Source organism: Calliphora vicina, chromosome 3, assembly GCF_958450345.1.
Source record: "Calliphora vicina chromosome 3, idCalVici1.1, whole genome shotgun sequence".
NCBI lineage: Eukaryota > Metazoa > Arthropoda > Insecta > Diptera > Calliphoridae > Calliphora > Calliphora vicina.
In genome coordinates this window covers 119308651-119421150 of record NC_088782.1, presented here as the reverse complement: position 1 = coordinate 119421150, position 112500 = coordinate 119308651, and the positions used below count along the sequence as shown (strand labels likewise).

The following is a 112500-nucleotide window of genomic DNA, read 5'->3' as shown; positions in this document are numbered from 1 at the left end:
GACCGAAAACACCTATTAATCTGTTTTGCCACCCGCTGAATCCGAAAATAACATCCATTTTTTGATTCGAACGATTTTTTAAAATTTAAAAAAATATTTTTTATAAAAAGCACCACTGTTATGTGATTTGTGTCATTGCTATTTTAATAGCGCCTAATTACCGGCAATACATTTTTAGTTTTATGTTTTGTTGATAAAAAATGAAAATAAATTTTACCATTTTTCCTAAAATTCATGTTTTTTGCATTTTTCTCCTTAAATAGCGCTTAAATCGGGCCGAAAACACCTATTAATCTGTTTTGCCATCCGCTGAATCCGAAAATGAAATCCATTTTTTGATACGATCGATTTTTTAAAATTTAAAAATATATTTTTTATAAAACGCACCACTGTTATGTGATTTGTGTCATTGCTATTTTAATAGCGCCTTAATACCGGCAATACATTTCAGGTGTCATGTTTTGTTGATAAAAAACAAAATTTTAGCATTTTTCCTAAAATTTATGTTTTTTGCATTTTTCTCCTTAAATAGCTCATAAATCGGGCCGAAAACACCTATTAATCTGTTTTGTCACCCGCTGAATCCGAAAATGAAATCAATTTTTTGATACGATCGATTTTTTAAAATTTTAAAAAATATTTTTTATAAAAAGCACCACTGTTATGTGATTTGTGTCATTGCTATTTTAATAGCGCCTAACTACCCGCAACACATTTTTTGTTTCATGTTTTGTTTATAAAAACTGAAAATAAATTTTAGCATTTTTCCTAAAATTTATGTTTTTTGCATTTTTCTCCTTAAATAGCGCTTAAATCGGGTCGAAAACACCTATTAATCTGTTTTGCCACCCGCTGAATCCAAAAATGAAATCCATTTTTTGATCCGATCGATTTTTTAAAATTTAAAAAAATATTTTTTATAAAAAGCACCACTGTTATGTGATTTGTGTCATTGCTATTTTAATAGCGCCTTAATACCGGCAACACATTTTTTGTTTCATGTTTTGTTTATAAAAACTGAAAATAAATTTTACCATTTTTCCAAAAATTTAGGTTTTTTGCATTTTTCTCCTTAAATAGCTCATAAATCGGGCCGAAAACACCTATTGATCTGTTTTGCCACCCGCTGAATCCGAAAATGAAATCCATTTTTTGATACGATCGATTTTTTAAAATTTAAAAAAATATTTTTTTATAAAACGCACCACTGTTATGTGATTTGTGTCATTGCTATTTTAATAGCGCCTAAATACCGGCAATACATTTTTGGTGTCATGTTTTGTTTATAAAACCTGAAAATAAATTTTACCATTTTTCCTAAAATTCATGTTTTTTGCATTTTTCTCCTTAAATAGCGCTTAAATCGGGCCGAAAACACCTATTAATCTGTTTTGCCACCCGCTGAATCCGAAAATGAAATCCATTTTTTGATACGATCGATTTTTTAAAATTTAAAAAAATATTTTTTATAAAAAGCACCACTGTTATGTGATTTGTGTCATTGCTATTTTAATAGCGCCTAACTACCGGCAATACATTTTTGGTGTCATGTTTTGTGTAGAAAACAAAAATAAAATTTGAAAATTTTTCCTAAAATTTATGTTTTTTGCATTTTTCTCCTTAAATATCGCTTAAATCGGGCCGAAAACACCTATTAATCTGTTTTGCCACCCGCTGAATCCGAAAATGAAATCCATTTTTTGATCCGATTGATTTTTTAAAATTAAAAAAAATATTTTTTATAAATAGCACCACTGCATTGCAATGGTTTTTCTATAGAAGAAGTTTTGGGACAATGGTTTTTCTATAGAAGAAGTTTTGGGACAATGGTTTTTCTATAGAAAAAGTTATGGGACAAATGTTTTTCTATAGAAAAAGTTTTGGGACAATGGTTTTTCTATAGAAAAAGTTTTGGGACAATGGTTTTTCTATAGAAAAAGTTATGGGACAAATGTTTTCCTATCGAACAAGTTTTGGAACCAATGTTTTTCTCTAGAAAAAGTTTTGGGACAAATGTTTTTCTATAGAAAAAGTTTTGGAACAAATGTTTTTCTCTAGAAAAAGTTTTGGGACAAATGTTTTTCTCTAGAAAAAGTTTTGGGACAAATGTTTTTCTCTAGAAAAAGTTTTGGGACAAATGTTTTTCTATCGAAAAAGTTTTGGGACAATGGTTTTCCATAGAAACAGTTTTGGGACAATGGATTTTTTATAGAAAAAGTTTTGGGACAATGGATTTTTTATAGAAAAAGTTTTGGGACAATGGTTTTTCTATAGATAAAGTTTTGGGACAATGGTTTTTCTATAGATAAAGTTTTGGGACAATGGTTTTTCTATAGATAAAGTTTTGGGACAATGGTTTTTCTATAGATAAAGTTTTGGGACAAATGTTTTTCTATAGAAAAAGATTTGGGACAATGGATTTTCTATAGAAAAAGATTTGGGACAATGGATTTTCTATAGAAAAAGTTTTGGGACAATGGATTTTCTATAGAAAAAGATTTAGGACAATGGATTTTCTATACAAAAAGTTTTGGGACAATGGTTTTTCTATAGAAAAAGTTTTGGGACAATGGTTTTTCTATAGATAAAGTTTTGGGACAATGGTTTTTCTATAGATAAAGTTTTGGGACAATGGTTTTCTACATATATATAGAAAAAGTTTTGGGAATTTTGTATTACAAAAATGTACGTGATGAGCCATAACTTTTTTTTATTAATTTTACTTTAGCTCACTTTCAATTGTTTTAAATTTTCTTTTCTTTTTTTTCATAACCAAATTAAGTATATAATAGGTCATTGAGTTTTAAAGCGAGTAAAGTTTCTTTTTGCCATAAAAATAGTACATGACGAATACGGCAATGGTGTATTCGAAACAAAAATCTAACAGTTCAATATCAAGGTTACATGTTTAAATAATTAAATAAACAAAACAAAAGTGTTTTGTATATTTAAAAATAATTAGCATTTTTTGAAGTGTCTGCAAGTAAAGGAATGTTAAAACAAATTTAGCATTTAATAGGAATTTTTGAAAATGGTGAATTAAAAAATAAAACGGGAATTTAAGAGGCAACATCGGGAGATATACAAACTGAGGAATTAGTAGAACAAAAAGCTATTAATAATCCCAAATAAATTAGCTTTGAATTCTGACGAAACTCTTTTCTTTATGTCACCCAATACATGAGCGTTATAATGTAGTCCGATACGACATTATGTTTTAATTGTGACAGAGTATCTAGTTACTTTATTAATTCATAAAATTAGCTTTAATTGTGATTCACTTTAACTCATGCATGACTAAATTCAATAATATTAATTTGATTTTAAATAAGACCTTAAAGATTTCTTATAAATTCATTTTTTCTTATGTAAACACAAATATTAAACAATGTTTACAAAAATTTTAACATTTCAAACATGATTTTAAGCGGCTGGTACTTATGAACATTTTAAAATTAGCACAATAACTGTTATTGTTAAAGATCAGATCGTTTGAGATGAGTTTTTAACACATTTATTTAATATGAAAATATCTTAATCTTCTGTGGGTATGAAAACATGTACGAAAGTATGTGTGTTATTTAAATACTAAGGTAATTGAACTTTAAATGCTTAATTTATTTTGTTTTTATTTTTAAAATTTTTGTTAATAAAAATTAAGAATAAACTTTAGAAAATTGTTATGATTTATGTAAAATTGCTTTAAACGTATTTTTTATGAATTTAGTTATAAAAATTAAAATCTTAAAAGTGGGGAAGTTTTGGCGATTTGTTAAAAATGTTTAGGAATTTATCGAATCATTGTAAATTTTTAAAAACTTTCATAAAATTTTTTGATTTATATATAAAATTGTAATTTTCATAACATTTTTGTATGATTTTGTGATGTGGGGCATTTTGGGGATTTTCCGAAAATATTTGGGAATTTAATTTTTTGGTAATAATTTGTGGGATTCTTGAATTTAAATAAATGGTTCCACAAATTATATGAATTTGACCATAAAAATTTAAATCTTAAAAGTGGGGAAGTTTTGGGGATTTGATAAAAACATTTAGGAATTTATGGAATGTAAATTTTACAAACTTTCATGTAATCTATTGATTTATATATAAAATTGTCATTTTCATAACGTTTTTGCATGATTTTGTACTGTGGGGCATTTTGGGGATTTTCCGAAAATATTTGGGAATTAAATTTTTTTGTAATATTTAGTAGAAATTCCTGAATTGAAATAAAGTTCTATAAATTTTATGAATTTAGCCATAAAAATTGAAATCTTAAAAGTGGGGAAGTTTTGGGGATTTGTTAAAAACGTTTAGGAATTTATGGAATCATCCGGTAATTGTAAATTTTTAAAAATTTTCATAAAATCTATTGATTTGTACATAAAATTGTAATTTCCATAAAGTATTTGCATGATTTTGTAGTGATGGGAATTTTGGGGATTATCCAAAAATATTTGGGAATTTAATTTTTTTTGTAATAATTTGTAGAAATTCCTGAATTTGAATAATGTTCCATAAATTTTATAAATTTAACCATAAAAATTCAAATCTTAAAAGTGGGGAATTTTTGGGGATTTGTTAAAAACGTTTAGGAATTTATGGAATCATCCGGGAATTGTAAATTTTTAAAAACTTTCATGAAATCTATTGATTTATATATAAAATTGTAATTTCCATAAATTATTTGCATGATTTTGTAGTGATGGGTATTTTGGAGATTTTCCGAAAATATTTGGGAATTAAATTTTTTTGTAATATTTAGTAGAAATTCCTGAATTTGAATGCTACCATAAATTTTATGAATTTAGCCATAAAAATTCAAATCTTAAAAGTGGGGAATTTTTGGGGATTTCTTAAAAACGTTTAGGAATTTATGGAATCATACGGGAATTGCTAATTTTTAAAAACTCTCATGAAATCTTTTGATTTATATATAAATTTGTAATTTCCATTAAGAATTTGCATGATTTTATAGTGATGGACATTTTGGGGATTTTTCGAAAATATTTGGGAATTTAATTTTTTTGTAATATTTAGTAGAAATTCCTGAATTTGAATTAATAGTTCCATCAATTTTATGAATTTGACTATAAAAATTCAAACCTTAAAAGTGGGGGAGTTTTTGGGATTTGTTAAAAACATTTAGGAATTATCGAATCTTCGGGAAATTGTAAATTTTTAAAAAACTTTCAGGAATTCTATTTATGTATCAAATTACAATTTTCATAACGTTTTTGTACTGTGGGGTATTTGGGGATTTTCTAAAAATATTTAGGAATTTATTTTTTTTTTTGTAATATTTAGGAGAAATTCCTGAATTTGAGTAATGTTCCATAAATTTTATGAATTTAGCCATAAAAATTCAAATCTTAAAAGTGGGGAAGTTTTGAGGTTTTGTTAAAAACGTTTAGGAATTTATGGAATCATCCGGGAATTGTAAATTTTTAAAAATTTTCATAAAATCTATTGATTTGTACATAAAATTGTAATTTCCATAAAGTATTTGCATGATTTTTTAGTGATGGGCATTTTGGGGATTTTCAGAAAATATTTGGGAATTCAATTTTTTTGTAATATTTAGTAGAAATTTCTGAATTTGAGTAATGTTCCATAAATTTTATGAATTTATCCATAAAAATTCAAATCTTAAAAGTGGGGAAGTTTTGGGAATTTGTTAAAAACGTTTAGGAAGTTATTGAATCATCAGGGATTTGCCAATGTTTAAATTTGTTCATTAAATCTATTGATTTATTTATCAAACTGTAAATTTTCTTAACGTTTTTGTATGTTTTTGTACTGTAGGGCATTTTGGAGATTTTCAGAAAATATTTGGAAATTTAATATTTTTGTAATAATTTGTGGGGATTCCTGAATTTGGATGCTACCATAAATTTTATTAATTTTACCTTAAAAATTGAAATCTTAAAAGTGGGGAAGTTTTGAGGTTTTGTTAAAAACGTTTAGGAATTTATGGAATCATCCGGGAATTGTAAATTTTTAAAAATTTTCATAAAATCTATTGATTTGTACATAAAATTGTAATTTCCATTAAGAATTTGCATGATTTTGTAGTGATGGGAATTTTGGAGATTTTCCGAAAATATTTGGGAATTAAATTTTTTTGTAATATTTAGTAGAAATTCCTGAATTTGAATAATGTTCCATCAATTTTATGAATTTGACCAAAAAAATTCAAATCTTAAAAATGGGGAAGTTTTGGAGATTTGTTAAAAACGTTTAGGAATTTATGGAATCATCCGGGAATTGTAAATTTTTAAAAACTTTCATAAAATCTATTGATTTATATATAAAATTGTAATTTCCATAAAGTATTTGCATGATTTTGTAGTGATGGGAATTTTGGGGATTTTCAGAAAATATTTGGGAATTTAATTTTTTTGTAATAATTTGTAGAAATTCCTTAATTTGAATAACTGTTCTATAAATTTAACCATAAAAATTCAAATCTTAAAAGTGGGGAAGTTTTGGGGATTTGTTAAAATTTTTTGGGAATTTATCAAATCATCAGGAAATTGTAAATTTTTAAAAACTTTCATGAAATCTATAGATTTATACATTCCAATGCCTAATTTAAGTAAAATCCTTAAAAGAATAAATTTAAATTTATGTCTGTTCTTTAAAAATTGGCAAACACCAGCTTAAATCCAAACCACTCTTACTTCTTCTTTGTGTTGTTCTTTTTTTTTTTGCCTGCCAAGTTTGTCTGTCTGTCCTCCTCTAGAAAAAACACTTGAGACGACTGCCTTTGATTGAAAGGAAAAAAAATTGTAGAGACACATAAATAACATTAAAAAGAACACACTGCGTTTAATGTTCTTTACAAAATTTCATTGACGGATATTGTAAAGCTAAAAACGTGGTTTGCATACATTCACCACCATTATTATTATTATTGTATGAACAAAAAAAAAGAGTTCAATTTTGGCTCAAGTATTATTCTTTTGGGTATGATTCATGGTTGCGTTTCAAAAGTTTAAACAAATGGACTTGAAGAACACTACCAAGAACCACAACTTTAGCACAACGAGTCTATTTATATTTACTTTTTTTCTCTTTTTTTTATTTACAATATAATTTATTTTAATGTTTATTCAACTGACATTTTCAGCAATTATAGATAGTAAAAAGGTGTGCCTTAAAAATAAATCAAAAAAAAAAAAAAAAGTTTAAACAAGTTAATACGCTTGTACAAGTACGTAAGTACTAGTTTTCAATATGGTACTTACTTTGTTAATAAGTTTTAATGCTGTTTAAAACATAAAAGGTTATGGAGGTTTACTTTGTTTAAAAATGTCAAAATTGTTGTCTAGAATTAGTAATTAAAGTCATGTCTATGTTTTTAACTTTCAATTAATAAAATAAAGATTTGTGACAAGCCTTAATTGTAAACAACTTCAAATTAAATTTAGAAAAAAAGTACTTTTTGAAAAAAATTTAAATTTTTAATAAAAATTGCTAATAAAATAAATAAGAATTTTTTTAAATTCTTAAAATTATTTAAAATTCTTATTTCAAATGATTTTGTAATAAGTGGGAGATTTTGGGGATTTTTAAAAAAATATTTGGGAATTTGTTTTATTTGTAAAAATGTCTTAAAATTGCTTAATTGTAACAAATTATTTCAAAATTTCAAGAAATTTAAATCTAAAAACTGGGGAAATTGTGGGGATTTATTAAAAATATTTAGGAATTTATCGAAACTTCAATAAAAAGCAAATTTTTAAAACCGTTCATAAAATCCATTGATTTTTATAACAATTTGTAAATTTTCATAACGTATTTGTATGATTTTGTAATGTGTGGCATTTTGGGGATTTTCTGAAAATATTTGGGAATTAAATTTTTTTTGAATTTTTCATCATATTTCCATCATATTTATGAATTTGAGCAAAAAAATTCAAAAAATAAAAGTGGGGAAGTTTTTGGGATTTGTTAAAAATATTTAGGAATTTATGGAAACATCAAGAAATTTAAAATTGTTATGAAATTTTCTCAGTTTTATTGATTTAAACATAAATAAATGAGATTTTCTTAAATTTTGTTTGCAGAAGAAATTTTGGGGATTTTTGAAAAAAAAAATGGGAATTTGTTTTATTTGTAAAAATTTATGAAAATTGCTTTATTTTAACCTATGTTCCTCAAATTTTATGAAATAAAACTTAAAAATAGATTTCTAAAAACTGGGGAAATTATGGGGATTTGTTAAAAATATTTAGGAATTTATCAAAACACCAGAGAATTGTAAATTGTGTAGGAATTTCGTAATAACTATGGATTTAAACATCAGATTTAAATTTTTATAATGATTACTATGATTTTATACAATTGGGAATTTTGGGGATTTTTTAAAAATATTTGGGAATTTGTTTTATTTGTAAAAATTTATGAAAATTGCTTAATTTAAACAAATCTTCAACAAATTTTATGAAATTAAACATAAAAATTGAAATCTAAAAACTGGGGAAATTGTGGGGATTTGTTAAAAATATTTAGGAATTTAAGGGAACATCAACAAATTTTAAATTTGTATAAACTTTTATCAGTTTTATTGATTTAAACATAAATTTGTGATTTTCTTAAATTCTGTTTGCAGAAGAAATTTTGGGGATTTTTGAAAAAAAAATTAGGAATTTGTTTTATTTGTAAAAATGTTTTAAAATTGTTTAATTCCATTAAAAACACCAAAAATTATAATTGAAAAAATTTAATATTTATTTTAATAAATTATTCAAGATTTTTTACTTAGATTATCACTTCCTTAGGTTTTTCTTCCTCATAATATCCTTCTTAATCATCTGTCTTTCATAATCCTTTTGATATTGCAACAGCAAATCATCCAGAAAATAATTCAATTGTTTTGACAGCAAGTAAATCGAATACAGCTGTAAATTGCCATAAAACATAAATAGCACTTTATAAAAATTTGCCAAAAAGGCCATCAAATAATATTTCCAAGCGGGCGGATGATGTGTTATCATTTCATAAAAGTAAATCGAATGCCAGGCGGTAAACAGCAAACTAACAATTATAGTGATTGAAGTAAAAAGACACACCTGATAGACACGACGGTAAATGCATTTGACATCTACGCCCAAATACATTAATTGCTCTACAATGTGCACATAAATGTTAAGAGATGAGACATAATAACGACTGCCGACCAGCAGAGGACCCAGTATAAAAAATGTTATTATTATAGCCTGTAAACGTAAAACCAAATTACCAAATGCTGTCAGCGCTGACTGACCAATCATGGGTTGAGCAACGTCCTTCCAATTCTCCAAAAGTGAGGTTATATTCACATAGGAGTACATTATGACATGCAATACGGTCAGTGTAAATAATAAGCGAGAAATTTTAAATGTATTTTGCTTGGCTTCAAAGTAAAATGGAAATAAGCCAGCTAGACCTAATATTAATATAATCAGACCAAAGGCTTCTGGTAAATTTTGAGGATTTACAAATAAACCCATGTTGTTGTTTGGTTAAAAAAATTACTACTAAAGTTTTAAAATACAATTTTCATTATTAGAAACAATTCATTTAATGCCATTAACCTAAGGGATTAATTTGTTAATAAATCCCTTAAGGAAATATTTAATTTCTTACTTATATTCTATACAATTCACTAAAATTATTACTCAATTCACTGAGGCCATTATCGCTGGCATAGGCACATTTGGCCATTTGCGGGATTTTCAATTTTTTTTTTTTAGGAATTTAATTTTTTTGTAAAATGATCCGGGAATTGTCCAATTTTTATTAATTGTAATGGATTTTATTGATATTAAAAAACAACTTTTGGGTTTTATATTGATTTAGAATGGTTTCTTTCGTGGGGTCATTTGGGGATTTTTGAAAAATTTTTGGGAATTTAATTTTTTGTTCAAATTTCGAGATATTATACATTTTATATTGGTTTTCATTCAATTTCAGAAAATTAGTTTAAAATTTTCAACAGGGATATTTGCGGGATTTTGAAATTTTTTTTAGGAATTTAATTTTTTTGTAAAATTATCAGGGAATTGTTCAATTTTTATTAATTGTAATGGATTTTATTGATATTAAAAAACAAGTTTTGGGTTTTATATTGATTTAGAATGGTTTCTTTCGTGGGGTCATTTGGGGATTTTTGAAAAATTTTTGGGAATTTAATTTTTTGTTCGAATTTCGAGATATTATACATTTTATATTGGTTTTCATTAAATTTCAGAAAATTAGTTTGAAATTTTCAAAAGGGATATTTGCGGGATTTTCAATTTTTTTTTAGGAATTTAATTTTTTTGTAAAATTTAAAGGGAATTGTCCAATTTTTATTAATTTTAATGGATTTTTATTGATTTTAATTAAAATATTTTGAATTTTATATTGATTTAGAATGATTTGTTTAATGGGGACATTTGGGGATTTTTTAAAAATATTTGGGAATTTAATTTTTTTCTTAAAATTTCGAGATATTATACATTTTATATTAGTTTTCATTCAATTTCAGAAAATTAGTTTAAAATTTGAAAAAGGGGATATTTGCGGGATTTTGAAATTTTTTTTAGGAATTTATTTTTTTTTTGTAAAATTATCAGGGAATTGTTCAATTTTTATTAATTGTAATGGATTTTATTGATATTAAAAAACAACTTTAGGGTTTTATATTGATTTAGAATGGTTTCGTTCGTGGGGTCATTTGGGGATTTTTAAAAAATTTTTGGGAATTTAATTTTTTGTTCAAATTTCGATATATTATACATTTTATATTAGTTTTCATTCAATTTCAGAAAATTAATTTAAAATTTTCAAAAGGGATATTTGCGGGATTTTGAAATGTTTTTAGGAATTAATTTTTTTTGTAAAATTATCAGGGAATTGTTCAATTTATATTAATTTTAATGGAATTTTATTGATTTAATAACAAAATATTGAGGTTTATATTGATTTAATATGATTTCTTTAATGGGGAAATTTTGGGGATTTTTTGAAAATATTTGGGAATTATGATTTTTGTTAAAATTTACCTTTTATTTAGCTAAATTTTATTTTTTATATAAAAAGTGGAAAATTAGGGAATATTTTCAACAAATTTTAGGTATTGTTTTCCCTTGACGAAAAGGTTCTAAACAAAAATAAGAGGTATGTTGCTCAACTCTTTAGTTTTCGCCAAACAACATGTCTGCTTGTTTCTTAACTCTTTTGTTTTTTTCAATTTCTTTTTTATTTACAGCCGTAGAAATAAACAAAAATCCTTTAAAAAAAAAACAAATAATAAAACACCCACAATACACTCAATCGTGTTTAAAGTGTTTGTCTGAGTTTTTGTTTGTTTTTTTATTATTTGAATTGAGTAAAATAGTAAATCATTTCAATAAAAAGAAGTTAAAGAAACGAGTTGGTTGATTCCTTCCCAAAAAAAAAAACAAAAACAAACACACAGACACAGACTCAGACAACCGGCATTCAAAACCAAAACAAAATGTGCTGAGTGTAATTTTTATATTATTTTTGTATTTTTGTTGTTGTTAATAGCCGACTCAAGTTGTCAGCAGGTAGCCAGACAAACAGATACAATTTAAACGTGAACGCAGATGGTTCGGTCGCATACATTTATCAAAATTTCGGTTTCTAAAAAAATAAAATATTTATAACGAAAACGGCTGTTAACATTTGTGTAAATAAAACTTCAACAAAAATCAATAAAAAAAACAAAAAGAAACAACGAAATGTAAGACACGTTTCATTTAAGTGTTATTTTTAAAAGAAAAATCATTAAAACCAGATTCTTTAAATATAATTTGGAAGAATATCAATTAAAATAACATAACTACGAGTTAAAGAGAATTTTCTTTGAAACAATCATTAACTTTTAAGAAAAATTACCTAAAATAAAAAAGAGTTTAATAAAGTTTAGATTAAAATAAGAATCATAGAATTTAATTCGGTATAAGTTTAAAATAACTATCAAAAAATAAAATAAAAAATTCTTTCAAAACTAAACATAATAAACTAATTCAATATAACAAACAGCTTTTAGTAATAAAAATAATCTAAAAGATATAAAAGAGATAAATGTCAGTACCTGGTTTTTAAAATAAAATGTTTAAAACCCTAAAATTCATAAAAGTGTTTATCGCCGTTTCATTAACAACAAATTGTTTAAAGTGTTTAACATTGTTTCATTAATTTCATTTAATAGTCATCTATAAAATATTGAATTCCCCAAATAAATTCAAACCTTGATAAAGATTTTTAAAACTTAATGTGTTTTAAAATAAAAAAAAAAATTAAATAAAAACAGATGCTAAAACAAATGTTTGGTAAATTGTAACAAAAAGTATATAAAAGCAAACAAAAAATCAATAGCAATTAAACTGCCAAAATCTAAACAAAATTTTATGAAAATAATTAAAAGATAAACAAAATTAATAAATATCAAATGTTAACATTTGAAACTGACATAAACAAAATTGTATTTGCTTTAAAAACCATGACACAACAGTAGAAAATAAATTCTCAATTATACAATTCTTGTAACGTCAGACAAAAGAAAATATGAAAAAAATCAAAATCAAAGTTTGAGGTTGAAAACTCTTCCTAGTGATTCTACCTTCTACAATTATTGTATCATGTTTTTTTATACCCTTCACCAAGAGTGGCAAGGGTTCATTTTTCATTTGCGACCCCATAAAGTATATATATTCTGGATCGTTATAGATAGCGGAATCGATATAGCCATGTCCGTCTGTCCGTCTGTGTGTTGAAATCAACTTTCCGAAGCCCCCGAATAACTTACATACACGATTCATACATCAATATCTCCGAAATTCGGAGGAACAGCTCGGTCGCTGTTTAAAATCGGTCCACAAATGGCTGAGATATGAGGAAAAAACCAAGACAACCTCGATTTTTTACCTATTTTTGACCTATATCTGGATTACTATGACATTAATATAGACAATATGGATATCTAATGATAGATATTTCAAAGACATTTGCAACGACGTATATAAGACCATAGTAAGTTGGACCTACAATGGGTCAAAATCGGGAAAAAAAATTTTAACCCGAATTTTTTTTTTCAAAAAAAAAATTTGAAAAATCAAAAAAAAATTTTTTAAAATTTAAAAAAAAAAAATTTAAATTTAAAAAAAAAAAAAAAATTAAATTTAAAAAAAAAAATTTAAAATTACAATCGAAAAATTTTTTTTCCAAAAAATTTAAAAAACAACTAAAAAAAAAATAAATTTTGTTTACCTAAAAATATTTAAAATTTTGAAGTATAATTTGGTGAAGGGTATATAAGATTCGGCACAGCCGAATATAGCACTCTTACTTGTTTATTTTCAAACTGAAATTACTCCTTGATGGTCCATGGGAAGTATACCATGTATTCCGACCAATAGTTTAATTTTTTTTTTCTAACATTCATTAAAAAAAAATGTTTAAAAAATGCGTTTTCATATAAAATTCCCTAAAGGTCCCTGTGGACCTTGTACTTCGCATAAGGGCCGTTATACTCAACCGTCGGAGGGTTAAATACAATTTGTCATCTCTCAATGTTAACAAAAAAGTACCAAAAAGGTGTAAAAAACGAAAAAAAAATTGTATCCGAAATTTTATCCAAATCGGGGAAAACAGTTTGGTACTCTTTAAAACATATCGATGCCATTATGTATGGAATATAAGATCGTGCAAATATCCTACGCGGCTTCGCTAAGTTGCGGGCATCCGAAATGTCCAATTTTCCATGACTCATAAATGTGATTTATGGCCAACGGGGTCAAATCGCACGATCGCGTTAGCCAGTTCATATCACCTTCACGTGCGATGACCATGCCCACAAATCCCTCGTGCAGAATGTTCAATGTGGCATGAGCTGTGTAGAACATAGCGCCGACCTGTTGAAGCCACTCACAGAGGGATTTTGGTGTCAAAAAATCAATTTCAAAAATGAAATAATGCAGTTTTGTAGAGAAAAATTTTATTTCATTTTTAAAAAAAGTTTTTGAAACTCGGCATGCGTTCTTTTTTTGTTTCAGAAAATATATGTTCCAAATCTCTAGACTTTTACTTGGATAGGAAAAATTTTATGCAAAAAAATCGATTTGGATTGTATGGGCAGTGGGCGTGGTCGATTTTGATTAAAAAAAACAAATTTCTTAGTTTGGTCCATATAATACTCGGTGCCAAATTTCAGCGCTCTACGACCACTCCTTATAATTTTTGCCAAAAAAATGGTGTCCATATCATCCAATTCAGGCCAAAAGTAGTTGTAAATCATCGACCTATAGAGCTCGACGTTAACATTCATGCAGAAATGGGCTTCACCTGGACCGAACAGAATATCCATTTCGATAAAAAAAATAAATTATCATTTACAGCCAATTTCGACAGATGTAGCTTCAACTGTCAAAGTCCGAAAGACCCTTTTTTTTCTCATTTTATTTATTTCCTGATTTTATTGTTTAATTAAAAATGTTTAACATTAGTCTGTTTTTACACAGGGCAAGTTTACTTGAAGCATTTCTCTTCGATTCTCTTTTAAACTTGCTTGTCTGTTTACACACAGCAAGTGTGTGTGCAATTTTGTGTGTCAAAACCTTATAGACGCCATAGTGAAAATGAGAAAACAAAAGAGAATTGAAAAGACTTGCCAGTACAAGCAAGTGTGTACCCCTATTCTTTCTTCTTGCCTCTCTATCCTATAAACTCTAGAATTGCGCAAGAAAACTTGCCCTGTGTTAAAGCAGACCACTTATGTTCTATTTCTTCAAAAATTAAAGTTTGAATAATTATTTGGCAATGTATGTACAAATAATGAGTCTATTTTATATGACAACTGAACTAAATTTGTGTTGTCAGTTTCCAAAATGGTATTACAGATGGCCAGGTTGCCCTCTAGCAACGCAAATGAAGTTCTGTTGCCATTAGGGTTTTTGATTCCCGGGAACCGGCAATTTTTTTTTTCTACATTCCCGAGTACCCGACTATTCCCGAAATATATAATGCAACTGTAAATTAGGAATATTATAGCCAAATTTCATATAAAAACTTAATTATTATATATCAGAGCTTCGAATTAATTAATTCATACAATTTGAGCATAATTAAAAAATGTCAGACTCTCATGCCATAAATTCATGCCTAATATTTTATTTTTTAGATTCATTCAAAAGCCATTGTTTAAACTGAATTTTTTTTTGAAGTTAATTAATAACAGAATTTATTCAAACATTGAATGATTAAATTTTTGTTAATTCAATTGATTCAGTTTTGTTTTTATCATTTACATAATTAATTGAATCTAATTTCTTCAAATCCATAACAAAATAGCTTCAAAAATGATTAAGTTTTTCTTCAATTCAAATCTATTACAAAAAGGCTTAAGACGTTTTTTAAGCCTTTTTGTAATAGATTTGAATTGAAGAAAAACTTAATCATTTTTGAAGCTATTTTGTTATGGATTTGAATAAATTAGAATGATTCAATCATCTATATATATAAAAATGAAATGGTCCATGTATGTAATGTCATCACGTGAGAACGGCTGGAGCGATTTGGCTGATTTTTTTTTTATTCGATTCAGGATTGTAAAGAAAAAAAATTAAAAAATTCCGGCTAAAACCGGTTTTTTGAGTCCAGTTAACTGTAATAAAAAAAAGCCCCCTAAAATATGCAGTATAAATTTAGATATTTTATTTGCAAATAAATAAGAACAGGCAGGTGTATGTGGGTTGGATAAACTTGAAGAACTAACGGGGCGGTCAACTAGTATGATATAAATTCTATAAATAATGAATTCTCTTTTTGAATTTTCATACGAAAAACCTCAAATAAATAATAATAATAATAATCGGTCTATTATATAATAGATATAAGCAAAAAACTGTAAAAAAAAAACATTTCACGGTTTTTTTGTGAAAAAATAAATAGAGTTCTAACTTGTTTTCTTTGTATTTTCGTCAGTTTTTAATTCCCGGTATTCCCGGCTAAAAATCCCGGAAATCGGTTAGTGAAAAATTGACAAAATTTCCGGAAAATTTGTACCGGGAATTCCCGGGATAAAAACCTTAGTTGCCAACCATAACTACCATGTTTCTGCGGTCCACACATAAACATATGGTGGTGGCAATAGAATTTGACAATTGAGTACATAATTATTTCCAAGTTTAATGCGTTTAGACCACATGTTAAATGATGAATTAATAGTAATTCTTCTTTCTTCAAATGGTATTTTCTGAATGTTATATAATAATAAATCTAGAAACATGAGAAAAAGCATTCCAAAGGGGGACTTTATTCTTAATGCTACCTTTTACTTTTCTGTTATAATGAATCTTAAAATAAAGAAAGGTTAATACAAATGTAAAACTATTAAACCTATCTTTTTTTATGTTTTTGACAATATAATTATAAAAATAACAATTTCATTTGCTTGACTTTAACTTCAGTATAATCACTATTGTGAATGTTTAATTTAGCTTTAGTTTTATAAAGAGGCATAAAGGTCATATTTAAAAAAAAACACATAATTATTGAAACGGAATTGACTTCAAAACAATTTAAAATACATAATAATTATTTAATAACTTTATTTACTTAATAACTAGGTATATTTGTTTGAGCATATAAATGAAGTGTGCTTATAATTTTATTGGTTTTAATATTAAATTAAAAAAAAAAAAAAAAAAAACTAAAGAAAATTATATTTAGCCCCGAGATTTAATTACTAAACATGATTAATGGTAATTTTTCTGCTAACATTTATGTATAAAATAAAAGCAAAGAAAAAATACAGAAAAAAAGGTGTGAATTTAGACACGTAGCTGATCGTTTAAAGCATTTCCGACATATGTGGAGTAAAGACAATGTTTTAGAAAACAAATATTGTAATAAATTACATTATTTACCATAGAGGATTTCATTGAATGAATGAATAATGAAACGTTAAGAAGTTGTTTATAGCAACAAATCAAAATTAAATTAGTACACTATGAATACAACCTCAATGATAATGATGGTGATGATGATATTGTAAAATAAAAACGAAGCGAAACGAAACAAAACAAAAATTGGCAACATTATAAACCAAATAAATATTAAACAAATCTACATTTTCGGTAGTTATAATTTAAATACTCGATGAATGAAAACGATGATCATATCATATTAACGATCATGATCATTATGATGTCTCTTTTGTAGACAATTTAAAATAAAACTATAAATTTATTTTTGGTTGGAAATTTTTATTACAATTGAGTTATTTTAAAATAAATTATCATTAAATTGTTACTCATTGTAAATTACTCATTGATACTCTTGACTACATACAAAATGACAATTTAATACAAAACAAATCATATACAAAAACTTGTTATAATTGTTTTTTGAACGTCTTTTCTTGTTCAAGTATCATTTTATTTTTTATTTTTTTGTGCGATTTATTAAAAGGGCTGACTTAATTTTTAACACCATCATCTTGTGTTCACTGACGTTTAACGTCATATCACATTGTTTTTTTTGTTTCTTCTTTTTCTTTCATTTTAACCATGACCTAAATTTTGGATTTTATGACATAAATAAAAAACGAAATGATCAGTTTTTCTTGGACAAGATTAATTTGGAATTAATCACGTGCTTAAAGGTCAACATGTTAATAAAAATTATAAAAAGCCGGCGGAAAATAACGAAAATGTCATTAAGACTTAAAATTTTGCACACTAACATTAAAATTAAAAAGCTAGATGAGACATGTGAGAGCTGACATATTTTATAGACATTAATTTTTAGCTTTTTAACCCCTGTCTATACTTGACAAATATTTATCATAACAATTAATGGCGTTTGTTGTCAAGACAAAGTTGTCTCAGCAAAAGCACTAACAATTTTATCATAACGAAGCGATATAATACTAATAAATGGAGGCTATACTTGATAATTTTTTATTTTGACAAGCTTTTTGACGTTTTTCATGATAAAAATTTATTAGTTACATTCGGCTCTCCTGTATTCGTAACACTTTTGTCTCTTAGTAATATCGTATGACATAAATATAATTAAGAACAAACATTCACAATAATGATCACAATAGATGATTACGAAGTTGCGAAATTTTATTGCAAACTGCAAAAAATTTTAATTTAAGTATATTGGGTTTATGCGGGATTTACAAGAGATGGCGTATCTTTTGAACGCGGTTTTTGTTTTTAATAACTGACATATGTCATTGTTAATTTTTTCATTTTTTTTAATTTATTAGCGAAAAAATTATATGGCAAATTTTTTTTTTAATTTAAATTAAAAAAAACAAGTAAGAGACCTTGAGTACCGAATCTTAAATACCCTTCACCATAAAATTAAAAATTTTTTTTGAAAATTTAAAAAAAAAAAAAAATTTTTCCAAAAATTTGTTCCCAATGTTTTTTTAATTTTTTAAAAATATTTTTTTTTTAAATTTATTAATGAAAAAAAAATGTATGACAAAAAAATTTTTTTGGTAAAAAAAAATTCGGGTTAAAAAATATTTTTCCCGATTTTGACCCATTGTAGGTCCACATTACTATAGCCTTATATACATTGTTGCAATGGACTTTGAAATATCTATCATTAGATATCCATATTGTCTATGTTAATGACTTATTAATCCAGATATAGATAAAAATAGGTAAAAAATCGAGGTTGTAGTGGTTATTTCCTTATATCTCAGCTATTTGTGGGCCGATTGCCGATTAAATAGCAACCAAGCCGGTATAATTCCCGATATATTGATGTATCAATCATGTTTGTAAGTTATTTGGGGGCTACGGAAAGTTGATTTCAACATACAGATGGACAGACGAACATGGCTGCTATATCGACTCCGCTATCTATAATGATCCAGAATATATATACTTTGTGGGGTCACAAATGAAAAATGTAGAAATTACAAACGGAATGACAAACTTATTTGCTCATCGAAGCTTATGGTGAATGTGTTTCATCGGTCTCAAGTGGCTGAGAAGTGGTGATTTTGTCACGGAAGATAAAGATTGCCCAGGCCAGCCAAAAAAAGTTTGAAGACCAAGTATTGGAGGCATTACTCCATGAAAACGTTTGCAAGCAGCAGGATTTATCCAAAAGCTGGGAAATTGGCTACCATACGAATTGAAACTGAGAGACCTTAAAAGACGAATCATTACTTGCGATGAAAAATGTATCCATTACGATAACCCGAAGCGTAAAAAATCGAATGTGCAACCCGGCCGAACAGCCGTATCGACACCAAAGCCAAATGTCCGTGTCGCTAAATTAATTTTCTGAATTTGGTGGGAGAAAAAGGCTCCTATTCTAAAAAAATCTGCTAAAATCTGGCCAGACCATTACAGGGAATCTGTACCAAAAGCAATTCATTCGTTTGAAGCGAGCATTTGGAGAAAAACGACCAGAATATGCCCTCAAACCGTAATATTCCATAATGACAACGCTCGACCACATGTTGCAATAACTGTTAAAAAACTATTTAGAAAGAAGTGTTTGGGAAGTTTTACCTTATATTCCAAACCTTGCCCAGTCCAACTACTATTTGTTTCGATCGATGCAGAACACTCTCTCTGGGATACACTTCACTTAGGAACACAATATCCGATAATGGCTTGATTCGGTCTTGCCGAGCTGTTGTTTTGGCTCGGAATCTATATATTGCCAGAAAGATAGGAAGAGATCATAGCTAATAATGGCCAATACTTTGATTTTTAATGCACAAATGTTATAAAATAAAATATAAAAAGTAAAAAATAAAAATCGCATTTTTATACACCTTCTTTTTATTAAACTGACATTCAGTATGAATTGATACACTGTTATTCAGGGATGGAATGTGGAAAAAATTGGAATATAAACTGACATTTTTTAATTATAATTACAACCTATAAAAAATGTTATTAAGGCTTTTAAATTTCACAAATAATGATTTACATTTAATAAAATTACTTATTATATAAGAGAGAATTGAATAATTCTTCAATTTACCAGGTTTTGTACAGTTGCTGGCTGTATGAAATTTACTTTCCTTCTTCTTATTACACTGACATTCAGTAGGAACTGATACACTGTCATTCAGGGATGGAAATTGTATAAAATAGTAATTGCCTGTCGCTAAGGCTACAATAACTGTAATTTTTAATTATAATTACAACCTATGAATATGTTATCAAGGCATTTAAAGCTTTGTCTTTGTCTTTGCCCACATGCCAAAACTTTTACTTAATAATAATAATTTAAATAATCTAGAATATTTAAATTTGTATTTGTTAATTTGTTTTTGCTTAAGATTTTTTAAACTTTAATCTTTGCATAATAATTTGTGGTCAGCAGAAACAACTTGTTTTATTAAACAAATATGACGTAAAATGTTAAAATAATTTGCATAATTCTTTGGTAATTTGTAACGGTGTTTGGAAATACTAATTATAAACAAATCAGGTTTTATACATATTTAATATTTATTTATATTCTTACAAAGGAAATATTGTATTAAAATGATTAATTACAGTTTCATTAACAAAACTTATTATAACTAAATGGAAAACAGGCTTCAAAATTCCAATTCACTTTTATTTTGAAAACCGTTTTCAATAGAATTTATGGCCCTATTTAAACAAGTGTTTTTTCTTCTTCATTTTGAATAGTTTTTTTTTACTCTTTGTGCAGTCTCTCTCTCTTCTTTTACAGTTTTTTTGTTGTATTTAACTTATATTTGTTTTTATAATATTTATATTATACAAAAAAGAAAGAAATCATGGTGTTAATGGCCTTGACTTTTAATGTTAAACACAACCATTTTTTTTTCAATCCCTCATGTGGTCACCAGCGCATCATCGTCATTATCATCACCGTTTAATTATGGTGTTTTATTTTTGTTGTTTTTAAAGACACTAAGTTGTTTTTAACATTTAATAAAAACATTTATTATCATCATTATTATGTTAAAGTTTTATTATCATTATTTATTATTTTTTAACTACTTACTACTTTATTTTGTACAATATTTTATGGTTTTTTTTCTAAAACGTTTGTTCTTTTTCTATTTTAAACTTTGAAACACAAACTGATTTATCTTTAATAATATTTAAGAGGGTTGCGTTAAAAGTTTAGAGAATTTTTTGAATATTACAATAGTGTGAACGCTGTACATGTTAATAAACACTTAACTTCTAAACGGAAGGTTTAGACAATCTTTTGTTACTTAAACCCTAGTTAAAAGAAAGCTAGTTTATGTCCTAAGTTTTATTAAACTCTTAACAATAGTTTTGTTAATTATTTACGACAAATAGTTACAAACAAATACAAAATACCTTTAATTTAAAATGAAAGCAAAAAATGTGTTTTAAAAGTCTTTTGTTTGAAACAGACAATTTTTAAATTTAATGCATTTTAACAAATAAATATTTAAAATTGTATGTTAATTTTTGATATTGTTATTTTCAAAAGCTTTTAAATAAAATAGAGTTTGATTCAACTTGATAAAATATTGTCTTTTATAAAACAAATTGATTTGAAATCAATCTGCCAAACAATGATGGATTGATTTTATTGGTTTTAAACAACGTGAGAAAAATAAAGAGTTGTTGAAAATAGTGTAAAATTACACATATGTATCAGGTTATTACTTTTTTAAAACAAGTGGTTTAATAAAATATACATTTACGTATGTTTTGCTAATTCTCTATGTTGGTTTAATTCTGATATTATGTTTTAATTTCTTTATATATTAAGGCAAATGTGCCAACACTTATATTAAAATTTTTAAAATTTACTGGTTTTTTGTACCAGTAAAGTTGTATGTACTAACAAAATTGCATAAAACCTGCAACTTTAATAATAGTAAAGAAATTAAAATTTTTTTAAATTTTAAAAAGTTTTAGTTTAAATTTTTTTAAATAATTTAAGACTTTTAAAACCATTCCATTTGTGCCTATTTATGTATTACAAAATGTTGCTAAATTTCGGTTTTTGTTTAAATTATAAAAATAAAGTGATTAGTATTTTTAGTTTATTTTTTAAAAATTTCAAACAAAATTAATATCACTCATGATGGGTTTTCATTAAAAATCTGCATATTTCTTAAACTACTAACGCAAATTTAATAAAACTTAGGTATATGATAGGAAATAATATAAAGAATAATTTGTAAGCTCATAAAAGGCTGCAGTTTTAGTTTAATCGTGAATTAAGTCCTGTTTGTTACACAGAGTCGATGGTATTTTTACCACAATTTTGTTATTACTTTAGTTATTCATTTATTTAGAGGTATTCCTACTATTCATAGTGTTTTCTAATTTCGGTTTTTGTTTAAATTTTGAAAAGTTCAAGATTTATAATTTTATTTAATTTTTATAAAAATTCAAATAAAATTAATATCACTCATACGTTTTAATGGGTTTTTACTAAAAATCTCCGTATTTTTTAAACTACTAAAGCAAATTTAATAAAACTTAGGTATATGATAGGACATACAATAAAGAATAATTTGCAAGCTCATAAAAGGCTGCAGTTTTAGTTTAATCGTGAATTAAGTCCTGTTTGTTACACAGAGTCGATGGTATTTTTACCACAATTTCGTGGCTACTTTACTTATAAATTTATGGAGAGGTATTCCTACTATTTATAGTGTTTTCTAATTTCGGTTTTTGTTTAAATTTTGAAAAGTTTACGATTTATAATTTTATTTGATTTTTAAAAAATTTCAATCAAAATTAATATCACTCATACGTTTTGATGGATTTTTACTAAAAATCTCCATATTTTTGAAACTACTAAAACAAGTTTAATAAAACTTAGGTAAATGATAGGAAATACAATAAAGAATAATTTTTAAGCTCATAAAAGGCTGCAGTTTTAGTTTAATCGTGACTTAAGTCCTGTTTGTTACACAGAGTCGATGGTATTTTTACCACAATTTTGTTATTACTTTAGTTATTAATTTATTTAGAGGTATTCTTACTATTTATAGTGTTGTCTAATTTCGGTTTTTGTTTAAATTTTGAAAAGTTCAAGATTTAAAATTTTATTTAATTTTTAAAAAAATTCAAACAAAATTAATATCACTCATACGTCTTGATGGGTTTTCATTAAAAATCTGCATATTTCTTAAACTACTAAAGCAAATTTAATAAAACTTAGGTAAATGGTAGGAAATAATATAAAGAATAATTTGTTATAAAAGGCTGCAGTTTTAGTTTAATCGTGAATTAAGTCCTGTTTGTTACACAGAGTCGATGGTATTTTTACCACAATTATGTTATTACTTTAGTTATTAATTTATTTAGAGGTATTCCTACTATTCATAGTGTTTTCTAATTTCGGTTTTTGTTTAAATTTTGAAAAGTTTACGATTTATAATTTTATTTGATTTTTAAAAAAATTCAAACAAAATTAATATCACTCATACGTTGTGATGGGTTTTTACTAAAAATCTCCATATTTTTTTAAACTACTAAAGCAAATTTAATAAAACTTAGGTAAATGATAGGAAATACAAAAAAGAATAATTTTTAAGCTCATAAAACACTGCAGTTTTAGTTTAACGGTGAATTAAGTCCTGTTTGTTACACAGAGTCGATGGTATTTTTACCACAATTTCGTGGCTACTTTACTTATAAATTTATGGAGAGGTATTCCTACTATTTATAGTGTTTTCTAATTTCGGTTTTTGTTTAAATTTTGAAAAGTTCAAGATTTATAATTTTATTTGATTTTTAAAAAAATTCAAATAAAATTAATATCACTTATACGTCTGGGTGGTGTTAAATGAAAAATCCAAATATTCTTTAAACGGTTAAAGCTACGGTAATAAAACTTGGCTAATAGATAGGAAATTGTATAAAGAATATTTGCAGCTATGATTTATGACTGACGAATTCATTGTTTCTGGGCAGTTATGAATCCCGTCCAATTTTGTGTTTTTATGACTACACAGTCGTTGTTATTCGGTTTAATAAATTTATTTACAGCCATTTATATAATTTACGTTGTTTTCTAATTTCGGTTTTTGTTTAAATTTAAAAAAGTTTTCGTTTTATAATTTTATTTAATTTTTAAACATTTGGATACAAATTAATATCACTCATACGTATGGATGGGTGTAAGAGAAAAATCTTAATATTTTTTAAATATCTAAAGCAAATGTAATAAAACTTGAGTAACAGAAAGGAAATTAAATAAAGTATATTTGAGCTTTTAGCTTTGATTTCTGGCTTGTCAGTCTTTCTTAAGCGATGCTGGTTTTCGACAGTCTAAAAATTTGAAAGTTCTTCGAGTCCAGGGATATTTGAACATTTTTAGCAGAAAAGTTGGGTCTTTATTGAGTAAAATATAAATGAAAAATACCCTCCAAATTTCGTGTTGTTATTCTCTCCACAATCTTTGACTGCTTCTTTTCCACTTTATTTCTTGATCATATTTCTTAGATCACATTTAGCAAACTGTTTCTTTTATTATAGGGGGGATGTAAACGAAGAAATTATGTCATACAGCTTTTTATTTGATTAAACAAATAAAGACAAGTAAAAGCAATTGCCATTGAAATGGTTAAATTTATTGCCAATGTGTTATTACAATATCCAATTAAAGCGTTAACTCTTATCTTGATCCAATTTTAATAGGAAATCAACAAAAATAATTTGGCGCCCAAAAAAATTTAACAAAAAATATTAAAAAGAAAGAAAAAAAACAAAAATATAGACAAGAAACAAACCCCAAAATATTTTAAACAAAGAAATTAATTTCAAACAATTATTAATGGTTTAAAAAACCATTAAAAAAGACTTAACAAAAAATGTTAAACCATAAACACAATAACAGCGTAAACTGTGTTGTATTCAAATAAAAAGGTAGTTTTTTATAATTTCAGGTGAGTTTAGAATTTCAATTATTATAGCAATAAATTGAATAATTGTTGTTACTAGTTTTTGTTGTAAGAAAAGTGAGAGTACAATTATAAAAACAATTAGAGCGAAAAAGTAACCTTACATAATTATTTTGCTCATAACTCTTATAATAAAAATATATCTTCAAACAAGAATACAAATCTTAAACTAGCGGCATTTTGATAATGATATGTTTAAGTTTAAATCGAAAAAGCATTAAATTTTAATTAATTCCTTATTTAAAATCTTACTTCCGCTTTAAATATTTCCATTTGCAGCCATTTATAATATTAAAGTTAGAAAGAGACAGCTATAATAGGCCTTATTATGTATTGTTGACTAATTACAATAACAGCATCCGTTAACGCCATTTTTCTGAAGAGCAAATAAATGAGAGTTGTTTACATTTAAAATTTAGGTTTGTTGTTTGCAACAATGTTGCCATATCTGCATTGTTTACTTTGTTGCTCAACAACAAATCTTAAATTAGCGCCATTTTAATAATGAGAGAGAGTGTATAAAGAGAGCATAAGAATGTTTATGGTTATTTTAATAAGCTAATTAACGGGTTATTTAACAGTGTGTTGCTAATATTTATTGAATTGGCCTAAGTTTAGACTATTTCATGAAGGTTTTTAGTTTGAGCTGGAAAACAAAGAAAAATGTATAAGTTTTCTTGGATTTAAGTTATTTTAAGGAGTAATTATGGCTACTAATAAGAAATTCTTGCTACAAATAATTCTATTTTAAAATTAATTTACAAAATTTTCGAAAAACATTTATGAATTTCTAAAAAATAAAAATTTATTTTGAAAAATTATATTGAAATTTAAATATTTTATAATAATTTTTTTTCAGAATTTTTAAATTTTTTTTTGTTTTAAAACACGTCCGTTGCTCTTATTGCATTTAAACTCTTACTTTTCTTACACAAATAAAACAAAAAAAAAACCAGTAGCAACAATTATTCAATTTATTGATACAATAATTGTTAAAAAAATCGCCAACATAACATATTTGGCATTATTAACACACTGAAACACAAATTTGTGGTATGAAGTGAGAAAACAAACAAATGGCAAAAAAAAAGCATGTTAATAGACCAACAACTTTTTCTAGTGTTGTTGTTGTTATTGCCACTGTGTGCAACAGCAAAACAACATTTGACAACATGCTTGAAATGTATGTAAACATTAGATATGGCTGTAAAAGTAACGATATTTTTTGAGGTTTTCTATACAAGACATTTCAAAATCTAATCATTTTTTTTGGTGGCAGAAATAAACAATCACACATACTTTAACACAGTAATTGATGCTACTACCACCAATCTTTGCAAGTGGCAGTAGTTGTCTGTTAAATGTTGCATAGACATTTTAAGCGGGTTTTTTTTTGTTGAGATTTTGTCTTTTTTTTAGGCTTAAGCTGTCTGTCAGTCAGTCTATTTATTTTAGTATTTATTATGATTTTCCATTAAATGTCGTTGTTGTTTGGTGGCACATGTTGCTTAGCAGCATTATTATGTACATATCAACATATTATGTAAGACACTTTATACTTTAAATAAATTAGTTTCTTTTTGAAAAATTTCTTCCGCTTATGGTGGTTAAACAATACATACTACGTTATTTAAAAAATTATTTTGGAAATTGTTTAAATTATTCTAATTTTAAGTGCTGCTTAAGTAAGCGAATCAGTGTTGTGAAAACATTTCAAGGTCAATTAAATTCAAAATAAATGTTTAATAATGATAATAATATTAAATTTATTTCTGCTCAACATTTGAGGTTATAAAGAATAGTTCATAAAAATCAAGGTGTTTTGTTGCAAAATTAAAAAAAAATCGAAAATAAAACTGTTTGAAAATATAATTACAATTTAATGGCTAAGACCGTTAAATTAAACAACAAAAATATGACCTTTAAATTAAAAAAACAGTTTTTCAACAAATTTGTTTTAAAATTATACGTCTCTTAAGTTTTGTGTATAATATAAACAGCTTAATTGTTTGTTAATGGACAGCTTGTGTATTAATTCAGTTGTTTTTATATAAAAAAAATAAATTAAATAAAAAAATAAACAAAATGTAAACAAAACTTAGACACTAACCCAACAAATAAGTTTTGTAAAGTAAAGCGACTGTATTAGACAAATTTCTATAGAATACACCCAAAATTACTTCTAAAAATAACTTAAATCCAAGAGAACTCATAAATTTTCCTTAGTTTCCCAACCTTTACCTGAAAACACCCATTAAAATGTTCTAAATTTAAGACAAACCAATAAATATTAGCAACATTAAATAAGTAAACAAACTTACGCTCTCTTTAAACACTCTCTCATTATTAAAATGGCGCTAATTTAAGATTTGTTGTTGAACATAAAGTAAACAATGCAGATATGGCAACATTGTTGCAAACAACAAACGTAAATATAAAATGTAAACATTTCTCATTTACATGCTCTCTCATTTACTTGCTCTTCAGAAAAATGGCGTTAACGGCTGTTGTTTGTGTAATTAGTAAACAAAACATCATAAAACCTATTATAGCTGTCTCTTTCTAACTTTAATGATATAAATGGCTCTAAAGGGAAATGTTTAAAGCGGAAGTAAGCATTTTAATAAGGAATTACATAAATCTTATATAAATGCCTCTAACGGGAAATTTTTAAAGCGGAATTTTTAAGCATTTTAAAAAAGAATTAAATAAAATTTATTTTTTTGGGTTTAAACGGTATTTAAAACTTTGCTATAGAAAAATATCTGCATTAAATACATTTCTATAGAAAAGTGTCTGTGTTAAATACATTTCCTTTTGTAAGACAAACGATATCTTGAAATTTTTTATAAAAAATACGAACATTAATAACATTTATATTCATTTTACAAATCAGGATCTAAATTGATAAAAAAAAAATATTAAAACATCCCTTATCTTCTCTCTTTTTTATAGAAAATACGAACATTAATAAAATTATTGTTCATTTTACAAATCAGGATCTAAATTAAAAAAAAATATATCTTTAAATTCTCTCTCTTCTCTCTTTTTAGCACCCTCAACATCAAACCACACACTAACTAGCATTTCCCATGAAACGGCGAAAGCTCTTAATATACTGGTCAGCCTTACAAGCCGGCATAAGTTTGGTAGCCTTCCTCACCCTACTACTAGCTCAGCAGACAGATGCCGCCATTATACCCCCACCCTGGAGTGATCCAGAGAAAAATCCCTGTGCTGCCATGCCCGGTGGTTGGCAATTGTTGTATTGGCCGCCTTTAAAAAAATGTTTTAAAATCTTCACCATTGGCTATCCCTGTCCCGAAACAATGGAATTGGGTCCCACCGCCTCTATAGGTTCAAGTAAAAAAAAACATATGTCTAATGCTCCCATTGCCGAGTGTAGATGTCCACCGGGCACCGTGTTAAGTGCTAAAAACAACAAATGCTATAAAATATTTGAGAAGGGGCCGTGTAATAAGGGCCAGTATTTTAGTCCCATAGCGGAGACTCAATTGGGCAATAAGAGGTAAGAGGGAAAATGGTTAAATGTTAAAGACTGTTATAAAGTTTTGTTTTTATTATCGTTTCATTAGAACCTCAAATCGTTGGGGTGTTTGCAAAACCCCTAGATCTTGTCCAGATGATATGCTATTTTGGCCCAAGGATGGTAAATGTTATACGAAATTAACCAAAGGACCCTGTACCAAAGGAAAGTTAGTAGTATTAAACGATGAAGGTTTGGCCGAATGTCAGGTGGGTAAAGGATTAGAAACTGATTTATTTTAAATTAAAAAAACTGAAACAAATCAAAAATGATTATAAATCAATAAATATTAGCAACATTGTTAAAAAAAAATATGTACCGTTAATCAGAAGTAAACAAACTTATGCTCTCTTTTTACATTCTCTCATTATTAAAATGGCGCTAATTTAAGATTTCTTGTTGAATATAAAGTAAAACAATGTAGACATGGCAACATTGTTGCAAACAACAACCATAAATTTAAAATGTAAACAACTCGCATTTACTTGCTCTTCAGAAAAATTATTGTGTTTATATAAAATTGAGTTAAAAATAATCTAAAATCTCTCTCATTACAACTCCCCTCTTTGCAGTGTCATAATTCTGGCGAATTAAGTGCTTATTTTTATGATTTAGAAGAATCATGCCATGAACATTTTACCAAAGGACCCTGTTCTACACCGGGACATTTGTTTTTGCCTGGAGGACGCTGTGATTGTCATCGATTTCTGCCGCACTATCATGAAGATCAGCAAATGTGTTATGAATTAAGTACAAAATCAGGAAACTGTTCAAAAATAACTGTTAATAAACCAAACTTTTCGTTTTTCCAGATTCACCTGGTCCCTGTCCGCCGGGCCATGTGTTCTTAGTGCCCGAAAATATTAGCTCTAGTGATAATGAAGCCTATGGTTTGATATTTACCCGGGCCAAATGCCAGTGTAAGGATGGTTATGTACCCTGGTCCGATGGTCTATGTTATCGTCTTTATACACGAGGTCCCTGTGCAGCCGATGAATTCCTAATAAATTCGACCACTTGTATACGTAACTTTTGTGGCAAAAATCGTTTATATTTTCCAGATCAGAAGCAATGTTATCGCATAGGTTCCCAGGGACCCTGTGATCTGTATCAGGTGGTGGTTTTCGATTTTACCGCTCGTCCTTCGGTGGATGGTATTTCCTATAATGGCATGTGTGGCTGTGCGGGCGTTATAATGAATTTGGATCAACAGTGTTCTACTCCCGAGGAATCTGTAACAAATACTTGTGAATCTACACCGGGAATGGTGGAGTTAGAGGGTAATTGCTATAAATTATATAGCAGAGGTCCTTGTGGTGCGGGTCAATGGTTGGAGCCTATTAAATCCCTAACCTTGGATACAGCTAGAAGAATACAAACAAAAGCAAAATGTGTTTGCCGGCCAGGCTATACGCCAGCTGAAAAGGCAGCTAATAATATGACAACGGCAACGGCGGTACAACAATGTAATGCACCCACCGTGGGTTTAGCCAGGTATTTGACGCAACATTCTCTAAGTCAACGACAAAATTCCAAGTTCTCTACCAGCTTTACCATGACTAATTTTCAATTCTAAACAAACAGTTTCTTACTAATTGAATGCTAAAGATGTATTGTATATAAAATTATTTTCTTTTGGACAGAAAAGACAGCAACTAGAAAACAAGACTGCATGTGTATTGTAAAACTTTTGTAAACTAAATTTTAATTTCCAAATACTTTATACTTTGCATGATTTCCTAACTTTTTCTTTTCATGTGGTTTTAAATGAAATTCTCTTTTTTGTTTGTTAAAGCATGCTTTTGTTTCTTAACTTTAAAGAAATTCTTAAAACTATAATATTAAGTTGTGTCCTAACTATATAGACCTAAAGATATTATAAAGTATTTTATACATTTCCTATAAAATTTCTTTACTACCCAACCGTCTGTTATGTTGGCAACACATTATATTTTAAAAAGTTCGTAAATGCAGTAAATATAAGCATCTGAAATAAATGCAGTGATTTAAAAAATCGCTACATTTGCATTAACTACCGTTTGACACAAAGCAGTGCTGCCAACTTACTAAAGTGTTATTATGCTGCAGTGTTGCATTATTAATGCATTTACGATCCCATCCTTCCTGTTTCTACTCATTACTCGTTTATTTGTATAAAAATTTAATTAAAATTTTAATGATCATATTTTATTTTGATTTTTAGATGGTTTTTAGAAATTTTCGGTTAAAACTCCGCCTCAACGCAAATAAAATACAAACAAATTCGTCTCATAATAAGTATATATTTATGTTTTAGTCTAATATTTAAGTTTGAAATTAATCATTTTGTTATAAGTAAGATTTTATAAAGAAAAAAAATTATTGCTAAATTTAAGTTTGTGCCATTATTATAGAGAAAAAAGAAATACGAAAAAATTAAATAAATTAAAAAAGATATTTCGAATAATTTAAACGAGAAATTGTGTTTGTATTAAAAAAACCTTTTGTTTTAAAACAAATTTAAATCCTCTATTTAACCAGATTTTTTTTTGGGGGATTTTTATGAAAATATTAATTTTTGCTGGAATTTTTCATAGAATTTTATTATTTACGCACCAAAAAAATTTGAAAATATTGATTTTAGTTTGGTAATACAGGTATCATAGATCCTTAGGCGTATCTAAACCCTATATTTAACGAATTCAGTTTTAAAAGAACTTTATTTTCGTCCTTAATCACCAATTTTACATTCTTAAGAACTTTATTTTCGTTCTAAACTTTGCTAAACTTTATTGGGAAAGTTCAGTAAACACTGATTGCCATTATTTTCACTGGAAATCCACTAATTAAGCAATTTTAGACCTTTTATTTCTGAATATTTCCTCAATTTTGCTATACAATGAAATTTAAACTTAACACTTACCCCAATTGCTCTTCCAATTCGCCGACCTGTTTCTCCAAACAATTACGTTTTTCTTTGCAGGCTTTCAATTCATATTCCAATTGATAAACCTTTTCCGTTTTGTTATCAAGTTGTGTCTAAAAGAAAACAACTAGTAACCAACTAAACATCGAAATAAATAAAATAAAACTACCCACCAAAATTTTATCTTTTTCATTTTCCAACGATACATAGGTCTGTTTTAAAGCAGCCACTTCACTGCGTAATTTCACCGCTTCTTGTTGGGAAGAATCACGATTTGTGTCCAAAGTGTTATAGCGTATATTGGAGGATTCTATTTGTCGTTCAGCCAGCAAAAGTTTATTTTGATAATCCGACAAACAGCGCTCGGTTTGTTCGTGCAGCATTCTACAAAAAAGGAAACAAGGTTATACAAAATATTTGTGATTTAGTCTCATTTCAAATTACTTCAACTGATTATATGTAGCTTGTAATTTATTATTCTCCTCTCTCAATTGATAATGCTGTTGCTTACAACACTCTAGCTCATCTTTAAGCTTCATTATGTGTGACTCGTTTGGCTGGCGAGATGACTGCAAATCTCTATTTTCTCTTTCCAATTGCCTAAGGCGATCGCTAAGGCTCTCAAAGCGCTGCTGTGTCACATGCATTTGCTCATCATGCATTTTTGTGGTGCACAGCAGCTTTTCTCTTAATGTATCCCTCTCACATTTGACACGTTCCACTTCAGCTCTAGCACAATCACGTTCTCTTTCCACCCTTAAGACCACAGCCTGAACACAATTACTGCTAGAGCTAGAGGCAGAAGAGCGTGCTGTAGAGGGCAAAGAAGATGTGGCAAGATTTTGATTATCTTTAAGACAGGGCACCAAAGCATTACTTTGTCTTAAACATAATTCGGAGCGTAAAACTCGCAGCTCTTCATCTTTTGATTTTATTTGAGTTTGAAGAAATTCGATTTCTTTGTCGGAACCTGCTTTGCTAAGCAGCCGGAGATATTCTTTTTGGAAGAAATCTCTTTCGGATTTAAGGCGTATTTTTTCTTCGTCCAAATGTTGGGCATGTTGTGTTTCGATTTCTTTGAGTTCTAGGGGTATTAAATGTTAGAAAATCTAGTTTTTTTTTGGTTGGGTTTTTAAGAAAAAAAAAATACCTTTTTGTATGGTCTGCAGTTTTGTTTTTAATTTTGAAACCTTTCGCTGTAAATGTTCATTTTGCAATTTCAGTTCAGATTCTGTAAAAGAAAACAAAAATTAACCCGTTCATTAGGATATAGTGAAAAATTAACTAGTTTTACAATGGAAAATCATCCGATATTTTTTTTAGAAAATTTACCAGTTCTTTTAGAATAGAGTGAAAAATGAACTGGTTCTTTTAGAACAGAGTGAAAAATTACTAGGTTCTTTTAGACTAGAGTGAAAAATTAACCGGTTCTTTTAGAAATGAGTGAAAACTGAACCGGTTTTTTTAGAATATAGTGAAAAATTTACCGATTATTTTGGAATAAAGTGAAAAATTAACCGGTTCTTTTAAAATAGAGAATGAAAAATTAAACGGTTCATTTGGAATTAAGTGAAAAGTGAACAGGTTCTTTTAGAATTCAGAGAAAAATTAAACGGTTCTTTTAGAATAGAGTGGAAAATTAAACAGTTCTTTTGGAATAGTGAAAAATGAACCGATTCTTTTAGAATAGAGTGAAAAATTAACCGGTTCTTTAAGAATTCAGTGAAAAATAAACGGGTTCTTTTATAAAGCGTGGAAACTGAACCGGTTATTTTAGAATATAGTGAAAAATGAACCGGTTCATTTGGAATTGAGCAAAAGTGAACCGGTTCTTTTAGAATTCAGTGTAAAATTAACCGGTTCTTTTAGAATAGAGTGAAAAATTAACCCGTTCCTTTGCAATATATTGAAAAATTAACCGGTTCTTTTGGAATAAAGTGAAAAATTAACCGGTTCTTTTAGAATAGAGTGAAAAATTAAACGGTTCTTTTAGAATAGCGCGGAAACTGAACCAGTTCATTCAGAAAAATGTAAAAACTGAACCGGTTATTTTAGAATATAGTGAAAAATGAACCGGTTCATTTGGAATTGAGTAAAAAGTGAACCGGTTCTTTTAGAATTCAGTGAAAAATTAACCGGTTCTTTTAGAATAGAGTGAAAAATTAACCGTTCCTTTGGAATATATTGAAAAATTAACCGGTTCTTTTGGAATAAAGTGAAAAATAAGCCGGTTATTTTAGAAGAGTGAAAAATAAACCGGTTCTTTAAGAATAGAGTGAAAAATAAACCGGTTCTTTTAGAATAGCGTGGAAACTGAACAGGTTCATTTAGAAAAACGTAAAAACTGAACCGGTTATTTTAGAATAGAGTGAAAAATAAACCGGTTCTTTTAGAATAGAGAGGAAACTGAACCAGTTCATTCAGAAAAACGTAAAAACTGAACCGGTTATTTTAGAATATAGTGAAAAATTAACCGGTTCATTTGGAATGGCTTGGAAACTGAACCGGTTCATTTAGAAAAACGTAAAAACTGAAGCATTATTTTAGAATATAGTGAAAAATTAACCGGTTCTTTTGGAATAGAGTGAAAAATTAACCGGTTCTTTTGGAAAATATTGAAAAATTAACCGGTTCTTTTCGAATATAATTAAAATTAACCCGTTAAATTAAAAAAAGTGAAAAGTGAATCGGTTTATATAAAAACAGTGAAAACTGGACCCTTTTTCTAACATCAGAGTGAATCAGAGTGAACCGGTTCAGTTCTTTATAATGGAGTGAAATGCATTCTTAACGAATACAAAATACAGTGATATTTAAATAGTTAAATTTTGAATTGATTGAACATGATGAGAGTGAAAAATATAAAAATTTACCTTTTTGTGTCAATTCATTAATTTTCTCATTTATTTTATGTTTATCTATGCTCGCCACTGTACCAGACTTTCCCTTTTTCAACTCTAATCTCTGTTTATCATGAGCATTTTTCTCTTTGCCCATCATATCATTCAATTGCTGCTTAAGCATCTCCACTTCTGCTTCACGCACAGCTATTTCATTATTCGCTTGCGTCTCCACCATAAGGGCAGCATCTTTTAGTTCATCTAATTGTTTTTGTAAAGATCGATTTGATTTCTCTAAATCCAAGGCTCTTTGCATAGCCTCATGCATTTGCTCCTGATATTCACGCATACGTGTTAGACTGTCCATTTTCTCGCGTTGCAACAAATCAATATCTTCATTGAGCGTGTTAAAGTTTTTGTAGCAGCAGTCACGAGCCAAAGCGGCAGGAGGACGTCCACCCGAGAGTAAATCATTGAGGCGTAATATCTCACGATCTCTGGCTTCTATCTGAAAGAGATTTTAAAAATCTTAAGACTTATAGGCAGTTGATTTATATTAAATTAAATACCTTTTTTTGGTAGAATTTAATATGATCCATTAAATCCTTATTTGTATTTTCCAATTGCTCTAAATTCTTATCATTAACTTTAGCTGACCCCTCCATACGCTGATAATAACCCACATTACATTTGGTACATTTCAAATTGCTATTGTGTTCCTGTAGAGGCTGTAAGGCGGGCAATTCATTGCCCGAACGTACAGTGGTAATAAAAGGTTTCTTGGCTAAAAATAGTTATATTTATTTTAAGTTTAATAAAATGAGTTTTAGATACTTACATTTTATTTCCTTGCCATATTTCATATTTGCAGTACTAGCTTTAGTTTGCATTAACTTCAACTGCTGTTGCAGTTGTTCACACTGTTGTTGTAAATGTAATTTATCTATCTGTAGGTCTCTGATTTTAATATTTAGTTCTAAAAATAGGAAATTTCATATTTAAAATTGATTTTTTTTTGTGTTTTGTTCAACAATGAATTATGAACATACCTTGAATCCTTTCTTCATATTCTTCCTGCTGTTTTAAGGTTTGTGTATGCATATGGTTGCATTCTTTGAGCAGACGTGAATTATCACACTTGTACGGTTCGACACCCAATTCCCAACAAGATTTCTCCTTAAAGACACGCAACAACATAATATAGTAAAGAAATTATTACAATAATTGTTATTATAACATTTATTAGCACATGATGTGATATGAAGTTTGTTAAATGGGTCAAAACAAAAAGTATGGTATTGGAAAACATACAAAGTGTAATGGGGGGCTAGTTATTAAAGTTGTAAGGATAAAAGTTAAACAATAGTTGGCGTTAACAATGAATACAGTTACCTAATAAGCTCAAAAGACCTATAAATTCAAGCACTTGAGTAATTTGTTGGAATTAGACTTGAATATAAATATAATTATGTTTTAAACTTGAAAAATGTTAATATTTTTCAAATAAAAAACTTTTGCACGGGGCACAAGACTGGAATTACACTTATTCCCAACTTGAATTCCAGCAAAAATGCTTATTGGGAAAGAAATAGGTATTTTTTAGAAATATTAAGATTTGCGGAATAATTCCACATTTTTTACGTTGAATTAAAACGGTACTCATATTTATTACCACAATTGTTAACACCCCCACCAAAAAAACTGACCATAAAAACTTCTATGACAACACAAAGAAGGACAACACAAAAACCTCATACCCAAACACACAATTTTATAAAAATAATGTATCTAACAATTAAATACCTCTAATAACTCCATGATTTTCTTTTTGGAATCCCTTAAACTTTCAGTAGTTTTAACAAAATCTTCAAATAAACTACCAACAAGTGGTATGGCGGCTAAGGGCAGTGACTGTCTATAGCCCATAACATCCAACTTTTGGCGTAAATTATTAAAAACACTATCACTTAAACTCATTTTAAAAAAAAATTTAACACAAAACAAACACAAATTAAAAGAAATAACACTAAATATGGATTTTTTCTAAGGAATAATTTAAAACTAAACGTAAACAAATAAAACAAGCCGCTATAATTGTCAAAATTACTACAAATACTTCTTCTTAATGTTAAAAGGTAAAGACAACTGATAACAACATAAGAATTGCCAACTTAAATTATAAAAGTCTTAACTATAAAACAAAAACATGGAGCTTTTATATATATTGCAGTAGTATTTTTTTAATATTGACACCGGTGTTTATTTTGTTCAACAAAAATTTAATTTTTCTGTTATTCTGTAAGAAATTTATGGAATATTTTCTTTAAATATTATCTAAGTACTGGCTACAATCATTGGTGTTTGCAATGAGCGACACCAAATCATCTCGTTCTACCTCATCACAAATTTCACTGCTGGCCAACAAACCAGCCAATTTGCAATGTAAAGATTTCCAGGAGTACTTAAGAACACGTTCTGCCGATACTTTGGAAAGGCTTTACAACTATCCCACCATATGCCTAGCTGTTTATAGAGAATTACCGGAAATTGCTCGGCAATTTATAATACGCATATTATTTGCCGAACAACCTGTACCTCAGGCTGTGGTGGCCTCTTGGGGTTCCCAACATTATGCCAAGTAAGTTGATTTTTTTTTTTGTTAAACATATTAGACTCATAATGGTATTTTATTATTTACAGAGAACAACAAGTTTCAACTAACACTTTGACAGAGCTAAATGTTTGGCGCACCACCGCCATACCCGGTGGCTTGTCCGCCTGGGAATTGTGTCCCACCTTCAAAAAGAATCTTAAGATCGCTTTGTTAGGTGGCGGCAAACCTTGGTCAATGTCTCATACTTTGGAAAAGGATTCCAAGCCCCGAGATATTGCTTTCTTGGACCAATATGCCATGTCTAGATGGCGTTGTGTTCTTCACTATATGGTGGGCACTGGCGGTTCAAGTAAAAGTCAAGAAAGTGAGGTCATTAGCCCAGATGCTGTAAGAATTCTATTACATGCCAATCTTATGAAGCGAGAGGATTCTGTTATAACCATAACACGCCAAGGTTTTCAGTTTCTTTTGTTGGATACCCAGTCACAAGTGTGGCACTTTATGCTGCAGTATTTAGACACTTGTGAAGAGAGAGGTCTTTCTTTGCCCGAGTGTTTGAGTATGTTATTTCAACTTAGTTTCTCCACCTTGGGCAGAGACTACAGTTCCGAAGGCATGAGTCCCAAAATGTTGACATTTCTGCAGCACTTAAGAGAATTCGGTTTGGTCTTTCAGCGTAAGCGTAAAGAAGGTCGATTTTATCCCACCCGTTTGGCCTTAAATGTTACCAATAAAGCCGCCACCGTTCCCGCAGTCGTGTTGGAAGAGGAAAAGTCTCAGGAAAGTGGCTATATAATAGTAGAAACGAATTATCGTGCCTATGCTTACACCGATTCACCATTACAAGTAGCTGTTTTGGGTTTATTTACAGAACTGCTGTATCGTTTTCCCAATCTGGTGGTGGGTGTGTTAACCCGCGACTCGGTACGTCAAGCTTTAAGAGGTGGTATTACGGCCGATCAAATTATTAGCTATTTAGAACAATACTCTCATCCCAATATGAAGCTAACCGAATCGGCTATTAAATCAAAATCACCTTTGCCGCCAACTGTAGTGGATCAAATCAAGTTGTGGGAATTGGAGCGTAATCGTTTCACCTATACCGAGGGAGTGGTATACAATCAATTTTTATCGCAGGCCGATTTTGTTACTCTGCGCGACTATGCCCAGTCGATTAGTGTGCTGGTGTGGCAAAATGAACGGACACGTACTATGGTGGTTACGAAAAATGGTCATGATGATGTTAAGAAATATTGGAAAAGATATTCGAAGAGTGGTGGTTAATAAAACGCTGGGAATACAATGTTATTCGATAATGTTAAGTGTTAGATTTAAAATAGTTCAAGAAATTTATTTCAATTCGTAATGCAGAAGCACCTTGTTGCGGTAAGTACAAATTTCGTTTAAGGTAAACTTTAATTATTGTTCTCAATAAATTATACTACCAATATGAAATCGGATGGGGTATTAAATCAACTATAGTTGTCAAAAAATACTCAGCCTTATCTTGGAAGGTACAGGCGTTTTACCACAATGGCAATTTATAAAATAAATACGCCACTTTTTCTACTTCATCGTATATCGATTTACTTTATTGTTGTAATACAAAAAAAATGTGCTATAAAAATTGTTTAAATAAACTTGGTACAATCTAGATCTTTAAAATGTCGTACATACATAAATAAAAATATAACGTCTTAAATCCCAATTGCAAAACTTTACACATACAGCAGTGAAACATTTCGAAAATAAATAACAATACAAAAACGAAACTAAAATAATTTAGTAAAAAAAAAATCGCTTATTAAATACAAATTGTTGTCTAAAACATAATGGGTCTTTGTGGCATGCACAAATTGTAATAGCTTTTCTTATCCCAGAAATCCATACCCTTCCAGCCACACCAACCCTTGGCCTGGATGGTGTGTAAATCATCTTCACCCGTGTAGTGAGGATCTAAAATGAGGAATTTCACTTGACCCGATTGCACACAATAATCAATGCCTATAATGGTATGAGCCAAAACACCGCCACCAATCATAATCGGTGTACCCTGAGTCTGAAAATGCATGGCCAAGTCTGAGGCTATGGTGGAGAGTTCGCCGCCCGAAGCACAATGCAGGATTTTAGAGTCCACATTTAGGAAACCCTGTAAACACATGCCAACTTCGGTGGAACCTAAAAGGAAAATAATTTATTTGCTTAAGTAAAGGTGTGACTATTTCATTTAATCTTTACCAATCCATTGGGAGGATCCTTTAAAATTTTGCTGCTTGTCGCCAATTTTAACCAAATATTGTTGTATTTCCAAATGTGTGGGTACCGGTCTTTCCGTATAACCCTGCAGCAGAAACCAGGAGCATATGGTCTGCAACGATCTATAGGCACAGCCCCAGCCCTTGTCCTGCATTTGCTGCTGCAGATAATGATAATAATGATAGTTGCCCTGAACCAGATACAGTTTGCCATCTTGAACACCACTTGGTTTGAGGCCAATATGAGTATTGAGCAATGGAGTATCGGTGGTAATATCATTACGGAATATACAAGCATTGGAACGTCTAAAGTAGGGTCGTGTTACGCTCAAGCCAAAGTGACGATGTAAACGTTTACGTTTATCTTGCATGTCAGAGTTGTCATCAGCTAGACCATCCAAATAGCAACAGGATATAAAGTGGCCAAATTCCTAAATAAGCAATATTAATACAAATTTTTAATTAAATATAATAATTAAATATTAAATAATTTTTGTTATATATCAGGTATTTGTGGGCCGATTTTACCGAATTTAAATAGGCACCGAACTAGGACTATAGCAGATATATTGATATACCAATCATGTAAGTTATTTAAGGGTTTCAGAAAGTTGATTTCAACAGACAAACTTATATACAACCTTACCACTCATGATGAATGGTACAACAAGAAACTCACCTGTGGAAAGAAATTATACATTCTAGGAGCCATTAACTGTTTCGTCTCACTCTCCTCCAAATGTTCGCTAATACTCTGCTCACACAAACGCAAAGCACGACAGATACTCTCTATCAGTATATCATACAGCCTGCCCACCTTAGTGGATTTACTTAAAATAGCCATAGACTCTACATCTATGGGTATGCTAAATTTGCGTTCTGCCGGCCTTAGGCACATGCTCATTGAAGGCATGGTCTTGTTGCTGCTATCCGACTCCGAGAGTTCTCTGGTTTTGCAGCGTAAAACATCTATGTTTAAAATATCGAAATCACAACCCAATGCACCAAAAATTGCATTCAATTGTATATCGGCCGCCGACAATTTTTTACTTTTCTTTTCGCCGGCATTTTCCTTGTCCTCCTGCTGATAATGTATGGCCTCCTGCAGAGAACTTGAGATATCCTTAATAATAGAATCATTGTTAATAGACTTTTTAGCTCCGGCATAACCACAACCCTGGGCACCACCATTAGTTATGTAAACCTTAGTGGGTGCTATATTAAATGCTAAACTACCGCCTGATATTGTTTTGCGCAAAGCATGCATTTCCTTGCGCACGGCCAGCGGATTATCTTCCGTATATATGGTCCAACTGCATTTGAGACGGGTGAAGCAAAAATCACGATAAATTTCAGCTGCCTCCAAAACCTCATAGGGTACTTGCTCCAGTTTGCCGTGCATCATGAAGGAGGCTTTCAAACCCACCAAAGTGCCCAACTCACAGTTCAGTAATATGGGATTATCGGTGATGTCAACATCTTTTAAAATTTCTGACAAATGGGCCTCGGCATCTGTACAGTGGCCAAATTTTACTAGGCCACATAAATCCAATTCGGCTGGAAATTTGTGTTGTATTTGCTCATAGTTCAATTGACCTATAGTGGACTCTACATTAAAGCCCATTAAAAGCAGAGTGCCTTCTGCATAGAACACCCCAAACAAACAGCCGCTGCATTGTTGTTTAACTTGTTCCAAACGCTAGTTAGAAAATAGCAAATTATATGAATTTGAAGTTATTGTTTAGTTTTATAATTACCTTTAATAAAAACGAAGATATTTTTAATTTAGGCAACATTTTTTTAATAATTTTATACGGAAAAAATTTTAATGCGTTGGCAAAATGTCTAATGCAGATGATCCCCCCTTTGAAACCAAAAAAAAAGTTCACAACAATAATATGTGCTACTTCTTTAAAGCTTAACAATCAGCGTAAATGGTTAGCAAAGAATGGGGGATAAAGCACAAACTTAAAAAACGCTTAAATAAAATCAAGGAGGTTTTTGTTATTAAAAATTAGATATTAAATTGAGAACGTTAGCCCCTGTCTATACATGACAAATATTTATCATAACAATTAATGACGTTTGTTGTCAAGACAAAGCACTAACAATTTTGTCATAACGAAGCAATAATACAAATAACTTGGGGGTTACACGATCAAGTTTTGCCTTTCAAGTTTTAATACACTCACACTTTTTTACTAATACACTCACACTTTTAAGAATTGAAACGAATTTGCATTCAATTTCACATTCAAGTTGGTGTTCAATTTTTCATTCAAGAAAACAGCTGATTACATTTTTATGTCCAATTTGTACTAAAATTGTTTTCAAGTTGCGTGCTGCCTATGTCACCGCTTTCAATTTTTATAAATTTTGACAAACAGTATATGTAAAAGACTATCAAGAAAAACTTGATCGTGTGGCTGCAGTGTAAATGGAGACTATAAATGATAACTTTTTATCTTGACAACCATTTTGGGGTTTATCGTGATACAAATTTATCTGGTATAGACAGGGGCTTAACAAAATATCTTTGATATAAGTCTAAATGGTTGTAAAGTTATGACAAAAATTGTTAGTGCTCTGATCAGGCAACTTTGTCTTGACAGCAAATGTCATTAATTATTATGATAAATACTTGACCAAATAAAATCGTTGAAATATAAAAGGATTACTTTCAGTAACTACCAAACCCAGAAATGCATTGTACCCATCTATTTCCTAGAAAATGTCAGTGCTACAGCAATTTATAAATATAGTTTCATAAAATAAAACAGATTTATTTCAACAATGTTTCTATTTGTTTCTTTCAGTATAGTGTATACCTTAAGACTGGCAACTCTATTCTCTTCCATTTCTGCTTTCACCTCAATTTTCTTAAATACATTTCGACCAACAAAATATATCGGCTAAATACAAAATAAAATTGCATTTTTTTCGTTTATAAATTTTGCAAATTTAATACCAACATTTTAAACTTTGTTAATAAGTAAATTAAATAAAATTGTGTGCTAATTCTGTTTAATATAAATGTGAGTAAAACTGAAGCAAAGATTTAACAAAGGAAAAATTTTTTTGTGACGCAGCCATGAAAGTGTTCTTGGAAAAATTTATGAAATTTTTTTAGACGAAAGACGGGAGAGAAACGAAACTAGAGAAGCAAACAGAAAATTCATATAAAATTTTTAAAAGAAATAATTGCAAAAAAATATATACAAACAATATAAAAGAAAGTATAAAGGAAAAAAAATAAATGAAGTGATTTTATTTTTCTTCAAATTATTAAATCCCAAAATCATTGCATATTGTTTTTTGTTGTAGTTTTTGCGTGAGCTATGAGTGTAAAACAACAAAAACATAAATTGAGGTTGATTTTTCTGGCTAGTTCACCTTGGCAGAGATGCTGACATCCAAATTTATAGTTGTTTTTTTCTTTTCTTTATAATAAATACACAACTTTCAAAAATGATAAAGTTTTTAAGCATAAAATAAAATTCACTAATTTTTTTAATGATTTTCTTTTAACGTTTTTTTTTTATTTTCAGCTAAATTGTGTGTGAAACAAAAGAAAACGAACCTTTTGTAGATTTATTACACTTCTAACATACAAATCTATTTTATTTTTGGAAAATTTCTTTTGTTATTGTGGTGCTAACAATAATTTGGTACAGCCACAATCGTCAAGGAGTTTATTTTATCTATCCTAAATGTCACATTCATTGGCCTCCACTTCCTCCACAAATTCTTCATCGTTGGCCACACCCAGCAGCTCAGCGGTACGAGCTTTGGCCTTAGAATACAAATCCCTGCAAGAGGAACCCGTTGAAGGATTCCGCGTCAAGTTGGTGAATGATGACAATCTGTTCGAGTGGGAGGTAGCCATTTTTGGTCCACCGGATACCCTTTATCAGGGTGGTTACTTTAAGGCTCATATGAAATTTCCTCACGACTATCCATATTCACCACCTTCCATACGTTTTCTAACCAAAGTTTGGCATCCGAATGTCTATGAGAATGGGGATCTGTGTATTTCCATATTACATCCGCCGGTCGATGATCCCCAGAGTGGAGAGCTGCCATGTGAACGTTGGAATCCTACGCAAAATGTTAGAACCATATTGTTGTCGGTGATTTCGTTGCTCAATGAACCGAATACATATTCGCCGGCGAATGTTGATGCCTCCGTAATGTATCGAAGATGGAGAGATTCTCAGGTGAGTGTATTAAGTTTTGTGAAAAATTTGGGTTTTTTTTATTAAATTTATTTAAAATTTTATTAAAATTATACAACATAAAAATTTCCCTTGAAGGGAAATTTTTCAAAACTTTTAGGATATAAATTGTTTCACATTAGTATAGAAAAAATCAATAATTTTTTTTATTAAAATGCTGTAAAATAAAAATTTCCCTTGAAGGGAAATTATTTTAATTAGGGAAATTTTTAAAAATGTTGCAGAAATATAATATTTAGCATTAAAAGGGTAAAAACCAATCAAAATTTTATTAAAATCATGGAAAATCATCAAAATTTTGTAGAAATGAATTGTGTCACATTAATAAAGAAAAAAGCAAAAAAAATTTTATTAAAATTCTGTAAAATGAAAATTTCCCTTGAAGGAAAATGTTTTATAAACAAGGGAAATTTTTAAAATTATTGTAAAAATTAAATATTTAGCATGAATAGAGTAAAAACCAATTAAAATTTTATTCAAATTATGAAAAATAAAAATTTCCTTTAAGGGATTTTTAATTTAAACAAGGGAAATTTTTCAAAATTTTGTAGAAATGAATTGTTTCACATTAATAGAGAAAAAGCGAAAAAAAATGTATTAAAATACTGTAAAATAAAAATTTCCCTTGAAGGGAAATTTTTACAAACAAGGGACATTTTTAAAATTTTTGTTGAAATTAAATATTTAGCACTAAAAGAATAAAAACCAATTAAAATTTTATTTAAATTATCAAAAATAAAAATTTGCCTTGAAAGGGAAATGTAAGCAATAAAAATCCCATCCAAAATAAAAATTTCCTTATAACTTTTTACTTTCTCCAACCAGGGTAAAGATAATGAATATCCCAATATTATACGTAAACAAGCTTTAGCTGCCAATGCTGAGGCCATAAAAGAAGGCATTGTTGTACCCATGACCCTAGAAGATTATTGCATTAAACCAAAACGAAAAGAAACAAACGAACCAACCCTAGACTCAAATTTCTTTGATGATGTCTTCGATTTAGAAACTGAAGATGATCTACAAACCGATGATGAAGATGACGATGACGACGATGATGAGGATGATGACGATGATAATGCAGATGACAGTGGCAAAGGTGAAACAACATAAAAAAGAACCAAATAAAGGTTAGTGATTAATAGGAAACTTTAAAGAAATGTAAACCTAATAATTTCTTTTTCAAATAATAGGTTGGCGTCATGAAAAAAAATATTTAGGTTTATTAAAGCAGGGGGATATTTCTTTATGTTTGGCAAAGACAGCGTCTTTTAGCAATATCAGGAATTTTTTAATTTAATGTTTATTTGTTTTTATTTTCAGTTATGTTTATACTACTTAAGTTAATTTTCATTCACAAACAAAATAATAATACTGCAGAAAACAAAGCAACCAAATTTTCCATTTTACTCTAAACTAATTACAAAATATTTCAATAAATTAATAATGTATAACTATTATTATAAACTTCAAAACTAATTTGTTAAATTATATATATAAAAAAAAAATAATAATAAAAGAAAAAAATACTTAAAACCATATGCAAACAAAGAATTAAAGCCAAATAGTTAAAAAAAAAACACAACACTCAACCACAAACACAAAACCAAGCAAAAGTAAAGAAAATTGCCATATTATTCAAATTACATACTACTTAACATAATATTTACTTTAGATTTTATTTGAAATGCAATGAAGTTCTGCTCTTTTTGTTCCATTTTAACCACAACGAATTATAATAATTTCAAACATTTTATTTTATAATTTAAACTATTTTATTACACTTGTTATTTTTTAACAAATGCTAGAGTTTTTCAAAAATCTCAATTGGACAAGGCATATTTTCCATAAACACACTTTCTGCTATACTTTGTTGCTAAATAATACTGAATTATAAATTAAAAGAAAAAGAACTACATTATTTTTAAGACCAGTAAAAAAAACCACAAAACTAAGGAATGTATAATTCTCATTTAAGCCAGTCTACTACGTTCATCCATACCCTTACTATCGTGCATAAAATGTTTAATTAAATATATACATACTATATTTTTTTAAGTATCTATCTCTCTCTCACCTATCCTTAAAAATAAACATTTAAATTATTAAAATAAAAAAAACATACTTTAAAAAAAAACATAAAATTCATTAAATTTAAATAAAATAAATCTCTTAATTTGTATATTCATTTAATTTCAGGTTTTCTTTTCAAAGCCCTCAATATTGATTTAACAAACAAAAAAACTATATCTAATTAAACATAGTGTTTAAACTGTATTCATTCATTGTTTGGTTTAAACTTTAATTTTCAATAATATTAAAATAAATAAAAAAATATGCCAATAGAGTATAAAAGAAACTTTTAGTATTCCACCTACTTCTTTTATTTATTTATTAATTTAGCCACAATTCCTCTTCAGTTCCCATTATACTACTCCAAAATAGTTTACTCTAAGGGAGAAGTATCTCTAAGCTGCAAAACCTGAAGATTCAAGTCCTCCTTCACTTTTCACTTGGCTAAAGTGAGCCAGAAAGTGAAAACCCAAAATAAAATCCAAAATGCTCTTGCTGGTAATTTCTAGGTTATAGACAAGGAGACAATTACGCTGCCCTAGTTTGGAAGCAATTGTCAAAAACAATACTAACGATCGAAATTCATTCGAAAGCTACAAATTTTGATTGCGAAGACGAAGAAAAAATTCCATTTTGAAGGGATTTTTTTTATGCAAGGGAAATTTTAAAAAATTTTATAGAAATGAATAGTTTCACATTAAACAGAAAAAAATCAATAAATATTTTATTAAAATTCTGTAAAATAAAAATTTCCCTTGAAGGGAAATTTTTTTAAATGAGGAAAATTTTTAAAATTGTTGTAGAAATTGAATATTTAGCACATACAGAGTAAAAAGCAGTAAAAATTTTATTAAAATTCTGCAAAATAAAAATTTCCCTTGAAGGTATTTTTTTTTAACCAAAGGAAATTTTTAAAAATTTTGTGGAAATGAATTGTTTCATATTAATAGAGAAAACAGCAATACAGTTATTATTAAAATTCTGTAAAATAAAAATTTCCCTTGAAGGGAAATTTTTTTAAATGAGGGAAATTTTTAAAATTTTTGTTGAAATTAAATATTTAGCACTAATAGAGTAAAAACCAATTAAAATTTGATTATTATTATGCAAAATAAAAATTTCCCTTGAAAGGATTTTTTTTATCCAAAGGAAATTTTTCAAAATTTTGTGGAAATGAATTGTTTCACATTAATAGAGAAAACAGCAATACATTTTTTATTAAAATTCTGTAAAATAAAAATTTCCCTTGAAGGGAAATTTTTTTCAAATGAGGGAAATTTTTAAAATTGTTATAGAAATTAAATATTTAACACTAATAGAGTAAAAAGCAGTCAAAATTTTATTAAAATTCTGTAAAATAAAAATTTGCCTTGAAGGGAAATTTTTTTAAATAAAGGAAATTTTTAAACATTTTGTTGAAATGAATTGTTTCACATTAATAGAGAAAACAGCAATACATTTTTTATTTTTTTCAAATGAGGGAAATTTTTAAAATTGTTATAGAAATTAAATATTTAACACTAATAGAGTAAAAAGCAGTAAAAATTTTATTAAAATTCTGCAAAATAAAAATTTCCCTTGAAGGGATTTTTTTTTAACCAAAGGAAATTTTGTGGAAATGAATTGTTTCACATTAATAGAGAAAAAGCAATACATTTTTTATTAAAATTCTGTAAAATAAAAATTTCCCTTGAAGGGAAATTTTTTTCAAATGAGGGAAATTTTTAAAATTGTTATAGAAATTAAATACTTAACACTAATAGAGTAAAAAGCAGTCAAAATTTTATTAAAATTCTGTAAAATAAAAATTTCACTTGAAGGGAAATTTTTTTAAATAAAGGAAATTTTTAAACATTTTGTTGAAATGAATTGATTTACATTAATAGAGAAAAATTAGAGTTTTCTCCCAATCTTATAATGCCTTTATTTTCCTATGATTCACTCCATAATTGAGATTGCGGACCAAAGATTGTGTTGGGTACAAGGGCACAGTAACATACAGGGAAATGAGATAGCAGATAAACTGGCCAGACTGGGTTCGGATCTGGACGATATTAATAGGGACTGGGAGGTTAAACCTCCTATATGTCACTACTATAGATTGATCCTTGAAAGATTCCGGGACTCTACGAACCAATCCTGGTGTAGTAGGACGGATTGTATGGTGTCCAGGACTATTTTGCCAAAGTTGGATGTAAACGCAACCATAATAATTGGGTTGTTGGATTTCTAAAGTCTCAGGTCTTTAGTAGGAGTGATAACCGGACACTGCTCAATTGGAGCCTTCATTGGTAAATGGGATATGGGCGCACAGGACTTTTGTAGGTTGTGCGATGATATTGAGGACCTAGAAACATATTCTGTGTAACTGTCCTAGATTACTGGGTCTCAGGCAAAAATAGCTAGGGGAAGGATTCCACGATGAACTGGGAAATATAGCTAGAGGAAATCTATTAGACTTTATCATAGGGAATAGGCTGGCTATTTTAGGTAACAGGACTCTGAGAATCCCAGTCTATACTTATTTCCTGTCCTTTTCTTTGGACTAATGGTGCAGGGTATAAAAATTTAAATTCTCCCAAAAAAAGTCAGTAATATTACCAAATCTATTTAATTTACTTTAAAACCTCAATTTCTTTTCTTATATTTTTTGTTTGTTAATAATTCAGTTGCTTTTATTTGTTTAAATTTCTTTTTATTAGAGAAATATTGTGTATTTTAATATAATTTAAAGGTTATTTCAAATATATAGAGTTTAATATCAATTCAAACGCTTAAAATAAAACACAACACTTAAAAGTTAAAAAAAAGTATTGTAATAAAAAGAAAAAAATATATATAAACAATTCGTTTAAACTTAAAAAATAAGCGAATTTTAATATGGATAATAAAAAGAAATGAGACAAAAACTACTTAAAAAATATCACTCTTCTTCAGACAATTTAGAAAAATTGTAAACTGTCTCCTCTACGCATTTGCAATTTACAACTAACTACCCTTACATAGCATCGAAATGGAAACGATGGGCTTCTTGTAGTTTCTCCTGTTTATCCTCACGTTTCTCCTTGATGTACAGCACCAAAATGATGAGAACAATAACCAAACAAGTGCCGCCCAAGGCAACCACACTCATGACAATCAGCTTGCTGGGCGTTACAAACAGCTGGGCTTTCCAGCGTTGTGGATCTTCAATGGGTTTGGGCACCACTATTATTTGAGAATTGGGTATAAGTTGAGTGAAATTTCGCGACATGTGTGCCAAACCCACAGTTAGGGAATCGACAAAATTTGGTGTTCTGCCCAGGCCGAAGATGGTGTAGGGCAACTGCAAGGCGAAATAAGAAGATTGTGGCAATTGCACCGACGAGCCACGCTGTAAATCTCCGTCTTGTGTGGTGGTGAAGTAGGTAATACGTGGTCCCGGTAAATTGGTGCCATAGGTACGTTTCTTGCGGCCTAAAGCGGTATGCAAAGTGGGATTCTTTTTGTTGACCAAACCCGTTAGCACTATAACCTTAACGAAATTAGCATCATAATCCAGGGTATTGCGGAAGGCTAAAGGTTTATACTGGCCGGTTTTGGTCTTTTGTATTAAGATGACATCCAGGACACCTAAATAAATTAAGGTTATTATTAAAATTATAAATAAGTAGTTTAATAGAAACCAGTAAGAGCGCTATATTCGGCTGTACCGAATTTTAAATTCCCTTCATCAAAACATACTTAAAGATAAAAACTAAAAACTAGTTTTGGTGAAAAAAAAAATTACGGAAAAAATTATCAGTTGAATGAAAATTTTGGTAAAAAAAATGATTAGCCAGTTGTGGCCGGAGTTTATGTAGCAACCGATCCAGGACTATATATATTAAGTTATTAGCGGACAGACGAAGAGAAGGTTGAATAATAAGTAATCTAAAAATATTACCATCCTGATAGAAATCGTAGAAAGCTCCAGCCACTGTATCATTGCCCAAAGGATTTAAAGCATTCCATTTAACTTCGAAGGTTCTTTTCAAGGGCGGATTACACATTTTACAGGGAACATTTTCCAGCAGAAAAGTTTGCATACGCTTGGGCCCCGTTAAGGTTTGCAGGGTCATTATAAGATCCGGATAACCATCCATATTGAAGTCACCGCTACGTGCTGTGATGGTCTTTAAATATACATCATCTTTAACGGGCGGTACAAAGCCCCAAGAAACCGCTTGAGGATCTTTGAAATTGACATGCACATCACGGAAATTATTGCCATCATGTACTAAAATAGTAGAGTTTGTACAATCTTTATGGAAACACACAGGCAAAATAATATTTTCCACTCCTTCCAATTCAAAATCAGCAAACACAGCTTGACCCAGATTATAATCAGCGCCCACTATAGATATATCTATGGTGTGATTAAAGGTAAAATCTTCCTTTTGCTCGCCATGACGTCCATACCACACTTCATAATTTTTATCAGTTTGTATAAATAAATCGGCCATAAAGTCACCATTCAAATCCAAATAAGCATTTGCATTGGGTGTTTTAATGCTGGCGCCAAATGTTGTGCCACCTGTGGGTGCCGCTTGGGCTCGTGGCTGTGGAGGTTCACGTGATTTTTGGAAAATCCAAAACATACGCTCCCTCAACTCATTCAGGCCATATAAATCGATAATCATGTCACAATTGAAATCTAAAGCCAATGGTTCCCCTGTGGTTTTCAACAAGGGAGTTTCGGTTTCCTTAGTACAGTTTAGACCCTCGGGACCACCCCAATGTACAAACACACCGTATATATTGTCATTGGTATCTTTAGGTTTCACAGTTACCAACACATCCATTAAGGCATCACCATCAAAATCGCCGGGAACCACGCTAGTAATTTGAAAATTTTCATAACTGCAATAAGGACCATTTCTTAAAAAGGGCTCCGTTTCGGCACCTAAAATTAAATCAATGTCTTTAGCAATTGTTTTTTTAATATATTGGCTTTTGACTTACCATATAATATTTGCAATACTTTCATATTATCCCTTATTAGAAATACATCTGTTAGTTCATCCGAATTGAAGTCTCCAAAAGCAGCTACAATACCTTCTTTGACCACACCAAACACTTCATTAGTAATATCACTGGCAAGTGCTTTACCGCTTATGGTAAAAACCATTAAAGTGGTTAACAACCACTTAATACTTGAATTGTAAGAAATCATGGTTTTAATTGTTTTTATTTTTAAAAATTTTAAAACATTTTCTTTTTTTTCCTACAGAAAAAAATCAATTTTGCGAAGGTGTTAATAGAACCCTTAGGATAAATTGTAGCTTAATTTTAAAATTCTCTTCTTTGATAGCATCAAACAAATTATTATGTGTTTGTTATACTTTGAGAACGTTTTATTTGTTCTTTTTTTTCGTTAAAACTTATTAATTACTAAATTTTTTTAATTTTTTCAACAAAAATTTCACAAATAAATGAGTCAATTCTAATGTTGATGTGTTGGGAGTATGAAAAAAAAACAAAGAATGACAACAGCTGTGGCAGAGTTGCAAAATTTGTTAGTATTTTATGCAGTGATGCCCATTGTTTGAGAGAATAACGCGAATATTGATATTATTACTATTTGTCTCCACGTAGCAATATTTATTGCTGCAATTGTCAAATTTGATAGCGTCCATAAAATTTGTAGACAGACGAAGTTTGTTGGCGAGGGCACAAAGTATACAGAGGCGACATGGCAAAAAAAAATATATTTGTCTCTTTCGCTCGAAACAATTTCAACTGGTTTGGTTTTGTGCTTATTTATATAGTTGTTTGTTTTAACGCACTGTCTGTATTAAACCGCAAATTTGTTTTCTCTTTCTATCGAAACAATTTCAAAAAAAGCTGATTTTAGTGTTTTTGAACTGTCAAATTTGACGCCTCTGTATACTTTTTGGCGAGGGGTTGAAGAGGTAGAGTATGTAGTACACCACTATCTCTGCGTTTACATGATGATTTTTAAGGCGTCGCTTTTTGTTTGTAGGCGAACGGTATAGAGAAGCACGGGGAGTAGACAAATAGACACGATTTGTATATTTCGTGTCTTTTTTCATATTTTTCTTTACACTAATTTCTTTCCTTCTTTTTACATTTTATTCTATTTCTTATTTTGAAGTTTAATAACGAAGATTAATCAAACGCAAAAGCAACTTCAAAAGGTATCTTCATACTCATACCGTCTTCACGTCAAATTTCTAGGTAAGCAATAGAATTTGACAATTATTGCAAACATAAAAATTCTAAATTCATGTTACGTGGGGAAGTTGTTATATAAAATACAACTCTGAATCGAGTCTCGAAAACTAGTTCTAAAAATATGGCAACATTAACGCGTTCAATTTAAAAAAATCCCCGAATTAGAAAAAATGCCACCATATTAACAAATCATTTATTCATTCCTCAAAGTTCTGCCAATAAAGTATTAAAGTAACGCAAGTTTCTTTGTTCCCGTTCAAAAAAAAATAATTTCAACATGGAAAAATTTAACGAGATTGCAGAAAAAGTTAAAAATTTATTAGCTTCTTTTGAAAAAGAAGTTGATGATCTCTTGAAATCGCTTTGCGACGAAGATAAATCTAAACTGCAAACTGATCTTAAAGTTTGTACATTTTATGAAAATATATTGCAGGCCAATCAGTACTTGTGTGAAGTAAAGTGTATGGTTCTACAAAAGCGTCATGATTTGCACAACCTGAAGGAGGAGGCTAAAAAGTCGGACAACAAAAAATATAAAAACGAAAAAGAAAAACTGATTTTGGAGCTTTATAACGCTGAGGAGTTGTACGTGGATTTAAAAACCCAGGCCATTAAAAAATTGGAAACCATAATTGAAAAACGTAATAAAATGAAATTTAGTCTCGATGAGATCGAAGTTTGGGGAGAAGTCCAAAATGTTATAAAATCGGTTATGGTACGAATGAATATGTAAAATACCTACATATACGTACATATATTTAAAAAAATGTAAAATTTTCTTAATTTAAATAAAATGAATTTCCATTGTATTATTTGTGTTTAATAAAAAATTATAAAAATAAAATTCTTGTTTGCTAAAATTTTGTTGTTTACTACTGGCGTTTTGTGCAGGGGCCGAATTACCGCATTCGATGTCGAGTAAATTCGATCGTAATTTTCTTATTTGAGATTACGGTATTCGATATCGAGCATGAAATTTAGTACATTTTGGTATAATTACGATATCGAAATTATTTTTCGATACGATAGTTCATTCGATCACGAGTTCGGTAATTCGGCCCCTGGTCGTAGCATCTTTGATGCACAAATTTACTGCATTTACGTACAACGCCCTTTTTAAGAATTTTAATAAACTGGGACTAAAAAGACCTACTATTAAAGCTAAACTGAGACTCTAAACAAACCTACGATTGAAGCTAAACTGGGGCTCTAAAACACCTACGATTAAAGCTAAATATAGACTCTAAAAAGACCTACAGTTGAAGCTAAACAAACTCTGAAAAGACTTGTAGTTTGACATTTGTGCGTGCTATTTCTATAATCAGCTGTGCTGCCGATGGCACCTTATTAAATGCACCTTGACAGTTCACTTATATTTTTACATAAACAAAGTACCTGTTGTTTTTGTATATGTTGTATTTGTTGTAGTTCTGTCGTCACCTTCTATAAATTCGCCTTGATATGTGCCGAATATTAGGACAAAAATCGACCTAATACCAATATTCGGTAAAAAAAATGTTTTTATTCATTTCAGCGGCTCTGATGTTGCCAGAATGAAAAATATTTTTATTTTTCCATCTGGCAACAATATTTCACATATGTTTGCTAAACATCTGTTGTTATTCTTATCAATGACAGTTACTTTTGACAAAACTGTCATAATCACATAAAGAAAATCAACAAACGTGCTCTTCAAAAAAAAAACTAATTACACACGCTCTATATTATAGTCTTGTATATTATTGCATAAATTGCTTACAATTTAAACTAGCTGATAGTGTTCGTTTAAACAAATCAACAGGTAAACAAAACTACAAACTATTGCAATTTGCAGGGAAATTTGTGGAGTTTTTTCTTATTATAAGTTGAAACCCACATCAAAACATATGTATTATTAAGAACGAATGGTCTACGTGACTTACGGGCCAGTGTTAATGGTGGTTGGTGCATACATGAGTTCAATAAAACCAAAATAAACAACAAACACACAAAGTCGCGACAAGAATAGCAACAACAACAACTATGCAAAGCATACATAAAATAACAATAAGAAGTTTTTAGATATTTTTTGTACTTAGTTTAGATGTCATTACAAAAAATATATTTGAACTATACAGTTCATTCTTTTTGAGGAGTTTAAAATTATAAAAAAAAATTGATATTAAACATAAAAGGAACATTTGTGTACTTAATTATAATTAAAACAAGTTCTTAAACTTCTAATTAAATTTAAAAAAAAGTGCTCTAAACTTATAACAACTTTATAGGTAAATATAAAAAGAATAATTTTTCAAAATTATCAAAACAACTTTATTGCTAACATTTGCCTGTTGTTTATAATTTTCTTTGTGCATAAATTAAAATATACAACATTTATTTTTAACATTATTAAACAAAAACAACTTTTAAATTTAAAAACAGGAAATCTTATTCAAAACAAACCAAAAAACGACCGTTTTAGTTAATCACTTTAAGTGTGTCGGCTAAAATTGATAATTGGCCAAAAACCATTTACTACATAAATATAAACAAAGCAAAACATAAGGTGAGTCAGTTAATAAACTTTTTCAAGGTGTTCCCATTTTTGTTAACAAAAACATTTTGTTTAAAAAAAATAAACTTTGGTGTAATATTTGTGTTTTCAACCTTTCAAATTGTTCTTGCAGTTCTATTTTAATTAAGTTCGAAGTGTATTTACATCGAACTTATGATGTTGTATGTTTGATCAGTTATCCATGTCAAACATGTATGTTTGTCGAATATGTAATTGATGCATTTATTTTGTTTACATTTGAGGAGATGAGTTCCAAAACTGGCTACTTGCAACTGAAAATATTTTCCACTAATCTCAATAAACGTTTACTTAGCTAACTGTGACCTTTACAGCTTTTTTCTTTTTGTTGTTTTATTGCAAAAAAAACCTTTTTGTTTCTAACAATTCTTACTTACAATGTTATTTTTATTTCATTTCAGACAACATGTTGGACATAATCCAACCTAATGCTGCTCAGGCCCAAAACATGCAACTAAATGATAACACAACAACCTCAACCGATGTGGTAGTGGTCCGAGCTAAACCCAAAAAAGTTTTCAAACCCAAGGCCCGTCTAAATCGTATACCCCAAAGTCTACTCGATGATCCCCAGCTGCAAAAGGCCATTGAACGTCTACCCTCTAACTATAATTTCGAAATACACAAAACTATATGGCGTATCAAGGAAATGAAAGCGAAACGTGTAGCCCTACAATTGCCCGAGGGACTGCTAATGTATGCCATGGTAATCAGTGACATTATCGAACGTTTTACCGAAGCCGATACCGTAATCATGGGTGATGTTACCTATGGCGCCTGTTGTGTTGACGATTATACCGCTAAAGCTTTAGGCGCTGAATTGCTGGTACACTACGGCCACAGTTGTTTAATACCCGTCGATCAGACGGAGGGCATTAAGGTTTTATACATTTTTGTGGATATCAAAATTGATCCGCTACACTTTTTGGATTCCGTTAAGCTGAACTTTAAACCGGAAGATGGTCAGATGGCTTTAGTTAGTACCATACAGTTTGTGACAACGTTACAGGCCGCTTCGGCGGAACTTAAGGCAGCCGGCTATGATGTGATAGTGCCACAAGCTAAACCTTTGAGTCCCGGTGAGATTTTAGGCTGTACCTCGCCCACACTGCCAGAGACAACTAAGTTGATTATATACTTGGGAGATGGACGGTTTCATTTGGAATCAGCCATGATAGCCAATCCGAAATTGAAGGTGGGTACTTAAATTTTGGAATATTTTTTATTAAAACCAAAAAAATTAAAATTTTTTCTATGGAAAAATAATTTTTGATAGAATATATTGTCAATATAAAAGATCTATCTATATATATAAAAGTGAATGTGTGTCTGTATGTATGTATGTTTATTATTTTTAGTTTGGGATCTATAGACGGCTAAACGGCTGAACCGATTTGCTTGAAATTTTTACAGTATATTTATGTATGTCTGGAAGGAGCTATAGGCTACTTTTTGTTTTGAAATTTTAAGTGGGCGTGGTACCTCCCATACAAAGTTAATTTTTAAAATCAAATATTTAGGAAACTATAATAGCTATAGTCCTCAAATTTTGCATGAGCAATTTCACTGTTTGTTTAAATATTTGCGGCAAAAATGGGAGTAGTAGCCACAGAGGGCGTGGCACCTCCCATATGATGATTATTTAAAAAATCTAATATATGGGATACAATAAGAGATAGAATCCATACATTTTGTACGGATATTCTACCATCAATTTTAATATTTAGGACAAGAATGGGCGGACTGAAATAGTGGGCGTGGCACTTCCCAAACAATCTAAATACTAAAATTCATATCTATCTGTATAATTGTAGTATGTAAAGCGTTAAAATTTTGTATGAACTACTTATTTAGGCCAAAAATGGGCAAAATAGCAATAGTGGGCGTGGCACCTCCCATAGATGTGATGAAAAATTATATATAGGAACAGCTATAGCAGCTATCAATATTAATATTTAGTACAGAAATGCGCGGACTACCAAAAATATTAAGTAAATGCTAAAATTTGTATGTATACATTTGAAACCCTTATATATATATAAAAGTCAATGTGTGTTTGTTTGTTTGTATGATTGTTTGCGTATTTGTAATGGCACTCGACTTACAGTAAGGCAATTAATGAACAATCTAATCGGAGCGACCTTTATAACTGGGAATTATAACTTCGGAAATGCCATTTGATTTTATTCGATTACAGTTTCCTATTTGCTTAGTATTTGCAATGACAATTGATAAAGCCCAACGTCAGTGTTTGCAAGTTTGCGGACTAAATCTAGAAAATCCATGTTTTTCACATGAACAGAAACTAATTTTAGATAGACTAAATATATTGTAAATCTATACGGTACGGGTAGCGAAGCACACCGGGTTTTAGCTAGTCTATTATAAAATTGCAGTATAACAGTTTTCAAGAGAAAAATTATCTGTATAACAGTTTTTTTTATAGAAAAATTGTCAGTATAACAGTTTTTTTTATAGAAAAATTGTCAGTATAACAGTTTTTCTATAGAAAAATTGTCAGTATAACAGTTTTTCTATAGAAAAATTGTCAGTATAACAGTTTTTCTATAGAAAAATTGTCAGTATAACAGTTTTTCTATAGAAAAATTGTCAGTATAACAGTTTTTCTATAGAAAAATTGTCAGTATAACAGTTTTTCTATTGAAAAATTATCAGTATAACAGTTTTTCTATTGAAAAATTATCAGTATAACAGTTTTTCTATAGAAAAATTGTCACTATAACAGTTTTTCTAAAAAAATTTACTATATAACAGTTTTTTTTAGTATAACAGTTTTTCTATAGAAAAATTGTTAGTATAACAGCTTTTCTATAGAAAAGTTGTCAATATAACAGTTTTCTATAGAAAAATTGTCAGTATAACAGTTTTTCTATAGAAAAGTTGTCAGTATAACAGTTTTTCTATAGAAAAGTTGTCAGTATAACAGTTTTTCTATAGAAAAGTTGTCAGTATAACAGTTTTTCTATAAAAAAGTTGTCAGTATAACAGTTTTTATAGAGAAAAATTATCTGTATAACAGTTTTTATATAATAAAATTATTTGTATAACAGTTTTTATATAATAAAATTATTTGTATAACAGTTTTCTAATGAAAATTTTCAGTAAAACCTTCAGTATAACAGTTTTTCTATAGAAGATTTTGCAGTATAACGGTTTTTCTACGCATAATTTTGATTTAAAAAATAATTTTTTTATTTTGTTTATCTTTTCAGGCCTTTAAATACGATCCCTATGAAAAAAAATTCACCATTGAACAATACGATCACTGTACCATGCAGTCTATGCGTTATGGCGAAATAGCAAAGGCCATGAAAGCCAAGAAAATTGGTATTATTTTGGGTACTTTGGGACGCCAGGGCAGCTCAAGAGTTCACAAATTCCTCGAAAAACGTATACGAGCCAAAGGTTTTGATTCCACCACCATTCTGCTGTCGGAAATCTTTCCCCAAAAACTTTCATTATTCGATGATATAGATGCTTTTGTACAAATAGCCTGTCCTCGCTTATCCATAGATTGGGGCACAGCTTTCGCCAAACCACTGCTGAATCCCTATGAATTGTCGGTGGTGCTGGGTGATGTTGAATACATGCCACACAATGCTGCTCCTAAACAAAATTCCTATCCTATGGACTTTTATGCCAGCGGTAGTTTAGGGCCCTGGACTCCTAATTTCAAACCTCCTGCCCTGGGTGAATGTGAAAATAAACCCTCAGCTGATTGTTGTGGCCGTTGTACGCGTGCCGAATTGGAAAAGGATGAGGATGGCAAAATTGTAACAAAAGTTGTGGATATAGATGATTTGTTGGACTTTAAAAAAGGCTAAATGTTTGGTATTTAAAGTTTAAGCACTACAGCTAGCTGTCCACTACCTGTAAAGAACAAATTTTGTATGGTTTTACAAAACTTGTGGCGTTTTGTGATGATTTTTCTCAAAATACAAAAAGTTTATTTAATGTATATAAAAAATATGGGACTTAAACATGTTTTAATTTTTTCTCGTTTATAGTTTTAAGTAACTTTAATCATGTTTTAAATTATTTTTTTAGTTTCATTGCTTTTCTGCCCTCCCTTATTTTATAACTATACAATTTTTTAGTTAAATTTTAGTTTTTATGGCAATTTCATGGCTTTTTTTTAAATATAGATTTATACAGTATAAAAAAAATAAATAAAAATAGAATTTAACAAATATTTAAAAATTAACAGAGTTTTATTGTGAAATCAAGGATCTTTGGGGGACTATTGAAAAAATCCAATTTAAGAATACATTTTCGAGGACTTTTGGGAAACTACTGCGTAATTTTGGGGGAGTTTTGCTTAATTTGAAACTTAATAGAAGACCGTTATTAAAAAAGCTGCCTAAAATTGCTTAATTATACAAAATTAAGGAAAATAACTTAATTTTTCACATTTAAAATGTATTGCTACATTAATTATGTTAGAAAATGTAACTGCAACATTTGAGCTGTTGCTAACAGATATAAAACATGTTGCAGTTGTCTGTTATTTACACACATGTTTATATATATTCTGAGGTGGGTTTGATTGCTCTCTTGCTTTTGTTTAAAACTGTCAAAAACAGCTGTGTGGTGTTATTTTTTTTTATTGTTTACTTTAGTATTTTTTTTGTATATTTTGTTAATTAAACTTTCTAAATATTTATTAAAAGTTATATTTTTGTTAATTTTATACGTTGATTTAGTAGCAAATAATAAACCAAATATGTTGAAAAGTAATAATTTCAATAGGTGAGTAGAAAAGAAAAAGCCTTAAAGATAATATTTTTTTCAAGAGCTTTAAAAGTTAATAATTGTTTAACAATAATTAATGATAAAATACATTGTGTTACTTTTTATTAAGTTTTATTATCTTAAGCTAATTATTGTTGATTATTTTTCCCTTTAAAAAAAAGTATTGTCGATGATTTATCAGCATTTAGTTCAGCCGCAAATGTGGAGGCCTTAAGACCTACAACTTTAGAAGTGGACAGCACTGATGAATTGTTGGAGGAAGCCCAAACTATTAATAATAATAACAATACAAAGTTTCAAACAAATGATAATGCAAACGCAGTTTCAACAGATACAGCGGGTGAGGCAGCAATGCCGGAAACTACCTCCTTAGCAGCTTTACAACTAACAGCGGGAGTGTTGCAATCTTATGCTCCGCCCATAGCCAAGGCCAGAGTACAACTTAAGGAATTAATGTAAGTAATAAGTGTTATTTTTAATCTATTTAAAGTTTTGCTTTTAATATTTGTTCTAAAATTTCGTTTAGACAAAAGCAAAATAAAATCTATATTGATTTATCGACGGAAAAGGTTAAATTGGACAATGCTGAAGTAGCCAAATTGCAGGACATGGTAAGTAATAGATATGATTAAAATAGAAAGCATAACTCACAAATTATTCAGATTACAGACTCCATAAATTATATATATAATGGATCGTTATAGATAGCTGCAGTCCGTCGGTGTGTTGAAATTAACATTCTATAGAACTCAATTAACTTAGATACACGATTCATAAACCAATAGCTGTAGTCGCTGTTCGGTTGTTATTTAATATCGAGAAAATCGCCCCATAAATGGCAGAAATATAAGCAAAAAACCACGACTTCCATGATTTTTAAACGATTTTTTATCTATATCTGGATTATTAAGTCATTAATATAAACAATATGGATATATAATGATAGATATTTTAAAGACCTTTCCTACGAATTCGGAAAAAATATTTTTTAATACGATTTTTTTTCGAAAAATTTTTTTTCATCAAAATTTTTTTTCACCAAAAAATATTTTAAAATTTTTTCTTAAATATACTTTGGTGTAGGATTTATAAGTTTCGGCATAGCCGAATATAGCTCACTTTCATGTTTTTTAGCTACAATAAAAGACCTACACAAGAAATCTGGGGCCATGAAATCAAATCTCTTTATCATAAATTCATAAATTTAAGATTAAATTTTGTTGCCAATCGTCTCGTAGCCAAAGTTTATTTATAACGAATCAAAAATCCTAAACAGCCTAAAAACTGTATTATGAAAAATCATATTCTTAATTATTTAAGATAACACTATCATACTTTTTTATTACCGTGCCTATTTGTATTCCCCCAATTAACACATTATTATCGGTCTTTTGATGTAAAACATCAATACAATTAAAAGTCTCAAAAAAGAAAAATGGTGTTAAACCAAATCTTATCAATATTTGAAGAACACTTCTTAATAAAATAATTTGTTACTATTTCATGTTTATTAATTATTATTGTACCTATAAATGTTATTAATACAATGTATTTTAATCTTTATTACGTTACAGATGAACAATGTTAAAGTGTGCAGAGAGAAATTGTTGAAAATTAAAAAGCACATGCAAAATATTTATCAGCGTACGAAAGTATTAAAGGTAAGTGAAATAAATTGAATTTAAATAGATTGTTAAATATTCTGTGGATTCCTTCCGTTTGTAATTTTCACATTTTTCATTTGCGATCCCATAAATTATAGTCATTACAGTCATCAATATCATATACAATATGGATTTCTAATGATAGTCATTTCAAAGTCCTTTCTAACGACGTGTATAACGCCATAGGTCAAAATCGGCCAAATATTTTTCAATCCAATTCCTTTTTTTTCACTAAAAATCTTTTTTTTCATTAATTTTTTTTTTTCATCAAAAATTCTATTCAATATTTTTCTTTAAGTACACACTGGTGATGGGTATATCAAATTCGTAATATATTCAAATATATAACAATGGAAAATTAGATTTTATTTTTAAATCTGTTATATTGACAATTTTTCTATAAAACAAGTAAGAGAGCTATATTCCCTTCACCAAATTATACTTCAAAATAAAAATTTTAAATATTTTTAGCTAAAAAATTTTTTTTTTTTTTTGGAAAAATTTTTTTTTGAATTTTCACCTTCATGAGATAAAAACAGATATTTTGATAATTTTCTAGAGAACAACAGATATACGGAAAACTGTTATACTGACAATTTTTACATAGAAAAACTATTATACCGTGAATTTTCCATAGCAATTTTTCTATAGAAAAAATGTTATACTGATAACTTTTCGATAGAAAAACTGTTATACTGACAATACTTCTATAGAGAAACTGTTATTTAGAAAACTTTTCCATAAAAAAACTGTTATACTGACAATTTTTCTATAGAAAAACTTTTATACTGAGAATTTTTCTAGAAAAAACAGTTATACTGAAAATTTTTCTAGAAAAAAACTGTTATACTGACAATTATTCTATAGAGAAACTGTTATTTAGAAAACTTTTCTATAAAAAACTGTTATACTGACAATTTTTCTATAGAAAAACTTTTATACTGAATATTTTTCTATTGATAAACTGCAATACTGACAATTTTTCTCTAGAAAAACTGTTATACTGACAATTTTTCTCTAGAAAAAATGTTATACTGACAATTTTTCTCTAGAAAAACTGTTATACTGACAATTTTTCTCTAGAAAAACTGTAATACTGACAATTTTTCTCTAGAAAAACTGTAATACGGACAATTTTTCTCTAGAAAAACTGTAATACTGACAATTTTTCTCTAGAAAAACTGTTATACTGAAAATTTTTCTATAGAAAAACTGTTATACTGACAATTTTTCTCTAGAAAAACTGTTATACTGACAATTTTTCTATAGAAAAACTGTTATAATGACAATTTTTCTATAGAAAAACTGTTATACTGACAATTTTTCTATAGAAAAACTGTTATACTGACAATTTTTCTATAGAAAAACTATTATACTGACAATTTTTCTATAGAAAAACTGTTATACTGACAATTTTTCTATAGAAAAACTGTTATACTGACAATTTTTCTATAGAAAAACTGTTATACTGACAATTTTTTTCTAGAAAAACTGTTATACTGACAATTTTTTTCTAGAAAAACTGTTATACTGACAATTTTTTTCTAGAAAAACTGTTATACTGACAATTTTTTTCTAGAAAAACTGTTATACTGACAATTTTTCTCTAGAAAACTGTTATACTGACAATTTTTCAATGGAAAAACTGTTATTCTGATAACTTTTCGATAGAAAAACTGTTATAATGAAAATTTTTCTCTAGAAAAACTGTTATACTGACAATTTTCCTGTATAAAAACTGTTATACTGACAATTTTTCTCTAGAAAAACTGTTATACTGACAATTTTTCTCTAGAAAAACTGTTATACTGACAATTTTTCTCTAGAAAAACTGTTATACTGAAAATTTTTCAATGGAAAAACTGTTATACTGACAATTTTTCTAGAAAAAAACTGTTATACTGACAATTTTTCTATAGAATAAACAGTTATACGAATATTTTTCTATAGAAAAACTTTTATAATGACATTTTTTCTGTAGAAAAACTGTTATAAAGATAATTTTTTCTATAGAAAAACTTTTTTACTGATAACTTTTCGATAGAAAAGTTGTTAAAATAACAATATTGGTGCAAAAATACTATTCTTTTTATTTTTTTTATAGAAAACATTTGTTGAGACAATTATTTTTATAGTGAAACTATTATTTTGACTATATTTTCTATTGTAAATTTTCTATAGATAGATAAAGTTTAATACTTACTTGTATTTTTCCTGAATTTTTTTTTTTCTAATTTTTATTAAAATCACTTAAAGGTTTTAGTTTTCTTTTCTAAAAACATGCTTTTTAGCAAATTATTTTATTAATTTTTTAAAACTTTATTATAGAAAAGAGCCATTAATATACAAACGTGCAAAGAAAAAGAATTACAGCGTAAATTACAAAAACAGCAGCAGGAAGAATCTTTAATTGGCAAACAACCGCAATAAAATATAATTAATTTAAAAAAAATAAGACTACTAAATAATTTTTATATAAAAAAAATCTATTTTTATATATAAATAAATTTTTAATTGTTACCCATTTTTTTATATATTTAAATATATTTATAAACTTATAACAAATATATATATTATACTATTATTTAAAAAAAATATATATTTCAATTAGTTTATTTAATTAAATTTTATAGCTAAAAAACCTTTTATAGAAAAATTTAAATATACAATTTTTCTGTTAAAAAAAAACTTTGGTGTTTTTTAAATACATAAATATGTTATGAAAAAAATGGAAAGTATAAAATTCAAACAACCACATTCAAAATTACATTAAATAAAATTAATAAATTAAATTAAAAAAAATAATGAATTTAAAATTACAAAAAAAAAAAATACTTTAAAAATGACCAGTTTATACATGCAGTTGCTTTATGTTTAAAAATTATTATAAATATTTTGTATACTTATATAGAAATTCGTTAGATAAATATAAAGTTTTAAAAACATGCTAATTTTGTTTTTCAAAAACAACTAAAGTACTTGGTAAAATGTCCTTGAGGGCTTTTTTTTATCTAGAGCAGTGATGTTCATCCCATACAACAATTGTTTAAAAAATTTAAACACATTTGTTACGCTCTTTTAAAGAGCGTAATAAATGTCTCATTTTTTCAGAAATTCAATAAGCATTGTTGTTGGTTGGTTTTTGGATGAAGCATAGCAAACACACGTGTTTCAATTACAATTGAACACAAAAAAACAAAGTTAAAAATAAATAAAAAATTTGAGAGTATTTCGGCCGTATAATGTATATTGTTTCATTTCCTTAAAATTTAAATTATATTCATTTAATAAATTGGTTTTATTTGACAAAAATTCTAAATTTAAACTTTCTTCATTTTGTTGTTATTTTAAGTGTTTGACATTATGTTTGCTGGGTAGCTCTCTCACCAAATATCTTCATTTTTATTTTTGAACATCACTGATCTAGAGGCCATATGAAACAACGCAGGCAACTCTACTTACTTTCTCTTTCAAATGCTCAAATGTCAACAAAAGATAATGAGCAAAAGTTAAAGGTTGCCACTAGGAGGTTTTATAAGACCAGAGATGGAAAAGCCCTCAGGGATGTATAATTTAACATTTAACATTATTGAATTATTAATAAATATAAAATACATGCTTTTGTTTCCGGTGTTGCTTATTTGTTTGTTTAAATTATGGAAATTAGAAACAAATTTAAAGTACTTTCAATGTTTGTTCTCAATAATTAAATCATTTAAAATTAAGTTATGAATTTAATAAGAAAACTTAAAATGAATTAGAAATTTTGGTTTAATACAACTACAATACACAATTAGAATTAATTGTTTTTTCTTTTTTTGTTTTAATAATACGCACACACAAAACTTATAAAGGAAAATTATTGATTAAATTAAAACAACAAATAACACAGTCCATCTACGTTATTATATATTCGTGATCGTTAAGCATATGCATGGCATCAGTAGGCGCTAAATATTTAACTGTTCCTAAAAAAAATAATAAAAACAAAATTAAAAAAAAAAAAATTATTAAAATACAAAATGTTAGTTACATTGAAAGCAAAATGTTTGAAAGAAATAAAAAAAACATTTAGTAAACAATTTTAATAGATTCAAGTTAAGTTTTCATAAGAGTTTTATGGTAATTTTTCTGTTTAATTGAGTTTTAATAAAAATACGTGCTTTTTGGGAAGACTAGTTATACTAAATAAATAAATAAATAAAAAATATGATAGTGAAAAAGATAGATAAGAAGAAAAATAAACAACCCAGTATGCAACATTTCGAGTCAGTTCTTTTTATCGAACTTATTTCGAATTAAAATCGAAAATATGAATTTATTATGATGCTCTATCCAATCTACATTTTTTATAATATCGTATTTTAATATTTTATAGAAATGGCGAATAATGTTCGAGTTTTTTTTTAATGTCAAATTTTATTTTTGCACAAATTGACAAATTCATATACATACATATTATTCTTTTGTTAATTTGTGAGAAAATAAAATTTTATTTCTTATCCTATCAATAACATATTCATAAAAATATAGTTTAACACGAAAAATTGATCAAAGACGTCTTAAAAGAAAAGCGCAGTAAATTATTGATGTTGTTTTTGACAATTCGAATCTCATAATCAGCAAACATCAGAAATATGTGCAGAATTTATTGCATTTGAAAATGAAAACACATCTAACGCAACATTATTGGATAATAATAAAGGTATTGAATATGCATTATTTCAAGAAGAAATTGCTCGATGGTATAAAGTATACGAAATTGTTCATATATTTAATCGAAATCGAATCAATTTAGAACATTTTTAATACCGAAAAAGGTATAGTATATCGATAAAAATTAGAATCAGAATAATAAATAATTTTCGACTCTTTATCGCTCTGCACTCTACTCAGGAAAACACGCACATTATCGACATTATATCGAAGTCGATATCGATAAAATTTTACGGAAAAATGATTCATTTTCGACATAACTTCGAATCATTTTGCATACTGGGAAGTTTTTAAAAAAAAAATTAAAATAAAATAAATTTTGAGCTGTTTTTAATCGGTTTTCATACCAAAAAATAAATTTAATCTTTGATTAAGCCTTAACTATGTTTAAAATGTAATAAGTTACCCGGATTAATGCCAGTAATTTCAACAAACAGATATCTATTAGTGCTTAGTTAGTTATGGAGAAGGCAATTGTATTGCTGATAAGTTGGGGAGAAGAGCAGCATCGATGTCGATCCGTCCATGCATCTAGGCTCTTTCGTGCCAACAACAAACAGATAGACGAAATATGAAATATGATCCCCTTTCCCATTTTTCGTTTATCAACTTTGTTCACGTGAAAAAATTCCTCAACCTGAGACATTTTTTAGATGGAATTTTGTAAACAATAAACATCTGTTACGAACAAAAGCAACTATTGTGAATGAAAAGTTCAGTAGAATTTCACGATAGCAATTTTCCCTTCGAGGGAAATGGATATTTCATGGGAACATAAATTTCACATGTTTATTGTCGATAGGGGTGAATATATAGAGTTGAGACTCGAAAGAGCCTTTGGAAAATAGCTGAAAATCCGTTCAAACGTATTGGGGTTAAGTAAAGATTATTTTTTCTTATATTTAGAAAATCCCTTCTCTGTTCGGAATTATAGGATGCAGGTTCATTTAATGGCAAATGAAAACCTAATTATAATAAGAATTAAAAAAGTGTTATAAATGATTATGGTTAACAAAATTATAAAAAATACTTTCGACAAATCGGGTCTTTGACCGTAAATATCAAAAGTTTTCTCCAACTCTACAAAATTACAAATAAAAGAGAGAAAAAAAAACAACAAAAATTCTGCTAAAATTTCACAACAAACATGCAACAATTTTACTAAGGAGTGCGAACGTAAAGACTGTAATTTTGCATCTGATCTTCAAATGCAAACCAGATGCAGATCTCTGCCTCAGTGGTATATAAATTTACTGCATTTACGAACACACCCAACATTTTACTTTTAATCATACACCCTACTTTGATAATATGGGGAGGGGGAGTTTTAAAATCCCTTTGTAATGGTAATGATAGGTAAATGATTAAAACTTCAGTTTAAATATTGAATTTCATCAGTGATAGTTTTATTTTTTGTATTAGACACAATAGTTTACTACAAAATATTCACCTTTAGTAGTCAAACAAATAATACTAAACCTTTTTTTTTTTTTTTTTTTTTTTTTTTGAAATTTAAATTTGGTTATCCCACGTTGATTTTAGTTCCCAGTCTAGCTATATCTTCATATAGGATGCTGGAACTTTAAATCATTTATTAAAAAGTTAGGTTATGAAAACCAAAAACGATTGCATGTGGACAATGCAAACTTCGAGAAACTGTAACGCGGTACAGTTAGACGACGCCAAACATTATCCAATGCGAGAGTGAGCCGCAAAACTCTCGAAGGCAGCGAAAAAGGGACAGCCTGATTGCCCTTAAGCGATAATGACAATGACGCGCGAGCTCTTTCTCCACCCAGAGCTGAATTACGACTGCTAAACCTTTTCTGATACTGGCTTGTCTGCATTTTGTTCAGAATTCGAAGGACTGCTGATAGTTTCGGCACTAAGAATCGACTAAGTAGCGATTATTTGGAAAATTGTACAGGTTTTTGGATTAATTTAGTATCAAACATTTTTTTTTAATCACTCCTATCGCGAATCAATCACCCCTATCATGAAAAACATGTGAAATTTATGTTCCCATGAAATATCCATTTCCCTCGAAGGGAAAATTGCTATCGTGATATTCCCCTGAACTTTTCATTCACAATAGTTGAAAAATTCCCATGCTGGGGAATTTTTTCACATGAACAAAGTTGATGAACGAAAAATGGGTAAAGGGAACATATTTCATATGAAATATGCTCCCTTTTCCCATTTTTCGTTCATCAACATTGTTGACATGAAAAAATTCCCCAACATGGCAAATTTTTAGATGGAATTTTGTAAACAATAATAAATCTGTCAACAAAAATCAACTATTGTGAATGAAAACTTTAGGGGAATTTCACGAATATTTCACAAGTTATTGCCGATAGCGGTGAATATTTCCTAGGAATGGAAATGCCTCTGAAATCTTTGGAATATTTCTTAGTTTTAATTTGTATGGTTGCTCTACAAGGACATGGCGTAGATGTTACTTTCAATACAGGAAAATTCAAATCCAATGTCCACAAACACTATTCCCTCTATACTCCCAACCATAACCTATTTTCCTAGTTCCAATTGCATGGATAGGGGTCATACTCTGAGTGCTGGTCCAAGCAAAAAAAACAAGTAAGAGAGCTATATTTGTCTTTGCCGAATCTTATATACCCTTCACCAAATTATACTTCAAAATATAAATTTTAAATATTTTTAGGTAAACAAAATCTTTTTTCCAAAGTCGTTTTTTTAATTTTTTGTAAAAATTTTTTTCGAATTGTTTTTTAAATTTAAATTTTTTTTTTTTTAATTTTAAAAAAAAAATTTGGGTTTTTTAAATTTTTTTTTTTTGGTGAAAAAAATTCGGGTTAAAATTCGTTTCCGATTTTGACACATTGGTCTTATACACATACGTCGTTGCAAAGGTCTTTGAAATATCTATATTTTTAGGTAAACAAAATTTATTTATTTTTTTTGTTGTTTTAAATTTAAATTTTATTTTTTAAATTTTAATTTTAAAATTTTTTTGGGTTTTTTCAATTTTTTTTTTTGGTGAAAAAAAATTCGGTTTAAAATTCTTTTCCGATTTTGACACATTGGTCTTATATACATCGTTGCAAAGGTCTTTTAAATATCTATCATTAGATATCCATATTGTCTATATTAATGACTTAGTAATCCAGATATAGGTCAAAAATCGAGATTGTCCTGGTTTTTTCCTCATATCTCAGCCATTTGTGGACCGATTTTGCTGATTTTAAATAGGAAACTTCTCAAAAGCATGTCTGACAGAATTATTGAATATTTGGATCCCGAAGATATCTGAGGTCTTCAGAAAATTGATTTCAACAGACAGACAGATGGTCATGGCTTAATCGACTACGCTATCTATAAGGATTCAGAATATATAGACTTTATAGGGTCGGAAAATTATATTGTGGAAATTACAAACGGAATGACAAACCCTTTTCACGAAGGTGAAGGGTATAAAAAATACTCAGTCTTGCTTGCTGCGATTCCTACAACCTTTGCGATCAGTTGTCAGCTCATATTCGGCAGCTTAATTTAGCATAATATGGTTGTTGATTACATTCTTACTACGTTTATGGATAACATTTCTATCATTCACCCTTATCGTGGTTGCAGTAAACGTCTTACGCCTACGACTGTTTCGTACTAGATTAAAGATAAAATGCAAACTGTTTCTTAAATCTAGTACGAAACTGTCGTAGGCGTATGACGTTTACGCCAACCACGATATGGGTGAATCAGTCAAGATGAAAGGACACTTTTAAGCAATTGATAGATCAAAAGTTGTAATTATTTGGAACGAATACATCTATTCAGAAAATTTTAAATGTTTTATCCTAATAGGAGTCATTATTTGACAATGACTGGTCAAGGTTACGGCTTGACAGGTTACATTCAATGAAATTTTTTACAATCTGCCGAATTTTGAATAAAAATTCCCCGGGAGTTTTTCCCTTTTCTCATTTTTCCTATTCAAATTCAATCAGCCCAATTATGAATAAAAATTCCACGGGAGTTTTTCCCCTTTTCTCATTTTCCCTATTCAAATTCAATGGGAAAAAACTCCCGGGGAACAAACTCCCGGGGAATTTTTTATTCATAATTGGGCTGAATATTTATAAAACCTTCCTACTTGTAGGAAAACTTAGGGAGAATGTATTGGTTTTCGGGAATTGCTAGATATTTGAAATCGTCAATGTGATATTTGTATGAATATGGATACACAGTTAAAGGCAATAAAATAACAAATAATTGAAGAACCATAATTTCAATGAAGTGGTTAAAATTCTTTGTTAGCTACTGTTTGAAGGTGAAGCTTGTCCCCGGAGGAGTCATTCAAACTTCGACATCAAACAGTTGGAGTCTTCCAGGAGACATGCCGGAAAAGACCTACGCAAATACGAGGAGAGCATACAGAGGTATGTGCAGGATCCATTTGATCGTCGCTCGTCTATGACAGCTTTGAACGATATTCATAGGAGGATACCGTATGAATGTTGTACTTGGAGTTCTCCCACCACCGATAGCATAACGCCGAGAAGATTATGCCGCAGTGTCATTTTGGCACAACTAACATCATGATGGAGTAACAGGCTTAATGCCTTTTGGTCCCGCATAGGCCGTACCATCCTCAACTTATGCTCAGGATGTGTTCAGGGTCCTCATGACACCCTCCACATATTCAACTGTTCAGCCAACTCAATACATCACTACGTCCTGTGGATTTATCGGCTCATCCAGTCTTCTTTGGACTTGAACAACATGCTGAAATCCGTGATTAAATATTGCTGCTACAACAACAAATGCTTGAAGTCGTATCCAAGCTCTGTTGGTGTGTAAATCTGTAATTAGATCCAGATGGTAAGGTTATCTAGTTAGCGGACAACATATAATTTCCTTTTCGATAACTCCAGCTCAAAGTGTACTCCCTTTTCTATTGTCTACCATTTATATCTGGTTATAATGCTGTCTGCCAAGTTAATTAAGTATCGTAGCAGCTTTTTGCCTGAGGTTGGAAAGAGTCAATATGCCAAATCCTTGGCACAAGCTGTTGTTCATGAAATTTTCTAAACATTTTTTCCGCTTGTTTTTAATTAGCGACCTGCTATTATTGGGATTCAATTAGGCGGTTCTTTGCACTTAAGCCTTGAATTTTTTAATGTCAATTTGTTATTCTATGACTTCCACTCCTTCATCTGAAAAGAGCGATCTTTGTACTATTAAGCCACCAGAATATAGTGAAGGTTTCGTGAGGCATTCTCTTAGCTTCGTGTATGTTAGAGGGAATAGGCTGTTCTATGGAGTCGCAGTTGCAAAATTCTTTGATTTCTAGCCGCTCTGCTTTCTTCTGGTTGAGGTAAGTTCGGATGCGCAGTTTATCAGATCAGGAATCATTGTAGTATCAGGACGTTGAGTCCTCAATTAGGCAGTTCTATTAAGTTTAGGCTTGAGTTTAGCCTTCATTTGAAAATCCACCAGAATGGTGAAGATTTTGCGAAGCTTTCTCTTAGAATCCTCGTGTATGTCAGAGGGAATAGGCTGTTCTATGGAGTGGCATTAGCTAAATTCTTTGATTTCGAGCCAGTCTGCTTTCTTCTGGTTGAGGTAAGTTTGGAGCTGCAGTTTATCAGACCAGGAATCGTTGTAATATTAGGACGGTATCATGTGATAATGATGCGCACATAGTTCTAACCCGGTTTCCTCCACTTTCACCATAATGCTTTGCATTTGAAGGTAATGTTCTTTAGAGTCCAGATATATATAAGGATTTGGATAACGAAGCTGCTCGTAAAATTCAGCTGATATGGATAAATGCTGTAGGATTTGCTAAATTCTTTGATTTCGAGCCAGTCTGCTTTCTTCTGGTTGAGGTAAGTTCGGATGCGCAGTTTATAAGACCAGGAATCGTTGTAATATAAGGACGGTATCTTGCGGCCAAGCTGCACATACACATTATAGAGTTCTAACACGGTTGCCTCCAATCTGATCATAATGCTTTGCATTTCGAGTAGACTTCTAACTCAGTTTCCTTCGCTCTGACCATAATGCTATGCATTTTCCAGATAATGTTTTTTAGAGTCCAGATGTTTCACGATAATAGATTTGGATAAAGAAAGCGATGACTTTAAGGTTGCTTCTGGTAAAATTCAGATGCATAATTCCAACAATTTATTGATTTTTTAGCAGGTTAGTTGTTGCAAAAGTTTCCGAAAATTCTTTTTCCTTTCACTTTCATACAGCTGTCTCCAAATTGAGAATTTTTGGCCAGGCATGACTTCCGTCGTTCTTCAGCTGTCTTTGATAATCTTTGGCCGTATAAGACTTGTGACGTTTAGGAGAGTAGATCCAATTGTCATGGGAATGTAGTTGGTTAGTAGAACATTTAAATGGTGTAGTGTTGTTGTAGGTCCAATTGTCGTGGTAATGTAGCTGGTTAGTAGAACATTTAAATGCTGTAGTGTTGTAGCAGTTCCACTCTTGTCGAAAGTTCTTTCCTTTCGCTTTGATACAGCTGTCTTTGAATTGACAATCTTAGGCCGAGTTAAAGTTGGGTCGTTCCGGAGTGTAGGTCCAATAGTCGTGACAATGTAGCAGGTTAGTAGAACATTTAAATGCTGTAGTGTAGTTGCAGTTCTGCTGTTGTCGAAAATTTCTTTCGCTTTAATACAGCTGTCTCTGAATTGACAATCTTTGGCCATGTAAGACTTGGTTCGTTCCGGAGTGTGGAACATTTAAATGCTGTAGTGTTGTTGCAGTTCCACTGTTGTCGAAAGTTCTTTCCTTTCGCTTTAATACAGCTGTCTCTGAATTGACAATCTTAGGCCTTGTAAAAGTTGGGTCGTTCCGGAGTGTAGATCTAATTCTCGTGTTAATGTTGCAGATTAGTTGAACATTTAAATGCTGTAGTTTAGTAGCAGTTCTGCTGTTGTCGAAAGTTCTTTTCTTTCGCTTTAATACAGCTGTCTCTGAATTGACAATCTTAGGCCGTGTAAAATTTGCATCATTCCGGGTAAGACTTGGGTCGTGGCCTTGTAAGACTTGGGTCGTTCCGGAGTGTAGGTCCAATTGTCGTGGTAATATAGGTGGTTAGTAGAACATTTAAATGCTGAAGTAAACATCTTTATTCTCACAATCATTTTACCTCAAGTTTGTAAAGATAAAAAGGGTTATAAACCCAAATTCGCTTTGATACAGCTGTCTTTCTTAAGAAAGACAGCTGATTTTGGTCGTTCCGGAGAGTAAATCCAATTGTCTTAGTAATTTAGCAGATTAGTAGAACATTTCAATTGTCAAGACTTATTCTCACAATCATTTTTCCACATATTTGTAAAGATAAAAAGAGTTATAAATCCAAAATTTATTTCATTTAAATCAGCTGCTTACAAAAAAGCCCAAGTGATTAAAAAATTTTAAGTTTGTTTTAACATTTCGCCACAAATGTGAGCAAATATTTTTAAAAATAAATCTTTCTTTGTCTCGGGTCTCTTCATCCATCCCCAATCCCCTTGCATTTGTGTTATTTTATTTGTTATCTAGGAATGTAAACAGCAATTTCCAATTATAGCTGCTGCCTTACACTCGTATTATGTTTAGGAGTGTGTTGGTGTAGCTTATGATGGTGTAAGATTGCAACAATGTGGTTTTTTCAATTGATAAAAACTGAAAGTGTTTATCACTGTCATAAACATTATGGTGTGCTATTTAAAAATTCCTATTTATGAATAAGTTTTTTTCTTTAATTTTAATTTTACAAAAGTTTATTGTACAAAAGGGAAAGAAGAAATAAAAAATCATATCAAAGTCTTAAAATTACAACAATATTTAACGAATTATAAAAAGAAAAAATGCTTAATAAACAAATAATAAATTCTTTCTACCATAAACTATCAAATGCCTGTTTATTTTGTTTGTCTTTTAAAGTAAAAAAAATAACCAAAACCAAAACCTAATTATGTTTAAAGAAATTGTTTTAAGAATTCAAATTAACATTGGTAAATTTAGCTTGATCATCATCATCATTATTTATAGTTAAAGTTTCCATGTTATTGGTATTAATGGTATCTTGGTTATTAAGTTTATCATTATCATTTATATGATTAACTGTTAAAGAGTCAATGGTATTGTCTGGAAGAATTTGCTTACCATTATCACTATCAGTACTAGAATGATGACGTTGCAAATACATTTGCACACAGACATGAACAATGAAGGCAATAAAGGCGCTAACGCCAAATATTTCAAAGGTATGACCCGGTCCCACGGACTCAAACAATAAACCGCCTATAAAACTGCCCATGGAGACGCCAACACCTTCGAATATAGCGCCCACAAGACCCTAAAAAAAAGAAATTTATTAAAATATCTTAAACATAACAATAATACAAAAGAAAATCGTACCTGCATGGTGGTTTCGGTGCCGGGCGGTGCCACTATACTAGCATAGGAGGCCATGGTGGCATAAAACAAACCAAATGTCACACCATTCATTAATTCTATGGGCAACACATACCAGGGATCCTGCAACATTGAATACAATATAAAACGTACACCAAAACCAAACAGCACCAGACTCATGGCATTAACATGCCCGATTTTCTTAAGAATCCAGCCGGAGAAAAAGAAAAACGGCAATTCCCCGCAAAAACATTGTATGGCCATAACGGCACCCTGCAATGTCTTCATGGAGGTTTCCTCACAGCCGGCCAATTCTTCTAAATGCCAAAACAGGAAATTCCATATGAGGGCCGTGCCCAGACCTATAAAAACGCACCATATAAAGAATACCACACATCGTATGGAGAGGAACATTTGACCCACATCCTTGAGGATGTTGGGAGAGAGATGAGTTTGGGTGTGCTGAAGAGAAAAGAAATATATTGTTTAAAAAAATCATTACATTTAAATATTAATCTGCGAATGTATTTAGTTTACAATTAGTTTTTATACCCTTCACCTTCGTGAGAAGGGTATATCGATGGCTTAATATAAAAAGGCCCTAACTCGTTTTTTTAAGTCGATATTTTTTTGGCTAATTATGATATATGATCGGACCATTTATCGAAATAAACGAAAATCTGGACTTAAAAAAACACGTGTTAGGACATTTTTATATTAAGCCATCGATATATAAGTTCGTCATTCCGTTTGTAATTTCCACAATATAATTTTCCGACCCTATAAAGTATATATATTCTGGATCATTATAGATAGCGGAGTCGATTAAGCCATGTCCGTCTGTCTGCCCGCCTGTCTGTTGAAATCAATTTTCTGAAGACCCCAGATATCTTCGAGATTCAAATCTTCAATAATTCTGTCAGACATGCTTTCGAGAAGTTTCGTATTTAAAATCAGCAAAATCGATCCACAAATGGCTGAGATATGAGGAAAAAACCAGGACAATCTCGATTTTTGACCTATTTTTGACCTTCAAGGGAAATTTTTGTTTTACAGAATTTTAATACATTTTTTTTAGCTTTTTCTCTATTAATGTGAAACAATTCATTTCTACAAATTTTTGAAAAATTTCCTTTGTTTAAAATAAAAATCCCTTCAAGGGAAATTTTTATTTTGCATAATTTTAATACAAATTTTGATTGTTTTTTACTCTATTAATAATAAATATTTCATTTCTGCAACAATTTTAAAAATTTCCCTTTTTTGTAAAAATTTCCCTTCAAGGGAAATTTTTGTTTTACAGAATTTTAATACATTTTTTTTTATCTTTTTCTCTATTAATGTGAAACAATTGATTTCTACAAATTTTTAAAAAATTTCCTTTGTTTAAAATAAAAATCCCTTTAAGGGAAATTTTTATTTTGCATAATTTTAAACAAACTTTGATTGTTTTTTACTCTATTAATAATAAATATTTAATTTCTGAAACAATTTTAAAAATTTCCCATTTTGTTAAAAATTTCCCTTCAAGGGAAATTTTTATTTTACAGAATTTTAACAAAAAAAAATTTTAGAATTTTCTCTATTAATGTGAAACAATTCAATTCTACAAAAATTTTAAAAAATTTTCCTTGTTTAAAATTAAAAATCCCTTAAAGGAAATTTTTATTTTTGATAATTTGAATAAAATTTTAATTGGTTTTAACTTATTCGTGCTAATTATTTAATTTTTACAACAATTTTAAAAATTTCCCTTGTTTATAAAAATTTCCCTTCAAGGGAAATTTTTATTTTGCATAATTTAAATAAAATTTCAATTGTTTTTTACTCTATTAGTGCTATATATTTAATTTCTACAACAATTTTAAAAATTTCCCTTCAAGGGAAATTTTTATTTTACAGAATTTTAATAAAAATTTTTTGCTTTTTTCTCTATTAATGTGACACAACACAATTCATTTCTACAAAATTCTGAAAAATTTCCCTTGCTTAAAAAAATTCCTTCAACGAAAGTTTTATTTTCATATTTTCGTCTAAAAATTTTTTCTCCAATTTTTTTTTTCGTCTAAAAGAATTTTTCACCAATTTTTTTTTTTTCAAAATTTTTTTTTAAAATTTTTTTTTCAAAATTTTTTTTTAAAAAAATTTTTTTTTTTCAAAACTTTGTATCAAGCTTATATTACTTCATAATGTGTATATATTACTTATTTTTCAAACTCACCCTCAACTTCATGGACGCCACCACATCCAAAGCTATAATCACCAAAGTCATCCAAAATACTATCGTATAATCCTTATCCACACCCTTGGACATTTTATCCACCAAAACTCCAGCTATTATGGAGAAAATACCCCAACCCACAGAGCCATACAAACGCTGTTTACCATACAAATGAGCTCGCTCTCCCAAAATGCCAAAACAAATGGCATCACCTATACTCACAACCGCCGCCATACCAATCCATGATATTATCAACATGGCAAAGAACCACCAGAACTGATATAATCCCATGGCCGATTTATTATTAATAACCGGACTTAGACCCAGTTTACTATTCAAAAACTCATCTTTACAATCCATTGTACAGGAAGCATTGAAATAATCCTTATCCTTGGGACAATACATGCTGACATTTCTATCATTTATCTGACCTTGTATATGAGGTATCATAAAGAACATGCAAGAGCCCTCCACATTCATGTGACCCATATTTACAGTGGTCTTTAGGTCCAGGCTGGTGGTGGTGTTGGCCATACAATTTGTGGAATTTAACCAGTTTTCACAGATTATATCCCACATAAAGGGTTTGGCCTGACAGTTTAGCTGACAGTTGAGCGTTTGATTGGCATAGTGCTCTTTTAAATCATTGTCCATGCATTTGTCGAATTCATTGCAGTAGCGCAGATCAGTGACACCGGCATGACAGTGGAATTCAACGGCTATGGGTTCTTTCGGTATGGCTGGGGTGAACATGACGAGGAAAAAGGCAACGGCGGTAAGAATTTCGGATATGATGAATAACATGCGATGACGTTGATAACTGGAAGGAGAATTTTTTGTGTGATTATTATAAAAACATGTTTATTTTTAGCTTAATTACTTACCGATCTGCTATAAAACCAAATATTGGTTTTGCTATCATGCCTATTATAGGCAATATTGTATACATTGTGCCCACAACCACACTGGAATAGCCCAATTGTTTAGCCAATGTGGGCATAAATGGTACAACAGGTGCAGTACCTAAAAATATATAAAAAAAACAAAACATAATTGTATTAGAAATATTGAGATAATTAGAAAACAAAACAAATAAATAATGTAATGTAAATAATATAAATAATAATAATATGATTTCTAAATCACATTAACTGATTACTAGGAAATAAATAGAAACCAAAACAATATCACTTTATGCTTATTTATAAACAAATATTAAGTTTCATTAAGCCAGGCAATAGTTAAAGGTTTAACTTTTTGTTATCATTTAAATGTACTACACATTCATCTAATTTTTGTTGAATGGGAAGTAATAAAAACAATCAACAAAAATATTTTAATTAAGCAAATGTCACTAGTATTTAAACTAACTGAAAATATTTGTTGTAAATTCTTTGGCAAAATGTTTGCTATAATTTAAATAAAAAGCTTAATTAATATTGTAGGTAGAGAAATGAGATATTTTAATTAGAAAATTTTAACAAAATGTGTTATATGATTGAAGCTAATGTGGTGAGACAACATCAGGCCTGTCACAGAATTCGAAAGTGGAATTAATTCCGTATTTAGCTTCTTAAGAAAAAGAAAAACGAAAATTACTTTCGGAATGAAACCACTTTCAGATTTCAAAGTGGCATAGATATTCAAAAATTCCGGGTAAAACTAGGAAATTCTTTTTTTTGTGAGTCCGGTCAACTGTAATAAAAAAAGCTCCCTAAAGTATGCAGTACAAATTTAGATATTTTATTTGCAAATAAATAAGAACAGGCTGATGTGCGTGGTTTGGAGAAACTTGAAGAGCTAACATTTGAAATGCTACCGGGCGAAGCCGGGGGGAGGGGGTTTGATCAACTAGTTTTTAATAAATTTCTGTACCAAAACCTTTACATTTGTTTTAATATGAAAAACGCTGTCAAATTTAAATCAGAAATATAGAATTATGAAATATATGTATTTGGAATTAATGAAATACACGAATTGAAACCATTCCGAACGAAATGTGTGACAGGCCTGAATATAAAGACCTACGAAACACTTACGATTGAAGCTAATGTTGGACAATATAAAGACCTACCAAAGACCTAGGATTGAAGCTAATTTGAAGCTACATAAAGACCTACCATTGAAGCTAATGTTGGCCTACGGTTGAAGCTAATGTTGGACAATATAAAGACCTACCATTGAAGCTAATGTTGGCCTACGATTGAAGCTAATGTTGGACAATATAAAGACCTATGTTTGAGACAATTTTTGGACTACATAAACACCCACCAAAGACCTATGATTGAAGCTAATGTTGGACAATATAAAGACCTATGATTGAGGCAATTTTTGGACTACAGAAACACCCATCAAAGACCTATGATTGCAGCTAATGTTGGACAATATAAAGACCTACGATTGAAGTTAATGTTGGACAACTTAAACCCCTACGATTGAAAACAGACCTAGAAAAAGCAAATAAAAACTTGATAAGAGTTGGGTTTTTTAAATAGAAATACTACTACATACTATTTTATAAATGTGGGTGTTTTGAATACATATTTTGGAAAGCTGTATGCATCATTAAAATATTTATAATGTAAATTCTCAGCATAATATTTGATTTAAAACATAATCTAATTTTAAAGATAAATAGAATCTTATCATAATGTTATAAAAATACTTTTAAAATGCAATAAAACAAGCTTTATCACAAAAAAATTAAAAATAAACATTTTCAAATTAAATTTTAACAAGAAAATCAGATAAATCCAAATTCAGCTAGGCTGAATTATATCAAATCAACATTTGTTTAACCCAAAAAAGTTATGCTTTATAAAAAAGCATTTAAGTCTAATTCAGCAAGCTAAATTATATTAAATTCCAAATTTTTAAATAAAATAATTTTAGAAATAAGCAAATAACACAAATTGAGTAACGTATAGTTATTTAAAAATTAAATAATTGAAATTCAGCCAGCTAAATTGTGTTAAAAAGTTAATTTTTAATATAAAAACTGTAAGAATAGTCAAATAACTCAAATTCAGCTAGCTGAATAGTATTTAATTATAATTTTTTATTAAGAATATTATGGAATTTAGCAAGTAACTCAAATTCATCCACAAAAAGTTATTAAAATAACCATTATCTTAAATTCAGCTGGCTGAATTATGTTAAAAAGTTAGTTTATAATAAATAAATTGAAGAAATAGCAAAATAACTCAAATTCAGCTAGCTGAATTGCATTAAATATTAATTTTTTATTAATAAAATTATGGAAATTAGAAAAGAAATCAAATTCAGCTACAAATAGATATTAAAATAGCAATTAACTGATATTCAGCTAGCTGAATTATGATAATATGTTAGAGTTCAATAAGAAAATTGTAGAAAAAGCCAAATAACTCTAATTCAGCTAGCTGAATTGTGTTAATATGTTAGAGTTCAATAAGAATATTGTAGAAAAAGCCAAATAACTCTAATTCAGCTAGCTGAATTGCATTAAATATTAATTTTGTATTAATAAAATTAGGGAAATTAGAAAAGAAATCAAATTCAGCTACAAATAGATATTAAAATAGCAATTAACTGATATTCAGCTAGCTGAATTGTGTTAATATTTTAGTTTTTAATAAATAAATTGTAGAAATTACCAAATAACTCAAATTCAGCTAGCTGAATTGCATTAAATATTAATTTTTTATTAATAAAATTATGGAAATTAGAAAAGAAATCAAATTCAGCTACAAATAGATATTAAAATAGCAATTAACTGATATTCAGCTAGCTGAATTGGGTTAAAAAGTTAGTTTATAATAAATAAATTGAAGAAATAGCAAAATAACTCAAATTCAGCTAGCTGAATTGCATTAAATATTAATTTTGTATTAATAAAATTATGGAAATTAGAAAAGAAATCAAATTCATCCACAAAAAGTTATTAAAATAACCATTACCTTAAATTCAGCTGGCTGAATTATGTTAAAAATTTAGTTTTTAATCAATAAATTGAAGAAATAGCAAAATAACTCAAATTCAGCTAGCTGAATTGCAATAAATATTAATTTTGTATTAACAAAATTATGTAAATTAGAAAAGAAATCAAATTCAGCTACAAATAGATATTAAAATAGCAATTAACTGATATTCAGCTAGCTGAATTGTGTTAATATTTTAGTTTTTAATAAATAAATTGTAGAAATTACCAAATAACTCAAATTCAGCTAGCTGAATTGCATTAAATATTAATTTTTTATTAATAAAATTATGGAAATTAGAAAAGAAATAAAATTCAGCTACAAATAGATATTAAAATAGCAATTAACTGATATTCAGCTAGCTGAATTGTGTTAAAAAGTTAGTTTTTAATAAATAAATTGAAGAAATAGCAAAATAACTCAAATTCAGCTAGCTGAATTGCATTAAATATTAATTTTTTATTAATAAAATTATGGAAATTAGAAAAGAAATCAAATTCAGCTACAAATAGATATTGAAATAGCAATTAACTGATATTCAGCTAGCTGAATTGTGTTAATATGTTAGTTTTTAATAAATAAATTGAAGAAATAGCAAAATAACTCAAATTCAGCTAGCTGAATTGTATTAAAATTTAATTTTTATTAAGAAAAATATGGAAATAAGTAAATAACTCAATCATAAATATTAATAAAATAGTAATTAACTGAAATTCAGCTAGCTGAATTGGGTTAAAAAGTTAGTTTATAATAAATAAATTGAAGAAATAGCAAAATAACTCAAATTCAGCTAGCTGAATTGCATTAAATATTAATTTTGTATTAATAAAATTATGGAAATTAGAAAAGAAATCAAATTCAGCTACAAATAGATATTAAAATAGCAATTAACTGATATTCAGCTAGCTGAATTGTGTTAATATGTTAGTTTTTAATAAATAAATTGTAGAAATTACCAAATAACTCAAATTCAGCTAGCTGAATTGTATTAAATATTAATTTTGTATTAATAAAATTATGGAAACTAGAAAAGAAATCAAATTCAGCTACAAATAGATATTAAAATAGCAATTAACTGATATTCAGCTAGCTGAATTATGTTAAAAAGTTAGTTTTTAATAAATAAATTGAAGAAATAGCTAAATAACTTAAATTCAGCTAGCTGAAAATTTTTAAAATTTAAAAAAAAAAAATTTTAATTTTTTTTAAACGGAATGACAAACTTATATATACCCTTCTAACGAAGGTGAAGGGTGGGTATAAAACTCCAAAATACTTAAATAACAGACATCTCAATCAAAGCGGAAAAATCAATCACCCACAAAGCAACTCTTTCAATATAAATTTCCACTTAACACTTGTTATTTAAATAAAACTTAACTTAAACCATTAATACATTTAGTACAGGCAATTTCTGTTTATCTTTTTTTTTAAATTGAAACTATCAAATCATAAATATTTACTTTAGCTTTATAAAATAAACAGAAATGCTAAACATTTAAAAAGAATTTAAGACATGTGACTACCTGACATACTGAGTAAATAAAAGAAGTAATAGTTTAGCAAACATATAATTTGTGTTTAATAATAAATATTTGTATTTTGAATTATAAAAAAACAAATTAATAGATCTATTAATTTTCATGTAATTGAGTTAAATAAACATAAAGTAATAAAAAAAAATGTGTTAAACATTTATGTCAATGTAATGTTTTTTGTTTGAAAACTTTAGTTTACATTGAGAAAATCAGGCAATATTTGTCCCTAGTCCCCATAAAAGGTCCCCTTCAGAAAATGCCATGAACATTAATAATTTATATTGTCATGGAATTGGACATAAACATCTGTTTTGCCAACTTTTGTGAGGATCGGTCAATAATTAACCCTACCCCGCATATAACCTCTATATCAGAATAATATGAGGGATTGGCAATCGCCGAGTATGTGCTTTATGTTGAGTATTACATGTGGAGTATATTGGGGCCATAGTTCTATCCAGTGCCCAATTCTAATTCCTATTATTAGGTTTGTCACATTTTTCTGTAACGATTTAAGAAAGTTTGGTTTATAGCCCATAGGATTTTGTAGGCAGGTCTGATTATCAAACCATTTGCGGCTTTTGAATTTTACATAAAAAGAATAAATAATATTTAAAATATCACGAAGTTCATGTGTAGAGAAATTAAATATAATTAAATTTTTTGCTGTATCGCCATATTCGTTGCCTGGAATACCCATGTGAGTAATCAACGGCGATTCATACAAAGTATTTTTATAGCTATGACAACCGAAAGGCTGTCAGTGCATATGACAAATTTTGATGGGTGTTGAAAAACTCTTAGGGCTGCCGTATATCAAGAATGCAACTACTAATGTCTTTACCATCTGAATAGAATTTTCAAATTCAATACAATTCAGCTAGCTGAATTTGAGTTATTTGGCTATTTCTACAATTTTCTTATTAAAATCGAATATATTAACCCAATTCAGCTAGCTGAATAACAATTTTAATATCTATTTGTGATTGAATTTGATTTCTTTGCTAATTTCCATAATATTCTTAATTAAAATATAAAATTTAATACAATTCAGCTAGCTGAATTTGAGTTATTTGGCTATTTCTACAATTTTCTTATTGAAATATAATATATTAATACAATTCAGCTAGCTGAATATAAGTAAATTGCTATTGTAATATCATTTTTGTGACTTAATTTGATTTCTTTGCTAATTTCCATAATATTTAATACAATTCAGCTAGCTGAATTTAAGTTATTTAGCTGTTTCTTCAATTTATTTATTAAAAACCTACATAGTAACCCAATTCAGCTAGCTGAATTTCAGTTAATTACTATTTTTTAATATTATGATTGAGTTATTTACTTATTTCTATATTTTTCTTAATAAAAATTTAATTTTATTACAATTCAGGTAGCTGAATTTGAGTTATTTTGATATTTCTACTTTTTAATTATTAAAAATTAATATTTTAACATAATTCAGCTAGCTGAATTTCAGTTAATTGCTTTTCTTATAAAGCATAACATTTATTTAATACAATTCAGCTAACTGAATTTCAGTTATTTCCTATTTTAATTACTATTTGTGACTGAATTTGAGTTATTTAAAAATTTCCATAATTTTTTTAAAAAAAATTTTGAATTTAATACAATTCAGCTAGCTGAATTTGAGTTATTTGGTAATTTCATTTATTTATTTATTAAAAACTAACATTTTAACACAATTCAGCTAGCTGAATTTCAGTTAATTTCTATTTTAATAACTATTTGTGGTTTAATTTGGGTTATTTGCTAATTTCCGCAATATTCTTAATAAAAAATTAAAATTTTAAAACAATTCAGCTATTTCTTTATACAATTTTTTTATTCAATACAATTCAGCTAGCTGAATTAGAGTTATTTGGCTTTTTCTACAATTTTCTTATTGAACTCTAACATATTAACACAATTCAGCTAGTTGAATATCAGTTAATTGCTATTTTAATATCTATTTATAACTGAATTTGATTTCTTTTCTAATTTCCATTATTTTATTAATAAAAAATTAATATTTAATGCAATTCAGCTAGCTGAATTTGAGTTATTCTGCTATTTCTTCAATTTATTGATTAAAAATTAACATTTTAATATAATTCAGCTAGCTGCATTTAAGGTAATGGTTATTTTAATAACTTTTTGTGTTTGAATTTGAGTTCTTGCTAAATTCCATAATATTCTTAATAAAAAATTATAATTAAATACAATTCAGCTGGCTAAATTTGAGTTATTTGGCTATTTCTACAATTTTTATATTAAAAATTAACTTTTTAACACAATTCAGCTGGCTGAATTTCAATTATTTAATTTTTAAATAACTATATGTAATTCAATTTGTGTTATTTGCTTATTTCTAAAATTATTTTCATTAAAAAATTGGAATTTAATACAATTTAGCAAGCTGAATTTGACTTAAATGCTTTTTTATAAAGCATAACTTATTTGGGTTAAAAAAATGATGATTTGATATAATTCAGCTAGCTGAATTTTTATTTATCTGATTTTCTTGTTAAAATTTAAGTTGAAAATGTTTATTTTTAATTTTTTTGTGATAAAGTTAAACGAATTTAAAATCCATTCATTGTTTTATTGCATTTTTATAACATTATGATAAGATTCTCATTATCTTTAAAATTAGATTATGTTTTAAATCAAATATTATGCTGAGAATTTCCATTATAAATATTTTAATGATGCATACAGCTTTCCAAAATATGTATTCAAAACACCCACATTTATGAAATAGTATGTAGTAGTATTTCTATTTAAAAAACCCAACTCTTATCAAGTTTTTATTTGCTTTTTCTAGGTCTGTTTTCAAATGAATTATTGCAATTAAAAAAATAAATAAACAAAAACAATAAAAATGTATAGAGAAAAACAATTTAGTTAAATAGAACTAAAAAAAAGATAAGTTAATAACTTATCATTAAGATGGTGGTGGTTAAAAAAAAAGTAGGTTGTGAAATTATTTTCTAAATATTATCTGGGATAAAAAGTTTGGTAACCACTAATGCTTTTTATAGGTTTATTTTTGTTATGTGGTAATAATTTAAGTGGCGCCAAAAGGCCATAGGAAATAATGTCTAAAATTTTATAAAAAATCTTTAAAATATCCTGAAATTCTATTAACAAAATAGGTAAGGTACTTTTAAAACAGAAAAAGTACCCTTAATATTACTTTCGTGCTGTATAACTCTTGTTGTTTTTTTTGTTTATTATTGAAAAGAAAATAGACTTTGCCTTTCCTGATAGCTTGATTAGAAAAGTGTTAAAGTTATAAATCTAATAATATGTATTTTTGAAAAATAAAATCCATAAACTTACCAGCATTGAATAAAAAATAATGAGCCTTCATAGGCAGTAAATCCTTGTCGATTTTTGGTCTCATTTTGAAGTCTTCTTTGTTTGTATGTATGAATGTGTGTATAAAAATATATTTGTTTGTTTATGTTTGCTGACGTTTTTTCTCTCTTCGGCTTTGTTTACATGTACATATTCTAGTGTAAAGGAAGTTCAATAATAATTATTACCGTTATTAGGAGAAAAATGTAAATATTGACATATTTACAGTAATTACACTAATAATAATATATCAGCAGAGGCTTAGCAGAATGCAAAACCAGTGACTGCAATAATTATAACACTACACTTAGTCACAATAACAAATTTAAATAAACTTTTTTTTGTAATAATTATTACGGGGTCAATTTTCAGACATTAAAGTGGACGAATGCATGTAAATACATACAACAAAAACAACACAGATGTTTAGCGATTACGATTTTTAGCATGCCACAGCAAAAAATAAAGCACTGAACATGAAGATTTTTTAAACAAATTATGTTTTTTTCTACGAATTTAATTCGTTTCTAAATTATTTGTTAAGAATTTTTCGTTAAAAAATTATTACTAATTATTTAATAGCTGCAAACATGTTTTTTTCTGCCGCAATTATTCTTGCTGTGACTGTTTTTTTTTCGCTCTCATTAATCAAGAATCTTGTTTGCAAATATTTCCGGCTTTTTTTCTATAATTTCTTGACTTATTTTTTATAATTTTTAGCAATTAAAATAAACTTTATACTTTTCACTTTAGCCCTAAACACATTTTGTATAAATTTTTTGTATAAAATAATTAATAAAACTACGTTTAATAAGTCTTCTTAATAAAAAACAACTGACTGAAGTTTTTGACACAAATGTGGTGTGGAGAAATTCACCTACAAAAAACAAAAATGTTGAGAGAGCTTTTATTTGTTGAGAAAATCATGCATATTAAGAGATGCCAGATAACAAAATAAAGTTTAGCAACAAATGTTTATAAACATTTAAAGCAATAACTTCTAGCAGGTTAAAAAAGAATAAAAATTAATAAAATAAAGCAGAATAAGGTTAAATATGTAATTATTATAACCCTAAATCATAATATTTCTTGATTTTCAATTTATTATTAAATAATTGGCTTATTAAATTGTTCAAAATGTTGATAAAAAAAATACTTTTAAAAATTAGCATAAAAAAATGTATATAAACCTAAAATGTTGCTATGCAATTCATATAAACAAAACATAGTGGTGTTTCAAAGGGGAATAGAAAAGAGGAACAAGTTCCCTTCACAAAATCTAGTCCTCTATCACAGCTTCGAATAAATTAATTAAATTTGAGCTTAATTCACACAAACTTTAATTCGGAATTAAACAAATATCAGCTATTCATTCCATAAATCCATTTCCAACATCTAATTCTTTAGCTTCAATTTCTAATTTATTAAAACACTTTAATTATTTACAATAATTTTGTTTAAAAATTTATTGTTACTTTAGTGGTTTTGTTTGTTTTCTTTTAGTTTTAAATATAAAATTCAGAATACGGGAAAGACTTTTATTTGTTTTGTTTTTGTTGCTTTGCTTTTAAAGAAAACATATAATATAAATTTGTTATTTGTTTATACATAATTAACTAGTGAAATGGGGGAAAAAGGAATTTTTTTAAATAAAAAGATTTTTAATCATATATATGACTATAGTGTTGCTGATAGACATGTATATAGTTTTCTTTTTCCTGTTGAGACATTTGGGCAATTAAATCATCATTGATTTGATCAATGGCATGCGGACGGCCAGCCACTAAAACAGAAGGAACATCATCGTCTGCCTCCTCCTCAGATTCGGAATTGATAAAATTATTGTAATCGGTTTTGGCTAAAAGGAAAAGTCCCCCCAAAAAATAAGTTGTGTTTTCAATTCAGTTGGATTTTAAAGAACTTACGTATTTTGGCATTATCTATATCATTATCATCATCACTTGAATCACTGGAATTGGCATTGGATTTAATGCCTTTCAGATGATCTTCTTTTTGTCCTGGTTGCTTTTCATGCTGCAGCAAAACAGCCATAATGTCTTCATGTTCCTTGCGGCGATTGCTATTCGAATTAGAGGTAGATGAGGTGGATGCTGATGTTGAGTTTCCCAGCTGTTGGGAATTTTGTGCGGCCTCGTTTAAAATGGCATCTGTATTATCGCCATTGTCTTCGGTAATAACAGTACTCTCTGTCATCCAGATGGGTCGGGCCTTGCGTTCGGCCATAGTTTCAGGCATATCATCGCCTCCTATATTAATATCTACACGTGTTTCTTCCACAGCAAAACCTTGATTTCGTGTAGCTTCGCCCGACCACATTTGACCCTCACCTCTATGGTTACCCGGTTTATTCAATCTACATAAAAAATATAATAATAAAATTTGTCTTTTTTAAAAATGAAAAATCATATTCAAAATGTACCCTCTTATGGTATCAATATCCACTGGTTCAGGTTCCAAAATCTCCGGCGCCAACTTAATACCCTCCACCTCTCTCAGCAAATCATACAAAGGCTGCAGCTGTTCATTGAAACGGGCCAACATTAAACGTGAATCTTTTTTCGGTATAGCCGAACTATCCTCCTCCACTGTGCTGCCACAGTAGGTACAACGAAACTCCTGTGTGGCAAAATCAAACAATTGATCCGCCTCCAAATCCGTAAATGTCTTATTACAATTCGTACACTTAAAACTAGCTCTACTGGTGGCGTCCCTCTCCTCTGTCTCCATGCGCTTGCGCATCAAATCCAATTTATACTTGACCACATTTACGAATGTCTTATAGTTGATGAAATAATAATTAACCTTTTGTGCTTTGCCATCGGGACCCGTCTCCATTTTTAAACGTATCTGTATAAATTTATCATTACGCAGCGTGGTTATTCTAGCACGCATTTGTTTCTTTTCGAAGCGCAACAGCTCAGCAATGTCGTCTTCTTTCATACAGGGATTACGCACCAGCATATCAATTATTAAAGCATCCTCTATGGTATAGAAGCCGCGCACTACCAGGCGGGCCAATTGTTTGAGACTACTAGGCACTTCGGTGACATATTTGATTTCGCCACTCGAGGTGGAGGAGGCGGGTGCAGAAGACATGATGAAGAAAAGTTTTTAAAACGGCGAGGAAACTAAACGTAAGAAAAAAAAGGACTGTAAGGAAGGGAAATGTTATTAATGAAATGGTTTTAGATGAAGCAAAATATTTGTGTTAAAATGATTTCAAAATTTAAATAAAAAATTCAAACTAACCTCAAAAAAATAAATCGCAAATCGCTAGATTTTATCAATATTTAAAGTATTTTAATACAGTTTTTAATTGTTTATTTAATTTTCTCATTATGTATAAACGTTGGAATCAATATTTGTTCTTAATTAAAGAATTTTTCTTAAAAAATTTCAAACTAACCTAAAAAAAATCTAAATTAGAAGATTTTATTAATAAATAAGGTTTATAAATACAGTTTATTCAACTTAATATAATTTAAAAAACTTGTGGATCAATACCTTTCCTAATTTAAGGATCTTCAATAAAAAATTAAAACTAACCTCAAAAAAAATGGCAAATTGCTAGATTTTATCAACATTTAAAAACTTTTAATATAGTTTTTATGGTTAATACAATTGTCATAACTTATATAAACGTTTGCATCAATATTTGTTCTTAATTAAAGAATTTTTCTTTTAAAAAATTCAAACTAACCTAAAAAAACCTCAATTTGAAGATTTTATTAATAAATAAGGTTATTTATACAGTTTCTGAATCAATACTTTTCCTAAATTAAGGATCTTCAAATAAAAAATTTAAACTAACCTAAAAAAAAATAATAATATTCGCAAATTGCAAGATTTTATCAATATTTATAGTCTTTTAAAATAGTTTTTAATTGTTTATATAATTTTATTATCATATATTAACATTGGAATCAAATTCGTTCTTAATTAAATAACTTTTCTTTAAAAAAAATTCAAATTAACCTAAAAGAAAAAGCTAAATATGAAGATTTTATTAATAAGTAAGGTTATTTATACAGTTTCTTCACATTACTACAATTTTCTCATCATACAAAAAACATGTGAATCAATATTTTTCCTAATTTAAAGATTTTCAACTAAAAATTTCAAACTAACCTAAAAAAAATCATAAATATTTTAAAATTTTACGTTTTTACTTTTTAAACAAAATTATAAAATCATTAAAAGAAAATAACAAAGTATTTTTAACTTCTATTTTCACGTTTAGTTATTTTTTAACCTAAAGTTAAATACTGACAGTTTTCATACTAAAAGGGCACTAAATTCATTAGGGAATTTAAAAAACTTCTTCAAAATTTGTTACTGAATAAAATTTGCATGATTTCCCGTTTTAAATAAAAATTTCTACACCGCTGGCCATTTAAATTAAACATTGTTCCTGAAACATGTTGCTTTGTCTCAATTAAACACACTGTTAACAACCCTCTCAAATCTGGCAACACCATAACACTCTCTTTTAATTGCTAAAATCCACCTCACCACATGTTGCTAACAAAACTCAAATTTTTTTTCTTGTTTACTTTATACTCAACACACTGGCAGCATGTGTCAAACAATTTCATTTGACATTTTACCATCAGTCGTTTCTATTTTGTTAAATTCTTACCTCGCGCCTAGTGTTGTGTTGTTTCTGTAGCTGTGCTATCTTGGTGTCGTCGTCGTTCGTTGGTTGTGTGTAGATTCTTTGGAAAAAATAAAATGTTCGTCGTAGTCGAAGTTTTTTTTTTCGCAGCACTTTTTCTCATCTAATTAACAAAGAAAACAAGAAATCTTCATATAACTCGACATTGTATTAGGCTAAAGTTAGTTTGTATACAGTTTTTGTAGGGTTGTATTGACTTTATCAAGTAGAATTATGAATTTTATTGTAGACTAAAAGAAAAAGCACACCGACCGCACAAATATGCGAAAGGCGAGACAGGGTGGTTACATAGCAATGATTGAAAAAAGAGTGAGACAGAGAAAATGTGTTGAGTTTGACAAACAGCTGTTGTCAATGCTGCCGTATTGTTTAACTTTGTAGCGCAATCATGACAAATAATTATGTGTGTACTAGGCTGTGTTTGTTGCGCTAGTGATGGCACTTGTTGTGTGAGTGGTGGATAAGGAAATTCACCTCGGAGAAACCGTTAAATTGAGATTTTAAGTGAAAAGAAGTGATTTTGTGGGATTTTTCAGCGGCAGAAGCAAGGCGAATTTATAGAAGGTGACAATAGAACGTCAACAAATACAACATGTACAAAAACAACAGGTTCTTTGTGTTTGCTAAAAGATATTTGAACTGTCAAAGTTGTTGTTTTTTGGGTTTGTGGTATTTTCCGCCAAAATATACACAAGTGTCAGTTCAATTGTCTAAACAAGTGAATAAACAAAATAATCGGCTGTTCTTCTGAGCTGAAGTTGTTTTGCATTGGGCAGAAAGTTTGTTTTGTTTTAAAGTTGAGACGTTTTAATAGAATTTGGTTTAATTTAACATTTTTAATTATGTGTGAAGTTATTTTTAATATTTGTTTGTTTGATTTGTATTTAAGGTAAGATGTTTTAATATTCATTTGTTTAATTGAACATTTTTTAGGTATACTTGAGGCTAATTTTATATTTTCTTTATTCTTTTAAATGAATACACAAGTTTGCAGGTTTTTTTTAACAAATTTATCAAATATGTTGTAAATGTTGGCCATTATCTTTGATCTAAATTCACCGAGCTGTCTCATTTGTGTTACACAAATGTGGAATGCATGTCCAGTAGAAGCAAATACATTCAACGTTGGTTATTTTTTTGTTTTAATGTGAATAGGGTCCAGCCAAACATTTTTCCTGCGTTCCTTTTTCTCAATTCCGCCTGGCAAAAACTTGGTCACAAATTGTTGTGAACAGTCTGAAATAATGGTCTGAAATAATAAAAAAGCGTTCGGGACTGTTTATGTTGCCTCCGCCACATAATTGATGCATATTTTGCTGCGTCTTATGGATTCGACAGCAGCGGCAGCAGCTGTTGTTGTAGTGGCCGAGGTATGGCTGAAAATTTAATAGAAATTCATGGAAATGACACAAATTTTAAGATTTTGGAAAGAATTTCAGGTTGATCATGTATTTTCCTCTAACTTTTTTTATGTTTCAGAATGTTGCTATAAAAATTGGTTTAACCTAAAAAAATTAAGAATTTTTTTAAAATTTTTTATATTAAAATAATCACCCTTATCATGTAAGGCGTAGGCGTTTTAGAACAACGACAGTTTCGTACTAGATTAATAAAACAGGTTGAATAATTTCTTTAATCTAGTACGAAACTGTTGTTGTCGTAAAACGACTACGCCTTACATGATAAGGCTGAATATAATTAACAAAATAATCATTATTTATAAATATTTGTTATAAAAGTAGCCCAAAAATCCCTATTTAAAAACTAAAACTAAATATTTAACCTCAAATAACCCAAATTTACCGATTTTTTGGAAAAGTTTTTATAAGATTCAATAATTTTCTCATTTTAAAAACGTTTTTATTTATATTTTGCTTAATTAAAGCATTTTTGACTAAAAATTTCAAACTAACCTCAAAAAAAAAACACAAATTTGAATATTTAATAAGAATTCAAGGTTATTTAAAGATTTTTTAATTTTTAACATATTTTCTCATGTTATATACACATTTTCTTTAATATTTGTGCTTAATTAAAGAATTAAAAAAAAAATTCAAACCTCAAAAATTAAAAATACAAATTTGAAGATTTCATTAATATTTAAGGTTATTTTGCATGGTATTTATAAGTTTATATAATTTTCTTATATTTTAAATATGTTTGAATTAATAATTTTCTTAGTTTGAGGGATTTTTATAAAAAAATTAAAAATAACCTAAAAAAAACAAATTTCAATATTCAATAAGAATATAAGGTTATTTATATAGTTTTTTTTATGGTTTACATAATTTTCTTATCATTTATACACATTTTCATTAATATTTGTTCTTAACTAAAGAATTTAAAAAAAAAATTCAAACTAACCTCAAAAATTAAAAATAGAAATTTGAAGATTTCATTAATATTTAAGGATATTTAAAAATTTTCTTATCATAAAGACATTTGAATCAATAATTTTCATTGTTTGATATTTGTTCTTAATTAAAGAATTCAAAAAAATCCAAACTAACCTCAAAAATTAAAAATAGAAATTTGAAGATTTCATTAATATTTAAGGTTATTTTATATACTAATTAAAATTGTATATAATTGTTTTATCTTATAAAAACATTTGAATCAATAATTTTCATTGTTTGAAGGTTTTTTATTAAAAAATTCAAAATAACCTCAAAAAAAAAAATCGCAAATCGCTAGATTTTACCAACATTTAAAGTCTTTTAACATAGTTCTTTAGGGTTTATAGAATTTTCTTATCCTAATTTAAGGATCTTCAACAAAAAATGCAAAATAACCTCAAAAAAATTAAAATCGAAAGATTTTGTTAACATTTAAAATGTAATTTTTAATTGTTTATATAATTTTATCATCATAAATAAACGGTTTCATTAATATTTTCCTTAATTTAAGGACTTTTAACCAAAAAAATTCAAACTAACCTAAAAACAAATCTAAAATTTGAAGATTTGATTAATATTTAAGGTTATTTATATAGTTTTTTAATGTCTAAATAATTTTCTAATCCTATATAAACGATTGAAGCATTATTTGTTCTTAATTAACGAGTTTTTTAATAAAAATTTCAAACTAACCTCAAAAAAAAATAAAACGCAATCCGCAAGATTTAAAGACTTTTAATATAATTTTTAATTGTTTATATAATTTTCTCAACATAAATTAACGGTTTCATTTATATTTTTCTTAATTTAAGGTTTTTTAACCAAAAAATTCAAACTAACCTAAAAAAATCTAAAATTTGAAGATTTGATTAATATTTGAAGTTATTTATACAGGTTTTTAATGTCTAGATAATTTCCTTATCTTATATAATCATTTCAATCAAAATTTGTTCTTAATTAACCAGTTTTTTATTAAAAATTTCAAACTAACCTAAAAAAACCCCCAAAGAAACATTAAACTGCAAGATTTAAAGACTTTTAATATAATTTTTAATTGTTTATATAATTTTCTCAACATAAATTAACGGTTTCATTTATATTTTTCTTAATAAAAGGTTTTTTAACCAAAAAATTCAAACTAACCTAAAAAAATTCTAAAATTTTAAGTTATTTATATAGATTTTTAATGTAATATTTTTAAAATTTGTTCTTTATTAACGAATTTTTGACTAAAATATTTAACTAACCTAAAAAAAATATATGATTTTATTTAATATTAGAAACTTTTTATAAAAGCTTTTAAGATGTTTGTTATTTAAAGGTTAATCTTGATATCATAAATTTATTTTTGAACGAAAAAGAATTGTTTAACTTTTTTTTTTTATAAAAACATATTTATTTCTATATAAAAACCAAAAATAATCACAAATTAGTTAATTAAAGTAAAATATTGGCTAAAAATAAAGCAATTCTCATTTTACTTAATTAAAATAACAAAATAAAGAAAAAACAAATCAAAATCCTTAACAAAATTATGAAAGAAAAGAAAAACTCTGCAATTTCTCAATAGTCTGCATAATTTTCCTTTGTTTAGCAGCAAATCTTAAACAAAACTTTTCATACAAAATCATTACTTTAACACGCCACAAAATTCCTTTTCTATTTAGCTAAAAATAGCTTTAAATTGAAAAGAAAAGTTGTTGTTTCGCTTGCCAAACGAAAGAAAAATAAAAAAAACATCAACTTCAATAAAGAGGATTTGTTTTCTGCTGCTGCTGCTTTATAAATAGCAAACAATAAGAAGCAGTGTCCTTGTGCAGTGGCACTGTTTGTCATTCCCTCTTTGTTTTGTTCCTGTGTAGGATTAGAAAAGTTCAATACCATTTTGAAACGAAAACACTCTTAAACAATTTACACTTACCAGCAGCAGTAACAAGTTTACACATGCATACAATATTTATTATAAGTTTGTGTAAAAACTTCAGGAATATGTATATATTTTCCATTAAGTTGTTATTTCTTTTTATAGGCAACGTTAAGAAAATAAAACAGCTGCCCAGACTCATTGACGCCAAACTGCTCCCATTTAATATTTTATTTAGCCATATAAACAAATACACACACTCCCCCGCTCTCATCTAAAATTCATATACAAGAAGAGCCTTGCACAACTAGTGTAAACATAATCCTCCATGTTCTAAGTAATAAACAACAACAACAACATTACTACATATGGACATACATACATTCAACATATGTAAACACTATTGTGATATTATTCCCCCGTTAGGAGAGTCTCTTCTTCTTCCTCTTCTCTCTTTAAATATTTATTTAGTTTTTCAGGTCCTTTTGCTAGCTATGTGTGTGTTGTTGTTATTCCTGTTATTTTTCTTAATTGTTTTGCTTCTTCTTCTAGTAATGTGTGAGTGTGTTGTTTTTGTTTTTAGTGTTACCCCATCCCCACTCTCTGTCACTCATTCTGTTTGTCTGGTGCTGCCAGATGAGGGAGTTTGAGTTTATTTTTCTTGGAAATGTGTGATTTCTTACTTTCACTTGTTAAATGCTGGTTTTCTTGGGAAATTTATAATTAAAATTGATGGTTAAGGTAGAAAATACTTGGTGTGGGTTAAATTAAATATAAATGCATAAGCTTAATGAGTTGAAAGATTAAAAGTTAAATAAATAGTTGTGGTATTAAAATCTATAATAGAAAAAATGGAAAAATAAGGTAGAATTATAGGTAATTAACTTCTTAAAATCAGAAAATGAGGGGAGAGGGTATTTATCTTTGAAAATATGAAATTTAAAAAAAAAAAAATTCTTGGAATTTTTGAAAGTTTCTAAATTCCCTTTCATAAAACCAGGATTTTGAGGGGGGAAATATATGATCATCTCTTATAAATGCCTGACTTATTTGCTAGGCAAGTTTTGAATTAATAATTTAGCTTTGAACAACATTTTTGAAGCATTTCAATTACAAAATCAATATTTTATGGACAGTTTCTTTTTTATACCCAATGAAAAGTGAGTCCTACAGGAACAGACAATTAATTTTTGTAGTTTTTTTTGAAAGCCTTAAATGTTTTTTATTAATTGCTAAAAGGATTTATAAGTTATAAAATATTTAATAAAATAACAGACAATTAATATTACTTATACGCCAGAGTAACCCCCTGTCTATACTTGACAAATATTCATCATAACCCCCTGTCTATACTTGAGAAATATTTATCATAACAATTAATGACGTTTGTTGTCAAGACAAAGTTGTCTGAGCAAAAGCACTAACGCCATGTCATAACGAAGCAATAATACTAATAAATGGAGACTATACCTAATAATTTTTAATCTTGACAACCATTTTATCATGATAAAAATTTGTCAGGTATAGACAGGGGGTAACAATAAATGACATTTTTTGTCAAGACAATATTGTCTAAGCAAAAGCACTAACAATTTCATCATAACGAAGCGATAATACTAATAAATGGAGACTATACCTGATAATTTTTTATCTAGACAACCATTTTAAAGTTTATCATTATAAAAATTTATCAGGTATAACCAGGGGGTTAAACAAATTTTTATTTTTTTGATAATGCTTTAAAATGAAAGAATAATTTTAATATTTTAAAATAATTAATTAAATTAATTAAATTTTTTGCAAATTAATTCAAGTGCCAAATTTTATTTACTAATAAATTTTTCTTTAATCTTATGTGTGTTCTTTTAAATTTATTTTAATTTAAAATTTTTGTTAATTCATTGAAAGCCTTAAATGTTTTTCACGAATGCCATAAAGAATTTTGTTTTTAAATTAATCCACTAAAAAGTTATACAAACTTTTATAAAATTAGTCGCAATTAATATTACTTATACGCCAGAGTTATTTTAAATTTCTATTTTTACAGTAATTGATCACAATATAAGTAAGAAAAAATTCAATGTTATTAAAGAATTAAGAAAATTGTGTTTAATTATAAATAGACAAGAAATGACTAGAAATTAATTTTTTCTCCTAAAACAATTTGAATGTCACAAAGTTTTTGACTAAATTGAGAATAAAACTCTAATAAATTATTAAACATTGATTTAATCTGTAAAAAATTTGGCTTATGAATAGAACAGGAGTTAACATTTAAAAATACTGTTTAAAGAGATTTAAATTTATGGCAGCCACTGAGCAAGATTTCAAATTTAAGCACTGTCACGTCCTTAGTGTTTCAAATCTAATTTAAAAATGGTGGTTATTAAATCATTATTCTATAACCAAGAAATGTTTAAAACAAATTTAAACTTTACTTGCACTAATTTCTTTAAATACTTTTTAAAAATTAAGGCTGAAAGGAGGATATTTTTAGTAGAATTAAGAGGGCTGTTAAATTGAGCTTTTGAAATGTTATTTACACCAAGGAAATCATTAACAGTAATATTGTGGTGAATTAGAGTTAACTGTGTTTACATTTAAGCCACCACTATTGTTTTATCTCTCTCTCTCTCTTACTCTTGTAGTTTGATGCTGCCAGATGTGGAGGTTGTGTTATCTCTAAGAAAATTGTTTTTATACCCTTCAGCTTCGTGAGAAGGGTATATATAAGTTTGTCATTCCGTTTGTAATTTCTACATTTTTCATTTCCGACCCTATAAAGTATATATATTCTGGATCCTTATAGATAGCGGAGTCGATTAAGCCGTGTCCGTCTGTCTGTCTGTCTGTCTGTCTGTCTGTCTGTCTGTCTGTCTGTCTGTCTGTCTGTCTGTCTGTCTGTCTGTCTGTCTGTCTGTCTGTCTGTCTGTCTGTCTGTCTGTCTGTCCGTCTGTCTGTCTGTCTGTCTGTTGAAATCAATTTTCTGAAGGCCCCAGATATCTCCGGGATCCAAATCTTCAACAATTCTGTCAGACATACTTTCGAGAATTTTGCTATTTAAAATCAGCAAAATCCGTCCATAAATAACGGAGATATGAGCAAAAATCCGAGACAACCTCTGAAAATTTCATCATAAAACACAATGTATTGCATGCTTTGACAAAAAAACAACAAAACGTATGCTTGGATGTGCAAGCTTTGTGTATTTTGTTTTTTTTTGTGTTTTGTTTCTTTTGGCGTTGTTGTTGTTTTTTATACAACTAAAGTTTAGTTTGGTTGTGTGTTGGTTTTTTTGACAAAAAAACAACAATTCGTATGCTTGAATGTGCATGATTTGCGTATTTTGTTTCTTTTGGAGTTGTTGTTGTTTTTTATACAATTAAACGTATGTTTGGATGTGTGTTGGTTTCATTGCCTTGCGTATTTTGTTTTTGTTTTTTCTTTTGGTGTTTTGTTTCGTTTGGCGTTGTTGTTGTTTTTTGTGTTCTTGATAAATTTAGGATGCTGTACGCTGAAAGTGGGCAATGTACATACAGTGTCGGACAAAACTAAAGCACGGACTATTACCTCGTAACAAAAACCACAATAAAATTTCAAAAATCACTTTTTTCATTTTTCTTTTTATAATTTTCGATAGAATATATGTTAGGAATTATAAAATAGAATGAATATTCATTTATTTCTAATAAAAAATAAAAAAATCACAAAAAGTTTTACATTACCCTGAAAAGTGCAGCGGCAAAACTAAAGCACATAACATAGAATATATACTCTTTCATTAAATTACAGAAAAATACGAAGAGAAAATATTATTACATAACGAAAAACTTTCTCTTAAAGACATTCTAAGAGTTATTACAAAAAAATAACACGTGTTTTACTATCACTTTTGATCTTTACCATTCCCAGTGCATTTTTTGCGATTGAAAGTACAAAATGGCTCGTAATAAATATTCAGTGCATTTAAAAGAAAAAATAATTGAAGATTTTAATAAAGGAGAATCTGTAACAAAAATTGCAAAGAAATTTAATATTCATCATAGCGTAATTTCCCGAATTATAAGCCGCTTTAAGTCAACAGGTTCACTGGTTACCATACATAAGGGTGGTCGACCACGGAAAACCACTAAACGGGAAGACCAGGCTATAATTCGAATTTTAAAAAAGGATCCCTTTACATCTGCAAGGTCAATTGCAAACCAACTGGCATTAAATATTACTCCTAGAACCATTCAAAGAAGAGCGGTAGAAGGTGGCTTAAAATCGTATAGGACTGTAAAAAAACCATTTATTTCCACAAAAAATAGACAGGCTAGAATTAATTTTGCGAAGGAACATTTAAACTGGAGTGTAACAGAATGGAAGACAGTACTGTTCTCCGATGAATCCAAGTTTAACTTGAAGGGTTCTGATGGATATCAGTTAGTACGGAGACCAGCAGGGCAACGACTTAATCCACTGTATACTAAAGGAACTGTAAAACACGGAGGAGGTAATATAATGGTCTGGGGATGTTTCTCTGGTCAAGGTATTGGACCCATTCACAAAGTAAATGGGATAATGGACCGTTTCATGTATAAAGACATACTGGAGAATGTAATGCAGCCATATGCGGTGGAGGAAATGCCACTTAATTGGAGGTTTCAGCAAGACAACGACCCCAAACACACTGCAAAATGTGTGAAAGAGTGGTTTGTTGCAAATGAAATCAATGTCTTGAAGTGGCCAGCGCAATCGCCAGATCTCAACCCGATAGAAAACCTATGGGAAATTGTAGATCGGAAAATATTGCGCGATAATTGCAAGAATTTGGAAGACCTTTTCCGCCAAGTGGAAATAGCCTGGAATACTATTCCTGGGGAGGTTATATCGAATCTAATTGAGTCCATGCCTCGTAGATGTAAAGAAGTCTTAAAAAATAAAGGCTATGCCACAAAATATTAGAAATATTTTTAGTTTTAGTTAATATTTATAAAATGTGCTTTAGTTTTGTCGCGCCCAAAAACGACTGTTGAAAATGTGATATGAATTTTTTTTGTTATAGTTAATGAAGTTATTTATTTTTTGTTTCTTTTTAATAAACTAAGATGTTATCTTAATAAAAAAGTTGAAAAAATATAAATACTAACTTGAATACTATTTTTATTGAAGTGTTGTGTATTAAGTATTATCCCGTGCTTTAGTTTTGTCCGACACTGTACATATATACTAATTATAAAAAATAATAATGCATCCACAACAAAGGTGAAGGGTATATAAGATTCGGCATAGCCGAATATAGCACTCTTACTTGTTTTTTTAAAGGTTTACTTGTTAAATGTCAGTTTTATTAGGAAATTTTTAATTAAAATGAGGGTTCGGATGAAAAATAGAGTTTAAACTTAATTAAATGAACAAGGTTTTATTTTCATATTTTTAAAATGTTATTTACACCAAGGTGATGGTAGAAGTTAATCATGTGGTGAATTACAGTTAATTGGTTTTACCGTTAACCCATTACTATCGTTCTCTTGCTCATACTCTTACTCCTTGAGTGTTGCCAGAAGAGCAAGTGAGTTATTACAGGATTTTTTTTTTAATTTTACTTTTAAAAAGACGATTTTCTTGGTCTAGATCAGCGAAATGCAAACTCACACCACTACAGTTTTTAGCTCACTCCAGCTCGCTGGTCTAGATAAATAAATATGTAGTGTTTAAACGTAATTAAGTGGCATTTCTGTCATATTTAAAATAAAAATTTTAAATATTTTTAGGTAAACAAAATTAATTTTTTTTGCAGTTTTTGAAAAAAGATTTTTTTTTCGAATTTTTTTTTTTAAATTTTTAAAATTTTTTTTTTTTTTTAAATTTTAAATTTTTTGTTTTTTCAATTGTTTTTAATATTTAGCGAAAAAAACTCTTCACCTTCGTGAGAAGGGTATATATAAGTCTGTCATTCCGTTTGTAATTTCTACATTTTTCATTTCCGACCCTATAAAGTATATATATTCTGGATCCTTATAGATAGCGGAGTCGATTAAGCCATGTCCGTCTGTCTGTTGAAATCAATTTTCTGAAGACCCCAGATATCTTCTGGATCCAAATCTTCAATAATTCTGTCAGACATGCTTTCAGAAGTTTGCTATTTAAAATCAGCAAAATCGGTCCATAAATAACGGAGATATGAGCAAAAAACCGAGACAACCTCGATTTTTGACCTATTTTTGATTTACATCTGGATTACGAAGTCATTAATATAGACAATATGGATATCTAATGATAGATATTTCAAAGTCCATTGCAACGATGTAGATAAGGCTATAGTAAGTTGGACCTACAATGGGTCAAAATCGGGAAAAATATTTTTTAACCCGAATTTTTTTTCATAAAAAAAATTTTTTGTCATAAATTTAAAAAAAAAAAATATTATTTTAAAAAAAATAAAAAACTACAATGGGTCAAAATCGGGAAAAATATTTTTTAACCCGAATTTTTTCATACAAAAATTTTTTTCTCATAAATTTTTTTTTGAGAAAAAAAAAAAAAATTTTTTAAAAATAAAAAACTAAAAAGAAAAAATTTTAAATATTTTTTTTAAAAAAATTTGAAAAAACTTTTTTTTTTAAAAATTTAAAAAGCTATTTCGAAAAAAAAAATTAAATTTTGTTTACCTAAAAATATTTAAAAAAATTAATTTTGAAGTATAATTTGGTGAAGGGTATATAAGATTCGGCACAGCCGAATATAGATCTCTTACTTGTTTCATATATTTTTCTCCAACTTTTTTTTTCGCCTATTTTTTCTTCACCAACATTTTTTTTCACCAAACCTCGATTTTTTTATGTTTTTCACCAAAATAATTTTTCACGAATTTTGTTTTCACCAATTTTATTTTCACCATATTTTTTTAACCTAAAATTTTTTTTAATATTTATATTAATGGTGAAGGGTGTATAATATTAGGCTTCGCTAAATATAGCAGTCTTACTTGTTTTATAGTTTACTTGTTAAATGTAATTGAAATGAGAATTTTGGTTTAAAAAATGTTTAAGATTTATTAAATACAAAAACTAAACTTAATTAAATCATATATTAATGATAAAATCCCAAATTGTTTCATCCCTGTACCAATAATGTTAACTTTGTTATTTATTTAGTGAATTTTTATCAATACCAGGACATTTTCATATTGGTTTTAAATCAATTTTTTACACCACACTTTTAAAAATGTTTACTATTGTGTCAACTTTTCACTGATTTTTTATAATAAAAGAAAAACAAATTTAAATTTTTTGCTTTAAATTAATTTTTTTTTAATAAATCTATGGATTTTAATAATATTATTTATAATTTTCTTTAAAAAATCTTATTTTGCAGTAATTTTAAATTAATTTAACATTTTATTCATTTCTTAATACGACTCTGGCACTTGTTTTCTTATTACAGGATTGGCAACACTACCAAATGCCAAACTACCGTTATTTCTTTTCACAACAATGTGCATCATTCGTGTTTACTTCATATAAACACAGAGAGCCTGGGCAAGAGACAAAGCAAGAGACTAGGTTTTCTTTTGTATTTGTTGTTGTTCTTGTTGTTAATTTTTCCTTTTTTGCTTTATGACGTGTGCATTGTGATATATGTATGGATGTGTGTAATGTAGTTTGTGGTGTATTTTGCTATTAACACAAACATATCTACAATTTACACTACGCCTTCGCAATTTCTTAACAAACATTCCCGTTAACTAGCTTTCTTTAACTGCGATTTATGCACTGTAGTTGTATTTTGTTGTTTTTGTTTTTGTTTCAATACTTGTGTTCTGTTGTATTATTTGTTGTTAGGAAATTTTCTTTATGTTTTGGTTTTTGTTTGTTTTCTAGTCATCTCTATATGTCATTATTTGTTGTGTCTGCTGACGTCAGAGTGTACGAAAGCAAATGGTTTTAAGTACTTTATGGGTAAAATAGAAAATCCCTGCCTTAAAAAAAAGAAAACGGAAGAACGTAGTTTAACAAGTGTTGTTATAATGAATTATTGCAGGGGGTATTTATTTATATAAATATTTCTAAGCTTGTAAGGATTTAACAGAATTCAACAGGATAAAAAGAAAAGTGTAATTTAATAATTAGGTAAATATTTAAAATGAAAAAGGCAGCAGTTGAACTAAGTTAAACAAATAAGAGGAAATTTGTTTAAAAATAAATTTTCCGTATGATTTTTAAGTGGCGAAAATTAAGAAATTTTGGCTAGATTTTAATAGATTGGAAAATAAAGTTTCATTAAGTTTTTCGAAATTATAAAAAAATGTCTTTATAATTTGAAAGACATGGATTGAATTCAAACAAATATGGAAAAAAATATATTATTGTATAATAAAATTGAAAAGTAAAGTTTCGTTAAGTTTTTTAAATTAAAAAAATTAACAAAATTTTCTTGATTTTAGTAAATGCTGATAAATTTAGAAACGAATATAGGAACAAATTTTATTTTATGCCTTTAGCTTGGAAAATAAAGTTTCGTTAAGTTGTTAAAATTGCAAAAATTAAAAACATTTCTTAAGAATTAAATAGAATTTGATTTGAATTAAAAAAATATGCAAAAATATGAAAATTTTTAAATATTTTTTAAGAAAATAAAGTTTCGTTAAGTTATAAAAATTCGAAGAAATGAAGAAATAAATCATAATTTATGTAGCTGCTGATAAAGGTTAAATAGATATAAAAAACTTTTTAATTTCAGACTTTTAGTTTAGAATATAAAGTTTCGTTAAGTTTGCCAAATGTCTTGAAATAGAAAACTTTCTTAAGAATTAAAATTAGAAGGATATTGTTAGAATAAATACATAAGTAAATTCTATATTTTAAAGTTGATAATACAAAAAAAAATTTCGTTATGTTTTTCAAATTCAAAAAATGAACTAATTTTTCTTGATTTAAATAATTGGTAATAAATGTTAAAAGAATATAACAAAATTTATCTTTTTATGCTTTCAGTTTAGAAAATAAAGTTTCCTTAAGTTTTTTAAATTCCCAAAATTTCAGAAATTTTTCTAGATTTGAATAGTTTATTATGAATATTAAACGACTACATAAAAAGTTTTATTTTTAAGTTTTTGGTTTAGAAAATAAAGTTTCGTTAAGTTTTTTAAATTCCGAAAATTTCAGAAATTTTTCTAGATTTAAATAGTTTATAATGAATATTAAACAATTGCAGAAAAAATTTTATTTTTATATTTTTGGTTCAGAAAATAAAGTTTCGTTAAGTTTTTTAAATTCCGAAAATTTCTGAAATTTTTCTGGATTTAAATAGTTTATAATGAATATTAAACGACTACATAAAAAGTTTTATTTTCAAGTTTTTCGTTTAGAAAATAAAGTTTCGTTAAGTTTTCTAAATTCCGAAAATTTAAATTTTTTTCTTGATTTAAGTAGTTTATTATGAATATTAAACGACTACATAAAAAGTTTTATTTTTAAGTTTTTGGTTTAGAAAATAAAGTTTCGTTAAGTTTTTTAAAATTCCAAAAATTTAAAATTTTTTATTGATTAAAATAGTTTATTATGAATATTAAATGATTATACAAAAATTATTATATTTATGTTTTTGGTTTAGAAAATAAAGTTTCGTTAAGTTTTTTAAATTCCGAAAATTTCTGAAATTTTTCTTGATTTAAATAATTTATAATGAATATTAAACGATTACAGAAAAGTTTTTATTTTTATATTTTTGGTTTAGAAAATAAAGTTTCGTTAAGTTTTTTAAATTTTCAAAATTAAGAAATTTTTCTTGATTTAAATAATTTATAATGAATATTAAATGATTACATACAAAATTTTATTTTTATATTTTTGGTTTAGATAATAAAGTTTCGTTAAGTTTTTTAAATTCCAAAATTTCAGAAATTTTTCTTGATTTCAATAGTTTATTATGAATATTAAAGGATTACATAAAAAAGTTAATTTTTTTGCTTTAAATTTAGAAAATAAAGTTCGTTAAGTTTTTTAAAATTCCAAAAATCAATAATTTTTATTGAATTAAAAAGTAGCTAAAAGATTATACCAAAAATGCTTTTGGTTTAGAAAATAAAGTTCGTTTAGTTTTTTAAATTTTTAAAAATTAAGAAATTTTTCATGATTTTAATACTTGCTAATAAATACTTAATGAATATGAAAAATTTCAAAACATAAACTTTCGTTAAGTTTTTTTTAAATTCCAGAAATGTAATATTTTTTCTTGTTTTTAATAGTTTAAGAAATAAAAGTTATTTTAAAAATATATTTAACTGAAAATCTAAACTATTTGCCGTTAATTAAGTACTTAAACTAATTTTAAATGTATTTTATAGCAATTTTTATTGAAAAATTATAGCATTTGGAACAATACTATGATTTTCCTTTACTCCAAACATCTGATTTGCTTTTTTTTGTTTATTAGTGGCCATAAAATACAACTCTAGCTGTCTTTTAACAGTATTTATGGCTCCCTCTCTTAATAATTTAGTTACCCTCTCTCAGGCTCTCCGTTATGTTTACTTGTAGTATTTTGTTTGTTTGTGTGTTCGTTTGTTTCATTTCAATAACAATGGGGGGTGTTTTATTGTTGTTGTTGCTGTTGCTATTTTCCTGTACTAACAACTTGTTTTGCTTGTGTTTGTTGTTGCTGTTTTGTTCTCATCATGTGTATGACTAAAAAATTAGCAAAACAAAAACATAACAAATGCGCAAAATCACTCCCTCGCATTTGCTTACTCATTCATTTTCTTTTATATTTAAGATTTTCTTTAGGTTTGTTGTTGTTGCGTGAGTAATTTGCTCTCTGCAATTAAAGGTAAATTATAGTATTTTGAGAGCTTAAAATCATATTCATGTTATTTTAAATGTTTGGTCAAATGCAGTTTTGAGTCGTGCGCTGTTATGTTCGGTTATAAAACGGTAAAAATTATAAGAAAGAAAATTGTGTGAATTTTATACAATATAAAAAGAAAATATTTAGAAGAAGGAAAAAAACACCAAAAATTTAAGAAAAGTAACAAACAAACGGCTTTAAAAGGTGTAGAAAAAATTAAATTTTTATAATTTTAATAGAAAAAATTAAAAAAAAAGTTTAGCTTTCCAAAATTGTTAAAAGTGTAAAAAGTGTTTTTTTGCTTAAAGGAATATACCTAAGAAAAAAGGTAAATTATTAGATTTTATGTATGACAAATTCCTTTTATTTTTTTTGTTTGGAAAAAAACTCTCTTTAAAACCAAAGTTATAAAAAAAACTCCACCATTTGTTTTAATTTTGTTTCTAAAAAAGAAAAATTTTAAATGTTTGCAAGAAAAATTTTAAGTATTTTGTAATTCGTTTGCTTGACGTAATTGCTAGTGTAATGAAATGTGTGTAGCACGTGATTTTTGCGTATTTCTTTAATACATTTATAGTATGTATTTTTTTTAAAGAAATTTTAAAACATTGTTTAAAAATTCTTTTTATTTTTTTGGCAAAAATTGTTTAATTTTTGAGAAATTTTGTAAAATTCTTTTAAAATCTCATACAATTTGTTTAAGAAAATGTTTATTTATTTAAAATTTCCTTTAAATTTAGAAATTTCTTAATATATTTTCCTTTTTTGCTTTGCTATTTGTCTAAATTCAATTTCCTGCGGCCATTATTGTTTTTCTTTTTGACATTATCATGTTGTTGTTGTTGTATTTATAACAGTATAAAAGACCCCATGTGTTTTTTTTTTTTTTTGGAATATGTATGTGTGTTTAAAATGTTTACTTGTGTGATGTCATTTCTGGTTCCATTTTGTAGCAGTCATTTTTGCTTAGCTAGCAAAACAATGTGCTTGTGTATGTTTTAGTGTGAGATCTAAATGTTTGTATTTAAATTTTGTTGCATACTTACTCTTGTTACGAGCCGTCAATGTCCTATTAAGCAGTGGTATGAGTGATATTTTTGGTTTTTCTGCACCCTGTTTCAGTCAACGATGCATGTCTAATAAGCCTAGATAATTATATAAAAAAAACAAACCACAAGCAAAGGCATAAAAAAATGGGGTATACTTTTAGGCTGTTTAAAATCATTATAAAGCAAAATAATAATAAATGAAGGAAATATTTACATATTTTGTTGGATGTTTCTTAGGCAAATGAAAATAAACACAAATTGTGAAATAGTGTAAAACAGGGCTGGGAATTTAATGAATATATACGAACTTAAGCCAACATTATTTTGGAAATTAATACTATATAAATAAAAATGTTAATATATTTGTTTAATATACATACTAAACAATTTAAATCCATAAAAATTTTGAAATTTTTCGAATTTAAAAAACTTAACGAAACTTTATTTTCTAAACCAAACGTCTAGAAAGAAAATTGTTTTCATATTCATAAAGCATTTATCAAGAACTATTTAAATCCATAAAAATTTTGAAATTTTTCGAATTTAAAAAACTTAACGAAACTTTATTTTCTAAACCAAACGTCTAGAAAGAAAATTGTTTTCATATTCATAAAGCATTTATCAAGAACTATTTAAATCAATAAAAATTTTGAAATTTTTGGAATTTAAAAAACTTAACGAAACTTTATTTTCTAAAATAAAAGCCTAAAAAGCGAAATGATTTCATTCATTCAGCATTTATTTTCAAATATAAAAAACAAGAAAAATTTTTTAAAATTTTCGAATTTGAAAAACTTAACGAAACTTTATTTTCTAAACCAAACGTCTAGAAAGAAAATTGTTTACATATTCATAAAGCATTTACCATGAACTATTTAAATCAATAAAAATTTTGAAATTTTTGGAATTTAAAAAACTTAACGAAACTTTATTTTCTAAAATAAAAACCTAAAAAGAGAACTGATTTCATATTCATTCAGCATTTATTTTCAAATATAAAAAACAAGAAAAAATTTTTAAAATTTTCGAATTTGAAAAACTTAACGAAACTTTATTTTCTAAACCAAACGTCTAGAAAGAAAATTGTTTACATATTCATAAAGCATTTACCATGAACTATTTAAATCAATAAAAATTTTGAAATTTTTGGAATTTAAAAAACTTAACGAAACTTTATTTTCTAAAATAAAAACCTAAAAAGAGAACTGATTTCATATTCATTCAGCATTTATTTTCAAATATAAAAAACAAGAAAAAATTTTTAAAATTTTCGAATTTGAAAAACTTAACGAAACTTTATTTTCTAAACCAAACGTCTAGAAAGAAAATTGTTTACATATTCATAAAGCATTTACCATGAACTATTTAAATCAATAAAAATTTTGAATTTTTTGGAATTTAAAAAACTTAACGAATCTTTATTTTCTAAAATAAAAACCTAAAAAGAGAACTGATTTCATATTCATTCAGCATTTATTTTCAAATATAGAAAACAAGAAAATTTTTTAAAATTTTCGAATTTGAAAAACTTAACGAAACTTTTTTTTCCAAACCAATAGCATTTGACTAAAACTTTTGCTATATTCTTTTAGCATTTATCATCAATCACTGAATTCAAGTAAAATTTTAAAATTTTTTGAATTTAAAAAACTTAACGAAACTTTATTTTTTAAACCAAAAGTCTTAACAGACAAATTTTTTCATATTCATTTATAATTAACTAGGAACTATTGAAAACTGGAAAAATTTTGAAATTTTTAGAATTAAAAAAAACTTAACGAAACTTTATTTTCTAAACCAAAAGCATTTGAATAAAATTTTTGCTACATTCTTTTAGCATTTATTAGCAACTATTTAAATCAATAAAAATTTTGAAATTTTTGTAATTTAAAAAAACTTAACGAAACTTTAGTTTTTAAAATAAAAGCCTAAAAAGAATAATATTTCCATATTCATTTAGCATTAACTGAAAACGATTTTAATCAATAAAAAATTTTTAAATTTTGTAATTTTAAAAACTTAACGAAACTTTATTTTCTAAACCGAAGTCATAAAAATATTTTTTTTTTGTAAAATCGTTTAATATTTATAATAAACTATTTAAATCATTAAAAACTTTTGAATTTTTGGAATTCAAAAAAACTTAACGAAACCTTATTTTTTAAATCAAAAACAGAAAAATTAAACTTTTAGTATAATTGATAAATATTCATAATAAACTACATAAATCAAGAAAAATTTTGAAATTTTTTGAATTTAAAAAACTTAACGAAACTTTATTTTCTAAACCAAAAGCATTTGAATAAAGCTTTTACTATATTCTTTTAGTATTTATCGGCTATCACTGAAATCAAGAAAAAGTTTGACATTTTTGGAATTTAAAAAACTTAACGAAACTTTTTTTTTGTAAACTAAAAGCAATTGAAAATAACTTTTGGTATATTCTTTTAGCATTTATCAGCAATAACTGAAATCAAGAAAAATTTTGAAATTTTTTGAATTTAAAAAACTTAACGAAACTTTAGTTTCTAAACCAAAAGCATTTGAATAAAACTTTTGGTATATTCTTTTAGCATTTGTTAGCAAGTATTGAAAACAAGAAAAATTTTGAAATTTTTAGATTTTAAAAAACTTAACGAAACTTTATTTTTTAAACCAAAAGCAATTGAAAATAACTTTTGGTATATTCTTTTAGCATTTATCAGCAATAACTGAAATGAAGAAAAATTTTGAAATTTTTTGAATTTAAAAAACTAAACGAAACTTTATTTTTTAAACCAACAGCATTTGAATAAAACTTTTGGTATATTCTTTTAGCATTTGTTAGCAAGTATTGAAATCAAAAAAAATTTTAAAATTTTTTGAATTTAAAAAACTTAACGAAACTTTTTTTTTAAACATAAAAAAACTAAAATTAATTTTTCTTTCATATTTGTTTTAATTAAATGTGTCTTATTCTGATTTTATAAACATTTTACAATTTGGCCATTTTTAAAAACTTAACGAAACTTTATTTTTTAAACCAAAAGCCTAGAAATAAAAATTTTGCTAGAATTGTTTAGCATTTATCATTAACTATTTAAATCAAGAAAATTTTTGTTATTTTAGCGATTTAAAAAACTTAACGAAACTGCGGCTAATTAATTAAAATTTAATTTTCTTTTATATGTATATGTTTTTATTCGTCTGGTCTTATTTCAATTCTCATATTTTTTTTAATTTTTGTTTATTTTGAAAACTTGACGAAACTTTTAAAGCAATCTGTCCCCCATTGCGTATGATTGATGTTTAATTCTAAGCAATTGCAAAAATTGTCACACACGGCGTATGATTGTTATTAAATTTTGCAAACTAAATTACAGCGTATGATTGATATCTAATTTTAAATAATTAAAAATTAAGTAGATACGCTAGAATTTTATAACAATAGAGTATCTATTCATTTCCTTGTCGCAAAAGTTCTAAAACTATAAATCCTTTTATATTTTATCAACTAAATAAAAATTCTTTTCATAGAGATTCAAATAAATCATTTTCTTTACCAGAAACCCCTCTATTTTAAACAAAACTAAAGGAAAATTATATTACAAAGCGTATGAGGAATATCATGAAATAAAAATAAAATAGAATTATGACATTTTTTTTTCATTCTTCTTTTGACTCTTGTAACAAAGTCACATTCTGGCTGTTATTATGTAATTTCTTTTTTGCAAATTGTAAGTTCTTTTGTTAACAAACAACAAAATTAAAATAAATTCTGAAATTAACATAATTATACACTTGAAGTTGCATGAGTTACAGTTTTTAGAAAACAAAAGAAACAAATGGATGACGGGAGAAAAGAAAAGGTTTGAGTTTTTATTATGGTTTATGACAGAGCAGGTCTTTAAACAGTGAAATTTAGGTGGAAATTTAAAATTTTCTAAAGAAATTTCACTCCTGCTTTAAAAGAGGGAATATTTTCTTAAAGAAACAGCGAAAATTTACTAATGAAATTTAACTCCAGTTTTAAATAGAGAATATTTACTAAAGAAATTTCCCACCTGCTTTGAAAGGCCGAAAATATTCTACAGAAATTAACTTTCTGCTTAACAAAGGGAATATTTTCTAAACAAATTTCCCTAGTGCTTCAAAAAAACTAAAGATCTGTTCTAGTTCTGTTCTAGTTCTGTTCTAGTTCTGTTCTAGTTCTGTTCTAGTTCTGTTCTAGTTCTGTTCTAGTTCTGTTCTAGTTCTGTTCTAGTTCTGTTCTAGTTCTGTTCTAGTTCTGTTCTAGTTCTGTTCTAGTTCTGTTCTAGTTCTGTTCTAGTTCTGTTCTAGTTCTGTTCTAGTTCTGTTCTAGTTCTGTTCTAGTTCTGTTCTAGTTCTGTTCTAGTTCTGTTCTAGTTCTGTTCTAGTTCTGTTCTAGTTCTGTTCTAGTTCTGTTCTAGTTCTGTTCTAGTTCTGTTCTAGTTCTGTTCTAGTTCTGTTCTAGTTCTGTTCTAGTTCTGTTCTAGTTCTGTTCTAGTTCTGTTCTAGTTCTGTTCTAGTTCTGTTCTAGTTCTGTTCTAGTTCTGTTCTAGTTCTGTTCTAGTTCTGTTCTAGTTCTGTTCTAGTTCTGTTCTAGTTCTGTTCTAGTTCTGTTCTAGTTCTGTTCTAGTTCTGTTCTAGTTCTGTTCTAGTTCTGTTCTAGTTCTGTTCTAGTTCTGTTCTAGTTCTGTTCTAGTTCTGTTCTAGTTCTGTTTCAGTTCTGTTCTACTGAAAGTCTGAAATGTTTGGTCACATTAACCTCAACCTGCAATTTAAAGAATATGTGTAAAATTTTCCATTTTTATTTGTATTAAAGGCAAATACTGAAACATCAAACTCCTTGCGTTTTAACTGCAAGGCTCGCAGACATATTTTCTCCTAATGCAAACTTCTATTCCTATATCAGTAACATGAAAGCAAGCTCTCATGTTTCAAACAATGGCTGTTCTATTGAAAGGCTACAGACACACTCGCCTCTTTAAAAAATACTTTAAAAAGACTTTGATTTTCCTTTATATTGATGGATGTGAGGAGGCATCCAACAACTACTGACTGTTACTGTGCTCGGCGCGCACTCTATTAAACTACAACGTATGAAAGGAAGTTGACTAAAGTTTCAATCAAGCGTATGAGTATTTGCACACAAAAAAAAACGAAGCAATTCTTTTGAAGAATTTTTATGCAAATAAAAACATACAATACGAAAATACCCATGTTTTGTTCGAAACTTTTTCAATGTGTCATCATCAGCATCATCATCGTCATCATCATCGACAGGGGAAATACAAATTAGAATGATTGAAAGATAAAACAAAAGTTAAATGATTAATAAAACAATTGGAAAAGTACAAGAGAAAGTTATCTGCTATTGTTAAAAAAAAGAAATGTGGGTTAAACTGAAACAGGAATTTTCCAGTCTATAGGAAAATTTCTAAAGAGTTTTTATCACACTTGTTTTTCTTTAAGAATTTCTATGTGTTTTAAATACGGAAATTTCTTTAGAAATGTTTAGATCTTTTAAAGAGGGACATTTTTTTTAATAACTTTTCGCTCTTTTAACGAATAAAAATTATTTAGTAAATTTTCGCTCTTTTTAAGAGTTTTATTTTAGGAGGGAAATTTTTAAGAACATTTTTTCGTTCTTTTTGGAGGGAAATTTTTATTGAAAATTTTTCGCTCTTTTAAAGATGGAAATTTTTATAGAATTTTTTTTTCGCTCTTTAAAGAGGCAAATTTTTATAGAAAATTTTTCTAAAAAATGTCACTTTTAAAAGAGGGAAATTTTTATAGAAAAATTGTCGGTCCTTTAGGAGGCACATTTATAGAGAACATTTTTCGCTCTTTTTAAGAGGGAAATTTTTATAGAAAATTGTTCGGTCCTTTAAAGAGGGAAATTTGAATAGTAAATTTTGCGCTCTTTTAAAGAGAGATGTTTAGCTCTTTTAAAGAGGGACATTTTTATACAAATTTCTTCACGCTTTTAAAGAGTGAAATTTATGGCTATTTTAAAAAGGAACAGAACTAGAACAGAACTAGAACAGAACTAGAACAGAACTAGAACAGAACTAGAACAGAACTAGAACAGAACTAGAACAGAACTAGAACAGAACTAGAACAGAACTAGAACAGAACTAGAACAGAACTAGAACAGAACTAGAACAGAACTAGAACAGAACTAGAACAGAACAGAACTAGAACATAACTAGAACATAACTAGAACAGAACTAGAATAGAACTAGAACAGAACTAGAACAGAACTAGAACAGAACTAGAACAGAACTAGAACAGAACTAGAACAGAACTAGAACAGAACTAGAACAGAACTAGAACAGAACTAGAACAGAACTAGAACAGAACTAGAACAGAACTAGAACAGAACAGAACTAGAACATAACTAGAACATAACTAGAACAGAACTAGAATAGAACTAGAACAGAACTAGAACAGAACTAGAACAGAACTAGAATAGAACTAGAATAGAACTAGAATAGAACTAGAATAGAACTAGAACAGAACTAGAACAGAACTAGAACAGAACTAGAACATAACTAGAACATAACTAGAACAGAACTAGAACAGAACTAGAACAGAACTAGAACAGAACTAGAACAGAACTAGAATAGAACTAGAATAGAACTAGAATAGAACTAGAATAGAACTAGAATAGAACTAGAACAGAACTAGAACAGAACAGAACTAGAACAGAACTAGAACAGAACAGAACTAGAACAGAACTAGAACAGAACTAGAACAGAACTAGAACAGAACTAGAACAGAACTAGAACAGAACTAGAACAGAACTAGAACAGAACTAGAACAGAACTAGAACAGAACTAGAACAGAACTAGAACA

General features: G+C 28.1%; 10 protein-coding genes across 12 annotated transcripts; 5 read left to right on the top strand and 5 right to left on the bottom strand.

Annotated features, from left to right (window-relative positions):
* The first annotated feature begins 27981 nt into the window (after window positions 1-27981).
* Window positions 27982-30928, top strand: LOC135954898 (uncharacterized). 2 transcript variants are annotated; one of them, XM_065505143.1, is made up of 5 exons: window positions 27982-28451; window positions 28519-28678; window positions 29042-29219; window positions 29282-29963; window positions 30673-30928. In XM_065505143.1, exons 1-5 carry the CDS (start codon window positions 28015-28017, stop codon window positions 30695-30697), a joined length of 1482 nt encoding a protein of 493 aa, XP_065361215.1. In that variant the 5' UTR covers window positions 27982-28014; the 3' UTR covers window positions 30698-30928. The 2 variants fall into 2 exon arrangements, with proteins under 2 accessions (XP_065361215.1, XP_065361214.1); XM_065505142.1 differs by lacking the exon at window positions 30673-30928 and having other exon boundaries at window positions 29282-30083.
* Window positions 30929-31367: 439 nt separating this feature from the next.
* Cep135 (Centrosomal protein 135kDa) lies at window positions 31368-36195 on the bottom strand. The gene is made up of 9 exons (XM_065506069.1): window positions 36018-36195; window positions 35264-35390; window positions 35053-35190; window positions 34784-34998; window positions 34248-34722; window positions 32525-32605; window positions 31819-32458; window positions 31548-31758; window positions 31368-31487 (listed from the first exon to the last, which is right to left on the bottom strand). Exons 1-9 carry the CDS (start codon window positions 36189-36191, stop codon window positions 31368-31370), a joined length of 2181 nt encoding a protein of 726 aa, XP_065362141.1. The 5' UTR covers window positions 36192-36195.
* A 340-nt stretch (window positions 36196-36535) lies between these two features.
* On the top strand, window positions 36536-38165 carry mrn (general transcription factor IIH subunit 4 marionette). Its single transcript, XM_065505037.1, has 2 exons — window positions 36536-36852; window positions 36915-38165. The coding sequence occupies exons 1-2, from the start codon at window positions 36581-36583 to the stop codon at window positions 38110-38112; spliced, it is 1470 nt and encodes a 489-aa protein (XP_065361109.1). The 5' UTR covers window positions 36536-36580; the 3' UTR covers window positions 38113-38165.
* A 224-nt stretch (window positions 38166-38389) lies between these two features.
* Ufsp2 (UFM1 specific peptidase 2) lies at window positions 38390-40992 on the bottom strand. Its single transcript, XM_065503197.1, has 4 exons — window positions 40841-40992; window positions 39763-40782; window positions 39067-39514; window positions 38390-39006 (listed from the first exon to the last, which is right to left on the bottom strand). Exons 1-4 carry the CDS (start codon window positions 40877-40879, stop codon window positions 38651-38653), a joined length of 1863 nt encoding a protein of 620 aa, XP_065359269.1. The 5' UTR covers window positions 40880-40992; the 3' UTR covers window positions 38390-38650.
* A 992-nt stretch (window positions 40993-41984) lies between these two features.
* LOC135954035 (ubiquitin-conjugating enzyme E2 R2) lies at window positions 41985-45411 on the top strand. Its single transcript, XM_065504082.1, has 4 exons — window positions 41985-42118; window positions 42632-43300; window positions 44144-44448; window positions 44512-45411. Exons 2-3 carry the CDS (start codon window positions 42794-42796, stop codon window positions 44429-44431), a joined length of 795 nt encoding a protein of 264 aa, XP_065360154.1. The 5' UTR covers window positions 41985-42118; window positions 42632-42793; the 3' UTR covers window positions 44432-44448; window positions 44512-45411.
* Window positions 45412-48064: 2653 nt separating this feature from the next.
* LOC135953533 (T-cell immunomodulatory protein) lies at window positions 48065-50623 on the bottom strand. The gene is made up of 3 exons (XM_065503473.1): window positions 50375-50623; window positions 49317-50315; window positions 48065-49003 (listed from the first exon to the last, which is right to left on the bottom strand). The coding sequence occupies exons 1-3, from the start codon at window positions 50583-50585 to the stop codon at window positions 48390-48392; spliced, it is 1824 nt and encodes a 607-aa protein (XP_065359545.1). The 5' UTR covers window positions 50586-50623; the 3' UTR covers window positions 48065-48389.
* A 2648-nt stretch (window positions 50624-53271) lies between these two features.
* On the top strand, window positions 53272-58400 carry Dph1 (diphthamide biosynthesis 1). 2 transcript variants are annotated; one of them, XM_065503913.1, is made up of 3 exons: window positions 53272-53408; window positions 54581-55374; window positions 57413-58400. In XM_065503913.1, exons 2-3 carry the CDS (start codon window positions 54586-54588, stop codon window positions 58022-58024), a joined length of 1401 nt encoding a protein of 466 aa, XP_065359985.1. In that variant the 5' UTR covers window positions 53272-53408; window positions 54581-54585; the 3' UTR covers window positions 58025-58400. The 2 variants fall into 2 exon arrangements, with proteins under 2 accessions (XP_065359985.1, XP_065359984.1); XM_065503912.1 differs by lacking the exon at window positions 53272-53408 and adding an exon at window positions 54011-54152.
* A 394-nt stretch (window positions 58401-58794) lies between these two features.
* Window positions 58795-63562, top strand: Pldn (Pallidin). The gene is made up of 5 exons (XM_065504104.1): window positions 58795-58949; window positions 59114-59407; window positions 59479-59563; window positions 60527-60613; window positions 62945-63562. The coding sequence occupies exons 1-5, from the start codon at window positions 58924-58926 to the stop codon at window positions 63044-63046; spliced, it is 594 nt and encodes a 197-aa protein (XP_065360176.1). The 5' UTR covers window positions 58795-58923; the 3' UTR covers window positions 63047-63562.
* Sugb (Sugar baby) lies at window positions 62874-85609 on the bottom strand. Its single transcript, XM_065504103.1, has 7 exons — window positions 85546-85609; window positions 84787-84959; window positions 76829-76967; window positions 75945-76764; window positions 73727-74185; window positions 73472-73664; window positions 62874-64584 (listed from the first exon to the last, which is right to left on the bottom strand). Exons 2-7 carry the CDS (start codon window positions 84848-84850, stop codon window positions 64514-64516), a joined length of 1746 nt encoding a protein of 581 aa, XP_065360175.1. The 5' UTR covers window positions 84851-84959; window positions 85546-85609; the 3' UTR covers window positions 62874-64513.
* A 628-nt stretch (window positions 85610-86237) lies between these two features.
* On the bottom strand, window positions 86238-89602 carry TfIIEalpha (transcription factor IIEalpha). The gene is made up of 4 exons (XM_065505301.1): window positions 89465-89602; window positions 87245-87975; window positions 86730-87178; window positions 86238-86662 (listed from the first exon to the last, which is right to left on the bottom strand). The coding sequence occupies exons 2-4, from the start codon at window positions 87919-87921 to the stop codon at window positions 86466-86468; spliced, it is 1323 nt and encodes a 440-aa protein (XP_065361373.1). The 5' UTR covers window positions 87922-87975; window positions 89465-89602; the 3' UTR covers window positions 86238-86465.
* Window positions 89603-112500: the final 22898 nt, after the last annotated feature.

What these genes read in the sequence shown, in the direction of transcription:
- TfIIEalpha (XM_065505301.1), bottom strand. Translation starts at nt 87,921, where the DNA reads ATGTCTTCTGCACCCGCCTCCTCCACCTCGAGTGGCGAAATCAAATAT. An exon ending in GATATTGATACCATAAGAGG is followed by an intron (nt 87,179 to 87,244) that starts GTACATTTTGAA and finishes TTTTTTATGTAG; the next exon opens with ATTGAATAAACCGGGTAACC. An exon ending in TATAGATAATGCCAAAATAC is followed by an intron (nt 86,663 to 86,729) that starts GTAAGTTCTTTA and finishes TTTTCCTTTTAG; the next exon opens with CCAAAACCGATTACAATAAT.
- Cep135 (XM_065506069.1), bottom strand. Translation starts at nt 36,191, where the DNA reads ATGAGTTTAAGTGATAGTGTTTTTAATAATTTACGCCAAAAGTTGGAT. An exon ending in ATATGGCAAGGAAATAAAAT is followed by an intron (nt 34,999 to 35,052) that starts GTAAGTATCTAA and finishes AACTATTTTTAG; the next exon opens with CCAAGAAACCTTTTATTACC. An exon ending in ATGAAAAAGATAAAATTTTG is followed by an intron (nt 31,488 to 31,547) that starts GTGGGTAGTTTT and finishes GTTTTCTTTTAG; the next exon opens with ACACAACTTGATAACAAAAC.
- LOC135954035 (XM_065504082.1), top strand. Translation starts at nt 42,794, where the DNA reads ATGTCACATTCATTGGCCTCCACTTCCTCCACAAATTCTTCATCGTTG. An exon ending in GAAGATGGAGAGATTCTCAG is followed by an intron (nt 43,301 to 44,143) that starts GTGAGTGTATTA and finishes TTCTCCAACCAG; the next exon opens with GGTAAAGATAATGAATATCC.
- LOC135954898 (XM_065505142.1), top strand. Translation starts at nt 28,015, where the DNA reads ATGAAACGGCGAAAGCTCTTAATATACTGGTCAGCCTTACAAGCCGGC. An exon ending in AAGGTTTGGCCGAATGTCAG is followed by an intron (nt 28,679 to 29,041) that starts GTGGGTAAAGGA and finishes CCCTCTTTGCAG; the next exon opens with TGTCATAATTCTGGCGAATT. An exon ending in GCAAATGTGTTATGAATTAA is followed by an intron (nt 29,220 to 29,281) that starts GTACAAAATCAG and finishes TCGTTTTTCCAG; the next exon opens with ATTCACCTGGTCCCTGTCCG.
- LOC135953533 (XM_065503473.1), bottom strand. Translation starts at nt 50,585, where the DNA reads ATGATTTCTTACAATTCAAGTATTAAGTGGTTGTTAACCACTTTAATG. An exon ending in AGTATTGCAAATATTATATG is followed by an intron (nt 50,316 to 50,374) that starts GTAAGTCAAAAG and finishes ATTTAATTTTAG; the next exon opens with GTGCCGAAACGGAGCCCTTT. An exon ending in CTACGATTTCTATCAGGATG is followed by an intron (nt 49,004 to 49,316) that starts GTAATATTTTTA and finishes TAATTTATTTAG; the next exon opens with GTGTCCTGGATGTCATCTTA.
- mrn (XM_065505037.1), top strand. Translation starts at nt 36,581, where the DNA reads ATGAGCGACACCAAATCATCTCGTTCTACCTCATCACAAATTTCACTG. An exon ending in GGTTCCCAACATTATGCCAA is followed by an intron (nt 36,853 to 36,914) that starts GTAAGTTGATTT and finishes TATTATTTACAG; the next exon opens with AGAACAACAAGTTTCAACTA.
- Ufsp2 (XM_065503197.1), bottom strand. Translation starts at nt 40,879, where the DNA reads ATGTTGCCTAAATTAAAAATATCTTCGTTTTTATTAAAG. An exon ending in TGTATAATTTCTTTCCACAG is followed by an intron (nt 39,515 to 39,762) that starts GTGAGTTTCTTG and finishes TTGCTTATTTAG; the next exon opens with GAATTTGGCCACTTTATATC. An exon ending in AGGATCCTCCCAATGGATTG is followed by an intron (nt 39,007 to 39,066) that starts GTAAAGATTAAA and finishes TTTTCCTTTTAG; the next exon opens with GTTCCACCGAAGTTGGCATG.
- Sugb (XM_065504103.1), bottom strand. Translation starts at nt 84,850, where the DNA reads ATGAGACCAAAAATCGACAAGGATTTACTGCCTATGAAGGCTCATTAT. An exon ending in TTTGGTTTTATAGCAGATCG is followed by an intron (nt 76,765 to 76,828) that starts GTAAGTAATTAA and finishes TTCTCCTTCCAG; the next exon opens with TTATCAACGTCATCGCATGT. An exon ending in GCACCGAAACCACCATGCAG is followed by an intron (nt 73,665 to 73,726) that starts GTACGATTTTCT and finishes TCTTTTTTTTAG; the next exon opens with GGTCTTGTGGGCGCTATATT.
- Dph1 (XM_065503913.1), top strand. Translation starts at nt 54,586, where the DNA reads ATGTTGGACATAATCCAACCTAATGCTGCTCAGGCCCAAAACATGCAA. An exon ending in TAGCCAATCCGAAATTGAAG is followed by an intron (nt 55,375 to 57,412) that starts GTGGGTACTTAA and finishes TTATCTTTTCAG; the next exon opens with GCCTTTAAATACGATCCCTA.
- Pldn (XM_065504104.1), top strand. Translation starts at nt 58,924, where the DNA reads ATGTTGAAAAGTAATAATTTCAATAG. An exon ending in GTACAACTTAAGGAATTAAT is followed by an intron (nt 59,408 to 59,478) that starts GTAAGTAATAAG and finishes AATTTCGTTTAG; the next exon opens with ACAAAAGCAAAATAAAATCT. An exon ending in TAGCCAAATTGCAGGACATG is followed by an intron (nt 59,564 to 60,526) that starts GTAAGTAATAGA and finishes ATTACGTTACAG; the next exon opens with ATGAACAATGTTAAAGTGTG.